Source organism: Glycine max, chromosome 12 (genome assembly GCF_000004515.6).
Source record: "Glycine max cultivar Williams 82 chromosome 12, Glycine_max_v4.0, whole genome shotgun sequence".
In the NCBI taxonomy this organism is placed as follows: domain Eukaryota; kingdom Viridiplantae; phylum Streptophyta; class Magnoliopsida; order Fabales; family Fabaceae; genus Glycine; species Glycine max.
The window spans coordinates 17,060,236-17,183,944 of record NC_038248.2 but is presented as its reverse complement, the minus strand read 5'-3'; the positions used below and the strand labels follow the sequence as shown (position 1 = coordinate 17,183,944).

Sequence of the window (123,709 nt, the reverse complement as noted above, 5' to 3'; positions counted from 1 at the left end):
GATTTCTTGACAAATTATAGTTAATTGAAAATAATTAAAATTAAATATTTATTAGTTGAACTAAATATGATTGACCTATAACATAATGGAAATACTGCTCAACTATTTATTTTTGCATTGATTAGTTATAATAGATTTTGAAATTAATGAATTTTAATCTTACTAGATTATAACAAAACAACACACTATATCAAAACCTTTTTACCGCTTAACCATTCAATTTTTCATTTATTTATATTATTTTTCAAATTGCACTAGCTTTCAGATTAATTTTTTTTTTTGCTGAATTTAAAAATTTTCAACATTAAATTTCATATTAACAGAACAAAAATATTTTTATTAGAAAATCAATTTTTTAAATTTATACATGAAAAATATATTAGAATTTTTCCGTTTGTAAATTTAATTATAACAAAATTATTCTTTAAAAATATACTAAATTTTTATTTATTTATTTATAAACATATTTTTAATGAGAATTAAATATTTTATACAAAAACAAAATTAATTGATAAACATATATTTAAATACAGTTTAAATTATAAAAAGCTGTTTAATGAAATAAATTTTTAATGACCAATAAGTATTTTAATCTTGAAATCAATTTATATTATTTATGAATCAATTATATAATTAATTTGTCCCATTTATATTAATAATTCATTAAGTACTAATTTGAATTTGAATTTGAATTATAATCAAACCAATCTATTCCCAAGCATTAAATTATGACACCTTAAAAACTATCTTATTTCAACATGTGCCATCTAAATCTATTTATAGAGTGTTAAATTTATATATACTAGCATGTAAACCCATGCCTTAACATTTTGTTTTTTATTTTAAAATATGTAATTTTATATTGTTTAAGATAAATACAAAATATCATTTATTAGTATGTAAATTTATTAATTATTAATTATTAGCATTAAATCATGACACTTTAGAAACTATCTTAATTTATGTTTTCTTATGTTGTCAACGTTTCTTTCAATTTGTACGCTGAAAGTCACCTTTGAGCATAAGGTGACACCAGCAAATTATACTTATCTAAAGACAAGACATGCTGCAGAAAGTGTTTGTGATCCCCACTCTCTCTTTGCACAGTAGCGACCTCGTGTCAAGCGCCAAAGCTATTAGACAACGACTAGCTGAGATCTCTTAATGGATCGAAGCTTTGAAGTGCTTGAAGATGTTCATACTAAAGTTGTCGAATCACAAGAGAATAATATGAGACAAAATGAACAAGTGGTGTAACGCTGTCAGTTTCACTGGACAAAGGAAACTTAAGGAAATTGAGTGAATCTTAGCTTTACCAAGTTAACAAGTTTCATTGTATTTAAACTTACTGTGTAAACACTCATTGAGTGATTAGAATAAATTTTTTTCTCAAACATATATTATTTGTGAAAACCAGGAGTAACCAGTATAAAACCTTTGTGTTTTCATTACTGCTTCTATATAACTAGTTCTTTTCTATAAGTCACTCTACACTTATATTCAAGTTTTGCAAACTGGTTTTTTGAAGCACAATGTGATTTTAAACCCCTTGGACAAAACCATTTGTTCATTAATATTTGTTTGAGAAAAGCTTTTAACAGTTTTTGGAAAGACTAAGTTTTATTCATCATACTATTCAACCCTTATTTTAATGTGTTTCAGGTATTTCAGTTGGTATCAGAGCTTGGCCTCTAGGTTGATCTCTTGACAGAGTAGAGGAAAGAAAACTCCTGAAATGATGGAACAAGGATAGCCTGTGAACAAACCTTCCATGTTCAAGGGCCAACTATGACTACTGGAAGGAAAGAATGATTGCCTTCTTTGAATTCACTTACATCGATATATAGGATGTTGTAGAAAAAAGGCAATCAAATTCCTTTAGGCGCTTAAAGAAACAAAATCCCTAGGGACAAATGAACAACATAAGTTTAGATTTCTATCTCAAGAAGAGTATTCCAAAGTTCACAACTTCAGAAGCAGCAAACAGATGTGGGACACCTTAGCCATTGCCTATGAAAGGTCCTTTGGGGTAAAACACAACTGGTTGAGCCTTCTAACACATAAGTATGAACTCTTCAATATGAAAGAGGGAAAAGATATATAAACCATGTTTGGATGCTTGCAAACCATTCTGAACGAACTTCGCTTCCTAGGTAGACATTATGATAATTATGATCACATTGATAAAATCTTATGAAGTTTATCTAGAAAGTGGAGATCGTAGGTTACAACATTAAGAGCCATCAAGAATCTTGATTCAATGACTCTTAAAGAGCTCCTTGGAATCCTTAAAGTCTATGAGCAAGAGCTTGCTCAAGATGAAGGAACAAAGAAAGGGCAGTCGCTAGCCCTTACGATTCAAAGACCAAAACGCAATTCTGCATCCAAAAAGTTATCGTCCAAAGCCCTTGCTATTAATGATGCTTTAGAAAAAGAATTTGATGATGATGACTCTGATTCAGAAGATGATGAGCTAAGTTTGACCACAAGAAAGATAAGAAAGATGTGGAAAAATAAGAACTCCTCCAAGTTCAGTGGATTGTCCAAAAGATCTTTCCACAAGAAAGAGAAAAGTCCAATCATCTGCTATAAGTGCAAGAAGTCAGAGCACTTCAAGTCAGAATGTCTTGACCATGAAAAGCCAAAGGATAAGAAGAATAAATTTTTCAAGTCCAAAAAAAAGAGCCTCATGAGCACTTGGGAAGACCTGGATGATTCATCATCTGATGAGGATAGCGAGAAAGAAACCAACCTATGTCTGATGGCTTATGCATCCACCAGTAAAGTAGAACTAGCACTGGATGCAAGTTTAGATGATGAGGATCCTCTACCTAATGACATTGTCAACTTTGATGGTGAAGAAGTAATATTCGAATCTAGAGAAGAATTAATTAAAGAATACAACTGACTTCTATCTACCTCTACTCACATTTCTAAAGTTTATAGAAAATTAAATTAACGTTTTCAACATGTTGAAAAAAAAGCATGAGGATCTCAAGAAAGCTCATCAAGTTCACTTAGTTGATTTTGTCCTGGAAACCAAAATGCCTGGTAGTGCACAAGATGCCTTTGTTTGTGAGGAATTCAAGGCACCATTGGATGAAAAGGTATCCAGTGGATGCAAAAATCTTCTTAAGGATATTCAAGACTTGGAAGAAACGGTAAAATCCTTAACCACAACCCTTGAAGATTTAGAAGAAAGGCGCAAGGAAATGCTTAAACAAAAACTCTTACATAAAAAAGAATGCACCCTTGCTAATGATGAACTTGATAAGCTAAAAAATAAGAGCTTAAGTCTCTAGACAAAATGTCTGCATTACAAAAAGATGTCTTTTGATTTGAATTATAAGCCTAAAGGTTGAAGGAACTACCTCCTGAGATTGTAAAAATCTATAAGGAGATAAAAACTCTGAGAGATAGACTAGGCAAATTTGTTGGTGGTCATGAAGCCCTTAACAAAATTATTATTGTGCAAAGAAACCCCAAAGACAAATATGGACATGGTTTCAAAGGAAAAAAAGATTGTATATGGTGAAGAAGTCATCATTTGTTATTTCTGTGGAAAAGTGGGTCATGAAACTCACAAGTGCAAGGAATTCCCTGAAAAGGGCAACCCATGAATTTTTTGCTTGTTAAAGGGTTGAAGCATAATCTGTTGGGCATAAGTCAATTATGTGACAATGGATACAATGTCACCTTTAACAAGGATATGTGTATCGTCCAAAATAAGGACAACTCTTTACTCTTCTCTACTAAGAGCCAAGGAAATCTCTATAAGATTAATCTTGGTGATTTGTCTAGTCAAAAGGTGTGATGCTTACTCTCAGTCAAAGAGCATCACTTGATATGGCTTAAGAAGCTTGGTTATGCTAGCTTGAGGTTAATCTCAAAGCTTCAAAAGCATAGCCTCGAAAGAGGACTTCCAAAGCTATCATATCAAGATGATTCTCTTTGTGACGCTTGCCAGAAAGGGAAACAAGTAAAAAGTTCTTATAAAGCCAAAAACATTGTTTCCACTTCTAGGCCATTAGTGCTCCTACACCTTGACCTGTTTGGACCAACCAACACTGCATCCTTATCCTGATGCATATATGGACTAATCATAGTGGATGATTACACTAAATGGACATGGGTCAAGTTCCTAACTCATAAGGATGGGTCTTCTGATACCTTTTATAAAATCTACCAAAAGATTACAAACGAAAAAGGCATTTGTATTTCTTCAATCAGAAGTGATCGCGAGGGAGAGTTTGAAAATGATCTCTTTGAAAATTTTTGTTAAGAAGATGGTATTCACCATAATATTCCACTCAAAGAACACCACAATATAATGGAGTTGTTGAGAGGAAAAATGGATCTCTTCAAGAAATGACAAGAATAATGCTTAACAATCATTGAACTTCCAAACACTTTTGGGCTGAAGCAGTAAACACTACCTATTATTTACAAAACAAAATTTATATAAAGCCTATCTTAAAGAAGACTCCTTATGAACTGTGGAAGGGACGTAAGCCCAACATCTCTTACTTCCACCCATTTGGATGTTAGTGTTTCATCTTAAACACCAAGGATAACCTTGGGAAGTTTGACTCCAAATGTGATTTTGGACTCTTACATGGATACTTTGAATCATCCAAGGCATATAAAGTGTACAACTCCAGGATCTTGACTGTGGAAGGGGCCATTCATGTAAAATTTTATGACAATAAGTCTAACACTACAATGTCAGAGTTGGATGAGTCTTTTGCAGAGATGAAAATAGAAAATATGGCCAAGTCTTCTATTGCATCCTGTCAAGATAAGCCTGCATCCAACACACTAGTGGATGATCATCCTGAAGAAGTCAGGGAACCAACTGGATGCTTACTTAGGAAACATCATTCGGAGTCCTAGATCATTGGTGATCCCAAGGACAAAGTCTAAAAAAGGAACTCTCTCAAGCATATAATGCTACTCTCAAAGATCAGGCCAAAGCACATAGATGATGCTATGTTTGATGAATACTGCGTCAAAGCAATGCCAGAAGAGTTGGACCAATTTCAAAAGAATGATGTACGGAAGCTTGTAGAACTCCCCAATGGAAAATCAACTGTTAGAGCTAAATGGGTGTTAAAAAAAAAGTTAGATGAACCAGGTAAGGTTAAAAGGAACAAGGCTAGACTTGCGGCCAAATATTACTCACAACAAGAAGGTATAGACTATAGTAGACCTTTGCTCTTGTTGCTCGTCTAGAGGCAATACACATTTTAATATCCTTTGTTGTTCATCATGGTATGATGTTGTATCAAATGGATGTAAAAAATGTGTTCCTAAATGGAATTATTAAGGAAGAAGTCTATGTGGAACAATCTCCTAGGTTTGAGAGTTCTATCTACCCTCATCATGTTTTCAAACTTAATAAAGCCTTGTATGGTTTAAAGAAAGCTCCTTAAGCTTGGTATCAAAAGTTAATTTATTTTTGACTGAAAATGCCTATATAAATAGGAAGGTAGATACTACTCTATTTCACAAAGATTATGGAAATCAATTCCTAATCTTCTAGATATATGTGTACGATATCATATTCGGTGCTACTAATGACTCTCTGTGCGAGGACTCTTCCAAGCTTATGTATGCTAAGTTCAAAATGAGTATGATAGGAGAATCGAAGTTCTTCTTTGGACTTCAAATCATGCAAGCAGACGAAGGCATATACATACATCAAACTAAGTATGTGAATGAACTTTTAAAGAAGTTTAAGATGGATGATGCAAAGTATATGAAAACCCCTATGCATCTAACCAGTGTACTTGGACTGGATGAAAAATCAAAGAAGGTGGGCAAAAAGTCAAAGAAGGTGGAAGAAAAGACATATAGAGAAATGATAAGATCTATTTTGTATCTTACTACGTCTAGACTTGACATTATGTTTAGTGTATGCTTTTGTGCCATATTCCAAAAAGAACTAGGGAAGTTTATTTATCTTCTGTCAAACACATATTTAGGTATCTAATTGGAACTCCTAACCTTGATTTGTGCTTTAAGAGAGAAAAAAATACATGTTGCTTGGTTTTTGTGATGCGGATTTCACTAGAGATAGAGTGGAACGAAAAAGCACTAGTGCAGGATGTCACTTTATTGGTGGATGTTTAGTTTCTTGGACGAGCAAGAAACAAGTGACAATAGCTCTATCAATAACAAATGTAAAGTATATATCAATTGCAAGTTGTTGTTCTTAACTTTTGTGGATCAATCATCAGGTTGAGGATTACGACTTTTTTTAGAGTAACATTCTTGTCCGCTATGATAATAATGTTGCCATAGATATTTATAAAAATCTCATCATGCATTCACATGCTAAACACATAGAAATAAAACCATTTCATGAGGGATCACATTCAAAAGGGTATTATGGAATTACAGTTTGTGTCCATAGAAGACAACCTAATCTCGTTAAAGGCTTGGCATGATTCTTGTGGAATGAAGTTTCAAATCAATGTGTAAAGCCTCAATACATCACTAAGCATCCTACAAACTTATCGTTCAATGGGCATAGTTAGTATTTATGCACCACACATGTAAGTCCAACATATGGATTGTGACCCTGAACACATGATTAGTGAAACACAAAGTTTTGAGTGTTTTTGTACCGAGTCGCCTAAAACAAGTCAGATCTTTTTGAAAAAACCCATTTCATTTCAACTTTCCCCCATATTTTCTTTCTTTTCACCCCAAACATTTAATTGTGACCATCATAAATCCTTTCGACCTTTCACTGTTTAACCTTCTGCAAACTCTCTATGTTCTCTTTCTTTTAGAAACCTGTTTGCTCCCAAAACTTCTCATTCTCTCATAAACTTCCGAAAACCCTAGCAATGGCCAAGAAATAGAACCAAACCCAAACCACCTAAGTTGAACTTGACTTTAGGAACAACCCACCATCCGCTTCATCTGAGGATAACTCTCTCGATAAAGTAGTACAAATTTTTAGATTTGCACCAATGTCCTTCATTGTTGCAAAAGTTACCTTGAAGGATAAAGAACCCAAAGTTCACACCGAACACTTCTTTGACATTGAATCGTTGGAGAATGTTGGATATGTTATCAAGGCACACCTCATGTTGTGAGGCATCTACCATTTCTTTGAGGACCCCAAGGTGGGGGTGCCTGAACTCATCTATGAGTTCTGGAGGACACCAAAGTCTACCACAATGGGGTCATCAGAGGATATTTCGTTGACCATGTTCTTGGAATCATTGTGAAATTGTCAGTAGAGACCATCGCTCAAGCTACTGATTATGAGCGTAGAGGCACCAAGTTCATCAAACTTGAAGATCAAATTGGGAACTCCCTATGGGGACCTAACTGGCCAACATGCCAAGGAAATATGGCACCCTGCTGAGCAAGGCGAAGATTTTTTGATAGATTTCCAACAAAGCTATCATCCACAAATAAGGGTCAAAGGAATTCTTGTCCAATGCCTGAGAGTTCATTCTATACCATTTGATGGAGGGCACTCCCTTTGACTTGTCCCATATTCTCGTCAAGTGAAGTGATGAAGGACAAGAGCATCGGGAAAGACATCTACCATAATCTCGTCCTAATTAAAGTCTTTGAAGCCCATGGAGTCATCAGAAAGTTCTAGTATGAGACACTTGAGGATGTACAAGATAGAATATATTTTGATGGGGTATTTTTTCCCAAACAGAAAGCTTTCAGCCTAAAGAATATTTCAATGATGAGGTTAGTCGATGATGGCTCATTCCAGCAGACGCCCTAGATGGATGATTCCATTCTATCTAAATTTCCTTAGAAGTTTGACTCAACATTGTGCGAGATGACCAGCTGGACACAATTTGGGAGAAAGCTACTGAAGAAGAAGACATGGTGGACACAAACATCTCTTAAGTTGAAAAGAGAACCAAAAATAAGATGGATGCACCTTCGTCTCAGGATACTCTTGCACCACCACATCCATTGCCCACTCTAGTTGCTTCTAAGGCAACAGGCGCAATGGCCCAAGTGCCAAAAAAGGTAGCACCAAAGAAGCAACAACCTTCGTCCACTACAAAATGCCTAAGGGCACTTAATGAGACTAAGAGTGACGAAGATGGGTTGGTGTTTAGAAAAAAGAAAGTTGCACCACCTTTGGATGAGACCACTGCGCCTCAAATGAATAAGGTTAAACCAAATCCACAGGTTCCACCTTCCCCCCCTCCCCATCACTCAAAGAATTAAGCGTCCAGTGGGCAAGCAATCCTCTATGGCTACTGTTGCTAATGATCCTCAACCCACTTAGATTCCTCCAGTTTGAGAATAAACCTCCACAGCCTAGAAATTTTAAAGAAGTTTAAGAAGAACTGAGGTTATTCACTTCAAGAAAAAGAAGAAAACTGAGTCCACTACTGGCATGGACAATGAGATTCAACACCAAGCACCTCTATCCCCCATCCACCTTGATCGCTTCCAACATCAAGGACAACCTACCATCGAACCCAACCTCACTGTTGAAGACACCACAAGGTTGCGTTTTCTTATGGGCTTTCTCTCTAAGAATGCTTACAAAATTCAAAGGAGATTGGATGTGAAATTCCAACCTTCAATCAATTGGACGTAATTTCTGTCAAATGTTGAGGATGAAGTTGTCACATGCCATCCGTCCATGGCTAAAGTTGATGACCATCTTCTGTTGAATTGGATCAACCTAAAGGGATTGAAGTCCTTCCTCCACCAACTTGGAAGAGCCTTCACCCTAAGGTATCCAAGCCTTCATCCCTAGCGGCCTTGCACTAAAGTGTTTACAAGATTCTATTTGGGGCTTGTAGAGAAGTGGTCAACTACAACAAAGACATTGTTGGATGGTGCCACAAGATTGATGCACAACATATTGACCCATATTTTGATTATTTTCTGCTACCATTTCTACGTCCAAAGCACATCCAACTCTTCATTCTCATGTCCTAGTTCGTTCCTTTAGTCTATGACCATCAAGCCATTCTTTTGACTAAGGACAACATCTTTAATGTTGGGATGATAATGATGTAGTGTGGCCTACTAACCAGTGGTCAAGCTACCCTTGAGGAATTCACATTCGACCAACCATCGCCATTAAGTTGATGCTTGATAGGATTGTTCCATCGTTTCCTCCTTTGGATCTTAGGAAAAAGAATGGAAAGGTGCCTCCTAACACCAAACCAATGCCTCACCCTAGCCCCAAAGACAACATTGTCTGACATTCATTTCCCTATGATTGGAGCAGGTACTTCACTATGGAGGCTAAGAAGACGGTCACTCTGAAACTAGACACTAAGTTCGACCAGAATGACGCCATGCTTTTTTACTTCAAAGACATGTATGAAAACTCACGTCTCATGTCCATATCAAATTACGAAAAGGAAGACACATTCAATCATATGCGTATGGTGCAAATCTTGCGTCCAACAAATATCTACAGATTCAATGATTGGAAAATGTACTTCCTAAGGCAAGAAGGAGATAACGAGTTCTATTAGTGCCTCATCCATGACACTTCTCATCTTCGCTCTCGATTCTTCTTAAATCTGCATAGGTGTCCTAAATCTGCAATGCAAAGAGTTGTTGTCATTGCTTGGGCAAGGCATCCTATACTCAAAGAACATCCATTCTCTCCATATCATAAACCTTGGGTTCCAAAACAAGGAATGGCTACTGAACTTCAATGAAAACAGGAAAAGCTTAATTGCCAGCTTATGGAGATGCAAAAAGAGGCAGAAGCCAAGAAACAACAGGAAAAGCTCAAATCTAAAGAGCTATTCAACAACCTACATGTTCATCTTGGACCCCATGTCAATGTTGTTGAACCTCCGCTAGTTGAAGTCACTTCCCAATCCATACCTGAAAATGTGCTCACAACTATCAACACTTCTGGTACTCCACGAGAGATAACACCTTTGATTGTCGTTGCTTCAAATGGTGTGTATGAGTAGCACCTTCAAGAGTTGTTGCGCCTTCAACATGCCAACATAGAAGAAACTATAGAGAAAAGGTTTCTTGTTGAACGCATGGAAACCAATTTGCTGATGAAAATACTCTAGAGTCATCTCTCAGGTCTTTCAATGACTCAATCCTCTTCAACGTGAACCTTTTAATGCAACAAAGGCTACCTCCAACTGTCCAACCTCCTCCTCTACCACCTACTACTCCTGCACCTGCACCCATTGAAAATCATGTGCCTGTGCCTCCACCTTCACCACCAAAGTCACCATCTTCCATTCCTCAACCTCTGTCCACTACTGGATGAGCATGATGGTCTAATCTCCTCATTTTTCTATGCAAACCCATGTCTTTTGATAATGACAAAGGGGGAGAAAGTAGAGTAAGAATTTTGATGAATAACACACTTGTATTCATACATTGTTTAATAAAACAAGTGTTCTAGTGGTCACATATGTATGTCTTTCATGTTTTTCTTTTTCCTACACAAATACTATGTATGTTCTAATTTCATGTATGCTCTGATAAATACATATTCTTTGATATTTTCATAAGATAATGAACGCAATGGGAGTTTCATTTATTGTCACATAACTTCTCTAATTATGCAATATTTGCTCTGATTATGTTTTTGAAAGATATTTTTATACTCTAATAATTAACAAGTTTGTTGAATGTCAACAATATTTTCTTTAGAGACACAAATAAAGAGTAAGCAGTATGTGATAGTGCATCCTAAACTGCTCTAATACTTTGATCTTAATTTCTTTATCTTATCATTTTGGTATCAACATTTATACTGCTTGTCATTATAAAAAAGAAGAAGATTATTAAGTCTGGTTGCATCCAAATCACATTGGATTGTACCAATCAATTAATTTCCTAAGGTTTTGATGTTAACAAAGTATAAATTTTATGTATTTAATCTTTTGTGCTTAAGCTACAAGTTCATATATATCTCTGAGATACAAACAAAAAAGCATGAACTGTGAGGCTCTGGACGATAAGCAAAATATCAATCATTAGACGATATTGCTTTAACGTCCAATCCTGAGAAGACAAGTGCTTTAACACTTGGCTCACAATACAAAAGCAATGGAATAATTACTCAATCCTCAAGTACTAAAAATAATCACAAGAAAGTAATGTTCATAGGTTCAGTAAGAAACTCATACCATAGTGCATAAAAGGAAAGATTTAAATTGGCTTGTCTTGACATTCTTGATTCTTTTTGTCTTATGTTGTTAACATTTCTTTCAATTTGTGTGATGAAAGTCAACTTTGAGCACTATGTGACATTGGAAAATTGTACTTCTCTAAAGAAATGATGCAAAAAGTGTTTGTGGTCCCATTCTCTCTCTACACAGTAATGACCTCGTGTCAAGCGTCAAAGCTATTAGACAACGGCTAAATGGAATCTCTTAACGGATCAAAACTTTGAAGTCTATATAAAGCTTGAGGATGCTCATGCTAAATTTGTCGAATCATAAGAGAATAATTTGAGACAAATTGAACAAGTACTGTAACGTTGTCAGTTTCATTGGACAAAGAAAACTTGAGGAAATTGAGTGAATCTTAGCTTTGCTAAGTTAACACGTTTCATTGTATTTGAACTTACTGTGTAAACACTCATTGAGTGATTAGAGTACATTTTCTATCAAACATATATTGTTTGTGAAAGCCAGGAGTGACTTAATGACAAAATACTTGGGTCTTAATCCTAGGGGGAGATTAATTGTAGTGCCAGGAATGGCCCAGAGAGTACTCGTTGTAGCCAAAAGTGACATAGAGAATACTTGGTTGTAATTAAATATTTGATTAGTGGAACACTTCAAGGTTTGAAGGAGAATTAGACGTAGCCCAAGAGTTGAGGTAAACTAGTATAAAACCTTTGTGTTTTCATTACTTCTTCAATATAACTAGTTTTTTTTTTCTATAAGTCACTTCTACACTTATATCCAAGTTTTGTGAATTGGTTTTTTTAAGTACAATGTGATTTTGAACCCCTTGGACGAAACCATTCGTCCATTGATATCTGTTTCAGAAAGCTTTTAAGAGTTTTTGAAAAGACTAAGTTCTATTCATCACACTATTCAACCTTTTCTTTTAGTGTGTTTCAGCTATTTATGAGAAAATTACAATGACATTTTTTGTGTTTTACTTCAATTACACACACACTTCCTTTTTTTCCAATCTACAAAAAATCCCTAACCTATCTGTCTCTCTTATAGTGATATCCCCTTCTTAAAATAGCGTTAACTCTTTGTATATTTTGATCACATAGTAGGCATGTGTTATCGATAATTGTTTTTTTTTTATTGTACATACTCTTTGTTTAGCGTCGGATATTAAAAATTAATACTCCTTCTTGACTTAATTATGAATAATGCAACACACAATTGATCGTCGCTGAAAATAATCTCTAAAAGATGAAATTGAGTTTCATATGAAAAAATAGTCATTGATTTTTATTACTTTGATTAGAGTATATATTGTTTATAATTATCTTAATCAATTAAAATCATAATATATATCAATTGTAATTATCATAATTAATATAATGATGTATTGTTATAAATAAAATATTTTTTTAGGAACATTTAGTAATTACATATAATAAAAAATAAATTATACATGGAAATTACATATTTATCTTATTTTAAAATCATTTTAATTAATCCTCAATTTTTTAATTCAAATATATTTAATAATTACATGTAGTTGATTATCACATTAATTACTTTCATTATATAATATAAAAAGATCTCATTATCTTTGTTTATAATAATTTTGTTTTAGAAAAATATTTTCAATTATTTTAAGAGATAATTTATAAAATAAAAATTAAAACCAAAAAATAAAAAAAATATTTTTCATCATAAATTAGTTTCTTAAAAAAATTAATGTATTTGCATATAAATAAAATAAATATTCACAAAAAATATAAATAATATAAGTTAATCGTCAAAAGTTACTTACTTTATTTTAATAAGATGCATATACATAAATAAAATAGATAAAATCATACCCATCAATTACCATAAATTATCATTAACCCCTTAAATGATAATTTAATGTTAATATTTTTTATATTTTGTTGTACTTAATTTAATTCAAATTTAATTTTATCATAAATAATAAATATTGTCAAATGTTAATTTTTACTTTTGTTTCAAATATTATTTTTTTATTTTTGAATTGTTATTTTAACTTTATTTATATGAGATTTAATTAATGTTTTTATATTTATTTATATAAATTTATAATTTAAGTGATGATATTTTTTGTACAAATTAATATGAGTAAAACTTAATTTATTATGATTTTTCTTCTAATATTATTGCATAATTTCAAGAAGCTCTTGGTTTAAACTTTAACTTCCTCTTATAACTATGTGGTATTTTAAGTTATAACTTCCTCTTGATAGAGAACATATGCATGTTGACCAAAAAAAAGGTCAATAAACAAATTTCAATCAATTTTTATTCTAAGAAAGAAACAAAAACATAATAGTGTAAAGAAAAAGTCATTTTCAAACGAAGAAAGATAGAAATAAGAAAATAGAAAGTACCAATTTTCAAGAAAAAATGACAAAAAAATGATTGATTGTTAAGTAGTACATGTTGATTTTTTACTATCTTTCTCTTTTATTGAGAAAAAAAGTGTAGAATCTCATCATGTTACATGTGATAATGAGAATGTGGGTCATAAAAAAATTTGAATGATAAATGAAATAATGTATTAAATAGTCAAAATTTTGAAATTGTCAATTTACAATAATAAAAATATTAAAATAATAGATAATCATTTGATAATATTTCTCACTCTCATGTAGATTGTAAGTGCAAAACCTAGAAAACCAATTAGTAAGCAAAACTGAAACTTAACAAAAAGTAAAAGAAATGAAAAAACTGTATCACATCATTGTGAGCATGAAAAATGAGATGAAAAAAAAATGTATTAGATCAAATGAAATTGATTCCTTTTAATAATAGTCAACACATACATCTCAAGAAAAAGACATTATTATGTAACATCTTATCACACACAACCTTAACTTGAAGAGATTTATGTGAACCCATAGAACTATCCACTAGCACATATAGACTTATCTCAAAACAGACAAAAATGATGAAAAAATCTGAAGATAGATGTAAACCAATTTCCTGTTTTCATATAACTATTTGATACAAGCTAATGTTGTGTAAATGAAGATGTCATTATATATACATTAATAATCAGGATAATAATTTAATTGCAATAATTAATACATTTTATGAAAATGAGTATTCAAAATGGAAACAATATATTCACAAATTTTAAAATTGATTGGGATATTTTTCTTCTTCTTACCGCCCTAATTTAATTTCGTAATACTATTTTACATAAAATCTTTAATTGATTTGAATATTTATAATCGATTAAGATTAATATTTTTTTTGAATTAATGAATTTTCATAATAATAAATTTATTTTTGTTAAATATATTAAAAATTTCGTTATAAAAAATTAATATCTAAAAATATACTAAAAACATTTTATTTTTTACTGTTTAGAATGAATTAAATTTATAAACATATTTTTAAATTCAATTTAAATTATAAAAAATACACTTTTAAAAGTATGAATTTTAAAAGATCTTATTATTTTAATATTAACCCGATTATCTTAAACAAAATTAGAATTGATTGAGAATAACTAAAATTGAATTCAACTACTGATTTTTGTATTAATTAATTATAATATCTTTTTCAAGTTAATGAATTTTAATTGCATTGGGTTATACCAAAACTGCATACTATAACAAAATTATTTTTACCGCTTAACTATTCAATTTGGTCTTTATTTATATTATTTTTCAAATTGCATTAATATTTTTTTTCTTAATTTAAAAATTTCAATATTGAATTTCATATTAACAGAACTGAAACATGTTTATTAGAAAAGTAATTATTTTTAATTTATACACGAAAATAAATTAAAATTTTCTGTTTACAAATTTAATTGTTACAAAACTATTCTTTATTAGAAAAGTAATTATTCTTTAAACATTATTTATAAACACATGTTTAATGATCAATAAATATTTTATAAAAAAACAAAATAAATTGATACACATATTTTTAAATACAGTTTAAATTATAAAAAAATAGTTTAATGAATTAAATTATTTAATAATCGATAAATATTTTAATCTTGAAATCAATTCATATTATTTATGAATCAATTATATAATTAATTTATTTTATTTATATTAATGATTTATTAAATACTAATTTAAATTTGGTTTGTAACTGAATTAATCTTCCCCCAAGTATCAAATGATGATGACATGTGACATTTTAATGGTGAGAAACTACCTTATTTTTTGATGTGTTATTCAAACCTATTTTTAATTCTTAAATTTATATATATATATATATATATTTTTTTTTCTTCTCTCCTTACTTAGAAGTGCATTGCACACACTAATCCCAAAAATAGAGAAACATTTAGAATAAATTATATTGTAGGTGTCTCTAAAATTATTAATGTTAAAATTTAGTCCATCTAAAATTTTTGTATTATTTTGGTCTCTCTAGTTTTGAAATGTATTTTTTTTTTGTCATTTTAAGCACTATTTAAATAGTTTTTATCCTTATATAAAATACTACCGAAAGTACTTTAAGGATTGAAAGTGAGAATTTTTCACCCAAAAATATAAAAAAACAAATATTTATTCAAATAATACATATGTGGATGATACAAAATACTATGTAAGATTTACATGAGAGATCGGTTTTCCAAGACTGATGGCGCACTTGCATAATTTTATTAAGAAAGAAACACACTTTACAAATCGGTTACCAGACCATCGATTTTGGAAATATTTTTTGTAACTTAGTTCGGAAAACAAACTGAGTCTTATTTTTTGTTTTTTTGTTTTTATTTCTGTTCGTTTTTGTTTTTGTTTTTTTTTCTTTTTAACTATTTATACGCTGATATAGAAAAAAAATACTCATAAGTAATACTACATCATTATTTTGTTACGTGGTATAATTCAAGGCACTTTTTTTATTTTCACTAAATAATACTAATTATTTTATTTTTATTTTACTACATTGTAATTATTTGTGTAACAAAAAAAGTAATTATTCATTATATATGAAAAAATGCGATAAAGTTATCCATCTATTAGTTTCCATTCACAACGGTTAATGAAAGAGTATGATATATTCAAAAATGAAAATTACTATTTATCCAAAATATAATTTAGTCTTCATTTTTTTTTATTTTTTAGTTGTTGAAGCACACACTAAGTATTAAAAAAAATAGAAAAACAAGTTTAAATTAGAACAAAGATAATAATAATAAACATAATATTGATTGATTAATAAACATAATCAATTTATTATGAGATTTTTAATGTAATAATATCTTATCTAAAGTATGAGACTTAACTAAAAATGTACTACTATTAAGATAATCCTTAAAAAAAAATGAAATCCAACTTATTTTTTTATTAGCTACTGTTGTCACAATAAAAGTTTTATTTTAATTCATATTTATTTTCCTACTTTTTAAATATTTATTACAATGTTATACTTACAACGATTCAAAAAAAGAGAAAGATGAAAATTAAATTATAATTTAAACAAATATTTATTTTCTTCTATGAATGTATAATGCTAATAGATTCGTCCCACATAAACTCATGTAACGGTCATGAAAGTTAATATATAAATAAATTTATCATATTTTGTGTACTTTAACAAAAATAATTAATTACACAAATAATAAAAAAGAGATAACACAAAATATTAACAGAACCTCATACCCGTCTGTGTGCCTGTGCCACGTGTCACCATGGTTATCCACGATATTTATTCTTAAATAGTGTAAATTAAGCGATCCACCCCCAGACAGCGTTTTGTTCTTTTCCCTGTGTTTGTGAGTGAGTTGATATCTGACAAAAAATGGGCGGAGGAGGAGCAATGAGGTCGGCGGCGAAGATCGCCGGCATCGGCATTTCCAAGGCGGCGCTCCGTCCTTCGGCGCTCCCGACGGAGCAGGCGGTCCACAACGCGTCGAGACCGACATCGGTTGTCGGAGTGAAGGGGGCGAAATCCACTGAGGTTGCGCCGCTTCACGCGGCAGCGCCGTGGGACGACTGGGACTTGGCCGACGACGGCGATTTGGTCGTGCCGAGGATGGTGTTCGGCTCTGTCCCCACTTTCGCTGAAGCTAAGGAAGCCACCGCAGAATTGAAGGATGCTATTGATCAGTATATTGTTTTTTTTTGAATTGATGATGATAGTTGTGTTTAGAATTTATTTATTTATTTATTATTGTTGTGTATTTGTGGTTTCAATTTCAGTTTTGAAGTTTTTTTTACTGATTTGCTGTGCCGGTTTTTCTAAAGGTTTCATTTTTATGCTCTTCGTGTGAGGTTTATTTTTGGTTGGTAATCATCAATGTGTTTAAAACTGGGTTTTGATCAATAGGGTTAGTCCAGTGAGTATGAAAGTTTTAATTTTTTTTCATGCCGATAGTGTAATGGACTATGCAAGGATTAAAGTTAAACTATACATGTAAATTTCCGTTTTTTATGGATATGGAAACTCACTTTTTATTGAAAATGATAGCTTCTTCAGCTGTTGTTGCTGTTTTTGTTGACCTTTGTATAGTAAGTTTCATGATGATTGTTCTTGGTAATAGTAGGGATAAAAACTGTTGGCTTTGTTATCATTGTCTACTATTTCTCTTTTTAAACCCTGTTAGCGTATTTTATCCTTGGTTCTAGATATGAATATCGTCTCAGTAAATTTGGTACGTTTAAAGGTAGATTTAAATGTAATTTTGGTCTCCCTATTTTTCAAAATCTGTAATTTTGATCCTCCTATTTTAAAATAGAGAAATTTAGTTCTCATATTTTTTAAAATCCATAATTTTAATCCATTTATTTTAAAATAGAGACATTTAATCCTCTAGTTATGTGAAATCTACAATTTTGGTTCTTCCAATAAATTTGAAATGTGTTGGTTGGAAAGAAATTAACCTGATGTTGTCCAAATTTAGTGACGTGACATAGATTTATTTGTCTAATCTACTCATTGTCAACATTAATATCTTAACCATTTAAGCCTTGAAGTTTTGCTTTTGGGAACTTAGTGCATGTTTGAATAACCATTTTGAATATACTTTTAGGAAGTGCTTGTTTGGGTGACGGTTCAAACTTAGTTTTGGGTGCTGAACACACTTTTGGAAAATAACATTCTTTGTATCTCTTATTCTGAACGTATTTTTGAAAGGGTGCAACAGTTATCCAAACATGTACTTATTCATTACTTTTGGTCAAGAAGTTATTGCTTGATGAAGTTATATTTTATGAATTCCCTTTCCAGGGTCAAGACTCAAGAGTGCAATTTGGGGAACAATAATTATGTTTTTGCATTATGAACCTTGCTGCTTTTGTCCGGTTGAGGATATTTTTCATGTGTGCACACACCCACCCACCCATATTGTGGGATATCTTAGCTATGGTGATACTTATCTCTGAGATCATATTTATTGTATTTCAGAGTATATCTTTCTCCTGAGTCCTCTCAATATTCATCTCGTGGTGGTCAAGTCTCTGCTTTGTCTCCTACTGGTGGTCAAGTCTCTGCTTTGTCTCCTACTCTTTATGAGCCAGTGAACAGATCTTGTGTAGTTGATGCTATTTCAGATTCTTCAGCGCCAAAGCATGCCATTCAGGCTTTTCATTTGCTTAGCACAAGTCGTGAGGCCCAGGTAAACTGATGGTGTTTCAAGTCAAAATTACAGTCTCTTTAGCTATATTGATTCGTAATCGTGAAATATTTAAATGTTTATTAAATGAAGTCTTAGGTTCATTTATTGAATTAATAGATAGCATTCACCTGTTTTTGGTTTCAACCAGGCTGTTGTGGCTTCACTTGCTTGTGACCCAAATGTATGGAATGCAGTCATGGAAAATCCTGCTGTCAGTAGTTTCTTCCAATCACAACAGTCAGGTAGTCCTAATTCCTATTTAATGTGTCTTTGTTTTGTTGGATAAAACTTTTTAAAAACTGAATAAAAAATTGAAACTGAAAACTCAAACTGAATTTGGATTTGTTATTTTGAAAGTTTCAATACTTAAAATTGGATGGAGCCTTAGGTGCTTTTGGTACTTTTCTTCAATCAGAATTGGAGTTTCACCCCGTAATCCACATAGTAAAGGTTTACATTAAGGGTTAGCATAAGCTACCGAGGTAGAACTCCAATTCCAATTGGAGAACAACATCAAAAGCACTTAAAGTGTGTTTGGATAAAGTAATTTAACTAGGTAATGTATTTTTTATAGGGAATTAAAATCTTTTTTATTAAATTTGGATATTTTAGTAAAAAGAATTCAAAATTTTAGAATTTTAAAAGGGATTTTAGTTAGTTGAAAGAATAGAATTGCAAATTCTATCTTCAAGAGAGTGAATTTGAAAATTCTGTGATTTGAGAAGGTTGAATTTCAGCAACCACTTAAGTTCTAACTCTGCATACTAATGTTAAAAGTCATACACAGTGTCCACAAATTATCCATTGAAGACAGGGATCGAATTAAAATCAACAATAGTACAATAGAAATAGCCAAAAGTAGTATGAGATATGGATAGAGAAGAAAAAGGGAGGCAGATATTACTGACAAATTCATGGATGAAGACGGAAGAGGCACAACCCTTCCACTTAGGATCAGAATCGGGGAAAATCTGGCCAATATCAGGAAGACCTAGTGCCCCTAGAATCGCATCAACAACGCAGTGAAGCAGAACATCACCATCGGAATGAGCCTCGCAACCTCTATTGTGGGGAATGTTGATTCCACCGATGATTAGGGGATAACCGGGTTCCAAACGGTGGAGGTCAAAGCCGTGACCAATCCGAAAGGGAAGAAGCTTGGAGGGAGTGGCGGAGACCGGGGATTTGTCGACTTGGATGGAGGAGGGGGTTGGGGTTGAAGCGGCTGAGACTGAGATTGAGACGGGTCTGAGACGGAGAGAGAGGAGAATTTGGGTTTGACTTGTTGGTTTTGGTTTAAAATATGGAACTTTCATTTGGTGGTAATTCTGTGATTGTTGAAGAGAGAGGCTATATCCAAACACAAAATTTAAAAAATGAAGGAATTTAAATTGAAGTATTTGAAATTTTTAAAATTTTAAATTGCCTCATCCAAACACACTCTAAGGAATTGGATCTAGTTATTGTCCTTATTTTTAATGTTAGTCCGGTTACTTTGAAAATGAATCTTATCACGTTGAATTTTCACATGACCATATCATGAGAAATTTTTTTGTTATATCTCTTAGTTTGAAATTAAATAGTTGAGGCCATATTAAATTAAAATTTGTGTACATTTAAGAAAAGGATATCACAATTTTCAAATGATACAATTTCATGTGAAAATTCAAAATGAGAGGATCCATTCTTATGTGCTGGATGTTAATGCAAGTTGTGCTGCAGTGGCTGATCTTGGAGCAGCAGGAAATACTGAGGAATTGGATAAGTTCTCAAGTTGTACTTCTGAAACAGTTGAATCCCCTGAAAAATTGGGAGTGTCAGCTGAGTCTCACCCGGGAAATGGGATTTTCGATTTCATGGATCTTCTACAGAATGTAAAGCTAACCGTTATTGAATTGGTAAGTAGGGTGTCTGGTTTCCTTCAGAACATATTCCCACCACCTGATGCTGATGCTATGAAAGAGAAGATGTCTGGTGATGTCGATGGGAACACTAAAGCAAGTTTCATGGATAGTAAAATTAGCATGGGAGGAACCTTCACAGGTTTGGCAATAATAGTGATAATGGTGATAGTGACAAAGAGAGCTTAAGACTCTTGGAAGCAAAACTACAATTTGTTGACTTTTCTGATCTTTTTAAAACCATGTAATCAAGTCTGAACTGTTTTTAAATTGACGATGTGTCGCACTCGGTAATTTATTTCCATTAACATTTGAAAGTCTTATTGGATAGTTATTTATTTATTTTTAACTTTTTGTTTATTTTTATCATCTTTGTTTGTCTTTTGGGTTCTGTGATTGGATAGATAAAGTTAGTAGTGTTGGGAGTGGTTCACACTTCGACTAATAGGGATTCAGATAGTGAATCGGCTTTTATCTAATGGGGAATGGAAAATTATTGTGTTTCTTTAAAGGCTTGCATTTAATGTTGGTCATACATCGGTTTGAAGTTTGAACATATTGCCTATTCCCTGTAGTGTATAGCTCTACCTGGACGGAAAGACAAGTGATGGTGGCTCAATGTATATTATTCAGACTAAAACGAGTTGAAAGTTGTTGAGCACTAGTACTCACTGTAGCTGAAAACTTGTGTGATGTAAAGTTGAAATAGGTTCTCAAAATGTTTATGTTTGGAAGTTTCAACTTTAACCTTCAAAACTCTTTGATGAATACAAGTATTCCCAAATTGAGTAGAATAAGAAGTTTAATGTGGTACTTAAGTTATACTGAACTAGTATTTTAGGTTTTACTCTTTACACGTCTTTAACAATTGGTGGTTTCGTTAAGAGTTAGACCTAGAAAGAGAATACCAACAAGTGAGTGAAGTCATCAAAGGAGAAAAGACTACTAATTTAGTGTTAAAGTGAAAGTTGTTGTGGGCATCAACCCTTAGGAATGGATATACCTTAGGGACTGTGGGGCAATTGCTTCCACGGTGAAAAACATACTCAATTGTGATTTGTAAAAGCTTGTATAAGTAATTTTGAATTTTTTTATCATAAAATTATGTTTTATAAAAATATATAATATTTCTCTTGAGTAAAGATATAATATATTATTTTCTTATCGTTGATAAAAAAATATTATTTTCTTATTCTCACTGAATATATTTTCCGGATCTGTCTCTATAAACTCTTTAAAAAAGTGACACTGTTAAAGTCTCACCTTAAGTTGAATAGAAAATTTAATGTGACACTCAATCACTTGGACATTGATTCTTGATTCTTAAATGGAGATTGAACACCATGTTTGCTATAAATTCTATTTTAGTAATCGAACACATGGATGAGCGCTCCATCAACAATATGCAAGTTGTTCTTCCACTACTTAACTGATGCTTTCGGTGCTGTACTTTAATCGCATAAGACTTAGAATGCATGTAGGATCCATAGATACCACTGATCAGTCAATTAGGATAGTAGATAAACGAAACAAGCATGCTTATTAAAAGAAAGCCTAAAAGTTTTTATAAAACACATGTAGTGGCATCATACAAGAAGTACAGGCTGTTTTATCTACACGTGATAAGATGTATGATTATGTTCGTTATATATGTATCTTTCACTTCGGTCCAACTTTAGGAGTGACATATTAATATATTAACCAATGTCGATTCTACATAAATATTTCTGAAAAGTTAACGGAAAGTTAAGCTTATGGAAGAGAAGACTAGGTCAAAACCTTCTGTGTGATATTTGAAGCTGGGGAAAAGTTTGGTCGATGTCTAACCCTATTTAACACTAATTAGATTCTAGAGATATAGAGGGAGAAGACAAAAAAACATATAATAAGTAACATAATATAATAGAAAAACAATAAATTAATAAATATTAATATTGAAATGTTTGATATATAGAGACTTTATATCACTACTCTTCAACATGTTATCCATCGAGAGATTTTATCCATCTACATCACTTTCATACTCTAGTGACAGTCTAGTCTCAGTTAATTTTCACCGTAGACTGACACAAAAAGTCTGGAACATCTATCAACGTAGTCACGTAGACTAACTCAAAGTCTGGAACATAATAAATGGTCGTGGAAAAGAGAAGCTTGTGACTCTTTGAGCAAATTGATAGAACAAGCAATTTATTGTTTCTTTATTAAAGCTAGACAATGAAAGACACGTGGGTGATCATGACCATTTTAATTAGAGTGGGAAGGAGGGTGTTTAAAACCATTCTAAACAACTAAAACTAAAAATATAAAATAATCATTTTTTAATTGTTCTTTAATTAGATTTTCAGTTTCTATATATTATTAAATCAGAATCCAGCCACACTAAACCAAACCCTTATTATATTTGTAATATTGATTTGTAATACTTATGTAGTAGTAGTGTTTTAAACTTTTTATAATAGTAGCTTATATGTAATTTTATGTGTTGAACGTTTAAGTTATATTAAAGAAAAAATGATTTATTTGGTTTTTATCTTATTTTTTTTTGGTTTATCTTCATTCTTTATCTATTAAAAAGTTTAATTTAATTATTTATCTTATTTTTATATTCAGTTTAGTCCTTTACCTTTAAAAAATTTATTTTGCTCATTTATTTTTTTTTCTTTCAATTTTTTGCTATTTCCCTCTACTTCAATTTTAACAATTTTTTTTAAATGATTAACAATATCAATCTTAAATCAGCAACCAAAATATCAAATTCTACCCAAAATAATCAAAATCAAAAGAACTTCAAGGGGTTGCATTTGTTAGAAATCATGGTATTAGATGATAAATATATTTTGTTTCATGTTTGACAAGAAAAAGAATTTTCACCCAGTTATAAAAAAAAATAATATAATATATATTAATTAAAATTATATAAAATATAAATATAATATATATTAATTAAAACTATCTACCCAAACATAAAATAATATGTCATTCAGTTTAAATAGAATATCTAATCCAAAATAAAACATTGACTTTATTCAGTAAATTTTGTTTCATTGTGAGGTTATTTATATTTTTTAAAATTATTTTCTATGGACTTCAAAATTGTTTTTAATTTTACAACCAACAAAATGAATCATAATTTAATATCCATTTGGGTCATGATTAATCTTTCAAACTTTTAGATAATCAGTTGATCCGTCAATGTTACAATCTCAGAATTTAATATAGGTTATATGACTTATATGTTTATTTATCTTATTGTTTTGGTTTAGTTTGATAATTTATTATTTAAAAAGTTTAATTTGTTTTTTTTTCAGTCCTTTATTTTAATAAAAGTTTATTTGGCCCTTTATTTTTTTTTCAGTTTCATCCTTTGTTTATTTTATTTTATTCAATTTGATTTTTTTAGTATATTTGAGATTGATGTTGTTAATTATTTAAAAATTATTTTTTTGTTAAAAAAAAAGTAGAGGAAAAGAGAAGAAAATTGAAAAAAATTATTTTTAAATGATTAATAATGTCAATTTTAAATAGTTTAAATGATTAAATTAAGCAATAAAAAAATTAAAGGATGAAACTGAAAAAAAAGAGATAAAAGACTAAACTAAAAATAAAATAAAATAAAGAATCAAATTAAACTTTTTAAAAAATAAATTATCCTACTAAATCAAACCAATAAGATAAATAAGTAAGTCATTTATCCTATATTATATTATGAGATTGTAACATTGACGGATCAACTGATTATGTAAAAGTTTCAAAGACTAATCACGACTAAAATGGGTATTAAATTATACTTCATTTTGTTAGTTCTAATTTTTTTTTTGAAATCCATAGAACAAAATTTTTAAAAATTTAAATGACCTCATATTGAAACAAAATTTACTGAATAAAGTCAATGTTTTATTTCGGATTAGATATTCTATTTAAACTGAATGACATATTATTTTACGTTTGGGTGGATAGTTTTAATTAATATATATTATGTTCATTTTTTTTATAATTTTAGATGATATATATTATATTAATTTTTGTTATAATTGGCTGAAAATCCTTTTTCTTGTCAGACATGAAACAAAATATACTTGTCCGGTCTAGTATCATAATTTCTAACAAATACAATGAACCCTGGAAGTTCTTTTTGTTTTGATTATTTTGGGTAGAATTTGATATTTTGCTTGCTGATTTGTTTAACAGAAAAAATTACTCAAATAATTGTGAAAATTGAGTAGAAAATCGAATATGAAAATTTTAAGCATATTTTAAATATTGGTTTGCCACTGCAATTATAGTTACAACGTAAAGATTTTTTGACTCACAACAATTGTATTGTGATCACAATTGTAATTACAAGTCGTATTTTCTCGCAATGTCAAGGATCACGATGAAATTCCAACTGCTATCACAACTGCATCTTTGAACCATGATTTTAAGTAGTAGAAAATTAGAAACATGACCATGTTTAATTTATTTAAAAGAAAAATATAGACTAAATTAACTAAAAAATAATTAAGAAAATTAAATTACAGTTTGAACCAAAGTGACCAGAAGTATGCATGGTTAAGCCTCTCATTTATGTATAAATGGGCAAGATGATGGGTTGCCCTATCCATGGTCCATTTGGGGTTCATAGTAAGAGGAATGCAAGAAAGTGGTGAGTAGTAGCATATATCATGTGTTGGTTTGTTAGAGGAATATTCATGCGTTCTGTAGCAAAATTTTGGTGCTGTGTGACCAGGTTTCTCACATTATTGATATAGTATATAACTTGAGAGTTGAGAAGGTGTTTGGTGATTTTTTTGTTAGAAAAAAGGAAGCTTGAGAGCATCACAATGGAGCTAAACATTCCAATTATGTTGGCACCCAAAGCACTAAAGATCCGACATTGTTATAGACCAGCAAGCACACCAGCAAATATATAAGCAAATATAGGGAGCAACACAGCCAGCACAACCAAGCACAACAAAGACAAACACTTCCCAAAGGCCACCTCGCAGAATCATCAAACCACAATATTTCAGGGATTTTGTGTAATCTGTGTAAAATGAATTATGTTAGGGAATTATGATGTGGTAGACTAGGATTGGTTAGACCCGGATATGATTGTCTGCTATTTCGTAATAGGAATTGTCGTTTCTAATATGGTCGTTAGTACCTAAATTTTGCTTTATCCTAGTTCTTCTATATATAGAGCCTTCGAATGTAAGGAGAAGTAGAACAAAAATAATAAAATTCCTTTCCTCACCTTGTTTTCTGGAGGCCCTAGCCCTCGAAGCTAGACATTCCTTGTTCTTCTATTTGAGCACCTAACATTTAATGCTTTCATTGAGTTGCTATGGCAGAATCCACCCGTTCAAAGTCTAATATGGACCACATTGAGGAAGTTATTGCCAAGCTTGCCTCTAATCAACTCCATGTCACCTCCAAATTGGACGAGCTACTCCAGCGAATGACCACCCTGGAAACCACTCAACAACAACAGCAATCCCCACCACACTCTTCTCCACCTTCTTCTTCATCTGTGAACCAGTCCCATTCCTCATCACATCTTCCGCGAGTGAAGTTGGAAGTTCCACGATTTGATGGAACGAACCCCTCTGGCTGGATTTTCAAGATTACTCAATTTTTTGAGTACCATGCCACACCAGACCACGAGCGTCTCACTATTGCCTCCTTCTATATGGAGGGCCCTGCCTTGGCGTGGTTCCAATTGATGACCCGGAATGGCCAAATCTCTTCATGGCCAGGATTCCTTTAGGCCCTTGAGGCTTGTTTTGCCCCGTCCCACTATGATGATCCCATCGGAACCCTCTTCAAGCTTTCTCAGCGCGGAACAGTTAGTGAGTATCTTTCTCAGTTCGAGACACTCGCCAATCGCATTATTGGGCTGCCCACACCATTTTTCTTGAGTTGCTTCGTCTCGGGTCTATCCCCTGACATCCGCTATGAAGTGCAAGCGTTGCAACCACTTACACTGGTCCAGGCCGTAACCTTGGCTCGACTTTAGGAAGAAAAGCTTCTTGACCAATGTCGGAATTTCCGGGGCCGAACCCATCAACCTTCCCCTCTTCCACCATCACCATATCCCCAACCCGTAACCCCACCTCCTCCACTTTTACCCGTTCCACCCCAGCCACCCTCTTCCTGTTAAGCGCCTAACCCCCGAAGAAATGTCAATTAGGAAAGAAGGATTGTGCTTCAATTGTGATGAAAAATTTAGTAAAGGGCACAAGTGCTCAAATAAGTTTTTACACCCTTTCGGGCTATCTAGCTCGGAAACCCTTCGCTTGGTGGGCCGAATATCAACTCAGAAGGTGCTCATCCTCATTGACAGAGGAAGCACTCATAATTTTGTGCAACAACATTTGGTGCACACCTTGGGCCTGCATGCTCAGCCCACTCATTCCTTACGAGTGATGGTGGGCAATGGTAATGAGATTGAATGCTACCATCTTTATGCAGTGGTCACCGTTCATGTTTAGGGCCAGAGTTTCACCGTTGACCTTTATGTTCTTCCACTGTGTGGGGCAGATTTGGTTCTTGGAGTCCAGTGGCTCAAATAACTGAGACTTGTCCTAACGGACTACAATGACCTTACAATGAAGTTCATTCATGATAACTGCCTCATAGAGTTAAAAGGAGAAACAAATTCTACCCTCCAGACCATTACTTCGCTGCAACTCCGCCGTATGGTACAAACTGACAGCGCGAGCGGTTTTTTTCATATTTGAATGCTACCCATTTAGCTCCCTTCAAAAAATTGCACTGACAACACCCTCCCAAATTTTGATATACAATCATTGGTTATCTTATTCCACACACTCTTTCAGACACCAACCACCTTGCCCCCTTCGCGGCCAACCAATCACACCATTCATCTCCTTCCTAATTCTGCACCAGTGAATGTTAGGCCCTACAGATACTCGTATTTTCAGAAGAAGGAAATTGAGACACAAGTTAGGACTATGCTTCAGAATGGCATTATTCAGCCAAGCATGAGTCCCTTTTCATCACCTGTACTCTTGGTTAAGAAACACGATGGGTCTTGGAGATTTTGCGTTGATTATCACGCCCGGAACACCATTACAGAACCGTTTTCCCATTCCCACCATAGACGAGTTACTGGATGAACTTGGCGACGCCTCCTGGTTCTCAAAGCTCGATCTCCTCCAAGGGTATCATCAGATTTTAATGAAGGAAGAAGATATCAGCAAAACCGCCTTCAGAACCCACCATGACCACTATGAATTTAGGGTCATACCGTTTGGGCTTTGTAACACCCCGTCCACCTTCCAGGTGACCATGAAAAACATATTTGGTCCTCATTTGCACAAATTCATCATCGTCTTCTTTGATGACATTTTAGTCTACAACAAAACCCTTCCAGAGCACCTCATCCTCTTGGAAACTGCCTTCGAGATACTACTTATAGGGCAATTCTTTATGAAGTTATCAAAATGCTCATTTGCGTAGAGGCAAGTAGAATACTTGGGGCATTTAGTCTCTGTCATTGGGGTTGAACCTGTTCCGGCAAAGGTTAAGGCAATTCAAGAATGGCCCCAACCTCGCATGACGAGAGCCCTTTGTGGATTTTTGGGATTATCTGGATTTTATCGCCGGTTTATAAAAGGGTACGCTTCAATCGCCACTCCTTGAACCAAATTGCTGGCTAGCGAACAGTTTCATTGGTCTTCAGAGGCCTATCACGCGTTTGACACCTTGAAGGTTGCAATTTGCCAAGCTTCGGTGGGCTGCCAAATTCCTCAAAACCTTTTGTTCTCGAAATGAACACTTTAGGGGTCGACATGGGCGCCGTCCTGTCCCAATATGGACATCCAATAGCCTTCTTTAGCAAGACGTTCTGTCTGAAACTCCAAAACTCGTCGACCTACGTTAGGGAGCTCGTTGCCATTACCACGACAGTCAAAAAGTGGTGCCATTACTTATTGGGCCATCACTTCACGATTCTAACGGATCATAGAAGTCTTAAAGAGCTAATGACTCAGGTTGTTCAAACACCTGAACAACAGATGTATTTAGCTCATCTATTGGGGTACAACTATTCAATCCAGTATCGGTCAGGCAAGACCAACACTGCCGCTGACGCCCTATCCAGAATCACGGAACTAGTAGCGGGACAATTTCTAATGCTAACAATACCTAACTTTATTTTTTTTTGCAGGAACTAAAGCGTGAATTGCAGAGTCATCAAGAATTCATTAAACTTCGACAAACCGTATCCGACAACCCTTAGGACCATCCAAACTACGCTATCATACAAGATTTGATAATGAATAAAGGGAGTATTTGGCTTCCAAAGGAATTGGGTTTTATCACAAGTCTGCTTAACAAGTTCCACACCTCACCAATAGGGGGCCACATGGGAGTAACAAAGACCTTAGCACGCATTGGTGAAAATTTTACTTGGTCTGGAATGAAGCACAACGTTAGTCAATTCGTAGCGGCTTGTGTTGACTGCCAGTGCACCAAATATGTCAATCGAAAACAGGGAGGGTTACTCTGTCCCCTTCCAATCCCGTCTCACCCATGGAAGGATATCTCCCTTGATCAATTCTCCAAAGGGATACACCTAGGCATTCTCCAGACGCACTTCACTGCTTACACAGTTGCACTTTTTTTCATGGACATCATGGACAAAATCCATGGAATGCCCTATAGCTTAATCTCAGATCAATACCCGTTGTTCATATGCCACTTATGGCAAGAATTGTTTAAGCTCAGTGGCACGAAGCTTCGCATGAGCTCGGCCTATCATCCACAAACGGATGGACAGACGGAGGTGCTTAATCGAGTGGTTGAACAATATTTACGGACCTTTGTTCGTCATCAGCCTGCGTCCTGGGGAAAACTTTTGATGTAGGCGGAGTGGTCCTACAACACGTCCATTAATTCAAGCACGGGCTTCTCTCCCTATGAAATCATATTTGGAAAGAAACCTCCCAATATCTCTTAGTACTTAGCGGGGACCTCCAAGCTTGAAGTAGTGGATGACTTCTTGATAAATCGCGAGATAATGTTTGCAAGTCTGAAGAAGAAAATGATTAAGGCCAAAGAAACAATGAAAAGATTCGCAGACAATCATCGCCGCGACATCAGCTTCAAGGTAGGAGACTGGGTCCTTGTCAAATTACGACCCCATCGCCAAACTTCTGTGAAAGGTGAATCCTATTCTAAATTGGCTAAGTGCTTCTATGGGCCATACCAGATATTAGAAAGAATTGGAAACGTGGCATATAAAATCAAATTTCCAGACAATTCTCATATCCACCCTGTGTTCCACTGCTCTCTTTTGAAACCGTGTCCCTATTCTTTGGCAACTGCTTTTAAGGGGGTTGAACTACCCCCTACTACTGTTAATGATTATCCTATCATTTCTCTCTTAGTCATTCTTGACTCGAAGTGGGAACATTCTGAACCAGAAGTTCAGTTGATGGTTTTAGTTCATTGGGAAGGTCTCTCACTAGACGACACTTCTTGGGAAAATTGGAATAAATTGAAAGCTGACTATCACCTTGAGGACAAGGTGTTGCTTGATGTGGGGCGGAATGTTATAGACCAACAAGCACACCAGTAAATATATCAGAAAATACAGGGAGCAACGCAGCCAGCACAACCAAGCACAACAGAGATAAACACTGCCCAAAGACCACCTCGCAGAATCATCAAACCACAATATCTCAGGGACTTTGTGTAATCTGTGTAAAATGAATTCTATTAGGGAATTATGATGTGGTAAGCTAGGATTGGTTAGACCCAGATGTGGTTGTCTGCTATTTCGTAATAGGAATTGTTATTTCTAATTGTTGGATCAAGTGGCATCGGAAATTAAATGCACAACGGAAAGTAAAAGAGTAGGGAAGAAGGAAACAAACACACAAGAGTTTTTATATTGGTTCGACAACAACCCGTGCCTACATCCAGTCCCCAAGCAACCTGCGGTCCTTGAGATTTCTTTCAACCTTGTAAAAATCTTTTTACAAGCAAAGATCCACAAGGGATGTACCCTCCCTTATTCTCTTTGAACCTAGTGGATGTACCCTCCACTAGAACTGATCCACAAGAGATGCACCCTCTCTTGTTCTCAGTCAAACCCAAGTAGATGTACCCTCTACTTGTACCACAAAGGATGTACCCTCCAATGTGTTAAGACAAAGATCTCAGGCGGTTAAACCTTTGATACTTTGTGAATGAGGATACAAAAGAATTCTCAGGCGGTTAGTCCTTTGAACACTTTTGTATAAGAGAATGGGAAGAATCAAAAGAATTTTCAGACTATGTCATTTTGAATTCTTTGACAAGGGAGAAGGGAGACACAAAAGAATTCAGGCGGTTAGTCCTTCGTTCTTTTGGAAAAGGGAAAAGAGAGACACAAAAAGAATTCAGGCGGTTAGTCCTTGTCGAATTCTTTTTGGCAAAGGGAGAAGAGATGAAAAGAATTAATAGCACAAGTTTTCAAGGTTTAGAAAACCAGAAAACTTTGGAAAGCTTTTGGCACAAAGAAGAAGAAGAAGTTCAAAGAGATTCAAGGCTTGTAAATGATTGTAATGAATTGATTGTTCAAGATCATTGAAATGCAAAACAAAGCCTTATTTTTATAGACTCTTCATGTCTGGTCAAGACAACCATTTAGAAGAGTTATAACTTTTAGAAAAACTTAAAACCAATTTGAAAAAGTCAAAAACCATTTGAAGAGTTACATCTTTTGATTTATTCAGAAACAAACACTGGTAATTGATTACCAAATCAGTGTAATCGATTACACAAAGCTTTTATGTGAAAGGATGTGACTCTTCACATTTGAATTTGAATTTCAACGTTCAAAGGCACTAGTAATCGATTACCAAAACATTGTAATTGATTACAGCTTTTTGAAATTAATTGGAACGTTGTAAATTCAATTTGAAAATTTTTCAAAACAATTTTGCTACTGGTAATCGATTACAACAATCTGGTAATCGATTACCAGAGAGTAAAAACTCTTTGGTAAACATGTTTTGAGAAAAATCATGTGCTACTCAATTTTTGAGAAAAACTTTTCATACTTATCTTGATTAAACCTTCTCTTGATTCTTGAATCTTGAGTCTTGAATCTTGATCTTGATTCTTGAGATCTTGAACCTTGAATCTTCATTCTTAACTTTCTTCTTGAGTCTTAAATTCTTCTTGATTCTATCTTGAACTCTTGAATTGTTCTTGACTCACTTGAGTTGTTCTTTGATTAAACTTTGATTCACTTGAGTTGTTCTTTGATTGATCTTTGAGCTTTTTGTCATCACCTATGTCATCATCTTTTGTTATCATCATTGTTATCATCAAAATACATTTGAATCACCTTTGATTCACCATGAAGCTTTGCTTCTACACTAATATCTCATTAGTACCTAAATTCTGCATTATCCTAGTTCTTATATACATAGAGCCTTCGAATGTAGGGAAAAACAAAACAAAAATAATAAAATTCCTTTCCTCACCTTGTTTTCTGGAGGCTCTAGCCCTCGAAGCTAGACATTCCTTGTTCTGCTATATGAGCACCTAACAAGCACCCTCTAACACCCAAAATTATTAGAATCGAAAAAACGAAGAACATAATCATGGGGGAACCGAACCAAAATTCATGCCAAATTAAGAGAATCTGTATAGGGGAAGATCCCATCTATTGTGACAAAAATCCTCCCAAACAAATGGGGAAGGGTATCCAAAAAGAGGAAGAAAAATTATAAGCTGCATGATTAGTTCATTTTTTAGCACAAATATTTTTTTCTCTGAAAATATGCGAAACTCTGAAGTCCATGGGGAAGACTATCCTTAAGCAGTTCTGCCATCTGTTGAGGAGCTTCTAAGGGACAACGGAAGGGTGGGCGCCGAAACCACTAGTTTGGAGTCACCTTCTAGCCAGCATTTGGCCCACTAGGTGTTTTGGTGATTGGTTATCGAAGAGCAATGGAATGGTAAAAATGCTGGGTTTGGTTTGCGAGTGCTAGGAATATTGGATTGCACCAGCTGCGGGAATTTAAGGAAGGCCATTTGCTTTAAAAATAGATTCAAAAGTCTAAGTACTTCTTATATCAAATCATTGATGAGAACTTAACTATTTCCATCGTCACTAGTATTATAATACATACAGTTGACTAATTTATGTTTATTAAGAAAATTAGTTAGTTTAATTATTAATATTAAATTTATAATATTTTATAAATTTATCTTTAATTTTATTAAAAATATTTTTTTTTTGGATTTTCATATGAGAGAAATAGATAATTTAAGATATTTTAATAAAATATTTAATGCAACAGAGAGATAAACCGAAATCTTATAACAAGAAAAAATATTAATTATATCTTATAAATAGAGGCTGAGGCTAACATATATAATATGTCTTTTGCTATAATAATATAATAAAATAGCAAAACGCTTAATTAAATGAATTGCATATCCTCGTCACATTTACCATAGGCCAAGCCAATGTTTGGAAAATATTATATTTTTAGAATAGAAAACAAGCTGTTTGCAAAATGCATAAGTGACTAGATAAAGAGTTCATCTATGAGAGAAATCCAATGAGTATAACCAATCGATTTTTCATGATGTATTAAAATAACAAATATTGCATTAAAATCATACACAAGTCATTTCAATACAAACAAGAATCCTCTCATTAATTACTAACATGACAATATCATGAACTCATGACACAAGGCAGAAAACACAATAATGATATTAATACCCACAACTGGAGGTAAAATCCATTAAGTTGTGTTTTTTCTATCGCATGATTACCATGTTAGTTAACATGGGAGAATCCAAATCTTTTTAATACTATATTGAACTAGCTGTGCTCGTAGACATTGGATAAGTTGGATAAGATTTTTTTTTTATTCTAAAGTTGAATAAGATTTAAATGCAATACTTTATAGGCTTGTAACACTGTCCTTCAACTAAAATTAAAATTTCATCTATATAATACATATTAGGCTATATAAATTGTAATTTTGACATTATTTAAAAAATTAATTAAACAAAGTAAATATCTTAATAATTTATTATTTTATCTTTAATTAAAAGATCACGAGTTGGATTCTTATCTCCCAATATCAAAATCAAACTCCATTTTTGATTCAAGATAATGGCAATCGCCTAGGTTGTCTTGTTAAATATCTCACATTAATAGGTAACATAATTAAAATAATATATATAATAAATGACTCACTTCATGAATTAAAATTTTAACTTTAAAAGTTAACATAAAAGATGAAAATCACCCTTTACTTACCTATATTATTTTAATAATATCACTAATTAACGTGAGACCTCTAATATACACCTCATGAAAAATTAGATATCTCAAGCCTTCATAGTGCATAACATCTACAAGTAGTCTAATATTGGGTGGCGGAATTAACCTAACAATAATAATTAGGATAATATTTGACATCATCTAAAATTTTGAAATTTAAATCTCAAACTAATGAGTTATCCTTTCACTTATATATATAGTTTTAGTGATATTACTAATGAATGTAGGATTTTTCTAACATTGTGTTGTTAGACAGTTGTTCCTTCCCTAAAAATAAAAACCCGTGCCAATGCATCATTTTCAATTTTCACTAACATTATCATCTTCTATAACAGGGAAGAATATATTATAGAGAGTTTGTTAAAAATAACTAGCCGTAAATCTAGTCCAGAAGCTAATACAAATTAGGGGTCTTCAATCTAAACCAATCCAAAATAAAAATAAAAAACCATTCAAAACAATAAAAAATCAAACCGAAACACGAACACCCATAATACAAAACGGGAGGCAGAAATTTTGTTTCCAATTTTTTATAGTGGACCTACAAAATTCAACGTGCATATTGCAGCAAAAAAAATTGCTGCAACATAAGGTAGTGAGAACAATGGTACTGCTGGAAATACAAACCGCTTCAAGCCCTACGACATTGCAGAAAATTTAGTCACTGGTTGTTTCTTATTCACGTTTAATCATCAGTGCTAATGTACATGATGTCTTCCTCCGAAATGTGCATCGACCCTCGGTCCCTTCTGCCACTCGGTTGGGTTTTGTCAGGTTGACCTCGCTGTGTGATCACAAGAAAAACCCTTCAGCTATTTTGTGATCATAATTTTTAAGGAACAAGTTGACAATGGTGGCATTATTAAGAAAGTGCAAATTTTTAGTATTCTTACTCTTATAATATCTGTTTTCTTGCAGTTTATCTTTAATTGGCAGTTTTTCTTTTTTATTTTAAAAATAACTATGGCTTTAATATATATTTCGCGTGCAAGTGTAACAGATTTTAATTTTAATCCTTCTAAAATTGAGTTTGTGATCTGCAATATTTGTTGTCACTTGTTATGATCCTTGGCGCAAAACCCACTTACATGGCCACCAAGTCACAGACTAAAAACAAAAACTGCTATATCTTACATGAATCAAAAGTTAAATTTGTAGGGGCAGAACATTTTTTTTCTAATTAGCAGGTCATGGTGGGACAGAACAGGTGACAACATAAATAGGAGAAATTAAAAAACTTAAAAAATTTATGTGGTGACGAACTATAGTGTTATATTTGCAAAGATTGTAAAATATTTAAATATATTGGTCTGAATACGTTAACAACTATAAACAACACATTCAAATCAAACAACTGATGCAGAGAAGAAAAATAATTTTTTGAGGTACTTACCTCCAACCATTGTTATTGACCTTTTTCAGCTTTCACAGTTTTAGCTTTTCAGATCCCCACTCACTTAAATTCGATGATGTATTTTATCTGAAGAGACAAGTAGGCTAGGTGATCTGAGAGCACCCAGTTCTATTCACAGAGCCATGTCTATCACAAAGCTCAACCTTCATAGATCAGAACGTGGATATGATGAAGATATTGGAAAAAGATCATGGGTTGTTGATGAACGTGGATAGAATGTGGACAGAAAATGGACCATGTACAGAAAATCACTCCCCATAGAAATAGCAACCGAAAAATAGAAAAACAAAACATGCAAAAGAATTGAAAATTCCAATAGAGATCTCAAACATATTTAAGTCAAAATTTAAATTATGAAAAATAACGATATACGTGATGTGTCTTGCTTTAAAGGGGAGAAAGTACGCACTAGAGGTGAATTGAAAAGTTTTGTGGTAGCAAATGACTATCTAAATAAATAAATAAGGAAAATAAATGAAGGAACTATGGAAAGCTAAGTAAATTCTGAATTCTTTTCTGTCTCTTTTCCATTCACTGCATTGATATTTATATTGTTTATTTACAATAGTGGATATTTATTATATTATAACAAAATTGGATAAGCACTAAAGCTTTCTCCTAACGGAATTGAGCACAAAGGCTGGCCCCATCAAGCATAATCATTCAAGTATGCTGGTTTGTTGCTGTTTCGGGTTGGTCTGGTAGTGACTTGGCTCTCCTGTATGATGTTGTTGATATCAATACCCCCTTGTTGAAGACCAACCTTGTCCTCAAGGTTATAAGTGCTTTTAATTATGTCCCAAGGTTCCCAAGAAGTGTCTTTAGGGGCAAGACTGTCCCATTGCATCAAGACCTGTTGGGTAGGTGGATTGGTGGGGTTGTCCAACTTCCAATCTAGGAGCTGAAATGGTTGAACAATGGGGTGATTATCGGTGTTGGAAGTAGGAAGTGGGGAGGTGTCATTGGGAATGGGCCTGTGGTGAAGTTTCAGAAGACAAACATGAAAAACGGGGTGTATTTTGGAATGTCAGGGTAATTGCAGATGATAGGCAACAGGGCCTATGTAGGTTTGTACCAAAAATGGCGCATAGTAGTGTTTGGACAATTTAGAGTAAATGGACTGGATGGATGTTTGCTAGTATGAACGAAGTTTAACATAAACCCAGTTGCCGACGGTGAGTTTGAGGTCTCGGTGGTGAGCATTAGCCTGAGTTTTCATTGAAGTTTGGTATTTTTGCAATCGTTGTTGGAGGACTGAATGAATGGCAGCCCGTGAAGTAAGGAGTGAATCGATGGCTTCCATTGTTGAAGAACCTTGGAGGTATAATGGAAGTGAAGGCGAGGGTTTGTTGTATGTAACTTCGAATGGAGTGAAGCCCGTGCTGGCATGTACAAAGGTGTTATACGACCACTCTACCAAGGATAAGAATTTGTACCAATGATTGGGCTGATCGTGCACAAATGAGCACAAGTGTTGTTCGAATACTCTGTTAAGAACCCCTGTTTGGTCATCAGTCTGGGGGTGGTAAGCCATACTCATGCAAAACTTAGTGCCACTCAGGAAGAATAATTCTCTCCAGAAGGAGCTGATGAAAATGAGGCAGCGATCGAACACTAAACTTCCTGGGGAGCCATGGAGCTTGCAAATGATGTCTAGGAATAGCACAACAACATTATGTGCTGTGAAATGAGGGGGAAAAGGGTCGAGGTATGTTCCTTTAGAGTACCTGTCAACGACGACCATGATTGTTGTGAAGCCATTGGAAACTGGTAACACTAATAAATCTTCCTAAATAGCTGAAGGAATTGGCAGAGGTTGCAACAAGCCTGCAAGTTTTCGAGCTTCATATTTCCTTTGTTGGCAAATGGAGCATTGGGCAACATAACAATGAATATCTTGATGCATGTGAGGCTAGAAGAAATTATTTTGAATGCGGCAAAGTGTTTTAGAGACACACATATGACCCCTAATAGGAGTTTTATGAAATTCTTCCATGAACAATTCAGTAAAATTATGTCCAGAATGGAGCCAAATCTTATTGTTGAAGGGGAAAAGATAATTGTTAATGGTGAAATCAGGGTGAGCTTCTAGGTGCGAACTAACCTGGTGGAGGAGCTCCTGATATGTGGAGTTCGCCTGACACGCTTGTCGGGGTTACTCCATTAAAAGGGAATTGGGAATGGATAACAGTAATTGCAGAGTTGGTGTCTCGGGGATCCTGGATAAAGCGTCTGCGACCACATTGGAAGAACCACCCCTATATTGTATGGTATAATCATACCCAAGCAGCTTGGAGAGGTATAATTGTTGTCCCGACATCTAGATGACTTGGGATATTAATTCTATCAAACTCCAGTTGTCAGTTAAAATGATGAAAGAATGGGCTAAAAGGTAATGGCACCATTTGTGGATTGCATATGAGATTGCATGAAGTTCACGGATTTAAGTTGAAGCTTTTTGTAGTTGTGGGAACAACTGTTTGCTGAAGAAAGCTATGGGGTGGGAGTTCTGCAATAGGACTGTACCCAAAGCTGTGCTAGAGGCGTTTGATTTCATGATAAATGGAATGGTGAAATCTGGAGTTGCAAGGCTAGGGGCCTGAGTTATCATGGATTTTAACTGGTGAAAAGCTTCTTGAGCTTCAGAGTTCCATGAGAAATTGCCCTTATGCAAGAGCGCAGTCAACGACTCTGCTATGGCGGCATACTTTTTGATGAATTTTCTATAGAACCCTGTGAGGCCTAGGAAACCTCTCAAATCAGAGGGTGATGCCGAAGTTGGCCAATCAAGCATGGCCTGTATTTTAGCTGGGTTTGGGGCTACTCCAAGTGATGATACAATATGGCCAAGGTAACTCAACTGTTGTTTGGAGAATATGTATTTAAAACGACAAAAGAAGAAGGCCCTCTACGAAAAGGATGAGAAGTCTGTTTCGAGATGTTCCAAGTAGGAAGGAAAAGAATGGTTGTATACCAATATGTCATCAAAGAAGACAACCACCAATTTCTGGATAAATGGCCAGGGAAGGTCATTCGTAGTGGCCTGAAATGTTGAGGGGGCGTTACACAACCCAAAGGGCAAAACCTTGAACTCATAATGTTCGTGATGTATGCGGAACATGATTTTATGAATGTCGGCATCATTGATTCGAAGTTGATGAAAACCTTGACGGAGGTTGAGTTTAGAAAACCATGAAGCGCGTCCGAGTTCATCGACTGACTCATCTATCGTTGGTATGGGGAAATGATCTTTAATGGTGATAACGTTCAAAGCTCTGTATAGGAGAGGAAAATGGACTATGGCTTGGTTGTATCATGCCAGCATCAAGCATCACGACAACTTGTCTCTCTGATTTATTCTTTTGAGAGTAAGGGTAGCAATACAATTGAACATTCACGGGGTTCGAATTGGGTAAAAGATGAATGTGATGAGTGATGTTGCGATGAGGAGGAAGTTGTTGTGGTTCTCAGAAATTATCATCAAATTGATGAAGAAGATGGTCCAGGGAAGGGTGTGTATGGAGGTCAGAGGGAGGTGTAGGTGAAGGCTGGTGATGGGTTGGGTCTTGTGTATGAGTTAACTGGAATAAGGCTGAAATACTACATGTTTGGGCAAGTCTTTTTAGCTGTTGGGCTAAAGTTGGGCTCGGGTAGAATGGAACATCTGCGTGTAATGAAATGTTTTGGCCAAAATAGTTGAAAGCCGGACTCAACCTATTTATGATCATAATTTTTAAGGAACAAGTTGACAATGGTGGCATTATTAAGAATGTGCAAATTTTTAGTATTCTTACTCTTGTAATACCTGTTTCCTTGCAGTTTATCTTTAATCGGCAGTTTTTCCTTATTTTTATTTTAAAAATAACTATGGCTTAAATATATTTTCCCCTCAAATGTAATAGATTTTTAGTCCTTCTAAAATTGAGTTTGTGATCCTGCAATATTCGTTGTGACTTTGTTATGATCCTTGGCGCAAAACCCACTTACTTGGCCACCAAGTCACAGACTAAAAACAAAAACTGCTATATCTTACATGAATCAAAAGCTAAATTTGTAGGGGCAGAACATTTTTTTGTAATAACAGGTCATGGTGGGAACAAAACAAGTGACAACAAAAATAGGAGGGATTCAAAAACTTAAAAAATTTATGTGGAGACTAACTATAGTGTTATATTTGTAGAGATAGTAAAATATTTAAATATATAGGTCTGAATACGTTAATAACCATAAACAACACATTCAGATCAAACAACGAACATAGAGAAGAAAAATAATTTTCTAAGGTACTTACCTCCAGCCATTGCTATTGACCTTCTTTAGCCTTCACAGTTTTAGCTTTCCAGACCCTCACTCACTCAAATTTGATGATGTGTTTTATTTGAAGAAACGAGTAGGCTTGGTGATCTAAGAGCACCCAATTCTATTGATAGAGCCCTGTCCATCACAAAGCTCAACCTTTGTGGATCAGAACATGGATATGATGAAGATATTAAAAAAAGATCATGGGTTGTTGATGAACGTGGATAGAAAATGGACCATGTATAGAAAATCACTCCCCATAGAAATAGCAACCGAAAAATAGAAAAAGAAAACTTGCAAAAGAACTGAAAATTCCAATAGAGATCTCAAACATATTTAAGTCAAAATTTAAATTATGAAAAAATAACGATATACGTAATGTGTCTTGCTTTAAAGGGGGGGGGGGGAGAGTATGCACTAGAGGTGAATTGAAAAGTTTTGTGGTAGCAAATGGCTATCTAAATAAATAAACAAGGAAAATAAATGAAGGAATTATGAAAGGCTAAGTAAATTCTGAATTCTTTTCTGTCTCTTTTCCATTCACTGCATTGATATTTATATTGTTTGTTTACAATAGTGGATATTTATTATATTATCAATTCTGTTATAACAAAATTGGATGAGCACTAAAGTTTCTCCTAACGGAATTGAGCACAAAGGCTGGCCCCATCAAGCATAATCATTCAGGTATGCTGGTTTGTTGCGGTTTCGGATTGGTCTGGTAATGACTTGGCTCTGCTGTATGCTACTGTTGCTATCATTTTCATTGTCAGCATGAAGCAGCCAACTCAAGTGCTTTGGATACTGACCTTTCTCAATACAAATGACACTTATAAATATGCTGCCTCCCATTCATCAGCGGAGACTGTACCTCACATAGCAATATATACATGCATTATGTTACTAGGTTTCCTGTTAATCAGGAGAGGTAAAGGTGGGGTTTCAAACAAAAGACAGGGAAAAACAACGTTCATTGAAATTAAATGGAAATTGAAAAGAAAGAGACTAGGCACAAAGGGTTACTTTGATCTTGGTTGCCATCTCCCAATGCATCAAGTCTTCCCATGAGCTCCACAAATTCCGGTTTTTTCATATACTAATGCACAAATTCATGCGAGTTTTGAAAACAAGCTCATAGTCATACTGTAAACAACAAGTTTAAATGAGTAGTCTAGAAGAACAAGCCTTTGCAATGCAATACTAGCTTTAGAAAATCTAGAATATGGAAGAGTTTTAGACAGTGATGCATACCCTTCAGCTAATGACTTGAATACGTGGAAGAGGACAATCCATTTAGGACAATCAACAGCGTCCTGAAACAAGACGTTGTCTTAAATGACAACATAGGTATTTACAGTATGCAAACTTTAAAGGGCCCTAAATAAGAGTCTTTGAATGGTAACATCATAACACTTGTAACACAAAGGTTCTCCATGTTTATGCATGCACAAAGTCATACATCTTAGTTATTTGACAAGGAAACTCCAAATCAGTCTTGTGTGATGGGAAAACAGCTACTTGATGTTTAGAAAAGGAAGATTAAAAAGAAATGATACCTCCAAATGGAACGTGTACTTTATTCCAAAAGGGTTGGAAGATTTAAATTTCTGAATGACACAAGGAAAAATTCAGGTATGTAGAATTTACAAAATCATTTCCAAAATCACTGAGGTTCCATGCATTAACAAAGAAATGATGAAGCAACAGGATCAGGAAAGCAAAATTACATTATCAGAAAATTCTTCATCAAAACGCACCCAATAGACCCTGTTACCAAAAGTTAATCCTTCAGCTGCAAATTCACAGAGAAAATAGCATCTCCAATCAAGAATGACAATTAAGATCTGCCATATCCAACAAAATTCCCCCTTATATGCAGCATAGGAATCTTTGATCCTCTATTTACAGAGGTGGAAATAAATACAGCATAGCATTTTGTTTTGTATATTACTAGTATTTTCAAATATTTATATAGAAAATCTCACAAGCAATAACAAAAGAGTAAGTGTAAAATGCTACTCGTGAAATAGATAATTTCTTTTCTTGTTGGCAGCACAAACATGAGCATTACACTGCCATATCAAAATACAATAAGAGTAGCAACATGTAAAACAAATGAAATCTTTTATATGCCTTGAGACAATTTACATGACAAAGGATCAAATTCCTAGATATACCGTTATTTTAATTAAAATTATTTTCTAGACAGTAGCAACTAGCAAGCCTTTGTGAATGTACTGTCTTAAAAAAATTATGATTTTTTATCAATTAATTACATGATCAATTCATGTCATTGGACTTCATCAACAACTAAATTGACTTTAAATGAATAATAATTAGAATTGAACATGAGAGAAAAACCTTCTCTAAGCTTCTTGATATTCACATTGGCATCAGGCATAGTTCCAATGAAAATGCCTCCTGGGTGAAGTAAAGCTGACACATTAGCCAATGCTTGCCGGGCACGGGCCTCTATAGACCATGAGTAATGCAATGCAAACTGCAGCATTTAAGAAGTTTATCAGACTAGAAAGTACAAACCAACATACAATTTCAAGATGGAAAGAACATAATTGTATTCAATGCAATAGTCTAACTGCAAACATTATGCTGATTTTGCTTGTACTGACAAAACAGTATGGTTGTTTTGCATATTGAAGGGGGAAACAAGGTAGTTATGAAGAAAAAAATGGTAGACATATCAACAAATAATGTTTTATTTAATTTGTATCAGGACAACTGTAGCGGAACGAGGGCTTTGCAAGAACAAAATTAGACATCAAATAAATCATCTTAAATGCAACTAAAGAAATGTTTAACAAAATTGTATGGGCCAAAAGTTAAAGCAAAAAGCAAGGTAATTACTAGGAGAGACCACTTCTAAATGTATTAGATTTTCTAGCAGCACAATGAATTACTCTTTCTGCATAAATACACCAATTACATATAATTAGTTCAAGAGTGAATCATTTACCTGGCAACTACAAATATCAAAAGGAGCATCATCTACAAGAACTTTGTCCAAGCGAACCTACAATAGCAAATGATATGAAGCTATGAACAATTAGAGCTACTTTGATCATCTATACAAAATTCAGATATTGATATTGAAGCTGAGGAACACAAGATGGCTAGAAAATTAAGGATGTGTTTGATTGTGTTTTGTTTTTTTGTTTTGAAAACTATTATTTGAAACAATTTTCAGATGCTAATCTTTAAACAATAGAAATGGGAGAAGAAGATGAGAGTGTAAGAAATGTTATTTTTGAAGGACAGAAATGTTAATCACCTCATAACAAGCTCCACATATAAGGCGAGCAGGAAATGTAAACTTTTTATGTCACGGATGATAGTCAGCATATCACCATTATAATGTGTCCAGTAGTCTTTGTTCAGGAAAGATTGTTGAATTCAATGAGCAGACAGTGAGGACAGACACGATAACTACAAATAGTTTGACATGAAAATGATACAATATTTAACCATGTAACGACAAGGATTTGAGCTATAAAATATAATTGTAAGTTCATCACTTAAAGTTGGGGAAATATATAGCTGCAATGGCAAATTTACTACCACTAGCAAAAACTTGAGTTCCACATTGGAAGTACGAGATTCGTAATACATAATAAATATATAAATGAAATTTTAGAAATCCAAATTAAGAACAAACTTCTTGGGCATTACAAGAAAGAAAATGAAAATTATAAATCATTGTCATCATAAATCACTGCTTGTTACTTCCCTACAAATTGGAAAAGTATCAATATCATTCTCTTCTTGAGTATCATCCATAAAGAGAACAACTTCCACTTTTGGTTCATCAAGAGACAATGCTTCTATGTCTCATATTTGGCTAAATTAGATTTTCATAACTTTTCTTCTTTGGATACATCATGGATACATATAAGTGAATTAGTGAAGTTTTTGAGAGCATAGTTATCAATATCGGATAGTGACACACAGTGGCCAACTGAAAATGCTATAGCAGGAAACATGATGACCGCTATTAAGAATATTATAATACAAACTAAAAAAATTATACATAATAATACTCAAAAAATCAAAACAAAAACCCAAAAATTAAAGAAATCCATGATAAATAATAGTCACAAGTTTAGACACAGTCACCATCAATCTTGGAGCAATAAAAGAACATGGTAACGAGGTCCAAAAATGAAAGATGATGGTGAAATTAAAAGAAAAAGAACATAACAAAATAGATACAAATTAGCAAAACGTGAATTGGGAAGTCCAAAGAAAGAGAACAAAATGGAACACAAGAAAAAAATGGGTTTTTGATGCCTACATCGTGGTAGCGCCACTATAGCTCACAAAAATATTGTCGCTCCACTCCACTGTAGCGCCAGTCTATCTTGCTATTGACTACTATCTTAGAGTATTCGTGATGGAAGCTTGCTTGTGGGGCTTCTATGGAGGTTGGATCTTTGAGCTTCAATGAGGTCCTTTAATGGTGATTTTCCACCATGGAGATGCAGCGGAAGACAAAGGAGAAGAGGTGAGAGGAGACGCCATCCACTAGGGAATAAGCCATGGAAGAAGGAGCTTCACCACCAAGATGAGCCTTGGATAAGAAGCTTGGAGAGGATGCTTCAATGGAGGAAAAGAAAGAGGGAGAGAAAGAGAGAGGGGGGAGCACGAAATTGAAGGAATAAAAGAGGTAGAGAAGTGGAACTTTGAGTTGTCTCACAAGACTCTCATTCATCAAAGTTACAACAAGTGTTACACATGCTTCTATTTATAGACTAGGTAGCTTCCTTGAGAAGCTTTCTTGAGAAAACTTCCTTGAGAAGCTTCTTTGAGAAAACTTCCTTGAGAAGCTAGAGCTTAGCTACACACACCCCTCTTATAACTAAGCTCACCTCCTTAAGAAGCTTCCTTAAGAAGATTCCTAAAGAAGTTAGAGCTTAACTACACATACCACTCTAATAGCTAAGCTCACCTCCTTGAGATGAGAAGCTAGAGCTTAGCTACACACCCCTATAATAGCTAAGCTCACCCCCATGACAAAAAACATGAAAATACAAAAAAAAGTCCTTACTACAAAGACTACTCAAAATGCCCCGAAATACAAGGCTAAAACCCTATACTACTAGAATGGCCAAAATACAAGGCCCAAACGAAGGAAAAACCTATTCTAATATTTACAAAGATAAGTGGGCTCATACTTAGCCCATGGGCTCGAAATCTACCCTAAGGCTCATGAGAACCCTAGGGCCTTCCCTTGGATCTCTAGCCCAATCTACTTGGAGTCTTCTACCCAATGCCCTTGCGGGATAGGATTGCATCAATTCGTATCCAATATATATCCGATATGGATACATGAAGAAAATGCAAGATTGATGCTTCATTGGCAATAAGTGTAATTGTTGCCTACAAATGACTTTATTGAGTTAGAAAATCCTTAGTCAACTGCATCTTAGTATGATTTGATGGAATTGATTATGGAAACAAACAGATAAGGAACTGGTGCAACCAATTATGGCAAAACATGATACATACCGAGCCTTCAGCAATGTCAATACCAACATAATATCCAATTTTGGCCTAGTCCCATTTGATAAGATCACCACCCTGGTAAACATTATGAAACAAAAAAGGATGGACTCTATGGTTAGCCAAGAAACTGAGAATGTCTTTTGGTATATAAACAACAACTGAAAACCATTAACACATTGCACAAGCGAGGTTAAGTACTGCTTCTCCTCAATGAGCGTAAAGCTGAATTAACAATACAATTAATCAGCTATCACATAGTACTGCCTGGGAAACAAATCATATATTAAAGAGTACAACACATACCCAGTTATTGAGTTTCTTCAAATGAATTATCGGACTAGCCTCCCGTTCTTTCAAAGTCTGGTTGGATCTTGCACTGTAATGATCTGCTACTTTCAGAATCTTGGTGATTTCATCCTCAAGAAAGTTGTACACCACCTATACACAATGCATCAAAGGAAAATTAAGACCGGAACCATAACCCCTTATAAGCTCGCCACAAGAAAAGCAATTGCAATTCTGGTTGTGGTTTCGTTGCAATTCTTGATATTATAGAAAATTGTAGAAAAATGCACTTGATGCAATCGCGATTGCAGTAACATTGCAGCCACAATTGTAGTTGTAGAACCTTTTTTAAAACCTTTGAGAAGTAGATAGGAACCTCTACTCCCACAATTGAATCAAACAAATTCTTACCATGCTGAAACTAAGTAACACAAAATTTGTGTGAACTTCATTTACATTTAATTCAACAATCTCCATCGTAATATTATTTTCATCAAACAAGCTCGCTACTTTGCTTGTTCCTTACACAGTCAAACTCCAAAAGCCTCTACTTTTTACTTCAATTCCCAAACTGCAACCCTCCAACGATTCTTGCAGCATCATCAACCAAGTTGTGTTGTTTTTTTGGCTGAAAACTAGGAGAGGGAGAATCGGGTGTGGTTATGTTGGGTTGTGTGTGTGGGGTATGTATGTTTGATTTGGATAGAGGAGACAGACGAGTGCGGTGGAGAAAGAGAGAGGAAAGTGAAAAGTGAAGGATGTGCGGAAAGGAACAAAAATTCGAGTTCTGTGGAAAAATTTATAGGTGATTTGGAGATGGTGGCGGTGAAGGAGAGTAATGGATCTAACTCGTTGTGAACTATCGAGAGGCATTTGTTTCCTGCATATCCACGGTTGAATCTATCACCTTGAAAAATTTATTCCATAATGTAAATTTATATTTCGGAATATGCATACAAAATGGAAGGTGCAGGCAGGATTCAAACGCAACCTGAGAGATTTGAAAATGAGGGAGTTGCTATTAGCACTTCCCTTTATTAGCATACACCCCCTATTCTAATTCTTTTTTTTTTCCTTCAAAGAATCCTGAGTTGAGAACATGTGCGTGATCAAGACAAGGTGATGAACATTAGGGTGGAGCCTGGGGCGGAGGCGCCCAACACTGGCATGTTGGATGGTGGCTGCGCATGCAGGGTGTTTTTCAAGAACGTGATGGCTGATGCACTCTATTCCCCAAAATATTAGTGAAAAGGAGGGTAAATTTGGAAAATAAATAAAAAAATTCTATTTTTCCATTTATAAAAAATCATTATATATATATATATATATCTGTTAATTAAACTTAAACACATTCAACAAAAATTTTCAAAATAGTAAAAGTTACTGCATTAGAAATTCAAGAAAATGACACTGTACACGCCTTTCATTTTGATATGGAAGTAGCTTCAACCTTTAGTCTACTTCCTTTATCCCATCAATGAGTTATTTTGCAATATCATCAAATTGTGTTAAGCTATCTCGGTTTATTTGACTTTAGACAAACAAAAGTAACTCCTGATGGATAAACAAATTGTGGAACTGAGATAACCTTAGTTTTCTCACCTTCTCAGATTAATTTAGAATTAATTCAAACTTACTAATGAATTACCTTTGAATTATAGTGTTGTCTAAATTGCCCATAATGTCTGACTGGTTAGTAAAATGCATTATTTCGCCACATATCTAGCTGTTTTGGCTTAATTGCTATTTCAATTCAAAATAATGAACAAATAAGGTTAATGGTTAATTAATGAACTCAACCTTCGACAACTATATTTCATTCATCTTTGAATCAATTAGGAACATATTCGAATAAGCCTAAGATAATCATATGTTCACTTTGTATCGGTCATTATCCACTTATTGAACCAATACATGGATTTCAACCATGGAATCACTACTAAAAAAATTGCATTTTACATCGATCAAAAACAACTTTCAATGACGGTGGAGGCCCGTCTTTGAAGATGACGTTGTTGTAGACCTTAAAACTATTGACGACGGTCAACAAAACACCGTCTTAGAAAGAGTTGATTTCTAAGTCGGTACTTACGCTAGCACGAACGTAGAAATACGTGCTTTTTACGTCAGTGCTGGCGTAAGCACTAAATTAGAAATCAACACTTTCTACGACGACGCTTACATCAGCACCGTTCTTGAAAGTTGGATTTGAAAGACGTTGCTAACATAATCACGAACGTAGAAAGGAAGCTTTCTAAGTCGGTGCTTACGCCAGCACCAAAATAGAAATACGCGCTTTCAAAGAAGAAATTGACGTAAGCACTATCTTAGAAACCTTCATTTCTTACACAACATCATCTTTGAAAGTGCGTATTTCTACGTCGGTGCCAGCGTAAGCACTGACATAGAAAGAAAATTAATAATTTTTATATAGATATATTTTTTTTAATAATAATGATTATGAATAAAGATAATTATCATTAACTATTTAAAATGTTGCTTAATTATATTAAAAATTAAGAATAAACATAATTATATAATATTAAATTAACTAAAACCTATGTATATAAGCTGAAAATTGATAAATTATTATTGGCAACTAATTTTTATAAGTACATATAATTTTTGTACTATATATTATGGTTTTAGTTAATTTAATATTATATAATTAAGAAACATATTGATAAATAATGATTATCAATAAAAATAATTATCAATAAGTATTTCAAATGTAAGTTAATTACATTAATAAATAACAATAAACATAATTATATAATATTAAATAAACTATAACCTATGTATAAGCTGAAAATATAAAAATTATTATTGTCAAGTAATTATGATAAGTGCATATAATTTGTGTACTATATATTATGGTTTTAGTTAATTTAATTTTATATACTTAAGCAACATAATGATAAATAATGATTATGAATAAAGATAATTATCAATAAGTATTTCAAATGTAACTTAATTATATTAATAATTAACAATAAACATAATTATATTATATTAAATTAACTAAAACCTATGAATAAAGACAAATAAATTATGATAAGTATTACCAATCTTATTTTAATGAAACTAAACATATTGATAAAAAAAAGTTATTCATTTAAAGTAATTATGTATAACAAATTAATAACATTATATATATAAATTCATATTAGGTGTTGTTATTTTAGCTGCAACAACATGAAATGAAACTTAAGTTACAAGATCAACACTCACAACCCGTAGAAAATCAACACTTAAATAAAGAACAACAATTTTGTGCCCCTTCTACCAACCTAAATCACCAATCACCAATACTAAACAAAGAAAATTAGTCAGATTCGTTGATAGTGAGCGAGTTTACTCAAACATTTTGAAGAACACTGGACTGACCTTAACAACATTCTCAATTTCAGTTATAATTGTTGGGATTTTCTTGATGACTTGCGCATATGATAGATTTTTGGCAAATGAATTAGCAAGGTCATTTTGTCCAATATCAATCAAGTAGAGTGCATCACGGAAGCCTTCGTCATTGATCAAATTTCGCGCAAAAAAGGGATATACATGAAGCAGTATATTAACGGCGTGTATTTGTAAATCTGTCTTTGATACTCAATATTTCTATGACGGTGTTTACAAACACACCGTCTTAGATAAGCTCCGACCTAACCTACAAAGACGGTGTTAGCACAAAATGTCGTTGTAGACGTCACACACCATGCACATGCCCTGCAAAAATGTCATATATTTACGTAAATGCCACCGGTCACCCTACTACGACGGGTTTGTTATGACCGACCTCGAATGTGCATCGTAAAAAGCACTTTTTTTAGTAGTGAATCAAAGCTTATTTTCTACCTACACAAGATTTCAACCTAAAAAATAAGGAACTCAAGCATCTTGATAGTTGGAGTATCTGGTATGCACTCATTGTTGTTCTAGGCATATTGGAAAATATTTCAAGTTAAAAAATAATAAATAATAACCTTTTGAAATATACAAAATTACAACACTCATATCATCTCAAAGTGTTTGAACTTGGAGAAATTATTAAGTGATTGACGATTATAATCCATACTAATCTTCATATAATAGGTAATCAAGTGTTAATTTTTTTTTCTTTTTTTTTGTGGCGAATAAGTGTTAATTTTTTATACGAGAAACTTGAATACTCATCCGATTCTGATAGAAACCAACCAGAATAATAAACACATGATGATCTGAAACTACCTAAAAATTTGTCACTGGCTTGAAATGAAAGATAGGGATGACACATTATCCTCCCTCTTCTCTCCTCCTTTTTAGTTGTTGGCTTCATCATCATTTTTCCCTCCTTTGTAGATGTCATTTCCTTCATTTATTTTCAAAGAACTATACAATTACAAAATGAATTTGATGTATGATAAAGCAATTGAAATTTCATTATGTTCTGTCTTTATTCTGAGCATGTTTTTGAACCATTGCACCGAATCTTTTGGTATCCTAGTAAGTTTGTTCCTGAAATCCACATAGTAGAGTCCAAAGCGTACGGTGTATCCCATGTTCCACTCCCAATTATCAAGAAATGACCATACAAAGTAACCGCGCACATTGCAGTCATCTTCCCTGCATTGAGTTTATAATATGTCATGATTAAGAAGGCTAGCAAGTAATGCTACAAAATACAGAAGCAGGAATATTCAAGGACTTGCAATAATATACCTTATAGCAGCAGTTAGGTTTGAGAGGTAGTTTCTATGGTATCTTATCCTCTTGTCATCATTCAAGGCCTTTTCTAAGGTCCTAAAGGGTCCACTTGGGTCATCCATTCCTGCATCAGAAATTTAATAGATGTTAAAAAAAATTATGATTACTAGAGAATTGAGATTAGATTAGTTTCTGTTGGATTAAATGAAAATGTCTACCCATATTTTAGAATATAATAAATTATTCTCTAGGATTAGCCTTTGTATTCTTCATCTTATCTTTATTTGTTTTCATACTTAGCTAACATTATGATTAGTATAAATTAGGTTAGTACTATATAGGTTCCATGAATATATCAATACATTATAATACATTTCAATTAATATCAATTTAGGGCTTCATTTTCTTTTATCTGTTTTCCTCCGGCTGTCTAGAACTATATAATTTCAATAGTTTCCCAACCATAAAAGTACTCACCATTCTCTATTATAATTATTGGGTATAAATATGTATGTCCAAGATCTAATTCATCATGCTATTAATTTTAGTAAAAATTGTTCTTTATTTTATTATTATATTTATTGTTTTATTAAATTGTTAATTTGACAAGTCCTTGATTAAAATTAGAGGCTTGTTATCATGATAGACATTATGATAATGAGAAACAAGTCCTTTATAATTTTAATCTAAATTGTTCTTGATCGTAGGATTATTGTGAATATGACATCAATAATTCGAATGGATCAATATATATGTAATGATCTTTATTTGATAAAGATTAATGTATCTCATTTATTAAATTGCATATATAGATGATGTATATGTAGATGTGATCATTGAATTGACTTAATTGAAATTTTTTAATGGTTAAATTTACCATAAACTGTTAATAAAAATTTCTCAAGAAGAGGTTTAATAGTTTTCTTTGACTTGAAATTGTCATAGTAATTAAGAGGTTATTTGTTATGTTTTGATTCCGGACACTTGATGCTTTAGAGAATTTGTTGAATGAATATTTGATATGATTAAATACCTTTAGAATTAATGATTAATCAAGAAGGAATCCATAAACTCTTGGTAATGAGTTTGAGCTTTATGAATAAAATTATATCCTGGACAGGAAAATTAAATAAAAGAAGAAATGAGTTTCTTAAGTCATTATAAATTAACTTAAAAAAGGTTTGATAGTAATACCATACTCTTACTCTAGAGTTAACCCAAAGATGTAAAGATGAAAGAAATTATTATACTATTTTTCTAATGGTTATTGAAAGAAAAATGTTACTTCATGTTATCTGGACGCTAAGAAGTGTTGCTAGATGCCTACCTTGATTTATATATTAATTTGATTAATATATTACCGACTTAGTATTTAAAATATAAAATAATGTAAATAACTTGAAATATTTGGTGAAAGAAAAGAAACAAACTGGAGGATTTCATGTTTGGAATTTAGTTTGAAAAGCTATTACATACAAGTCGGACTTGGTCAATTATTATTTCTAATTTAAAATTGCTAAATGGTTAGCAACAAGAAAATAACAAGAAATAATATTTTTAAATGGCTTAAAAGATAAGATAGTTGTTTTGATCTTATCACAAATCTATTATCTTCGGCGTGCGATAAATACAGCCCTAGGCTGCATGTTGAAGAGACAAGTTATCACTTCTCTTCTCATGCTCTCATAACACCAATTATTGTTCCACATGTCAAAGTTATTGACAAATAAAGATTAGTCTCGGTGTGAATACACATGAAATCTTCACACTATTGTAGAAAATTTTTATGCTTCAAGAGTTCATCAATAGGTACACATTTAATATGTCGTCTATTTAAATATAATTTAGATGCAAAATATCTTTATTTCGCTGTGTGTTTTCACTACTAGAAAATAAGTTTTTAACATCAGTTATTTAGGACTTTCAACATCGGTTATTAGTCGATGTTGAAAGTATTATCATTAACATCGATTTTTGAAAACTGATGTTAACGTAAAATTACATCATCGGTTGTTTAAATAACCGATGTTATATAATTATAAAAAAGTGATATATGTTCATATCAACATTGGCAGTTAACATACACTAACAACATCGATGTTAACTGCCATTAACAACATCGGTTTTTTGGAAAATCAATGTTGTTTTTAGGATTTTTTTTAATATGCTGTATGTTTTTTCAGTAACCCCAAAATTAACCTGCATAGTTTAAAAGCAGACCACACAACATATAATTTTGATTTTGTTTTGAATCAATTTTTACCAAAAATTTGATGACAAATTTATTAATGATTATGAATTAAAAGAATATTTAATGTTAAGGAGACACTATTAGAAAATATACTTTTTACATCGGTTATTTACGACTTTCTACATCGATTTTTAACCGATGTTGAAAGTACCAATGTTGAAAGTATTATGGTTAACATTGGTTTTGAAAAACTGATGTTAACATAAAACTATCAACATCAGTTATTATATATTAAGAACTACACCAAAATAAGTGTATAAATGCTGAGCGTTGACATCGGTTTTTATACAAAATCAATGTTAACACATACATTAACATTGATTTTCTAGAAAAACCGATGTTAACGTGTGAGTTAACATCGGTTTTTTATAAGAACCGATGTTAACTTTTTTATACAAAGCTGAACGTTGACATCTATTTTTATACAAAACTGATGTTAATGCATACATTAACATCGGTTTTCTAGAAAAATCGATGTTAACTTATACGTTAACATCGGTTTTATATAGAAACCAATGTTAAGTTAGAAACTTTAACATCAGTTCTGTATAAAAACCGATGTTAATGTGTGAGTTAACATCGGTTTTTTATAAGAACCGATGTTAATGTTTTGAAGATTAACATCGGATTTTGTAAATAACCGATGTTAATATACATAAATAACATCGGTTTTTGGAAGAGCCGATGTTAAGTTGTATGTTAACATCAGTTATATACAAAAATCGATGTTGTTTGTGTATATTAACATCGGTTTTTGTAAATAACCGATGTTGTTTTAAGGTTTTTTTTTATTTTATATACAATTTCTGTATTTATAAAAAAATCCAAAATTTAACCTGTAAAAAGCAATTTCAGACCACAATTGACAGCAAACATCATTTGCATTATGCTTTCAAGCAGTTTTTAGCAGAAAACTACAGTATACTGAATTCATGAATATAAATAAATGATTTATTAAGAATTATCAATAAATAACATTCAATGTTCAAATGACATAGTGAATTACAAAAATGTAAACCATGTAGTGTAAACTACTTAAGTAAGCTAAAATGAATTCCCTAACATCCTAATTTTGCTAACATCCTAAGTTTGATCTCTAAGTCAGAGATAATATTGATCTCTCTGGCTCCAATGGTCTAGCATCGTTAAAATACTGCATGATCAAATAAAAGATAAATTAATAATGTAATACCAATTATAAGAAAATCAACTTTGTTTGAGATAAACAATTATCGCTTCCCAGTTATTCCTGAAACTTCCTAAAATGATGGTGGACATCTAGTGCATGACGTAATAGCCACACTCAGTGCTTCCTTTTTATCTATTACACTAAATACATAATGAAATTTGAATATTAATTAAACGTTAACTACAATTAGTGTAGACACACATAAGCAGTATATATAAGTAGAAGTTTTATTTAAATCACGTACCTTAACGACAATCCACCTAGCAGCAACCTTAGATTTAGGCTGTGGAGTATCATCAAGTCCTTTCAAAGCATTGTTGAATACGAGGAACATTTAAAAATTGATGTTGTTGAGTAATGCCAATGCAAATGTATTGAAAACAACACTAACCTGTTAATTATTCCCTTAAGGTAGTTGTTTGGCCTGTTATGCAAGGAACAAAACCAGACAACAAGGTTTTCCTTGGGTAGAAGGACCACCATTTGCCAGTGTTCGCTGCAGTGGAGACAAATATGGGTTATTGTAGTAGTATACATTAATTAAATTAAGTTGTTTTGTTTGACTTACCCATTTAAGTAGACTCTAAGATAGACATCGCGTTTTGAACTCTGCATCCAACTCTTGATGTAACTTTCGGAGTCAAACTGCGATTGCCTAGATCTTTGAATAGACTGTGGCTCGAGGAATCCATACACATCAGAATTCCCCGCTCGCATACTTGTTTCAGTCAGATGTCTGTTGTTGTTAAGACAAAATTAATTATGTATGAATTTAAAGCAATAACTTAGGTAATTAACAGTAAGCTAAATTGACTTACAGAATCCACAACTGTATGACAAATATGCTGAGACATTGACCACCGTGTGCGATTTCGGAGAAATCTTCGTGCTTTATGTACAACGGGAAGTCTAGATTAAACACCCCGAACACGGTAGCATTCCAGTTAACCTGGAAAGGCTTCAAGAAAAGCTATGGGATGGTCAATGTCATCAGATATAGGGGATCATTGAACTCAAGATCCGGTCTATCTGGAGGCTTTGCTTGAGACACAACTGCCTGTTTATCAAACATAGTGAAATAATATAATTTAATTATAGTGAACAAATCAATTGAAAAAGAAAGAGCATATAATCAGAGTAAAATACCTGTTCTGATACATGCTTCACGAGATGTGTCGGCCAAGAAAGAAAGGTGTTCAGTGCCTGCCCCACTAGTTGAACCTCGTAGTGGGTACAGGAACGGGAGCCTCTGCATCTTTAACCTCCTTAACACCAACCTTCACTTGGCCATGCAACAAAGGGATGTTATGAACAACTGTGGATCCCTCATAAACTCTTCCTAGGGCAACCAGGCGGGAAGAATTTTCTTCGATGTGCCGCCTGCATTTGTCTGAGTCACCTGTCTTTGGATCAGTCGGTGAGGGATCAACATAACTCCCCTTTGTGCTAACACGAGCAGCTAAGGGACCAACCTTAGGCTCCAAAGGCAGTGCAAGTCCCTGTGATTGCATCTGTGACTGAAGCTGGGACTGCATATGGCTGAAGGATGCCATGAGCTGCCGAGTCACTTTTTCTATGATTGACTCCTCCAGTTAGTCCCTGATTTGTTGAGTAAGTTGCTCGAGTTCTTTGGGAGGGATGAAGGAGGAACTGCGGGAGCTTCATGGAGCCAATCCGAAGTATTGCTTGATGGTGACATCGGCTCCAGCAGCACGCACACGGCTAGGGTGTTTTGGTCGCCCAATGGCAGCAGTCAAGAGATCCTGACGTCCATGGGGGACAAACGAACCTTGTGACGTCTGCTCCTCCAAAGAATCCTGTACAGAACATATATTTGTCCAAGGCATTCACAGAATAAACAAACATAATTACAATTCTAAATTTACATTTGACTTACAATCTTCTCAACAATTTTCTTTGCGGCCTCAGACGTCATCTGCCCAGTTTTCTTGGTGCGGGCCATCTTCCACTTCGCGTGTCGTCTGATGGGAGATGGAGGGTTAATGACACCCTCAGTGCTTCCTGACTAAGAAGCTTCCTCTAGTTTTTTCTTTGTCTTCTCAGCCATGAGCTTCTGTTCTAAATAATGATAACCCCCACGAGGCAACACATGGGGGGCGGTGTTTTGCTTCTGGATGGCCTATGCTTTTTTCCACACATCCTGCAAAAATTAAACATTAATTAACAAAAGAATGCTACAATCTATTATAAGAACTGAATTTTTAGTGGAAAACAATTCAAATTACAAAGTACATACCTCCTACAAGGGATCTCTGCGGGTTTGACAAAAATGGGCCCATTTCTCCTTGCTGATACCGTATTTTTCACAGATAGTGTCGTCCACACCGTCCTTGTCGGCTGCAAGTGCCCATTTCCTGGTCAAATCAAATTTAAACTGCCTCCACCGCTCGCCCACATTTTGAAGAACTTTCTTCTTTGTCCTAGTGTTAGAAGCTTCCGGGATTTCAAATTCTGCCTGACAAACAATAAATTAGGTTTTATTGTTAGTAAATTATAAATTTTGGCTACTAAAGAAAATCAAAGAAGAAAACTAAAATACTTGAATATCCTCCCATATCAAATCTTTCTAAGCAGTAAAGAGAAAAACTTGATTTAGTTAACATTATCAAAAACCATAGTATGAGTTATGTAAATCAATTTACTGAAATGAAATACATAATTAGAAAATTACATTAGACGATGTTAATTAATTCTCCTTCATCATGATCATTACGATTAGCATGAATGTCGTCAGCTTCTTCTTCTCAGACGATGTTAGGAGTGATTTGTGTGGACAAAGGACTAACATAAGTGTCCATGTATGAATCATCATCTTCTACATTAACACCAATTATTTTCCCGTGTAGAACCACACACCACCTTTCATCACAAGGGTCTTGCACATAAAATACTTGTTTAGCTTGTTCTGCCATGATGAAAGGGTCATTATGGTAACCTAGTTTCTTTAAGTCTACCAATATAAATCCTACATCATCGATCCACACACCGGTGTTGCTATCAACCCATTTATATTTGAAAACACATACAGTAAATTTGACATAGTTAAACTCCTAAATCATCAATGAACCCAAAGTAAGGGATGGAAGATACACAGGGATTGTCATCATGCACACTTGCGAAGTGTTAAGATTCAGCCCTTAGGGTGACCCCGCTGTTTTGCATTGTACTTTTGTCGTCTTCTGCTTTTGTGTAAAAGGAATACTTGTTTATGTCGTATCCTTGCCAAGTTATAACATTTCTTTTAGGCCCATCTGTTAACTTTCTTAATGTTTCTGAAGCATTTTCATCAGCAAAGATTGTATCTCTAAACCAATCAGATAAAGTCTTATTATGCTTTTTCAACACCCAGCTCTTTGACATTTTTGGATTATTTTGTTTGACTAAAGCTTCATGCTGAAGTATGTATGGAAAAACTTCATTACTGTTGTTCAACACATACAAGTAAGCTTGTAACAAATCTTCTACACTTGGAGTGATAACATGCAGTCCTCTTGAACCCTTACCGCCCACTCTGTCGTCATGGTGAGACTCAGGAAGCCCAACAGGTTTAGCCTTTTGAATGTAGTCTGAACAAAATTCAATGGCTTATTCTGCAATGTACCTTTCAACAATAGATGCTTCCGGACGATGTAGATTCTTTGTATACCCTTTTAAGATCTTCATGTATCGCTCAACCGGGTACATCCACCACAAATAAACAGGACCACAACATTTGATTTCTCTGACCAGATGAACAATTAAGTGAATCATGATGTCAAAGAAAGCAGGAGGAAAATACATCTCCAAATGGCATAGTATAATTGCGGCCTCATTTTCCAGGTCATCAAACTTGACAGGATCAAGGACTTTGCTACATATGGCATGGAAGAAAAAGCATAGGTGAGTTATGGCTAACCTGACTTTGTTAGGAAAAATGTCTCGTATGGCCACGGCTAATAATTGTTGCATCAACACATGACAATCGTGAGACTTTAACCCTACCAGCTTAAGCTCCTTCAACTACACAAGGCTCTTAATATTTGAAGAGTATCCTTGTGGGACTTTGACCCGACGCAGATGCTGACAAAAACTTATCTTCTCCTTTCTAGACAAAGTTAGACAAGCTGGAGGCAAGTATATTTTTTTCCCATCAAACCTTGGATGCAACTGCGATCGTATACCCATGTCAGCTAGATCTTAACGGGTATTGAGACCATCTTTCGTCTTGCCTTGAATGTTAAGGAGCGTCCCAATGACACTGTCACATACATTTTTCTCCACATGCATAACATCAATACAATGTCTAACATCTAGATCAAACCAGTACGGAGGATCAACGAAAATGGATCTCTTCTTCCATATGCAACTCTTACTTTTATCCTTCTTTTGGGTCTTTCCAAATACAGTATTCAGGTGTTGAACCCGCTGTATGACTTGCTCACCAGTCAACGGTATCAGTGTAGTTTCGTGCTCTTGACTTCTATTAAAAGATTTTTTCAATCGTCTGTAAGGGTGATGAGGTTTTAGAAAACTACGATGCCTAGTGTACACTATTTTTCTACCATGTTTCAGTTGTATGTAGCTTGTGTCTTCTTCACAGGTGGGGCATGTATGATGACCCTTAACACTGTAACCACTCAGATTCCCATATGTTGGAAAGTCATTAATGGTACAAAAATGCATTGCACGCATTTCAAAAGTCTCCTTGCGAAACCCATCAAACACTAAAACCTCCTCATCCCACAACTTTCTCAGGTCTTCAATCAAAGGACTTAGATAAACATCAATGTCATTTCCTGGCTGTCTTGGGTCCGATATCATCATAGACAACATCATGTATTTTCGCTTCATGCATAACCAAGGAGGCAAATTGTAAATTACTAGTAGAACTGACCATGAACTATGTTGAGTACTTAAATTGCCATATGGATTCATTCCATCACTGGCTAGTCCAAGCCTAAGATTTCTTGCCTCTTTGCCAAAATCCGGATACAAACCATCAATCTTCTTCCACTGGGAGCAATCAGTCGGATGACGGACCATTCCATCAGAGTTTCTCCCATTTGCATGCCAATAAGGTCTTTTGTGTCGTCCTCATTAGCAAAAAGACGCTTAAACCTTGGAATGATGGGAAGATACCACAACACCTTCGCTAGAGGGCCCTTCTTTGAGTTTTCATCAGAATTGCAGTCCTCATCATCTTTCACCTTGTACCATGACGTCCCACACCTAGGGCATTTGGACATTTCTTCAAATTCATGCCTGTACAGTATGCAATCATTAGGGCAAGCACGAATCTTCTGATACTCCATACCAATCGGACACAATATCTTCTTGGCCTGATAGTAGCTTTTAAGCAACGTGTTTTCCTCTAGAAGCAAATCGTGCACTACTTGAAGCAGTGAAGTAAAGCTTTTGTCACTCCACCCATATCTGGCCTTGACATTAACCAGACTTAACACTGCCGACAACAACGTCAAGGAATTCTTGCACCCTTGATACAAAGGCTTCTTTGAGTTACTCTACAATCCTTCATACACAGGGGCATGTGCTTGCTAAAAAGACTCTTGTCCAAGGTCACGAATCATATCCTCCAAGCGATCTCCCATTTCTACATCAAATGGTTTGGATTGGGGCCCACTCTGCATGTCTGTCATTTCACCATGCCATATCCACGTCGTATAATTCCTCTTAATTCCATCACACAACAGATGCTCCCGTATGTCGTCCAGTATTTGTCGTCTTCCGTTCAAACAATTGATGCATGGACAATAATATTTCCCATCTTCATCCGGTCGACCTCTTTCTGAAGCAAATTGTAAGAACTGCTCGACGCCTTCCTCATATTCTGGGCTGATGCGACTTTTATTCATCCAACTTCGATCCGTCTCAGTAATAACTCTGTGATACTCACGAAGTTATTTGATGCATGAAAATCTCACTTTTTTATTATAGGTGTGGCCCTATCCCATTCGGGAAGACCGTCTTTTATGGTAGCTTCATACGTCAGGGTTAATTCTATTTTGTTAAATTTGAAAAAATTTCGGCAGCATTTCGCATTGGTTTCCAAGTACATGACATGAAATCGGTGAAATTAATTTCCCAATAATCAAGTATGCACTCAGAGAACAACTAGAAATGCATTGTACCAAAATGTCATCTAATTAAACAAAATAGTGTTAACCTTAATGCATGAATCTACCATAAAAATATCAGTCTTCCCAAACTGTCCAAATGGACAATTCAAGATTGAATACAATGATTAATGCAAACTGTTCGCAAGAATCATTGCATTCAATCTCAAACGAGAATCTAAGGTTCGGTCATTATGAACACAATTTGTATATCATATATCAATTGTCATTATTGGCAGTGAACAAGTAATAAAAACATTAATTGGTAACAAACATTTGTAAGTAGCACACAGAGTAGTGAGGACAGTCATACAATGTGAATAAGTGAAACAGTTTCAAAATTTGACTTTTATAAGAGAAGTAACTGCAATTTTATTGCCAAGCTGCCTCATTCCTTAATTTTTAAAAAATGTGATTTAATAATGTTGTTATAATTGTGATTTAGTTCTGTTGGAAACCTTGAGAAGGAGCAGAGAAGTATTATGCTAGGCTCTTAGAAACCTTGAGGGTGTTGGATTGGAAATTAAGAATTTTGATGTGTTGTTGTTGGTATTGTCAGAGGAAAAGGCTATGCCGGGGAAGAAGGTTCTACGTTGATGTTGTTGGAGGGAGAAATTGGGGTTGAAGTAGGAGGATCAGAGCTGGGAGGGGATGGACATGGAGGAGCCGGAACCATAAAGGTCATATTGCTTTACTGATTTTATTTGCTTTACTGATTTTAGAAGTTGTTGGTTCTAGCTGCTATTCAAGTTTGTGTTCCTAGTCTGAACTATAAAGGTTTTTTTGGGGGCTGGGGGTGTTATATTTATCTTCTTTCAACAATAATTGACAGGAACAATATGCAGCCAAGGCACAACTTAAGGAGAGAAAATAGCCAAGGATCATATCTAGTGTTTGATTTTATCATGGCCAACAATCAATCAAGCATATCAGCAAAACTTTCACAAAACTGGATATGAAAATTTGGAAATGACAAATTTATTTAAACCTACTAACAAAATCAGTATGGCCTGCAAAAATTATCAATAAGAAGCAAATTTGGGCAATTAATTTCATTTAGTGTACACAATATTAGAAGAAGATGATACAACAGTAGATATCTTAGGCAATTTAGACCATGGAACTTCTCTTCATGTTTCAATACTTGTTTTTGGTAATCCAGATGATAAAAAAAATTGCAAATTCAAAGACTGTTAGGCTAGCTCTTGGAACCAGCTCTGTACCTAAGCAATGATTTCATGTTTGATCACTTGGCCTTGGTGCATTGTTTGGTTGTTTGACATTTTGCTTATATTTTAATCTTGTGACCTGTTAAAGTGCCTGTACTTTGAGGATCACTATACTTGTACTTTATTTAGTTTGATAGCAACTATTGGATGCTTGGCAATTGTTTAGTTGTGCTCATTCCATGCAACTTGTTTCCATTTGAAGTATATGATGAATTTTTGAGCATGCAAAGAGTAGCATTATACTAAATATTTGTATTTATATAGAAGCAATTTGGTGATGCTGATCCTTATCTTTTTGTAAAACAGATTTTCAATGGTGTATTTCTCAAAGTTAACAAAGCCATAGTGAACATGGTGCATAGAGTTGAGCCCTATGTGACTTATGGGTATGTTAACTTCCCTGCCACACTTATTTAAATATGATTATAGGTTTTTATAACTGCTAATCAGACTTCTGCTTTTGTTCTAGATACCCAAATCTTAAGAGTGTGAGAGAACTTATTTACAAGAAAGGGTATGGAAAGCTAAACAAGCAGAGGACTGCTCTAACTGACAACTCCATCATTGAGCAGGTATTGTTAATTCACAATTCTATATTACTAGCTGGAGTGCTGCAATGGCTTTTCAAAGCAATAGAACCACATGAATAACAGCTAGTTGGAGTGCTGCAGTGGCTTTTCAAAGTTTTATATATTAGGTGAATCGAGAGCAAAGAAAAGTTCTCAGTTGTACAATCTATGTATAAAGTAATAAATCAAATAGTACAATCTCTGTATTGTGTTTAAGTTTGCTAAGACCCTTTTCAATTTTTTACTAGCTATATGCAAATATCATTTATTGTATTGAGATCACACCACTAGTTTCTAGGATTCCTTCGGCTAGGGAAGTAAAACTTAAAAGGCAAGCATTATATGTTGAAGCTCATTATCAAAGTGAGCCAAGGTTAATATCATTACTTTTTTTCTGGTTCTCTTATCTGATTCCTGTGATATATCCTTTCCTAAAGCACTGATGCATGCTGTCTTCTACTCAACAAGTTAATGAATGTTTTGCTATTTCCTTCTTGATGTTCATAATTATTGCTTTACCACACTAAAAACACATAAGAATGGGTGTTTCAGTTTCAACTATGCTTAGATAGATCCAAGGAGAAAAAGTAAAGGAAATAAAAGTATATAATAATAAATATATGATTCAGTGGCAGAAAGATAATACTAACAAATACTAGCAAGCATTTAATTTCCTTTGAGAATAACAATAAGCAATATTTGAAAACTCATAAGTGAAAGAACTCAGAAGTGAAAATGTTACGAACTCAGAGACAGAAACAACAACAACAGGGCTAGGGGTCAAAATAGCAAACTAGGGGGTATAGGAGGAAACAAAGCCCCAAAGAAGAATTGTCAAACCATCTTACCTCAGTGACTATGTCTGAGGAAGAATGGTGAGCTTGATCAGCAAAGGCACCACGCACTATGAGGGAATATCCTTGCTTGATGCTGTTTGCTTTAGGGAGACAAGCACTAACAAATTCCGTTATTGCAAATCATTCTAGAATCCTTTTCTGTTATGATGAAGCCTATATATATATATGTAAATAACAAGCAAGGAAAATCAATGAGAAATATACAAATTACCTTTCTTCTCTATGTATTATTCTCTGTGCCTTCTTCTTTTCTTAGGAGGTTCTGTTGCCTCAAAGCCAGTATCTAGGGGGTGCTAACAAAAAACAAATACTTTCTCAACTTAAATTAATAAAATACAAAAACCAGGCTACTGGATAATCTTCCAACAAATAGAGCTTTAAGATTACCCAAACTTGAATAAAGTGGCTTAAGTTTGAGTCCATAAATTTCTTTATTCAGTTTATATATAAGGGATTTATCAGAGGACTCAAACCCTGGAGGTTGAGTCATGTAAACTTCTTCCTCTAACAACCCATTGAGTTTAACAGATATCTATAGCTTTGGATAAGTAAAACATTAAGATTCACATGCCAATATCAAAATGAAATAAAGGTGCAGAGCATTTAATTAAGTTCACACTTGCAGGATCTTACGTCCAGACCAAATTACCTTGTAACCTTCACTGTTGGCTATGATCAGAAAAATAATATTCATGCAGCTGTGAAAAAGGTCTTAATCAGTTCATTTTCACTCTTATTATTTCCTCCTAATTACAATTTGAAAGAGTTTGTAAGAGAAATGAAATTGAGAGAATCTGAGAACAGAAAGTGGAGTTTTGTTTTAATCATTTCACAACTGAAAAAAGGTTACTAATACCACTGGTTATTTATACATATATCCTAATACAATTAGTAAAGCTATATCTTTGACATTATTTTGCAAAACTCCACTGGTTATTTACATACATTATCTATGAAATTTCTTAACATTTTAGTTAAAAGTAAACCTAGGGATATGGTATGCTAGTGCTCCTTGAAACTCAGGTTCGTTGCTGTTGGATCTTTTTGGTAATTCCACATTAGGGGCCTGCTTTTTTAATTTAAGGTCTGAGACCAATTATTTGTGTTTTGTCTAGTAGTCCCTAGGTATGACTACAATTTTGGGAATGAGATGGTAGCTTAGGCCTAAGAGGGCATAATATGTGTATCAGCTATGATTGTTGTTATCTGTTATTTCTACATTTGTTTTCTGGTATATGTATTTCTACATTTGTTTCATCAACGATTTTTTTTCCTATGTACTTTTTAATTACATTGTCTTTTAAACCTACATAGGCTATTAAAGTTTCCAAACGCCAGGCAAAAGTAAGAGAAACACCAGGCAATGCTGAGAATTCTATGAAGCTGGAAGTAGCTGAAACAAAGCTGCAAGAGCAGAAGACAAACATGGCCATATTGGGAAAAGAAGCAGCTTCCGCAATGGCTGTTGTAAAAGCACAACAACAGAGGTTAACCCTCTAGCATCTTATAGCTATGGTATTACTGTTTAACCATATGATTCTGCAATTCTTTTGTTTTAAAATCTTGGATCTGAGTTATAAGAAATTATTATCCCCACTTAATTCCAATGTGTTATTTCTATTATGCAAGTTGAAGCAGAGCGTGCCTATCATCAAAGAGTACTCCAAATACTTGATCAACTTGAGGGAGAGGTGAGCCATTGTATCCTTTTGTCATTTTTTCATTATATTCTCCATATAGAAAAGTATGCCATTTGTTACATTGTTTTCTTCTGGTATCAACAAATGATTAAATGGCATATGTATATTTTAATAATAGATAATATCAGAATGACAACGAATTGAAGCCCCTCCTACACCTAGTGTGGATAGCAGCATGACACCACCCACATCATATGAAGAAGTAAATGGTGTATGTGCTTCTCAAGCACATAATGGCTCAACAGATAGTACGGGTTACTTCTTAGGAGATGTTACACTATTTCTTGCGCTAAATTAGAGATATTGTACTGAAAAATAAGTGATTGTTTAGTGCTTACATTTACTTTGTATTGTACATTTTACTCATGAAGGTTTTATTTCCCTACCATGGTGAGTCTGAAGTTGAATTGAATCTATCAGTTGAATTGACCCAGACCCACAATGAGTCACAAAGCAACCCACAGATGGGTGACTCAAGATCAATAGCTGCTGAACCCAATCCCCATGTACCACCCCTCTTCCCTTTGTTCTCTCATTAAATCCTTCAGGCAAAGCTGATTCTATTGCTTCGGCTCCAATAGGGGGTTTTAATGCAGCCAGGAAAGGCATTCCTGTGAGTTCAAAACCCAACAAAAGTACCTTAAATTAATTGATCACTCTTCAAAAAGCATTCAATTCCAAAGGAGGTTGAGGAGTGCGTGTGATAGGGCAAAAATAACACTATCCTATGATGTTATTACCAACATTGAGTTGGATGTTTTATTTAAGGACATTGACTTCTGCTCTTCAATCATTCATGCAAAGTTTGAGCAGTGTATGCAAAGATGGACAAGAGCAGCGTAGATGATGTTGTCCTTGTTTGGTGGCTCTTCTAGGATTCCCAAAGTGCAGCAACTATTTAGCACAACAAACTAAAGGCTGTATAATCTTTAACCTTCTAGGTTACAGTAGTCTTGAAGTTTTCACCATCCTTTTACTTCTAAAAGCTAGTGATGTTCTTTTATTACATGCTTGCATCTGTCTTGACTCTTGACTTCTTGTTGTCTTTACATGTATTGTTAATAAGATTATCACTTGGAATTTGTCCTAGCTTTGGAGGCATTTAAGAAGAGTTTTAAGATAAATTTGGTTTATTCCCACATGGTATCAAAGTGTGTAATTTTGATACATGGTCACTGAGAATACTTTAAACTTAGTCAATTAGAAATTATATTTCATATGACTTTTAAAATAATTATTATAATAATTATGAATCTTGCCAGCATAAAAAACATTTACACTGTAAATGTATTCTACTTAGCTTCTAAAATCAAAATGCTTATGATACTTCCAAAATGACCATACATTTGTTGCTGACTCTCCTAGGTATCCTGAAATTGCAAAGTGCTTTTGAATCACACGAAAAGAAGGATCTTTTAGTCTTTTTGCTATAGCCTGTTTGAATGCCGAACATAGAAAATTATATAATCATATATAAATCCACTATTAAGACATCCATGTCAAATTCATTCGAAGTTAATAGAAGGGAAAAGGTCACAAGGAATTAGGTTGCATAATGATGCCAAGCAATTGCAAGGAAGTGATAGGGGAAGCAATAAAGAATGGACTAAACTACTCACAGAGAAACCTAACTGAATAACATTCCTAACAACGTACCTCAACAGAATGTATCTTCGACTAAGTGATGAAGAGGATGCTCAGAAGAGTTTTCAGAAGTCCAAGATGCTCACAGTCTGAAAAGAAGTAGCCACGTACCTCAATGAATGCTCACAAGACATGAGGGAAGCAGCCACGTACCTGAAACTTGCGGACGAGGAGACATCAAACTCCCGGACGACAGTGATGGGCCGTAAAATGCAGTGTCGTGGAGGAGGGAGACGGCAGTGAGGGAGAAAGGGTTTGTGAAACTGAGTGGGCGGGAGGAAAAGAATTTGGTGTTTTAAGTAATGAATAACACAACATCGGTTTTCTTGAAAAACCCGATGTTAACGTTACAAACTTAACATTGGTTTTTGATGAAACCGATGTTAAGAAATTAATGTTAACATCGGGTTTGAAAAGAACCGATGTTAACGTCAAGTAGTTAACATTGGTTTTTTCAAGACTGATGTCAATTAACTGAATTTATTACCACCATGCTCTTGTTAACATCGATTTTTTAAAAAACCGATGTTAATAAAGTCTCGTTATTTACCATTTTGCCACCGCGTTTTTGTTAACATCGATTTTATCAAAAACCGATGTTAACTTAGTGATGTTGAAAGTATTTTTTCCAGTTGTGAGACATGAATTGTAAAAAATCTAAACTAAGTAAACTACAATTACAAAATTTCCTAAGCAGTCTAAGTATTATTTTTAACTTTCAAATAACACTTTGCCCACTGTAAGTGAAGCGCCTTCAATCTCTCTGGTTCCAATGGTCTAGCATAATTGAAATACTGCATGATATAATAAAACACAAGTAAATAATATAATACCAATCATAAGAAAATGAAATTTGTTCGAATTAAACAATTACCGTTTCCCAATTATTCTTGAAACTTCCTAAGATTATAGTTGACATCCAGTGCATGGCATAATACCCACACTCAGTGCTTCCTTTTTGTCTATTACACTAAAAACATTATGAAATTTAGATATTCAACATTAAGTACAAATTAGTCTATACAGTACTGAAATATAAGTAAAAGTATTGTTTAAATCACTTACTCTAACAGCAATTCACCTAGCACCAGCCTTGGTTTTACTTTGTGGAGTATCGTCAAGTCTTTTCAAAGCATTATTGAATACAAAGATGGATGCTTATTGTATAATTAAAATATTGATGTTCCCGACTAATGCTAATGAAAATGTATTGAAAAACAACACTGACCTATTAATTATTCCTTTGAGGTAGTTGTCTAGCCTATTATGCAATGAACAAAACCATATGACAACATTTTCCTTAGGCAAAATGACGACCACTTGCCAATGTGCACTACAGTGGAAACCAATATAGGTTATTATACTATTATATATTATTTAAATTCATTTGTTCAGTTTAATTTACTCATTCAGGCAGGCTCTTAGGTACACATCCCGTTTTGAATTCTGCATTCAATTCTTAATGTAACTTTTTGATTCAAATTGTAATTGCCCAGATCTCTGGATGGACTGTGGCTCGAGGAATCCATGCACATCCGCATTCCCCGCTTGCATACTTGTCTCAGTCATATGTCTATTGTTGTTAACACAAAGTAAATTATGTATGAATTTAAAATAATAAGTTAGGTAATTAAAAATAATGTAAATTGACTTACAGAATCTACAACTGTATGACAGAGATGCTGAGACATTGACCACCATGTACTATTTCAGATAGATCTTCATACTTTATGTACAAGGGGAAGTCTTCATTAAACACCCCAAACACGGTAGCATCCCATGTAACCTGCAATGGCTTCAAAAAAAGCTGTGGGATGGTCAATGTCATGAAATATAGGGGATCATCGACATCATGCTCCGGCCTATCTGCAGGTTTTGCTGGTCCCACAGCTCCCTGTTTATCCAACATAGTTAATTAACATAAGTTAATTACAGTGAACACTTTAATTGAAAAAAGAAGCATTTAATGACACTGAAATATTTGTTCTGATAAACGCTTGACAAGATGTGTCGGCCAAGCAGGGAAGGTGTTAAGTGTATGCTCCACTAACTTAACCTCTTCAGTGGGTACAAGAATCGGAGCATCTGTATCTCTAACCTCCTCAACACCAACCTTGACTTGATCATGCAACAAAGGAATGTTGTGAACAGTTGTGGATCCCTCATAAACTCTTCCTAGGGCAACCAGACAGGGAGGATTTTCTTTGATGTACAACCCACATTTGTTTAAGTCACCTGTGTCTGGATCGTTCCCTGAGGGATCAACACAACTCTCCTTTGTGCTAACACGACCAACTGAAGGACCAACCTCAGGCTCGGGAGGCAATGTGAGTCCCTATGATTGCATCTGCAACTGAAACTGGGACTGCATCTGGTTGAAGGATAACATTAGCTGTCGAGTCACTTTTTCTGTGATCGACTCCTCCAGCTGGTCCCTAATTTATTGCGTCAGCTACTCCAGGTCTTTAGGAGCCATAGAGAAAGACGTGCGGGAGGTCCTTGGAGTCGTTTCAAAGTATTGCTTGATCGTGACACCGACTCTAGCAGCACGCACATGACCAGGGTGTTCTGGTTGCCCAATGACAGCAGTTAGTACATCTTGACGTCCATGGGTGACAAAGGAACCCTGTGAGGTCTGGTCCTCCAACGAATCTTGCATAGAACACATTTATTGGTTTACTCAATCACGTAATAAACATAAATAATTGTAATTAATAATTGAAAGTCACATACAATCTTGTTAGCAATTTCCTTTGCTGTCTGAGACATCATTTGCCCAGTTTTCTTGGTGCGGGTCATCTTCCATTTCATGTGTCGTCTGATGGGAGATGGAGGATCAATCATAGTGTTAGTGCTTCTGGATTGAGCAACTTCCTCCAGTTTTTTCTTTCTTTTCTAATCCATCAACTTGTTTTCTAAATATTCATAACCCCCACGAGACAACACGTGAGGGGTAGTGTTTTGCTTCTGGATTGCCTATGCCTTTTTTCGCACATCCTGCAAAAATTCAACAGAATGAAACTCATGATTACAATGTATTATAATAAATGAATTTAAAGTTGAAAACAATGAATATCACAAATTAATTACCTCCCACAAAGGGCCTTTGCGAGTTTGACAAAATTAGGCCCACTTCTCGTTGCTAATGCCATACTTTTTGCATATAGTGTCGTCGACACTTTCCTTGTCAGCTGCAAGTGTCCATTTTGACGTCAAATCAGACTTGAATTGTCTCTACCACTCTCTCACAGTCTGAAGTATTTTCTTTTTTTGTCCTCAGATCAAATGCTTCAGGGATATCATATTCAGCCTGACAAACAAAAAATTACATTCTATTGTTATTAAATTACAATTTGGTTATCAATGAATAAAATGAAAGATTCAACTAAAATACTTGAATATCCTCCTATATCAAATCCTTTTGAGTAGCAGAGACTTATTTCCAATTCTCGTATGTGACATCGACCTTATCATGAGCAACGATCCCCAAATATGTTCTCAACTTCTTTCTGTGGGGACCGTCAGCCTTCCCGGTTGCAGGATTGACATGGACCAACGGTCTGTCTGCCCCAACTTGTCTATTCGCCAATGATCTTAGCCGTGTGACTTTTCTTGTCCGCTTCAAGGTAGATGGTGATTGTGATGCTGCACCAGTAGGAGAAGGAGTAGGAGGAGAGCTAAGCGGTGTAGCCATTTGCCTGTAAAGAAAAAAAATATTAGTTAATTAACATTATCACAAAACTGAATAAGTTATGTAAATGAATAGACTGAAATTAAATACATAATAAGAAAATTACATTAGACGATGTTAATTAATTCTCCTTCATCATGATCATTACGATTAGCATGAATGTTGTCAGCTTCTTCTTCTCCGACGATGTTAGGTGACATTTGTGTGGCCAAAAAACTAACATAAGTATCAATGTATGAATCATCATCTTCAACATTAACACCAATTGTTTTCCCGTGTAGAACCACTGACCACCTTTCATCACAAGGGTCTTGAATATAAAATACATGTTTAGCTTGTTCTGCCATGATGAAAGGGTCATTTTGGTAAGCGAGTTTCTTTAGATCTACCAACATAAATCCTACATCATCGGTCGACACACCGGTTGACGTAGCTCGATGTGGAGCTTGTAGGCCTTGGATCTTCTTTATCAATGGATTCCTTTGCTTCTTGAAGATTAATGACAACGGAATGAAGAAGGAAGAAAGATGATTGGAGACGCCACTTCAAGGAAAAGATGATTCAAGAAGAAGCTCACAACCATAGGAAGTCATGGATAAGAGCTTGAAGGTAGAAGAAGATGAGTCAAGGGAGAGAAGGAGCACAAAATTTTGTGCCTCAAATGAGGTCTAAACTTTGAAGTGTAATTCTCAAATGATCAAAGTTGAAAAAATGCACACGCATGACCTTTATTTATAGCCTAAGTGTAACACAAAATTGGAGGGAAATTTGAATTTGAAATGGAATTTGTGGAGCCAAAATTTCACTAATTATGATTAGTGAATTTTAGTTATGGTTCAGCCCACTAATCCAAGATCAAATCCAAGATTCTCCACTAAGTGTGCTTAGGTGTCATGAGGCATGTAAAGCATGAAAGACATGCACAAAGTGTGACTATATGATGTGGCAATGAGGTGTAGTAAGCAAATTCTCATTTGCCCCTCTAAAATTTAATTGGATTGGGCTTCTCCCAATTTAATTAAATTTATTTCCCAACACACACATCAAATATTCATTCAATGCATGTAAAATTATAAAACTACCCTTAATACAAAAACTAGTCTAGGTGCCCTAAAATACAAGGGTTGAAAAATCCTACATTTCTAGGTTACCCTACCTACATTTTGGAACCCTAAATACAAGGCCCAAAAATAATGAAATCCTAGTCTAATATGTATAAAGATAAGTGGACCCAACCTTGGCTTATGTGCTCAGAAATCTACCATGAGATTCATGAGAACCTTAGGGCCTTCTTTAGCAGCTCTAGCCCAATCCTCTTGGAGCCTTTTGCTCATGGATTTGGTGACTAGTCCCTTCCTAGGGAGGATTGCATCATCCCCTCCCCCTTTAAGAGGATTTGACCTCAAATCTATTGGTTCCTCCTCCTCAATATCAACTCCACCAGTAAAAGGAATTAAATAAAAAATGTTAAAAGTGGTACTGACTCCATACTCTTCTGGGAGGTCCAACCTATAGGCATTGTTATTGATCCTCTCCGAGACCTAAAAACGTCCATCCCCTCTAGGGCTAAGCTTGGATTTCCTTTTAGTAGGTAATCTATCCTTCCTTAGATGGAGCCAAACCAAGCAAACCCAGTCCCCCTTCTTTAGTTGAATACACCTTTGTTTAGTTCTCTATTTGGTTCTTAACCTTCTCATGCAACTTCTTTATAAACTTTGACTAGATTCCCCTTCTTTATGTATAAAAGAAGTGTCAAGTGGGAGGGGAATAAGGTCTAAGGGTGTTAGGGGATTGAACCCATAGACAACCTCAAAAGGGGATTGCTTGGTGGTTCCCCCTATTGTAGGAAAATTCTATATGAGGAAGATACTCATCCCAAGAGTTATGGTTGCCTTTCAGAAGAGCCCTTAAAAAGGTTGATAAAGACCTATTCACTACCTCTATTTGCTCATCAGTTTGTGGATGACAAGTGGTAGAGAAAATAAGCTTAGTTCCTAGCTAGCTTAGCCCATAAGGTTTTCCAAAAGTGGCTAAGGAACTTAGCATCTCTATCTGACACATTTTTCCTAGGCAAATCATGGAGTCTCACAACTTCCCTGAAAAAGAGTTTTTAGATGTGGGAAGCATCATCCACCTTGTGGCATAGTATAAAGTGTGCCATCGTGCTAAACCTATCCACCACCACAAAGGTATAGTCTACACCTCTTTGGGTTCTAGGAAGCTCAAGGAAAAAGTCCATACTAATGTCTACCCAAGGTGTAGATGGGATTGGTAAGGGTGTGTATTGCCCATGAGGCATCATCCTAGACTTGGCTTGTAAACAAGCCACACACCTAGTGTAATGCTTATGGAAATCTTTCTTCATATGGGGCCAATAAAACTTTTCTTTGAGTAAGACAAGGGTCTTGTCTATCCCAAAGTGGCGCATGAGCCCACCCTCATGGCTCTCTTTCACAAGTAATTTCCTGATGGATCCTTGGGGTATGCAAAGCTTTCCCTTTTTGAACAAATACCCTTCAGCCAAATAAAATCCATCTTGGGCCTGTTGCCCACAACTCTCATAAATGGGAGAGAAATGTTCATCTAAAGCATACAAGTCCCTAATGTTATCAAATCCTAAAATTTGAGCTCCTAGGGAGCAAAACAATGTGTGTCTCCTAGAGAGGGCATCAACTACCACATTTGTTTTTCCCTTTTTGTTTTTATAACATATGGAAATTGCTCTAGGTACTCTACCCATTTTGAATGCCTTTTGTTTAACTTCCTTTGCTCTCTAATGTACTTAAGTGATTCATGATCACTATGAATGAAAAATTCCTTGGAAATAAGGTAATGTTCCCAAGTTTGGACGGCTCTTATTAAGGCATAAAGCTCTTTATCATAGGTGGGGTAGTTGAGGGTGACACCATGAAGTTTTTCACTAAAACAAGCAATAGGGTGCCCACCTTGTAACAATACAACTCCAACTCCCACTCTAGAGGCATCACATTCTAGCTCAAAAGTTTTAGAAAAGTCAGGAAGAGCTAGAAGATGTGCCTTAGTAAGCTTTTCTTTGAGCAAAGCAAAGGCTTTCACTTGTCTTTCACCCAAATTAAATGCCACATTCTTCTTCACCAGCTCATTGAGAGGTGAGACAATTATAGAGAAATTAGGAACGGACCTTCTATAGAAGCTTGTTAACCCATGGAAGCTCCTAATATCTCCCATACTTTTTTGGGGGAGGGGGGGGGGGGTCATTCTTGGATGGCCTCGATTTTCTCAGGGTCCACTTGGACCCCATTTCTACCAACTACAAGCCCTAAGAAAACTATATTATCTACACAAAAGGTACACTTATCTATATTTGCATAGAGGGTATTTTTCCTAAGGATTGAAAGAACTTGCTTGAGATGTCCTAAGTGATCATCTAGGCTCCTATTGTACACTAAAATATCATCAAACCTATGAAATCCCTTAAGAAATGATGCATAAGCCTCATAAAGGTGCTTGGTGCATTAGTGAGTCCAAAAGGCATCACTAGCCATTCATACAAACCAAACTTGGTCTTGAAAGCGGTTTTCCACTCATCACCCTCTTTCATCCTGATTTGGTGGTAACCACTTTTAAGATCAATTTTTGAAAAGATGTTGGCACCATGCAACTCATCAAGTATAGAAATGGGGTGCCTATACTTTATAGTAATGTTGTTGATAGCCCTACAATCTGTACACATTCTTCACTTACCATCCTTTTTGGGCACCAACAACACTGGCACAACATAAGGGCTCAGGCTCTCTTGGACCCAGCCCTTCTTCTACAATTCTTTAACCCGAGACTCTATCTCCTTAGTCTCCTGAGGGTTAGTCCTATAAGCTGGCCTATTAGGAAGGCTTGCTCTTGGGACTAAGTCTATTTGGTGTTCTATTCCCTTAAGAGGAGTTAGCCAACAGGGTATCTCTTTGGGAAATATATCACCAAATTCATGTAAGAGTTATTGGACCTTTGGGGGCAAGGTCTCAAATGTAGGAATTGTGGCAGTGCTAAGGGAGGTTTCCCTTGATAGGAGAAGGTAGAAGGATTGTTTAAGGAGTGCTCTTTTGATATCACCTTTTGTTGCAAAATGAATTTCCTTCTTAACAATCTTCTTGGATGAATCTTTTTCCTCTTTTTCCTTCCCCTTGGCCTTTGAAGACAAGGCCTTACTATCCTTCTTTTTCTTTTGTTTTTCTAGTTTTTCTTCCTCATCCCTCTTATTTTTCATAGTTAGTTGATCTTTGGCCATGTGTGAAGGTGTTTGAGGATGCAACATAAACTTTGTTCCAAGGTGGGTGAGGGTTATCTCATTAGTTAGGCCATTATAGATGATTTTATTATCATATTGCCATGGCCTACCTAAGAGAAGATGTCCTACCTCCATAGGAACTACATCACAAATCACTTCATCCTTATATGTTCCAATGGAGAAGGGCACTTTCACTTGTTGATTTACTATCATCTCCCATTGCTCATTGAGCCATTGAAGTTTGTAAGGCTTTGGATGGGAAGTGATAGCAAGGCTCAACTTAGAGACTAATTTTGTGCTACAACAATTGCAACATGAACCACTATCTACAATGAGAGAGTATGTGTTATAAAAAATTTTACACCTTGTGTGAAAAAAATTCTCTCTTTGAGATTGGGTCAAGTCACAAGATTGACCTCCTAGAAACCTTCTGACCATTAGAAGGTCCCCTTCTTCTTGGGGGTAGATTTCTTCACTAGATTCTTCCCCTTTTGCTTCTTCACTTTCACTAGAGGAAGGTGAAGCAGTAAACTCTTCTTGGCTACTATAAATGTCTTGGCCTTTCATAATCATGGTTTTCTTGGTGGGGCATTGAGAAATAATGTGTCCTCTTCCAAGACATTTAAAGCACTTTATAGAGCTAGTCTTCTCTTGCATACTAGCCTCAGGGAGTTGCTTTTCTAATATCTTCCCTTTATCATCTTTGGACTTAGAAGATGCAGCCCCTAAGATGCCTTGACCTTGATCTTTCTTTGGATAAGAGTGAGAGCTATAAGATTTTGAAGTAGGCTTCCTTTTAAGTTGTTGCTCTACCCTTATGCAAAGTTGGACTAGGTCATCGAGGTCCCTATATGGAAGGAGCTCAACCTTGTCCCTCACTTCCATATTAAGCCCACTAAGGAACCTAGCAATACTTGTTCTTTTGTCCTCCCTAAGCCCAACTCTCAAAAGGAGTAGTTCCATTTGTTGCCTATACTCTTCAACACTCATACTCCCTTGTCTAAGCCTTTGGAGCTTGTCCATAAGCTCCATTTTATAGTAGGAGGGGATGTGCCTCTTCCTAAGGGCACTTTTCAAGTCATTCCAATACTCTACTGGAGGATCCCCATGAATCCTTCTTTGCCTAACAAGGGAAGTCCACCAATAGAGTGCATACTTTTGGAAGCTAAGGGTGGCCAAAGGAACCTTCCTTTCCTCACTTGTATGATGGCAAGCAAAGAGTTGCTCAACCTTCATTTCTCAATCTAAATAAGCATCTACATTGTCCTTCCCATGGAAGTATGAGAGGTTAATGTTAGCCTCATAAGGTTTTCTTTCCTTTTCTCTCCTATGGGAGTGAGGTCTAGGATCTGACCTATGCCTTCCTCTATAATAGTCACTAAGTTCTTCACTTAGGCTCTTGCAAAAGTCATGACTACTATAGAAGGCATGTTTTTCTTTTTTCCATTTCTTTCATTATTTTTCTTCTTTCTTTGTCTCTTATTTTTCTCTTTCATCTTGACTTATTTCTTCCCCCCTTTTTTCCCTTTTTCTTTTCTCTCTTGTTTTTCTTTCCACAACTTAAGGGATCTCAACTCATCTAATATCTTATACAACGGGTCCTTAGAAGTAGAACCCTACCATTAACACTAGATGAAGAATGAAGACTCATGTTGGTTCCTAAGTTGTGGTTCTTTCTTGTTGGGGTTTGAAAACAAAAGGTAAAAGAAACTATGGTTGAAACTAGCAAAAATAAACACTAAAAGAGGTGTGAAAGATAAGGTAAAAACTAATTGGTAAAAGGCAAGCTATCTAGGCGGTTTGATAATGGAAGGTAAAGGAAATAAGCTATGAAAGTAAGCAAGAAATTAAAGTGCAAGAAATGTAAACTAAGCGAATCCTAAGAGTGTTTGGATGACCACATTTAAGGTTCTCAACAAAACACTTACTATCCTAAGGAAAAATTGCATAAAATTATTACACACAAATGGAAGTTTGGTAACCTATTGGAGGCTCCCAACACACTTCCAATGAAAGACCTTTTTTTTTACAAAAACTTGAAAGCAATGAAGGTAAGTAAATTGCCAATTACAAAATTACAAAACGGTCCTCAATTTTGGTGGTTGTTCTCCCTTTGGTGATTCACTAAATTTGGAGTGCTTCTTAGTCCAATATCTCTTAAGGTGGTTAGCCCCTTGCTTCTTGACTTAAATTCTTCAAGGGATGACACCAATCCTCCTTTCCAATTTTCTATATAGCAACTCACAAACAAGAAAACAAAGAGACAAGCAATAACCAAAGACCAAAACAATGAAATGAAAGTTAAACCAATAGATTTTTAACAAGACAAATTTTCAAGGATTATTCAATAATTAAAGCAATGAAAAGCACATAAAAGCAAGCTAGGACTCAAAGAGAAACCTAGAATGGGTCTAGAGTAGAGTAAAAAAAACTAAAAAAAATAAGACTCAAGAAACCTCCAGTGATACTTGTTTTTACACTAATTTTCAATTGAAATTTCAGAACTAAGATTGGTATAAAATAGGCACCAATTATAGAACAAATTTCAAGCCAAAACAACAAGCACACTTCCTTTTCACTTTTTCTTTTTCTGGACACTGATTTTCCTGCCAACTTGTGTGATTTTTCGTATTTTTTCCTTTTATCCAAATCACTTGGTTCTTTTTTTATAATTTTTTTCCAGATGTCTAGCAAATTCAGTTAAAATTTCAACTCAATTCATAGTGACCAATTCCCAGTAATTTTATTCTATTTTACCATTGCATCATCCATTGTTTGGATTTTTTATGATAAAGAAAAGAAAAAAAAAATAAGTATATGTTTTCATGAAAAGGTCTTAAAATTTTGTAATTTCTAAGATATAGAATAACAGTAGAAAGTTTGTTAGCATTTATATTCTGTGACATTTTAGACTACCATACTCTAGAAGTTAGTATTATTCCATCCTATTTTAATCCACTTCATCTTTTTTCCATCAATCCAAACACAACCAAATATGATATATAATGTTTTTCTGAGCATACATTTTCTCCAATTGCAGATCCTCTTTCGTATGCTATGATGAAGGACAAGATCAAATATCAGAAACTTCCAGTGGACTTCAGTTATGCTTGTTTAAGGCAAAGAAGAAAAAGAAAGAGAAAAGAGTCACAATTAGCATTGATAGCTTACCTGTTGTAATGACAGCAACATCAGTAGCAGCATCTTGCATAACCAGTTTACAAATCCAAAGATCCCACAAGAAATTTTGAGGTTGCATCAGAAATCTCTGGCAATCTCAGCTAGTTTCTTCATTGAGAGAGGATATTTTCCAAAGAAAAGCGGGTCAAGGAACCTAATTCATTTTGGTGTTACACACCTTTTATGTGGAAGATGAGTTCTTAGTTGTTGTCACTAAGCAATGACATTTTATGATAATCATCATTATGCTAGAAGAAAGGTTACCATCCAAGTGAAAAGTCCATACCTCTTGCTGCTGCGTCTTTGTCTTCATAAGTTCTGTTATGGGTTCATACCAAATGACATCTAGTGCTATTCCTATTTGACCTCCTTGTTGTCCCTGAATTCTCCATCCAAATAAAAAAGAAATTATTATTGACATTTTGGCTTCTCTGTAGACCGTTAAGTGATAGTTTTATCAAATAAATCCCCCACTTTAGTCTCTAATATGCAAGTGTCAATCATAATCCTTGAGATTTCATAACTTTCACTTTAATATTTAATTTTCCATATGTTGCAAAATATCATTTATTTTAATGGTTAGTGTCATTGAAAAAATGTTGCATAAGGGACTAACTGTGTTTGAACCACATTAATATGAAGAAAAACACGCATTCAATCAGAAGCTAGGCATTGTAACTTTCAGGTCATGTCACCTTAATGTGATTGTGCAATGCAGTTCCAAACACAAGCTAAAGCAATGACTTATGCAACATTTTTGTAAAGCAAGCAATTAAAGTAAAAATTTTGTAAAAATTAAGGATTAACATGAAACAAACTTATTTTCCTAAATTTTATTTTTATATGAGTAGTGATGATGGTTTAATAATTGGAACCTGGAAATGTATTTGGTAGCTTCTATAGGCACCAGCATGTGACAAGAGAATGTTATGAACAACAATGTATGAGTCAGTGGATGATTTTCCCTTCTTACATAAAAGATGCACCAGAAGGGAACATCTTCCTGGTGCTTGAATGCCTAAATCATAACCATGAAGTGCAAAGTTATGAGGCTCATTGAAGGTAATCCAGTGCTTAACTCTATCTCCAAAAGCTTTGAAGCATGTATAGGCATAATGCTCATAATCTTTTCTGTCAAGTAGAGGTTGAATATGAAATTCAATCGTTTTTCTAAAAAAAAAACTATATAAAATTGGAATAACTTACATGATTTGTGAGCTTAACCATCCTTCATATTTATCTTCTAGCATCCGAGGAAGATCCCAATGATATAGTGTTACAAAAGGTTGGATTCCTGACTGGAAAGAAGAGCTAAAATTTTAATGCTATTGTTTTTTTGCTGTATTTTAACATCAAATTCCCGAATAGATTCATGAGTAACCTTTTTAAAGTAAAGAATCAATGAGGCTGCTGTAATATTTTATTCCCTCTTTATGGGGTTCCCCAGTTCCATCTGGTCACAAATTCAGTTAGCATCTACAGGAAAAAGCATTATTACCGACAAAATTTTTCCCACGAAATTCATTTCGTCGGAAATATTAGAATTTCCGATGAAATTTTTCAAAGGATTATATTGCATCGGAAAGTATAGATTACCGATGGAAGTTTACCCATAGATATAGGTCTGTAGGAAATTTGATACATTTCTGACAAATTTTTTGATAGAATATGCACCCGTTGGTATTTAAAATGTTACCCAAACATAACAACCCCAACCCTAATCGTGGCTCACTAACATTTCAATCTTATATTAGTTTTTCCTCCCATGCCGGTGTCGCTCGCTGCCGTTTTGTTATTGATGTTGCCACATTGCTGCTGTGAGCCCACACCACCGTGCCCACACCTCTCACAATTGAGGATTTGTGCATTTCCAATGTATTTTTCATTCTTCTTTCGACTATGCTCACTCGCGTATTTTTGTTTTCTTTTTTTCTAATTTGGGTTTTTTGAACAACACATCCTAGGGTTCGTGGTCCATTCTCTTTGTCCTTTGCCTTTGTATTCCCCGACAACAATGATCATTTGAAAGTTGAAGAGGTAAATGAATTTGGTCTGTCTCTTTTGTATCTGAGGTTTTGAACCTATGGCATTTTGAACCTGTGTGTTTCGTCTGAATATATATGTTTCATGTGAATATGTTATGTAGTGTGATTGTAAACCTGTGGAAAAACCATAATAATTGAAATATTTCTGCACATAAAAGAACAAGATAGTGAAAAAGCATAATAATTTATCTCTGCAATTTTGTAATGCTTATTATCAACCTGTCTGAATTATGAGTAAGACAGCAACTAAAAAACCATTTTTGTTTATTAATTGCTTTCTTTCTGCAAATGAAATGAATGATAATTTGAACAACACTGACTAGACTACATGATCCTTAATCAATTATCGGATAAGAAGATAAAAGAGAAAAAATAAATATTTGGTTGGATATCCTAATTTGGACTTTCATATGCTACATAGTTTCCATTTTGGTTGGTGCTTATAAAGCTTGAAAGGTAACCAGATAAAGATGAAATCAGAGTTATTTAGCTTTTTTAAGAAAAAAAGTTAGGCTTATTTTATGTTTTTCTTGGTTTTTTCTTTTTTAATAAAACCAACATAATACAGATGAAAGACACGTTGGTGCAAAACAAGTTAACAAGATTAGTAGCTTGACCATTGATTTTGAAGTTAGTTGTGTCTTGTAAACTCTGTTTTCCTTAATCAGTAAGCTTGACCATTGATTTTGATGGTAGTTGTGTCATGTGCACTCTGTGTTCCTTAAATCAATAGCTTGACCATTGATTTTGCTTGATAAATTTTGTTTAAAGTCTTATATATGTATGATTGGTTGAGGTTTGACAACCTGGATGTATGTGGTTCGTCTGGCACAGGATCATATAGATTATATTTTGAAATCTGAATCTATGAGGTTTGGCATCCAAGAATATTGACACAGAATTGAGATTTGAATTGCTCTGATAAATGATTAATTGTACAAATTTGTTGCAAGATTATTTATCATTAATTACACTATTTTTTTGGCCCTTTAAAAACCAACATGTATCGCATTATTGTATTGCTGTAAGCATATAATTATTATTATATCAATTCTATTTAAATGGCAATTCTTAAAGAATGTTTTTGGTTCAAAGGTCAGATTTCAGAACTTATTAAGAGATGCTTGCCTTGGTGTGATACTAGTTAATTTATTATTTCAATGTCGTGAAGGGTTTGTGTTTATACAAACCGCATATTGTAAAATTTTATTGGATGTCATTAGTGAAATACGAAAATTGTTGATATAGAAGAATATCAGCATGTATTTAAGTGTATCCAGGAAGCAGGTCATACTTAAAATTGACCAAAGGTAAATGAATAATTAAATAAAAGATGCTTCAACACGTATTTAAGTGTAAATATAAACTATACATGACAATGAAATTACTAATTACCTACTAATACATCCGGGTAGGCATGTCTTGATAAAATATCTCTGGAAGTAGGGAAATGATAGACAATCAATTTGATCCAATGCAAACAAAACAAAACATTGCTTTATGTAATATATAATCGAGAGGGCATGCATGTTGTGATTGATATCGATATATGATATATGAAATATGAATGATGCATATCGTGATTTTGTTGACACATTCCATTAGATTCTTTTTTGTGAAAGGAAAATATTATTAAAAGTTGCCACACAAGCTGTGTTCCAATTACCAAACATTCTATTATTTACACATTAGGTATTGTTTTAAACACTTGTTGTGAATAATAATTTGAGGTACTTTTGATCCTCCTCAAAGTATATGAGACAAGTTTGTCAGTGAGGCCCCAATCAATAGAAAGAAAAGAGAAAATGCAGAAGTAATTTTCACCCATAATGACGATAACTTTGAAAGGAAAAAATAAATATATTTACTTGTATATAATATATAAAAATTAAAAATGAATTTATTTAAAATATATACAAAGCCCAAAAGGAAACATATTTACACTTTTCTTGTATAATTTTGAGTTATTCTCCTTCAAGTAAGTTTTATCCATTGGTTCAAAAGTTACCATATATTTTTTTCCCGAAGGAAAACTTTCCAATATTTATTATAATAAGCTTTCATTTGTTTAAAAAAAGTTTTCAATTAAAAGAAATTCTCTTTTTATGTTCAGATATAACTCACATTTTGTACTTATAGTGTTGAAACGTTAAATCTTATTGGTAGAGTAGTTTTTTATGGTTGTTACGTGGGCCATAACTACATCATCATGAGTCATGAGTGATGCATGTATTGGACCTTATCTTCAACCGAGACTAACAAAAATTGTGGGCTTTTATGCTTTGTTGGTTACTCCATTACATTTTTTTTGCTCTTTCTTTTGGCTCAAACTGAATTACTTTTTTTTTTTTTTTTATGTAAGGCTGAAACTCAATTACAATTTATATCAATTAATTTGGAACAAAATGTGAGTATATGGCTGAAACATATCTAATTTAATTTTAGTACTAAATACTTTTACATTTTCTATAAACATAAATTTGAATACTCATTCTTTATTTGATAATTATTAATTAATTAAACTCATTGGCAAGTGAAGGAATCACTCGTAACAATATTTGTTTTTAACAAATGAATATATTAATATTCTGTGTGTCCATGCAATCATGTTGGGAAAAGTTAAGTGACTAGTAATGGTATTTTTTTTCTCCTCTACTATTTATTATTTTAAACTTATGTGAATGTGTGTGATTTGAGATATCAATTTTAACATACTTCATTTCAATCTTCTTTTCACTTATTTTTTTACTGTGGCATTTGAATTCATTTACTAGTTTTGAATGTTAGTTTCATGGCTCTAGTTGTGATTTTTTTTATTCTAGTTCTTTCAAATTTTGTATTCTAAGTGAATTAATTATATTTTTGGTTGTAGTTATGCTATATATTTGATGCTTTGTTCATTTTGAAACGAAAACACTATGTATGTGATTTTTTTGTTCACCTAAAATATCACATGAATTCTTGCTACTAAGAATAGATGCTCACTCGAGAATTATGTATGTCATTCATGAATGTGGGATTTTTTTATTAATAGATGCTGATGCAATCCTACCTCCCAAGGACATTGGATAGAAGACTCCAAGAAGATTGAGCCAGAGATGCAAGAGAAGACTCTAGGATTCTCATGAGCCTTAGGGTAGATTTTGGGTCCATGGGCTAAATATGAACCCACTTATCTTTGTACATATTAGATTAAGGTTTCATTATTTTTTGTCCTTGTATTTAGGGCTTCATAGTGTAGGGAGGGTACCTTAGTAATGTAGGATTTTTGAGCCCTTGTATTTTAGGGCACCTATACTAGTTTTTGTATTAAGAGTAGTTTTGTAATTTCACATACATTAAGTGCACTATTTGATGTGAGCATTTGCTTGCTACACCCCATTGTCACATCATATAGTCACACTTTGTGCATGCCCTTCATGCTTTACATGCCTCACGACACCTAAGCACACTTAGTGGAAAATCTTGGACTTAATCTTGGATTAGTGGGTTGAACCATAGCTAAAATTCACTAATCATAATTAGTGAAATTTTGGCTCCACAAATTCAAATTCAAATTCAAATTCAAGTAAAATTTGAATAGAAATTCAAATTTTCCTCAAATTTTGTGTGACTCTTAGGCTATAAATAGAGGCCTTGTGTGCGCATTTTTTAACTTTGATCATTTGAGAATTACACTTCAAAGTTCGGACCTCATTTGAGGCACAAAATTTTGTGCTCCTTCTCCCTCCGCTCATCTTCTCCTACCTTCAAGCTCTTATCCATGGCTTCTTATGGTGGTGAGCTTGTTCTTGACTCATCTTCTCCTTGAAGTGTTGTCTCCAATCATCTTTCTTCCTTCTCCATTGAACTTCAAGAAGCAAAGGATTCCATTGATGAAGAAGATCCAAGGCCTACAAGCTCCACATGGAGCTACATCATATGGTATCAAGAACATCTTCGTCTAGGTGATGTTCTTTTGCTTCCTCTATCTTTTTGTTTAGTCAATTCACATTAATTCCTTGTTCTTTGCTTATTCTCCATGTATATTCTCCATTGTCTTGTGTTTTGGTACTTTTTAGAGTAGATTCAAAAAAATAAACCGATTAAATCTTAGATCTATACTTGTTCTTTCATTTCTATGGTTCAAATTTTATAGATCTACTCTTGAATCATGTTTTTGTGTTGATTTTAGGTTCTATCATTTTTCAGTCATTATCTTCTTGTGCTAAACCTTTAGATCTAAATTTTCTTCCAAAATATTGATTAGAAAGAAAAAAACTCAAAAATATAAGTGTAAATCACTTAATCCATGTTGTCTTAGAGTCATGTTTAGTCATAATAATTGCCACATTATGTTCTAAGTTTGTGTTGAATTTTGATTTTGTTGATTGAATTCTAGATACATTTGTTCATGTATTCTTGTCATTCTTAGCCTATCTTTTGAATTTTGAGCCTAATTCATGCATGTTATTTAGTTCATAACATGTTCTAAATCAATTCCTAGAAGTAGTCTTGTTGTTAAACTTTTTTTTTTGTTTTCTAAGTTTCCTACATGATGCTTATGAAGAAGTTGAGTTGTGGTTGGATTTGTGAATCAAAATAAGTATTAAGCTCTTTTGAATTGTTTTATTCAAGACAATTGAGCATAAGCAAACACAAATTGTAACTATCCAAGCCTTAAGCAACATAAATACTACTCTTGATTTTTAGGTTGAAATCTCTAGTGCTGGCAGCTTGAACATATGAACTTGTAAAAATTAATGGAAATTGGTCACTACGAATTTTGAGCTGAAATGTTTACTGTATTTTCTAGACATTAGGAAAAAAATTAGAAACAAAGAACCAAGTGATTTGGATAAATGAAAAAAAATAATAAAGATCATACACGTTGGCAGGAAAATCAGTGTCCAGAAAAAAAGTGAAAGGGAAGTGTGTTTGTTGTTTGGCTCAAAATTTATTTTATAATTGGTGTGTATTTTATACCAATCTTAGTTATGAAATTTCGATTGATAAGTAGTGTGAAAACAAGTTCCAAAGCTAGAGGTTTCTTGAGTTTTTTTTATATAGTTTTTCTACTCTACTCTAGAACCATTCTAGGTTTCTCTTTGAGTCCTAGCTTGCTTTTATGTGCTTTTCATTGCTTTAATTGTTGAATAATCCTTAAAAATTTGTCTTGTTAAAACTCTATTGGTTTATCTTTCATTTCATTTTTTTAGTCTTTGGTTATTGCTTGTCTATTTGTTTCCTTGTTTGTGAGTTGCCATATAGGGAATTGGAAAAGAGGATTGGTGCCATCCCTTGAAGAATTTGAGTCAAGAAGCAAGGGGCCAACCACCTTAAGAGCTATTGGACTAAGAAGCACTCTAAATTGAGTGAAACACCAAAGAGAGAACAACCACAAACATTGAGGACTTTTTTGTAATTTTGTAATTGGCAATTTACTTACCTTCATTGCTTTCAAGTTTTGTAACAAAAAGGCCTTTTATTGGAAGTGTGTTGGGAGCCTCCAATAGGTTACCAAACTTCCATTTGTGTGTAATAATTTTAGGCAATTTTCCCTTAGGATAGTGAGTGTTTTGTTGGAAACCTTAAATGTGGTCATCCATACACTCCTAGGATCCTCCTAGTTTACATTTCTTGCACTTTAATTTCTTGCTTACTTTCATAGCTTATTTTCTTTACTAGTCACACCTAGTTTATCTTGTAATTACATAATACTTTCTTCTTGCTTATCACACGTATCTTGAGTTCTTTTGAAGCCTAGCTTTTACCTTTTACAAACTGTTAATTGCTATTCATGAGCTTTTAATGCATTGAAAATAAGTAAGAAAATAACAATATACATCTAATTTACGTTTCTTTTTGTGGAAATTGTAAATATTTTTATTCTCGTGTGAATTTATAAAGTAAAAACTCCATTTTTGTGATCTAATGTTGAATTTGACTCAGTTTGTAGGCTAAAGAAGAAAAGGTGTGAAAAGCTGCTGATGAATTCGCTTTGCGAGGAAGATTGGCTAAGCTAAGCGAGCCTCATTCGCTTAACGAGGCAACCAACTCGTGTAGCAGATGCAAAACCCTAGAAGAGGATAACTTAGAGATCAGTGCACTTAGCGCGCAGCCAGCCCACCCAGTGAGGAAGTTTTCTTTACTCGCGCTTAGCACACCAAGACTCGTTTAGCGGATTTTCACTTACTCTCGCTCAGCGAGACATGCTCACTGAGCGCGCCTTCGTGGGTTGAGAAGTCCAAAAGCCTTTAAAACACTGAGTTGGTGGGAAACTAATAGTCACAAAGCTAGACCAGATATCTTTTATGTGAAAACAAAGAGAAGAAGGTAGAGAGGTTGGAGAGAAGACATTCTTCTTCATCCTTTAGCATTTTCTTTCACAAAAATATTCATTTTCCTCTTTGTATTAAGCTTTCCTTGTTAATGGAGGGCTATGACCTTCATTGTTGGGGAGTATTCTACTGAGCACTTTTAATGTAAACCTCTAACTATCTATTTAATGTTATTTTCTGGTGTTCTTTGCTTCTATCTGCACTTATTTTACATGCTTGTGGCTTGATCATCCATTTGTATGTTTAGTTAGGCTTTTGAGTGTTGGAAAATGCTTTAAATCCTTAGAGCTTGATAGAGCAGCTAGAGGCCTATGTATCTAGGAATAGAATGTAGTAATCTAGTATATTTTTGCACTGTGCACGTATTGCAACTCTTTTAGAACAAGTTTGTTGAGGAATCAAGGACAAAAGCTAAGAGAGTTAGGCTCATTCTTGTGAGGAATCATGGTCTGAGTATATACTCGGTGCAAGAATGCTAGAATAACGTTAAATAGAGAAAAACCTTTTTACATGGCAAGAGAAAGTTTAGTAGAAGGCTCCCCAACGCTTTTATCTTGATATTTATCATATTTTTACAGCGTTGAGTTTATTTCATAAGTTGATAAGTAGAGTAGTTGATTGCAGAAAATTAAACCTTCATTGAATCTTTTATTTCATTTCCAAAGCTAAAGAGTGTTTACATATTGAATATACATAATCTAAGTGAAACAAATTCCCTGTGGATACGATATCGTTCTTACCGTTTAAATACTACTTGTGCAAATTGGTACACTTGCCAATCAACAAACACAAACCCCCAACAAGAAAGAACCACAACTTAGGAACCAACATCAGTCATCATTCATCTAGTGTTAATGGTGAGGGTATTAGTCATAAGGATCCTCTATCTAGAATACTAGATGAGTTGAGTTCCCTCAAGTTATGGAAAGAAAAACTAGAAAGAAAAGAAAAGGAAAAGAGAGGGTAGAAATAAATCAAACTGAGAGAGAACAAATAAGAGAGTAAGAAAGAAGAAAAATAATGAAAGAAATGAAAAGAGAAAAACATGTCTCCTATAGTAGTCATGACTCTTGCAAGAGTTTAAGTGAAGAACTTAGTGACTATTATAGAGGGCACTATATTTCACCAATTAAACATCACTCCCAAAGAAGAGAAAAAGATAGAAAGTCTCAAGTGGTTAACATTAGCCTCCCATATTTCCATGGAAAAAATAATGTTGAGGCCTACTTAGATTGGGAAATGAAGGTTGAACAACTATTTGCTTGCCATCATATTAGCGAGAGAGAACAATTCCATTGGTTACCCTTAGCTTTCAAGGGTATGCCTTCTATTCGTGGACTTCCCTTGTTAAGGAATGAAGGATTCATGGGGATCCTTTAGTAGTGTATTGGAATGATCTTAAGAATGCCCTTAGGAAAATGCATATTCCCTCCTACTATGAAAGGGAGCTTATGGACAAGCTCTAAAGGCTTAGACAAGGGAGTATAAGTGTTGAAGAATATAGACAACAAATGGAACTAATCCGTTTAAGAGATGGACTTAAGGAGGAGGAAAGAACAAGCATAGCTAGGTTCCTTAGTGGGCTTAATATGGAAGTGAGGGACAAGGTTGAACTCCTTCCATAAAGGGACCTAGATGAGCTAGTCCAACTTTGTATAAGAGTGAAGCAACAACTTAAAAGAAAGCCTTCATCAAAATCTTATGGCTTTCACTCTTATCCAAGGAAGGACCAAGCCCAAGGAATTTTGGGGGCTGCACCTTCGAAACCCAAGGAAGATCGGGGTAAGACCATAGAGAAATCCACCCCTAAGACTAGTTCCCAAGAAAGGACTAGAAACATTAAATGCTTCATATGTGTTGGGAGACGTCACATTGCCTCTCAATGCCCTACAAAGAAAACCATTATTATAAGGGGTCAAGAGATTTATAGTAGTCAAGAGGAGACTACCTCTTCCCCTTCCTCTAGTGGAAGTGAAGATGAAGTAAGGGGTGAAGAGGCTAGTGAGGAAGTCTACCCCTATGAAGAAGGTGACCTCCTAATGGTTAGAAGGCTCCTTGGAGGTCAATCTTGTGATCTATCTCAATCCCAAAGAGAGAACATCTTTCATACAAGATGCAAAATTTTAGATAAAACTTGTTCTCTCATTGTGGATAGTGGATCTTGTTGCAATTGTTGTAGCACAAGATTAGTTTCCAAGTAGAACCTCACAATCATTCCCCACCCAAAACCTTATAAACTTCAATGGCTGAATGAGCAAGGGGAAATGATAGTTAACCAACAAGTGAAGGTACTTTTCTCTATTGGGACATATAAGGATGAAGTTAATTGTGATATAGTTCCCATAGAGGCAGGGCATATTATTTTTGGAAAGCCATGGAAATTTAATAGGAAAATCATTTACAATGGCCTAACTAATGAGATTACCCTCACCCATCTTGGCACTAAATTTGTGCTGCATCCTCAAACACCTTCACAAGTGGCCAAAGATCAACTAACTATGAAAGATAAGAGGGATGAGGAAGAAAAACTAGAAAAACAAAAGAAAAAGAATGATAGTAAGACCTTGTCTTCAAAGGCCAAGGGGAAGAAAAAGAGGAAAAGGATTCTTCCCAAAAGATTGTTAAGAAGGAAAATCATTTGGCAACAAAAGGTGATATCAAAAGAGCACTCATTCTTAAACAATCTTTCTACCTTTTCTTATCAAGAAAAACATCCTTAGCACTGCCATAGCTCTTGAGCTTGAGGTTATTCCTCAAGTAAAGGAGTTGTTGGATGAGGGTTTGGTTCGTAAGTGCTTAACTCCTTGTACTTTGTTGGTGCCCAAAATAGGTATTATAGGGAACTGAATCCCTATGATAGGTGGTATGATGAATGTGTTGAGTGGTGCAACCCTCTTTTGTAAAATCACCCATACATCCAACATCTTTATGATTCACAAACATAGGGACTCATTAGGTAGGTTTGTTCTTATTTTTAGTTTCAATACAAACTTAGGTGCTCATATGGGACACCTTAGGTTTGTTGTACTTTTTGGTAGGAATAATCAACATGAAAATACAAAGAAAAATGTATGTTTTATTGCATTACTTTCCTTGATTTTTTAAATAGTGATCAAGGGGTTCCCACGAACCCTAAGAGAATAAAGGTCATTCTGGAGTGCCCCACTCCACCAAGTATAAGGAAAATTTGGGGCTTCCATGACTTAACAAACTTTTACAAAAGGTTTGTCCCATATTTTTCTATACTTGTAGCACCACTCATTGAGTTGGTGAGGAACCATGTTCCCTCATGGGAAGATGCCCAGGAAATGAGTTTTCAGAGCTTACCTTACTCCAACATACGAAACACCACTAATATATATGTTTTTATTCTTTTTACAGATGTTGAGGGAAGAAGCCCAGAGTTTCAAGAACCTCTGGATTTGAGGTCAAATCCTTTTCAAGGGGGAGGGAATGATGCAATCCTACCCCCCCAAGGGCATTGGATAGAAGACTCCAAGAAGATTGGACTAGAGATGCAGGAGAAGACCCTAGGGTTCTCATGAGCGTTAGGGTAAATTTTGGGCCCATTAGCTAAGTATGAGCCTACTTATCTTAGTACATATTAAATTAAGATTTCATTATTTTTGGACCTTGTATTTAGGGCTCTATAATGTAGGTAGGGTACTGTTAGTCATTTTTCACGACTAAGTTTTGTATTGAATATTTGCACAAAATTAGCGCTTTACCTCCAATTTATAGTCCATTCTGTAGGAATTGTACATATTTTCATGTTTAGTTTGGTTTTATGCAATAGATGCTTCCATTTTTGTGAATTAATGTTGAAACCACCTCAATTTCAGGCTAAAAGAAGAAGAAGTTCAAGTAGCTGATGTCTTGCTAAGCGAGGCAAATCCGCTTAGCGAGTAACATCCGCTAAGTGAGGCAAACAATTCACTTACCATGTTGAAAAACCCTAGAAGAGGATCAGTCATAGATGTGCTTGCCCAGCGCGCCGCTAGCTCGTCCAGCGAGTCATTTTTCTCTTCTCGCGCATAGTGCGTCCAGCTCGTTAAACCAAAAATCACTTACTCTCACTTAGCGAGCCAATCTTGCTAAGCGAGCCTTCAGAAGCTAAAATGTCCAAGTAGCCTTTAAAACAATGAAGTTGGCGGAAACTAAAAGAGGAGTCAAAAAATAGAGCCAAGGGAGAAGCTGAAGCGATAGAAATTGAGCCACCAAGAGAGTTCAGGTTAGAGGAGGGAGATTAGGGTTCTAGAGGTTGAAGGAGACATCCTCAACCCTTCTTAGCCATTTTCTTTCACTTAAACTCTGTTCTTCCTTGTATTGAGAGTTCATTTCTTGTAATGGAAGGCTAAGCCTCTTGGTTGGGAAGTTCTACTGAACCCTTGATGTAATATTCTTTCACTATCTATTTAATGTTGTTTTTATGTGTTCATTGCTTCTATATAGGCTTATTTTTACATGCTTGTGGCTTGATCACCCATTTGTATGTATAGTTAGGATTTTTAGCATTGGGAAGTGCTTTAAATCCTTAGAACTTGGTAGAGCAAGCTAGAAAAATGTATGTCTAGGAATGGAGTGCAATGATCTAGTCCATATTATGTTGTAGACTTAATGCAATTCTTTTAGGTTGAGTTTGTTGAGGGATCAAGGACAAGGTTTAAAGAGAGTTAGGCCCATTCACTAGAGGGATCTTGGTTTGGGTAATTTCTCATCATAAAAGCACTAGGGTAACATTAAATATAGAAAAATACATAACAACATCTAGGAAAATTTAGTAGAACGACCCAACGCTTTTTACTTGACTGTTTTTACTTCTCAAACTTTGGATATTTAGTTTGTATTTAACTAGATTTTAGAACAAAAACTCAACTTAATATTTACCTTGCTTTTAGTCATACACAAATGTTTGCACACTGAATTTACAGTTTCTGGGTGAAACAAATTCCCTGTGGATACGATACTCGGTCTTACCGGTTTATACTACTTGTATGAATCGGTACACTTGCCGACCACCCGAACAAGTTTTTGGCACTATGGTCGGGGAATTTCTTTCCACTTAGATCGTATAGTTCAGTTTGTAAACATTTATTCTTTATTCTTTGATTGATTTTATGAATAGTTAGTTAGGATTTATTTATTTTTTCTCTTGACTTGGTTAATTGCTACTCTGTTAATGCTTCTTGTATGCAAGGTAACTCTTTGGCAGGGAATTTAGTTCCATTAGATTTCGAAATAGAAGCTACTTGCAGGAGAAACAACATAGGGAGAAGGAGAAAAGCTTTGCAAGAAAGGACAACACAACCAAGTTTGGAGGAAGCTCAATCATCTGAATCATCTTAAGCATTTCCAGACTTAAGGGAATCCGAAGTAGGTGCGTCTGAAGCACATATCATGGTTGAAGATCAACCACGGAGAGTGACTCTTGAGGACTATTCTAGCTCCATCGTGCCGCAATTTTTCACAAGCATTGCGCGGTCGGAGGTCCAAGCTCACAACATCACATATCCTCATTCCTTGATCCAGTTGATTCAAGGAAATTTGTTTTATGGATTGTCGAATGAATACCCTTACGCACACCTGGCTACATACATAGAAATCTGCAACACAATGAAAATTGCAAGTGTGTCAGAAGATGCAGTAAGACTTAGCTTGTTCTCATTTTCTTTGGTTGGAGAAGCCAAGAGGTGGCTTCATTCTTTCAAGGGAAATAGCTTAAAGACTTGGGAAGAGGTTGTAGAGAAATTTCTGAAGAGGTTGTAGAGAAATTTCTGAAGAAGTACTTCCTAGAATCAAAGACAGCTGAAGGCAAGGTAGCTATCTCTTCATTTCATCAATTTCCAGATGAATCCTTGAGTGAAGCGCTTGAGAGATTCCGTAGCTTGCTCCGAAAGACACCAACTCATGGATTCTTCGAGCCGATTCAACTGAACATTTTCATTGATGGTTTGAGACCGTAGTCCAAGCAGTTATTGGATGCTTCTGCTAGAGTAAAAATTAAGTTGAAGACTCCTGAAGAAGCAATAGAACTCATAGAGAATATGGCTGCTAGTGATCATGCTATTCTGCATGATAGAACTCATGTACCCACAAAGAGAAGCCTGCTAGAGCTTTCTTCACAAGATGCACTGTTGGCATAGAACAAGCTGCTAGCTAAGTAGCTAGAATCATTGACAAAGACACTTAGTAAGCTGCCAACCCAACTACAAGCAGCTCAACCTTCCTATTCAACAGTAATGCAGGTTGGAGGTTGCAGCATATGTGGAGGAGCACATGAATCTGGTTGTTGCATTCCCTTGGATGATGCTACAAAGGAAGTAAATTATATGGGGAATCAAAATAGACAAGGATTCAATATAGGTGGTTTCTTTGGTTACCAGCAAGGAGGAAATTTTAATCAGAATCAAGGGCAAGGATAAAGGTCTCATCCTGGGAATCAATTCAACAAAGACCAAGGAGTACCATCCAATAGGCCTCAGAATCAAGGACCTAGCCTTTATGAGAGGACCACCAAGCTGGAAGAGACTTTGGCTCAGTTCATGCAAGTTTCAATGTCCAATCACAAGAGCATAGAGTCAGCTATAAAGAACCTGGAGATTCAAGTAGGGTAGCTAGCTAAGCAGATAGCTGACAATTCTTCTAGAGGTTTTGGGGCCAATACTGAGAAAAATCCCAAGGAAGAATGCAAGGTTTTCATAACTAGAAGCAAGAGGGAGATTGTGATGGAAAATGAAGGGAGGATAGTGATGAGAAGGAGTTAGTAACTGGAGGAGAAAAAGAAAAAGAAGAAGATCAGATGAAGGAGAAAAAAATAAATGATGAGGAGAAAGAAGAAAAAGAAAAAAATGAAAAAGAGAGAAAATAAGGAAGAAAAGAAGAAAAAGAGTGAGTTAGCCAGAGAAAATAAGAAGGAGGTTGTCCCATATACAGGGAAGGAAGCACCATACCCTTTGGTGTCGTCCAAGAAAGACAAGGAATGACACTTTGCTTATTTCCTTGATATCTTCAAGAAATTGGAGATAACTATCCGCTTTGGAGAAGCCTCGCAAAAAATGCCACTATACTCCAAGTTTCTTAAAGATCTGCTGACCAAAAAGGGAAAATATATCCATAGTGATAATATTGTGGTGGAGGGAAACTACAGTGCTGTTATTCAAAGAATCCTTCCGCTTAAATACAAGGATCTAGGGAGTGTTACAATCCCTTGCTTTATTGGTGCCGTCCAAGAAAGACAAGGAATGACACTTTGCTCATTTCCTTGATATCTTCAAGAAATTGGAGATAACTATCCCCTTTGGAGAAGCCTCGCAAAAAATGCCACTATACTCCAAGTTTCTTAAAGATCTGCTGACCAAGAAGGGAAAATATATCCATAGTGATAATATTGTGGTGGAGGGAAACTACAGTGCTGTTATTCAAAGAATCCTTCCGCTTAAATACAAGGATCTAGGGAGTGTTACAATCCCTTGCTTTATTGGTGCCGTCCAAGAAAGACAAGGAATGACACTTTGCTCATTTCCTTGACATCTTCAAGAAATTGGAGATAACTATCCCCTTTGGAGAAGCCTCGCAAAAAATGCCACTATACTCCAAGTTTCTTAAAGATCTGCTGACCAAGAAAGGAAAATATATCCATAGTGGTAATATTGTGGTGGAGGGAAACTACAGTGCTGTTATTCAAAGAATCCTTCCGCTTAAATACAAGGATCTAGGGAGTGTTACAATCCCTTGATTTATTGGTGCAGTGTCAGTTGGAAAAGCCCTCATTGACTTGGGGGCCAGCATTAATTTGATGCCCCTCTCCATGTGCAGAAGGATTGGAGAGCTAGAAATCACGCCAACAAGGATGACATTACAGCTAGCAGATCGGTCTATTACAAGGCCTTATGGCGTGGTAGAAGATGTTTTAGTCAAAGTGCGGCATTTTAGTTTCCCTGCAGATTTTGTAATCATGGACATTGAAGAGGATGCTTTAATCCCACTGATCTTGGGTCGTCCCTTCATGCTAACTGCAAATTATGTGGTGGATATGGGGAAAGGTAACCTTGAAATGGGTATAGATGACCGAAATGTTTGCTCTAAGATGGATGAAATTAAGAATGAGATGACTCAGATGGCTAGAGCCTAGATTGCACAAGACCCTTAGAGGTAACATGCGTCAAGCTAATGACATTGAAGAAGCGCTTACTGGGAGGCAACCCAACTTTTTCTTTGTTTTCTTAATCATTGTTTTTTGTGCATCATTGCATATAGTTAGGTTTCAACTTGTTTGTGATTGCTAGAGTAAGACATCAACATGTTTTTGTTTGATAAAGGGGTTGGCAAAAGCTTCTCTGAAGCATTGGATGAGAAATAACTTAGAAATATTTTTTAAGTCATCCATTAGCTTAGCCAGCCCTGTGCGCAAAGCGAATCATACTTCACGCGCTAAGCGAGTAGTCACTCGCGCTAAGTGCGCCAACCCCACCCATTGGCTGAAGGGGTCTTGCTAAGTGAGATAGTTGCGTTAAGCCCAAAAACCTCTTTGGAATTGCAATTAATGGAATTGGGCTAAGCGAGTCAGCTTGCTAAGAGCATCTATGCACTAAGCGCAAATCACTCTCTGCTTGGACCCCCATTTCAATTAGGCTAAGCGGGTCATACCCGCTAAGCCCAAATATCTCTTTGGAATGACATTGCGCTAAGCGAGACCATCTCGCTAAGCACGACCCCACTATTGCATCTTGAGGCATTTAATTCGCTAAGCCGGCCAAGTCCCACTTAGCGGAAGTTGCAAACCAATCAGAGTTGCAAAACACGCTATGTGTGAATCTTCGCGCTAAGCCCAAAACCTTCTCGGGCTTTCTAATTTTTGAATTGGGCTAAGCGAGTTTGTCCCGCTAAGCACTTGAATTTAAAACCTAAAAATTCAAATGTCACTAAGTACTCGCTTAGCGAGTCACTTGCGCAAAGCGAGACAATCGAAACTGCAAAAAATAAGACATAACTGCCTTAGGCAGTTACTTTTGCACATTCATATATTTTCATTGCTCTTACTTTGTGCAATCATCGGTGTTTTTTGCTCATTTCCTACACTGTGCATACTGTTCTTCTGCTACTTTGCTTTCATTATGCTTACCAGTCTCTGCAATCCAAGTAAGTACCTCTTACTTTACTTCTTAATTTCAGTTTTGAACCCTAGGATAGAAGACATTTTGCAGTCTCTATGACTTTTGATTTTGTGTTGATGTTGTTGTTAATTAGTAGTTGTTTGATAGCTTGCTGTTAGGGCTTTAGTTTTGTAAGTAATGTAGGTTCAATTGATGGGTTTTGCTTAGGTTTCCTATGCCTGAAAGTGGCTAGGAAGTTAAGGCTTCGAAGCCACAATTTTTCTGGAAATTTCGATGTACTCACTAAGCGAGTTCATCAATTTTGGATGAATCTCTGGGTTTTCTGATGAACTCGCTAAGATGGCCCTGTCCCGCTAAGCATGTTCATCATTTCTATTTAAATTTATGCTTATATTTATGAACTCGCTAAGCCACTGCACTTAGGCTTAGCGAGTGTTTAATTTCTGAGTTCGTATGAACTCACTAAGTCAGCATGCCGTGCTAAGCGAGTTAGTATAGTTAGGTCAGACTCTTTGAGGCTTTCAGTATTCTGGAGCGAGCCTCGCTCGCTAAACCACCATGCCTCTGAAAGACTGAATAAGCCTGGGCTAAGCGAGTCAATCTCACTAAGCCTAAGGCAATTTAGTGTTCTGAAAAATTGTTTATGCGTTAAGCGAGTCACCCTCGCTAAGCGCAATTTCTTCTCTATTTTTGAATAATGCTTAGTGAGCTTGCTTGCTAAGCCAATTGAGTTCCAGTGGTCAAGTTAGGCTAAGTGCCCACTTGCGCTAAGACTGTGTAGTGTGTCGTGCTAAGCGAGCCTGTCTCGCTAAGCACAATTAGCTCTTTGTTAGAGAATAAGGTTTAGCGAGCCATGCTCGCTTAGCCATTGTGTTGTGTTAGCTAAGCGAGCATGGCTGATGGTCACCGGGAACATCCTCTCATAATGTTGTTTTTATGTGTTCATTGCTTTTATCTAGGCTTATTTTTACATGCTTATGGCTTGATCACCCATTTGTATGTATAGTTAGGATTTTTAGCATTGGGAAGTGCTTTAAAGCTTTAGAACTTGGTAGAGCAATCTAGACAACTGTATGTCTAGGAATGGAGTGTAGTGATCTAGTCCATATTATGTTGTAGACTTAATGCAATTCTTTTAGGCTGAGTTTGTTGAGGGATCAAGGATGAGGTTTAAAGAGAGTTAGGCCCATTCACTAGAGGGATCTTGGTTTGGGTAATTTCTTAGCATAAGAGTACTAGGGTAACATTAAATAGAGAAAAATACATAACAACATCAAGGAAAATTCAGTAGAATGACCCGACACTTTTTATTTGACTATTTTTACATCTCAAACTTTGGATATTTAGTCTGTATTTAACTAGATTTTAGAACAAAAAGTCAACTTAATATTTACCTTGCTTTTAGTCGTATACAAATGTTTGCACACTGAATGTACAGTTTCTCGGTGAAACAAATTCCCTGTGGATGCGATACTTGATCTTACCGTTTTATACTACTTGCGCGAATCGGTACACCTGCCGATCACCCGAACAGGTACCCTAGAAATGTAGGATTTTTTAGCCCTTGTATTTTAGGGCACCTAGACTAGTTTTTGTATTAGGGGTAGTTTTATAATTTCACATGCATTAAGTGAATATTTGATGTGTGTTGGGAAATAAGTTTAATTGAATTGAGAGAATCCCAATCCAATTAAATTTTAGAGGGGCAGGTGAGCATTTGCTTGCTACACCCCATTGCCACATCATATAGTCACACTTTGTGCGTGTCCTTCATGCTTTACATGCCTCATGATACCTAATCACACTTAGTGGAGAATCTTGGACTTGGTCTTGGATTAGTGGGCTGAAACATAGCTAAAATTCACTAATCATAATTAGTGAAATTTTGGCTCCAAAATTTGGCTTCACAAATATAATTTCAAATTCCAGTGAAATTTGAGTAGAAATTCAAATTTCCCTCCAATTTTGTGACACTTAGGCTATAAATAGAGACCATGTGTGTGTATTTTTTCAATTTTGATTATTTGAGAATTACACTTCAAAGTTCAGATGTCATTTGAGGCATAAAATTTCGTGCTCCTTCTCTCATTCTCCCTCCACTCATCTTCTACTATCTTCAAGCTCTTATCCGTGACTTCCTATGGTGGTGAGCTTCTTCTTGACTTATCTTCTCCTTGAAGTGGTGTCTCCAATCATCTTTCTTCTTTCTGCATTCCGCTGCCATTGATCTTTAGGAAGCAAAGGACTCCATTGATGAAGAAGATCCAAGGCCTACAAGCTCCACATGGAGCTACATCACTTGTTAGGCCTCCCGATATTGTACCTACATCATGTCCACCTCCGACTGAAGCTAGACCATGTTCATCTCATGTTAATGCACGTAGACCATCCCCAGTACCTACATCCACACCATCTTCATCCTCGATTGATGCATGTGGACCATCCTCGATACCTACATCCACACCTTCCCCATCCCCGGCTATAGCCAACATGCCTATTGATGAAGATGCTACAAATTTGGTGGTCGAAGCCCCCCTTAATGGTCGTCCTATGGTTACACTAATCAATGAAGCATAAGTGTTACAAAATTTATATAATTATCATTACATATGATACATCATATGATCTTCTATTATTTTGATGAATTATTTTTTATATTTCGGTTTCATCCATCTAAGGTTACGGCGAAGGCTGTCACTTTGTCCATTAGGCAACAATTTGATTAGCCTTGGCCTACATGGGGAGCGATTCCGAAAGAGCATTAGAAATTTTTTTCCAGCATTTAAAGGTAAATTATTCTTCTGTTAATGAATCATTTCAATGGTTGAAATGGATAGTAATGCTAATTTTTTTATTTTATCTAAAATTGTAAAATTTGTATTTTTCTAATTGCGTAACATTTCATAACTTTGTTATAATTTATAGAAAATTAGTTTGGAGACCCGAGGAAGAGAATGAAATTAATTTTTTTTTAACTCGAAAGCCGCTCATAGAATTTTTGAGATGTTCAAGGATGCCCGAAATGAAAATTAAATGTCATATTGGATTGGAGATCATGTTTGGAACGATCTATTGTCACATTGGAATGAACCTAAGTATTGCTCCAAGTGTGATGTCATACCCTAATTTCGTCCGGGGATCATCTGTTTGTTGGGGTGCGACCCTTGCTTGACCACTTCGAGGTACTTGATATCCATCGTTAGGCAATCCGTGAAGTTCCGCGACATGTCAGGAGTTGAAAGGACGTGTTAAGGTGCAATCCGTAAAGTTTCGTGACATTATGAAAAGAAAACAAGTATCGTTACATAATTCGTAAAGTTCCATAACGTTACGGAAAAAGAATGGGTGTTGCTAGGTACACCCAGCAATAATGCTTGTGCACCCAGCAATTACTTGAACTTCCAAAATTGTCCTTTATTAAAAATTAATAAAAAAGGGTTCTGAAGTTCAACTAGTTCAAATTTCTTCTCCTCCGTGCGTTTCCTTCCTCTCCTCCGGCATCCATTTCTTCTCCACACTTCCTCCATTGCCATCCTCCACGAAGGCTTTTTGTTGTGTTCTTGTTACCTTCCACCGTGTATGCTAGCCTTAGGTTAGACGACATTTGTGTTTCGTTTGTTGCGCGAGGGAGAAGACGAAGGTTCTTCCACAGTTGATATTAACAACTGTAAAAGAACCTTCTTCCGTGCATTCCTGCGGAAGAAGTTCTTCCGCAGGAATGCACGAAAGAACCTTCTTTCGCAGTTGTAACATTAATTACGGAAGAAGGTTCTTCCGTGAGATCCCACGGAAGAAGGTTCTTTCGCGGCAATGCACGGAAGAAGTTCTTCCGCGAGTCGCCACAACCGTCGACTTTCCGTAGTTGTGACCATTAACTACGGAAGAAGTTTCTTTCGCGGTAATGCATGGAAGAAGGTTTCTTCGACGGCCAATGCATGGAAGAAGGTTCTTTCGCGGAAGAACCTTCTTCCGTAGTTGTAACATTAACTATGGAAGAAGGTTCTTCCACGGAAATACATGGAAGAAGGTTCTTCCATGAGATCCCGCGGAAGAACTTCTTCCGCAGCAATGTATGAAAGAACCTTCTTCCGCAGTTGTAATATTAACTACAGAAGAAGATTTTTTAGCGGCAATGCATGGAAGAAGGTTCTTCCATGAGATCCCGCGGAATAACTTCTTCCGCAACAATGCACGGAAGAAGGTTCTTCTGTAGTTGTTAATATCAACTGCGGAAAAAGGTTCTTCCATACATTGCCGCAGAAAAACTTCTTCCGCGGGATCTCACGAAAGAACCTTCTTCCGCATTAATAAACTAGCTTTTTATAGAAAAGACACGATGAAAGGTATTTTGGGAATTATGAAAAATTGTTGGGTGCACCAACAATGTTGCTGGGTGCCCCTAGCAAGTCCCAAAAAGAATCAACAAAAAAAGGGCAGGGGTGTATTTAGTAAACAAGGGGTACAAATAGCAATCAGGCCCACTTGGGCCTTCCAGGATCTTCCAACAGAAGGCGATGCCTTCTGGTGGAAGCAACCCAGCTCGCTTGGGCGAGCTGGGTGGCAACCACCACCCTCTTTTCCCCTATAAATAGGGGATGAGGGCAGAACAAAAATGTTCAACCCTCTTGGTATTTGAGAATCACTTAAAGTTAGTGAGAAAAATTGTTTCCGTGAAGAAAATTCAAGCCGAGGCGTTTCCGTAACCGAGACGTTTCTGTGGGCGATTTTGGGAAGGTTTTCCACCGTTCTTCGTTCGTTCTTCGTTGTTCTTTGGTCTTCAACCGGTAAGTTCCCGAAATCGAACTTTTCAATTCATTCTATGTACCCTTAGAGGTCCCCATTTGTTTCACATGCTTTTATTTTTATTTCATTTACTTTCTGATGCAATCCTATCCCGTAAGGGCATTGGCTAGAAGACTCCAAGTAGATTGGGCTAGAGATCCAAGGAAAGGCCCTAGGGTTCTCATGAGCCTTAGGGTAGATTTCGAGCCCATGGGCTAAGTATGAGCCCGCTTATCTTTGTAAATATTAGAATAGGTTTTTCCTTCGTCTAGGCCTTGTATTTTGGCCATTCTAGTTGTATAGGGTTTTAGCCTTGTATTTCGGGGCATTTTGACTTGTCTTTGTAATAAGGACTTTTTTTTTATTTTCATGTTTTTTGTCATGGGGGTGAGCTTAGCTATTATAGGGGGTGTGTAGCTAAGCTCTAGCTTCTCATCTCAAGGAGGTGAGCTTAGCTATTAGAGAGGTATGTGTAGCTAAGCTCTAGCTTCTTTAGGAATCTTCTTAAGGAAGCTTCTCAAGGAGGTGAGCTTAGTTATGAGAGGGGTGAGTGTAGCTAAGCTCTAGCTTCTCAAGGAAGTTTTCTCAAAGAAGCTTCTCAAGGAAGTTTTCTCAAGAAAGCTTCTCAAGGAAGCTACCTAGTCTATAAATAGAAGCATGTGTAACACTTGTTGTAACTTTGATGAATAAGAGTCTTGTGAGACATACTTCAAAGTTCCACTTCTATACCTCTTTTATTCCTTCAATTTTGTGCTCCCCCCTCTCTCTTTCTCTCCCTCTTTCTTTTCCTCCATTGAAGCATCCTCTCCAAGCTTCTTATCCAAGGCTCATCTTGGTGGTGAAGCTCCTTCTTCCATGGCTTATTCCTTAATGGATGGCGCCTCCTCTCACCTATTTTCCTTTGTCTTCCGCTGCATCTCCATGGTGGAAAATCACCATTAAAGGACCCCATTGAAGCTCAAAGATCCAGCCTCCATAGAAGCCCCACAAGCAAGCTTCCATCAAGTGGTAATCAGAGCACAAGAGCTTCAAGTAGGTGCTCCTTAAACCTCCATTAATTTTTTTCTTTACCTTCTCTTCCATTGTTGTTTCTTCATTTTTCTGCATGTATCTCCTCACATGTCTTGTTCTAAATGTTGTTAACATGATTCTTTAGAGTTTCCACCGATTAAACTTGCTATAGAAGTTAGATTTGATTTTCTATGGTTCAAATTTCTTGTTCTTGTTCTTGAACCATGAATTGTGTTGAGTTTAGGTTCCTTTGAGTTTTGTCTTGTTATTTTTTGTGGCTGAAACCTAAACCATAAAATTCTTACAAAAATATTAAAGTAGAAGAAAACCTCATAAATCTAGAGTGACTTGTTCACCTATTGTAGTTTTGTCATAGAAGTCATGTCTAGTCATGAAACTTGTCACATAAGATTTCTTAAGTTGTGCTGAATTTTATTTTCTTGTTTCTTTGTCTAACTCATTTGTTCATGAGTGTATGAAATTATTTTAGCCTATTATTTGATTTGAGTCAAATCTTTCATGTTAATTAGTCCTTAACATGTTCATGCAAAATTCTTAGAGAGTCTTTGATTGTGAACCTTTTCTTGAACTTTTAGGTTTCTTTATGATTGTGTCTATTGTGAATTTGAGTTTTGGTGATTGAATTGCTGGCTGAAATGTTGATCCTAAGTGAATATTGAACTCCGAAAACTGTGGTAAACAATCCTAGTGAGTTCAACATACATAGGAAGGTTGAAAGTAAGCCCAAGGCAATCAATATACCATGCTTAAAGAAACAAATCGTTGGTGCTGGCAACTTGGACATACAAACTTGTAAAAATTACTGAGAATTGGTTACTTCGAATTTTGAGCTAAAATTTTTACTGAATTTTATAGACATCTGGAAAAAAGTTATAAAAAAAGAAACAAGTGATTTGGATAAAAGGAAAAAATACGAAAAAACGCACAAGTTGGCAGGAAAATCAGTATCCAGAAAAAAAAAAGGTGAAAGGGAAGGGTGCTTGTTGTTTTGGCTCAAAATTTATTCTATAATTGGAAATTTCAATTCAAAATTAGTGTGAAGACAAGTGCCAAAGCTAGAGTTTTGTTGAGCCTTTTTTTTCAGTTTTTTTTACTCTACTCTAGAGCCATTCTAAGTTTCTCTTTGAGTCCTAGCTTGCTTCTATGTCCTTTTCATTGCTTTAATTGTTGAATAATCCTTGAAAAATTGTCTTGTTAAAACTCCATTGGTTTAGCTTTCATTTCATTTTTTTTGGTCTTTGGTTATTGCTTGTCTCTTTGTTTCCTTGTTTGAGGGTTGCCATATAGGGAATTGGAAGGAGGATTGGTGCCATCCCTTGAAGAATTTGAGTCCAGAAGCAAGGAGCCAACCACCTTAAGAGCTATTGGACGAAGAAGCACTCCAAATTGAGTGAATCACCAAAGAGAGAACAACCACCAAAATTGAGGACCGTTTTGTAATTTTGTAATTTTCAATTTACTTACCTTCATTGCTTTCAAGTTTTTGTAACAAAAAGGCCTTTCATTGGAAGTGTGTTGGGAGCCTCCAATAGGTTACCAAACTTCTATTTGTGTGTAATAATTTTAGGCAATTTTTACTTAGGATAGTGAGTGTTTTGTTGGGAACCTTGAATGTGGTCATCCAAACACTCTTAGGATTCACCTAGTTTACATTTCTTGCTTACTTTCATAGCTTATTTCTTTTACCTTCCATTGTCAAACCGCCTAGATAGCTTGCATTTTACCAATTAGTTTTTTTACCTTATCTTTCACACCTCTTTTAGTGTTTATTTGGCTAGTTTCAACCATAGTTTCTTTTACCTTTTGTTTTCAAACCTCCAACAAGAAAGAACCACAACTTAGGAACCAACATGAGTCATCATTCATCTAGTGTTAATGGCGAGGGTACTAGTCATAAAGACCCTTTATCTAGAATCTTAGATGAGTTGAGTTCCCACAAGTTATGGAAAGAAAAACAAGAGAGAAAAGAAAAAGGAAAAAAAAGAGTGGAAGAAATAAGTCAAGATGAAAGAAAGAAAATAAGAGAGGAAGAAAGAAGAAAAATAATGAAAGAAATGAAAAGAGAAAAACATGCCTCCTATAGTAGTCATAACTCTTGCAAGAGCCTAAGTGAAGAACTTCGTGACTATTACGAAGGAAGGCATAGGTCACATCTTAGACCTCACTCCCATAGAAGAGAAAAGGAAAGAAAGCCTCAAGAGGCTAACATTAACCTCTCATACTTCCATGGGAAGGACAATGTAGAGGCTAACTTAGATTGGGAAATAAGGGTAGAGCAACAACTTAAAAAGAAGTCTACTTCAAAATCTTATGGCTCTCACTCTTATCCAAAGAAAGACCAAGGTCAAGGCATCTTAGGGGTGACACCTTCTAAGCCCAAAGATGATAAGGGGAAGGCAATAGAAAAGCAAGCCCCTAAGGCTAGTATGCAAGAGAAAACTAGCTCTATAAAGTGCTTTAAATGTCTTGGAAGAGGAAACATTACTTCTCAATGCCCCACCACAAAAACCATGATTATGAGGGGCCAAGACATTTATAGTAGCCAAGATGAGGCTACTACTTCACCTTCCTCTAGTGAAAGTGAAGAAGCAAAAGGGGAAGAATCTAGTGAAGAAATCTACCCCCAAGAAGATGGACAACCATTAGTGGTTAAAGAGAAGTGTAAGGAGGTAAGTGTCTCCTCCAAGAGGTTAGCTAAGAAGGAAACTCATTTTATAATAAAGACAAACATTAAAGAAACTTTCCCTCTTAGAAAACCTCCACATTTTCTCTTTTGTAAAAAGACACTTGCTAGCATTGCAACACCTCTTGGGTTTGAGTTTATTCCTCAAGTAAAGAAGTTGTTGGATGAGGGTTTGGTTCGCAAGAGCTTAAATCCTTGTGCTTTTTTGGTGCCCAAAATAGGTATTATTAGGCACCAAGTCCCTAAAATAGGTGGTATGATGAATGTTTTGAGTGGTGCAACCCACTTTTGTAAAATCACTCGTACACCTAACATCTTCATGGTGTGTGTACATAGGGACCCATTAGGTAGGTTTGTTCTTATTTTTAGTTTCAATACAAACTTAGGTACTCATATGGGACACCTTAGGTTTGTCATACTTTTTGGTAGGAATAATCAATATGAAAATACAGAAAAAGGTATGTTTTATTGCGTTACTTTTCTTAATTTTTCAAATAGTGATCAACGGGTTCCCATGAACCCTAAGAGAATAAAGGTCATTCCCGAGTGGCTCACTCCACCAAGTATAAGAAAAATTTGGGGCATCCATGACTTAACAAACTTTTACAAAAGGTTTGTCCCATATTTTTCTATACTTGTAGCACCACTCATTGAGTTGGTGAGAAACCATGTTAAGGTCCAACGCCTTGAAATGGTCTTTTCCGCTTTTATTGGTTAAACGTGGATTTCTAAAGCCTAAAATCAACAAATAGCTTTGTCACCTCTTTCAAAAAAACAAGAGATCATTAATGGTCCAATGCCTTAATGTTTTCTCTCCTTTTAAAAGAATCGAAAGATTGTTTAATGGTCCAACGCCTTAAATGACCTTTCATTCAATCAAAATATATCTTGCAAAAAAGGATAAAAATAATTTAACCAACGTTTAGTTCTCAAAGAACTACGTAGGTGTGATTTCCTTACCACAATTGAGGAATACGTAGGAGCAAGCGAAACACCCTTGTCGACCACAAAAAGATAAAAAATATAAAAGGCATAAAAAGACATAAAAACGTAAAAAAGGGAAGATAACACAAATTGAAGTCATATTCGCACACTTGATTAAAGGCTGCCGTCCCTTGTGATGGACGCGTGGGGTATTAATACCTTCCCCGTGCGTAAATACAACTCCCGAACCTTTCACTTAAAGTTCGTAGACCACGTCTTTTTCAGATTTTTCCGACGTTTTCCTTGAATAAACGTTGGTGGCGACTCCGCACGTTTTCCTTCCTTGGAAGATGTACCTGTGAGCCTCACGTCGCCCTCCCACCAAAGGGTAGGTTGCGACAGTTGGTGACTCCACTGGGGACTATTGTTAGAGAGTTAGGCCAATCAATCAGTGTGCTTTCTTTACTATGACTTCCCTTTTGTTCTTTTTCTTTGTCTTTTTTTCTTATGTTCTTGTGTATATAAACTCTTTTGATGCTTTTAGTGTGTTTTAAAATGTATGCATGAGGTAAATATTTATTCATTTGATGCACACAAACACCAACACTATTTGCACACATGGTAGGTCTCCGACTTGCTTGATTACAGTGAACCCTTATCTAGAGTTTTTCTCTTTGATAACATATTGTTGCTAGTAGTCCCTACTGCTGTAATATGTTCTTCGAAGGGGATGATACCTCTAGAGATCATCAAGAGAGATATGACCACCTTGGGAATTATCACTAAAAGCCCTTTTAGCTCCCTCCCATGTAGGTCCCTAAAGTAGGGGCACGAAGCAAACACGTTGTGTGCCATTTTTCACACTGCCATGCATGTAGTCAAATATTGTGTACCCCTTTGATTATATTTGTTTGTGGATAGTGTCGTACTATGTACATTCCCATGTTGTGCCTTATCATGCACGGGTTTCGTCTTGATCCCCTCTCTTTGGCAAACCAACGGAAGGTCCGTGTCACCTTCTTAAATAGATACGTCGGGCACCGTGCTACCCCAAGACGTTGTATCTAAGAAGGAGATAATTTCCCAGACTCCCGTATTCATAAATTGCATCTGTGTCATATGCATTTCTTCATGCATTCATCCATTCCACCCATGATAGATGTCGGAGTTTTGTTTCACACTGGGTTTTTGTTTCACTTTAGTAAAACATGGGAACAAATCAAACTGGAAAAAGGTTTTATCAAGTCAAGATTAGGGGCCTAGATATCACCAGTATTAAGGAGTTGGGGCGGTTGATGGGACCTCTCCAAAGGTTTTGACCGTAGCAGAGATATCCACGGAAGTCGTTGTATCACTCACCCAATACTATGACCAGCCTTTGAGATGCTTCACGTTTGGAGACTTCCAATTAGTACCGACTGTTGAAGAATTTGAGGAGATTCTAGGATGTCCTCTTGGGGGAAGGAAACCGCATCTTTTCTCTGGATTTCTTCCCTCCTTGAGCAAGATTGCAGTTGTGGTCAGGGATTCGGCAAGAGAGTTGGATCGTGTAATGCAAACTCGAAACGGCGTAGTGGGCCTACCACGAAAGTACTTAGAAGGCAAGGCAAGGGATATGGCGAATCAAGAGGAGTGGGTCCCGTTTATGGACGTATTAGCATTGCTAATCTTTGGGGTTGTCCTCTTTCCAAACATGGATGGTTTGGTGGACCTAGCTGCAATTGATGCTTTCCTTGCATATCACCATAGCAAAGAGAGCCCGGTGGTAGCTATCTTCGCGGACTTATTTGACACATTTGACCGAAGGTGCGAGAAGAGTAGCGCACGGATCATCTGTTGTTTATCCGCTCTTTGTGTATGGTTGGTTTCGCACCTATTCCAACAAGACATAAGGCATCCATGTCCGCTCTGAAGCCATCGCTCGTGTGTCGAAAAGAGAAGAGTAGATTGGTACCAACACTTGGCTGGGATAGGAGGCAGAACAATCAACTGGTTTCCTTGATGGAAGGAAGGAAAGGAGGGAGTTCTCTCCTCATGTGGGGACTACCCAAACATCCCGTTGATAGGAACAAGGGGTTGCATTAACTACAATCCCACACTTGCTATAAGACAGTTAGGGTACCCCATGAGGGGAGCACCGGCAGAAGAGAGCCTTTCTCCTTTCCTTGTGAGAGATTTCGGCATGCAAAGTTTCAAGGTTATACAAAGAGTCCATAAGGCGTGGGAAGGCCCGTTAAGGAAAGATAAAGATCTTAGGGGCATCCGTAATGGCATCATCGGTGGTTATCATGAATGGTTGAAAGTTCGTACACGAGGGTTAGATTGGCTCTCCATGTTGAAAATTATCAATGAGGAGAACTTCGAAGCTCCGGAAGAGGATGAAGAAGTCCGAGCTCTAAAAACCGAACTAGGAAAAGCAAGACTTGCCAAAGAAAAATTCAAGTTGGTCACTACAGACGTCCGGAAAGAGTGTGCCGGGTTATGAGAAGAAAATGCAGCTACCGCAAGAGCCCTTGAACAAGAAACCAAGAGGGCTCGCAAGGAAGAGCATGGTCGAGACAAATTTCATGGAGCTTTGTGGGGCAGCAATAGTGAGCTCAAGCTTCGAAGGGAAGAGAGAGACCAATCACAAGCACATAGCATGGTCTTGAAAGAGGAGTTAACTGCTTGCTCAAGGTCCAAAAGAAACTTGTCTCAGCGTTTATGCGAGATAGAGACCAACATGTTAACCATCGTCAGCAAGTACCAAGAAGAACTAAATCTAGCCACGACCCACAAGCATAAAGTGGCGGACGAGTATGCCCAAGTGTACGCGGAAAAGGAGGCTAGAGGAAGGGTGATCGACTCGTTACATCAAGAGGCAACAATGTGGATGGACCGATTTGCTCTTACCTTGAACGGGAGTCAAGAAATTCCCCGATTGCTAGCCAAGGCCAAAGCAATGATGAACACCTACTCCGCCCCCGAGGAGATCCACGCACTTCTCAGCTATTGTCAGCATATGATAGACTTAATGGCCCATATAATTAGAAACCGCTAGGAAGTTTGTATTGTGCTCAGATCAAATCACTCCTGCATTTTATCTCTAGCATGCATTCATTTTTTTCTTTACCTACTCCTCACGTTTGAAAAACGCCATAACTAAACGCACCCCAAGGCATCCCTATCGCACCAGATCCAAATCTAGGACGATGGGTGACCAAGAGGAGACACAGGAACAGATGAAAGCCGACATGTCGGCTTTGAAAGAGCAAATGGCTTCCATGATGGAGGCCATGTTAGGGATGAGACAACTCATGGAGAATAACATGGCCACCGCTGCCGCTGTTAGTTTGGCTGCCGAAGCAAACCCAACTCTCCTAGCTACCGCACACCATCCTCTCCCAAACGCGGTAGGACGAGAAAGGAGCACACTGGGGCACATCAACAACCCCTATTTGGGATACAACTGGGTGGCTTACCTTTATGGACTACCACCTAATTACACGCCACCAGTCATGCGTGATGACGCGGGTCATGTCCCTTCCCCCATCCTTGAAGGGGAGCCTCCTCGACAGTTAGACGAGGTTCACGAGGATCATAAAGAGTATGCCCAAGTAGACGTCGATTTCTACCCCCCGGTCCCCGTCAAGGGTCTGGCACCCAACATACTGCCTCAACCCAACCTCCCAGCACAGCCAATATTCTTGTCCACAGAGGGACCACCCCCGGTGGCAGAAGAAAGAAGGAAACTTGATCTCATTAAGGAGATATTGAGAGTTGTTGAAGGCTTTGGCGACTATCCGTTCATGGACATGGCAGATCTTTGCTTGGTACCGGACGTCGTCATCCCCCCAAAATTCAAGGTACCTGATTTTGACAAGTACAAAGGGACAACTTGTCCTAAGAACTATCTCAAGATGTATTGTCGCAAGATGGGGGTGCATTCTAGGGATGAAAAGTTGTTAATGCACTTTTTCCAAGATAGCTTGGCTGGAGCCGCGGTCATTTGGTACACTAATCTGGAAGCTTCCCGCATCCGTACTTGGAAGGATCTGATCATTGCCTTCCTTAGGCAATATCAGTACAATTCTGATATGGCTCCCGATCGCACTCAGTTGCAGAACATGGTTAAAAAGGAAGGTGAGACCTTTAAAGAGTACGCCCAGCGGTGGAGGGACCTGGCAGCACAAGTGGCCCCTCCCATGGTCAAAAGGGAGATGATTACCATGATGGTAGACACCTTATCGATGTTTTACTATGAGAAGTTGGTAGGCTATATGCCCTTTAGCTTCGCGGACTTGGTATTTGCCGGGGAGAGAATCGAAGTAGGTTTGAAGAGAGGGAAGTTCGATTAGGTCTCCTTCATAAGTTCCAATGCTAGGAGGATCGGAGCAACTGGGGCAAAAAGGACAGAAGGAGATACCCATGCCGTCACTTCAGCACCCGCATGGGTCAAGCCACCACAGACCTCTCATGGTACCCATCAGTACGCGTAACATCACCCGAGCTTCTCAGCTCGCGCCGGGGACTCTTCCAATTCAGCACCCGTATAGCCTAGAGCGCCCGCACCCATCCAGAGGGAGGCCCTCCAAGCTCCAGCTCCAACCACGACTCGCCCGGGCGGCAACGCCCACTTTGGCGCCGGTTCCAACGCGACGAGGAACTTTCCCCCAAGGCCAACTCCAGAATTCACCCTGATCCCAATGACATACAAAAACCTCTTGTCGTCCCTCATCGCCAATCAAATGGTTGTGATATCTCCCGGGAAGATCTACCAACCTCCTTTCCCAAAGTGGTATAACCCTGACGCAACTTGCATATACCATGGGAAAACCTTGGGCCACTCTACCGAAAAATGTCTGGCCTTTAAATACAAGGTCCAACATTTGATAGACGCCGGATGGCTGACGTTTCAAGAGGATCAGCCCAACGTGAAAACAAACCCGCTCGCCAATCATGGAGGGGGAGCAGTTAATGTCGTCGAGTAGGGTAGGCCGCGCAGGTCTAAGCCTTTAAAGGACGTGACAACCCCCAGGATTCCTGTTTGATGCATCTCGGCGAGCTACATAACATGGAAACATGTTTAGCAGTGGAGGACCTGTTGCAACAGATGATAGATCGAGGTCGACTGGAAGTCGGCGATGAGGGGAGTGAAGAGCAACATATATGTATGCAGTCCGTAGATGAGAGATGTTTTGGAAGGCCTAACCCTTTGGTGGTATATTTCACCAATGACGCAGCTCCCCAAACGCCCTGATACCCCTCGGTAATTAAACCTATTCTGTTTCCATACCGAAACAGCCACGCAGTTCCGTGGAGGTATGCACCTCCAAGCGAAAGGAAGGAAGAGGCCACTGACATCAGCTCATTGTTAGCCAAGGTAACCAATATCACGGGGCTGAGTGGCGTGACCCACAGTGGTCGCGTGTTTTGCACCCCCTTACCTGCCGACACAACCCACAAACGTTAAAGGGAATACAAAGATAGTGGAAGAACAAAATGACAAAATGACCTTCACTCCGAACAAGGATATTCCAGTGAAAGGTCCTCCGGAGAAAAGGGATGGTTGTGACAAGAAAGAAGTATCGCTAGAGGAGGCAGGCGAGTTCCTCCGCATTATTCAGCAAAGCGAGTTCAAGGTCATTAAGCAGCTCAACAAAACCCCATCCAGGGTCGCTCTTTTGGAACTACACATGAGCTCTGAGCCTCATCGGGCTTTGCTAGTGAAGGTCTTGAGTGAAGCTCATTTGGCCCAAGATATCTCTGTAGAAGGCTTTGGAGGACTCGTCAATAAGATCACCACCAACAACTATCTCGCCTTCGCCGAAGAAGAAATCCCTGCCGAGGGGAGAGGGCATAACAGGGCTTTGCATGTGTCGTCAAATGCATGGATCACGTCGTGGCCAAGGTACTCATCGATAATGGTTCCAGTTTAAATGTAATGCCCAAAAGCACGTTGGAGAAATTGTCGTTTAATGCTTCCCATCTAAAGCCAAGTTCCAAGGTGGTCCGTGCCTTTGACGACAGCCGCCGAGAGGTTAGGGGGGAAATCGACCTCCCTGTACAGATAGGCCCCCATACCTGTCAGGTTACCTTCCAAGTAATGGATATTAACCCAGCTTACAACTGTCTTTTGGGACACCCGTGAATTCACTCGATGGAAGTCGTTCCCTCTACACTCCACCAAAAATTGAAATTCGTAGTAGAAGGGCATTTGGTTATTGTGTCGGGCGAGGAAGACATCTTGGTAAGTTGCCCGTCCTCTATGCCATATGTGGAAGCCGCGGAGGAGTCATTAGAAACAGCCTTCCAGTTTTTTGAGGTAGTAAGCATTGCCTCCGTAGATACCTTCTCTGGGCAACCTTGCCTGTCCGATACGACAGTAATGGTGGCCTGGGTGATGTTGGAGAATGGTTACGATCCCGGAATGAGTTTAGGCAAGAACAACAGCGGCAAAACCAGCCTGATAAGCACCAAAGGAAACCGTGGGAAGTTTGGGTTAGGCTATAAACCCACACAGGCGGACATAAGATAAAGTGTTGCAGGAAGGAAGAGCGGAAGCCAAGGCTCGCAATTGGGACGAAAAGTCGAAGGGGGCCCGCCCTGCCACATTAGTAGGAGCTTTATAAGCGTGGGTCTAGGACACGAAGGCCAAGTCGTTGCGATATGCGAGGATGACTCTCCGAGTGGGTCAGATTTGGTACGACCATGCCCTCCTGGTTTCCGACTAGGAAATTGGCGAGTGGAGGTACTAATACCTGGTACGACAAGCATAATATCCGACGACGAGTCCCTTGTAGGTACTAATACCTGGGACCCGACCATCAATTTCAAGCAAGAAACAGATCAGACGGAGGGTGAAGAGGACAAAGATGTGGGACTTCCCCCGGAGTTGGAGAAGATAGTCGCCTATGAGGACCAAGAGATGGGCCCTCATCAAGAAGAGACGGAACTTGTGGACTTAGGAACCGGCAGTGGGAAAAAGGAAGTAAAGATAGGCACAGGTATGACCGCACCCATCCGTGAAGAATTCATAGCCCTGCTAAAAGACTACCAAGACATCTTTGCTTGGTCATACCAGGATATGCCTAGTTTGAGTTCTGACATCGTACAACACAGATTACCTCTAAATCTTGAGTGTTCCCCGGTAAAATAAAAACTGAGGAGGATGAAGCTTGAGACATCCTTGAAAATAAAAGAAGAGGTAAAGAAACAATTTGACACTGGTTTTTTGGCTGTCGCTCGGTACCCATAATGGGTTGCCAACATTGTACCAACCCCTAAGAAGGATGGGAAGGTGCGAATGTGTGTGGATTATCGGGACTTGAATCGAGCCAGTCCCAAGGACAATTTTCCTCTGCCGCACATTGATATCCTTGTGGATAATACGACCAATTTTGCTTTTTTTCCTTCATGGATGGGTTCTCCGGTTACAATCAGATAAAAATGGTGCCGGAAGATATGGAAAAGACTACCTTCGTCACCCTGTGGGGGACATTATATTATAAGGTGATATCCTTTGGACTCAAGAACGTCGGGGCAACTTATCAACGGGCTATGGTAGCTTTGTTCCACGATATGATGCACCGAGAAATCGAGGTCTATGTGGACAACATAATTGCCAAGTCTAAGACCGAGGAGGAACACCTTGTCAACTTGTGGAAGTTGTTCGGAAGGCGTAGGAAATATCAATTGAGGTTAAACCCCGTTAAGTGAACCTTCAGGGTCAAGTCAGGGAAATTGCTAGGTTTCATCGTAAGCCAAAAATGGATAGAGGTGGACCCTGAAAAGGTGAAAGCCATCCTTGAGATGCCAGAACCGCGTACCGAGAGGCAGGTCTGAGGTTTCCTGGGGCGTTTGAACTACATTGTCAGATTCATATCACAGCTCACCGCTATCTGTGAGCCGTTATTCAAACTATTACGCAAAAACCAATCTGTCCGCTGGAATGAGGATTGTCAAGATGCGTTTGGAAGGATCAAACAGTGTCTCATGAACCCTCCCGTGCTTATGCCGCCGGTACCCAGAAGGCCTCTCATCTTGTATATGACAATTTTGGACGAATCGATGGGATGTATGCTAGGGCAACATGACAAGTCCGAGAAGAGAGAGCGCGTTGTCTACTACTTGAGTAAGAAGTTCACGGCCTGTGAAATGAACTACTCCCTGCTCGAAAGAACGTGTTGTGCTTTAGTCTGGGCATCCCACCGTCTAAGACAATACATACTGAGCCATACCACCTGGTTGATATCCAAGATGGACTCGGTTAAGTACATCTTTGAAAAGCCAACTCTCACAGGGCGGATCGCCCAGTGGCAGGTTTTGCTATCCGAGTTCGATATAGTCTACGTCACCCAAAAGGCGATAAAAGGAAGCGCCTTGGTAGATTATTTGGCTCAGCAGCCTCTCAATGACTATCAACCCATGCATCCCGAATTCCCGGATGAGGACATCATGGCCTTGTTTGAGGAAAAGCTAGACGAGGACCGGGACAAGCGGATCGTGTGGTTTGATGGAGCGTCAAACGTTCTAGGCCATGGTGTTGGGGCAGTATTGGTCTCTCCGGACAATCAATGTATACCTTTCACAGCCAGGCTAGGGTTTGACTACACCAACAATATGGCTGAGTATGAAGTGTGTGCCCTGGCCGTCCAGGCGGCAATTGACTCAAATGTCAAACTACTCAAGGTGTACGGGGACTCAGCACTGGTGATCCACCAGCTGAGAGGGGAATGGGAAACTAGAGACCCCAAGTTGATACCCTACCAAGCCTATATCAAGGAGTTGGCTGGTTCCTTTGATGAGATCTCCTTCCATCATGTTCCCCGGGAGGAAAATCAAATGGCGGATGCGCTTGCCACTTTGGCGTCCATGTTCCAGCTAACACCGCACGGGGACCTACCGTACATTGAGTTCTGGTATCGTGGAAGAGGAACGGGACGGTAAGCCTTGGTATTTCGATATCAAGCGATACGTTGAAAGCAAAGAGTACGCACCGGAGGCTTCAGACAATGACAAAAGGACATTGAGGAGATTGGCGGCCGGGTTCTTCATGAGCGGAAGCATACTGTACAAGAGAAACCATGACATGGTTCTGCTACGCTGCGTGAATGCTAAGGAAGCAGCAAGCATGTTGGGGGAGGTCCATGAGGGCTCTTTTGGTACGCACGCTAATGGGCATGCCATGGCTAGAAAAATCTTAAGGGCAGGTTACTATTGGCTCACCATGGAGAGCGATTGTTGTCTCCATGCGAGGAGATGTCACAAATTCCAGACATTCGCAGACAATGTCAATGCTCCGCCCCTGCCTCTGAATGTCTTAACTGCGTCGTGGCCGTTTTCCATGTGGGGAATAGATATGATTGGGGCCATAGAACCCAAAGCTACAAATGGACATCATTTCATCCTAGTGGCAATTGATTACTTCACTAAGTGGGTTGAAGCCGCGTCATACGTTAGCGTCACCAGGAGTGTGGTGGTCAGGTTCATTAAGAGGGAAATCATATGTCGATACGGTTTGCCGAGGAAGATTATCACGGACAACGGCACCAACATGAATAACAAGATGATGGGGGAAATGTGCGAGGAGTTTAAAATTCAACCTCACAATTCCACGCCCTACCGACCAAAGATGAACGAAGTCGTGGAAGCAGCCAATAAGAATATTAAGAAAATTATTCAGAAGATGACAGTGTTGTACAAAGATTGGCATGAGATGTTGCCTTTTGCCCTGCATGGATATCGAACCTCGGTACGAACTTCTACTGGGGCAACACCGTACTCCTTGGTTTATGGGATAGAAGCAGTACTCCCGTTTGAGGTAGAGGTCCCTTCCCAGAGGATACTAGCGGAATCGGGCCTAGAAGAATCAGAGTGGGCTCAAACACGTTACGACCAACTCAACCTTATTGAAGGTAAGCACTTGACGGCCATGAGCCATGGGTTCCTGTATCAACAAAGGATGAAGAATGTGTTCGACAAGAAGGTGTGCTCGCGCAAGTTCCATGAGGGGGACCTTGTGCTGAAAAAGGTGTCCCACGCCGTTAAAGATAATTGAGGGAAGTGGACCCCGAACTACGAAGGGCCTTTTGTTGTAAAAAGGGCTTTTTCCGGAGGGGCACTGGTGCTCACCAACATGGATGGCGAGGAGCTACCTTCACCCGTGAACTCCAATGTTGTCAAGCGATACTACGCTTAGGATCTGGGGCAATTGAGGAAGTCATTTCATGTTCTTTTATTTTTGTGTATGTCCTTCTTGGTTTCCCCCAGGGATTCCTGTCCGCTGTAATTTCTCATCATAGTCTTTTAAAAGAAAAGAATATGCAATTGAGGTTCCGATCCTCACTTTGTGTTTCAAACTATGTCCAGAATTTGATAACCTGAGTCTTTTTGCTCAGTCCATGGGATGCCCCAAGCGTTTAATTAAAACTGAACCTGACCAGCTTTCACTAAAATTATTATTGCATTTGAAAACGCTCATGCATACGCATACGCATGCATATTTTGTTTTCTTATGACAGGAGCAGAATCGTCTTAGGCAGTGGTCAAATGTCGGAATGGGTCTAAAGGCAGAAACTAATCGAGGTAAAATAGTAACACGGCCACGGTTTGCTGCGTGATGTCATTTCCTGCTTTCAGGTACTTAGGGACGGACGCAAGTAGAGGCTAGGATCACGATCGATAGATCGTCATCTCATGCCCAGCACTGGACAAGCGGGAAGCGCAGCTGGGGGACAGCCTAATATCCTTTAAACTCCCAGTAATTATTATTGTTGTGTCTTTAAAGTAAATATCGGATGCCTCATCTACCCTAAAGGGGGTTCGTGTAAGCGAACACCGACCCGTAGAGAGCGCATACTTGTGTCCCAAAAAAAATATAGGTTAGCTCGCCTGGGCGAGCACCCCTGCATCTGGAAACATAAAAACGAGGGAGGGGGAGTTTTTCTCTACCCAAAACTCTCCCCCCTCATTCAAAAAAATGCAAACACCCATGGGATTTGTGGATTTTCACCCCTAGGCCACCATATTTGCGCTTTTGCTTCCATTCTTAGTGTTTTTGGTCACTCCATACAAGTAAGTGGACTACCCTTTGATTTCTAGCTTTCCATTGATGCCTTTTATGCTTTGAATGATATATAATTCGGCCAAATCTGTGAGACAATTTGGGGAAAATTTGTGCTTTGTTTCTTTGAATTGAGGGGTTGTAGGGGATGGCCTTAGGCCTAGGTTGTGTTCTGAAATGATGGGGCAAGCCACATTGCCCCTATTCCCTTGTTATTGGCACCCAAAGTTGCGCCCACCAAGTGCTCGATGAAATGCCTCAATGAAATTTGGGCGTGGTTTTGTGAACTTTGGATTGTGGGGCTGATTTATGTGTATATGGATAGCATGTAGAGGTTAGAATAAGTGCCCAAATTAAGGACTTGAACCTAGGAATCCAAGCTTTTGGTTTTGAGTGCAAGAAAGCATGAAAATGAAAGCATTGTGATAGGGATTTCCCTTTTGGCCAGCGGCTGATTTTTTAGGCTGCACCATGATGTTTGCCTTACACCTAGATGTTTGAGAATGTTGTTCATCATGCACACATAGATGTAGATTAGGTGGCAAAATACCTCACAAGATATATGTATGTTGCATATAGATAGCAAAAGATACCTCACCAAAAACCTTGTTGAATTGAAATGTAATTTGAGTAGCGAGATACTTGAATACGCATGAAATGTAATTTCTTTTGTAGCAAAGATTCTTTGAATATGCATGTGTACAAATTAAGCAAAGACGTGTGTGTATATGATCTTTGGGTAGCAGGAATACTTCAAGTATGTATGTGTATAAGTTTAGCAAAGAAATGCATGTATATAATTTGGGTAGCAAAATGCTTTGAATATGCATGAATAAGTTTTTTAGGTAACCGAGCATCTCACGTGCATGTATGATCATAAAAGTATGTATGTGTGTTTGCCCTAAATTGATGTTTGTGTTGGAAGTAGTTGTATGACATTGTTACTTGGTCAGCCTTTAAATTGACGCTTCCTTGTAAATTAACTTTCCAAACATTTGTCCTCGCAGGAAATGGCTTCGAAAAAAATTTCCACGAAGAGGTCTAGGAGAGACACCGCGGCGGAAGGGTCCAGTGCCGCACTCGAATTTGATAACCACCGTTTCCGGAGCACCGAGCACCAGCAGCGCTTTAAGACCATCAAAGGATGGTCATTCCACAGAGAGAGGCGCGTCCAGCTCAGGGAGGATGAGTATACAGATTTTCAGGAGGAGATAGCTCGCAGGCATTGGACGTCACTGGTGACTCCCATGGCTAAGTTTGACCCTGAGGTAGTCCTAGAGTTTTATGCTAATGCTTGGCCCACAAAGGAGGGAGTGCGAGACATGCGTTCATGGGTAAGGGGTCAGTGAATTCCCTTTGACGCAAATGCCTTCAGCCAGTTCCTGGGTGACCCGCTAGTGTTGGAGGAAGGCCAGCAGTGCGAGTTCAGCCAGAGGAGGAACGGGGCTGACGGGTTTGACGAGGAGGCCATTGCCCAGCTGTTATGCACACCGGGGCAGGATTTCGCCTGAACCGCTGCAGGGAGGCGGGTGCGGATCATGCGCACCAGCATGACCACTTTGACCTAGATGTGGATGACATTGCTGCTCAGCAATGTCTTGCCTAGCGATCATAACTCCGATCTCCCTCTGTATGCCATCCTGACATGGATGAGCGTCCACGTGGCCCAGGTGATTGCTGACGCCATCTATTTGTTTGCAGGTATGCCACCCACCAGGCACCCTCTAGACTTGGATAAGTCTAACAAGGCCCTGGGATTTCTAGCATTGATCACGGGCCTCTACCAATCGTTCGGGGTTCCCGTCACCCCCAATAAGGTGATCCAACCACCGATCACCCGGGCCTTCATTGAGAAGTATTGCACGCCTAGGGAGGCGGATGGTGATGCACCTCAGGCCGCAGACGCACCACCACCACCTCATCAGGATGGATCACTAGGCATGGAGCATTATCTACAGCACTTGGTTCGCCAGCAGGCGGCCAACCACCGAGGGCAGGTGCAGATACATGAGTGTCTCTACCGGTTCAGCCTCAGTCAGCAGGGACAGGGTTTCACTCCTTTTGCATGCCCTACTCTAGAGCAGTTTGGGGATGAGGTCGCATGGCCCGGAGATTGGCCCGAGGCCCAGGCAGGGGAGGAGCCCGCAGGATCCCCCAGTGAGGCAAAGGAGGCCCGTATGGATGAAGAAATGACAGACTTGCTTGGTTTCTTGGGAGGAAGCGGAGTCACGTGACCGAGGTCACCGCACTTTTGTTATTGACATTACTGTTTTTTGTTATTGTCTATATTGCTATTGACATTACTGTTTTCTATTATTGTCTATATGGTTACTAACATTACTATTATTATTTTTCGTTTCTATTAGAAATTTTTGGCGTTATGGATCTCAGTTATTTCGTCACCGTTTTTGTGACTTACCATTTCATGTGTTCTTTTCGTTTACCTTGTGGTTAGACGTAAGTAGGTAGTGTGCGCCCCCCTCCGCACGATCTTTTTAGAGAGAAAAAGAAAAAAAAAGGAGAGAAAATGAATAAATGATAATAACTTAAAAAAAAAGAAAAAAAAAGGAGAGCAAGCAAGAAAAGAAAAAGAAGGAAGAAAAAAAGAAAAAAATAATAATAAAAAGTTGTCTAGCTAAAAAACAACATGCTTGTGAAAGGAGATAACTTCCAACTTTTCTTTGAAAAAATTCACTGATCATAACTAGTTTTTGAAAAAATGTGTATACACCTGAAGGGTGAATGCTGTGAAAGTTTTCGCGAACGCCCAAAAATGGACTCGAATGAATGCACAAATTGATAAAAGAATATATTTTGCAAACACTGGGTTGACTAAAGTAGAGAAAATGAATCATGAGCCCTAGTATCACATGACCAAAAAATTTTTGACACTTGAGTGTCCCCATAGGTGCATGCATGACTAGTTTTGCATAAAATTTCCAAATCATCATTGTTGCATTTGTGTCATGGAAATAATGTGGGACATCCCCTTTATCCCTGAACCAAACCAAACCCTGACATATGTCATGTCCAGCCGTTCTACAAGCCTTGAGCCGAAATCCCAACTTACCATAAACCTTGACCCAGGGTGAGAATGTCAATCCTTGCTCTCGAAAGAAAACAAAGAGAAAATTCCCACTCAAAGATTGAGAGAAAGCAAAAAGAAAGAAAATTCCCGATCAAATATCGGAAGAAAATAGAAGAAATATGCAGAAAGGTCTTTGGACCAGACAATATCTGAACAATACAGAATTGTCACCAAGTAAACAAGAAAAGAAAGGAAACCACGACCTAAAGTGGTCCTCTCCCTTTGATTGCTGACCAAAATCCTGTGCGTCGGTGACTTGTTCACCTCACACTAAACAAAAACAGAAAAGGAAAAGGCCAAGAACACTCAAAGCCAAATTTCCCACAAGAAACAAACCATTCCCAAGAAAAAGTCTTATTGATCCATGATCACGCATGTAATCTTTGATTTGATAGGAAATGATTTTCAAAATCAAGTCATGACATATCTATGGTTCGGAATTAGGATGAAAACACTTACCCGTGTGAGATTGATACACTTTGAGTGATTTTCTTCTATTTTTTGTTGAACCCAGTGTTTCCTCTAAATGGTCATTTGGAAACGAAATGCTAACGTCCAAAATCTCATTTGTGGTTATGAGAAAATTTCATCAGCATACTCTCCTTCCTCGATAGACACGTTTTTTTTCATCCAAGAAGCACATGTTGTTCTGATCAGTTGGAAGTTTTGTCTCTTTACTAAAGCATGTTCGCATTTTTAGTGAAGAAAACACCGAGACTATTTTAGTCTCACAAGTTATCCAGAACTATGTAGGTTTGAGTTCCTCATTGAGGATACATAGGAGCAAGAGCATCGCTTTTGTTGGCTGCCCCACAATCTCTGTCACACTAACCCTGAGGTCATGTGGCATGCGGAGACAAATTATGGTCATTCCGCACACCTTTTCGCCATTCAGACACAATCGTGTCCGATGGCACGCAGAGACAAATTATGGTCATTCTCCGCCCTTTTGTCATCCCGAGGCGGCGAGCCTGATGACATGCGGAGACAAATTATGGTCATTCTGCACACCTTTTCGCCATTCAGACACAATCGTGTCCGATGGCACGCAGAGACAAATTATGGTCATTCTCCGCCTTTTTGTCATCCCGAGGCGGCGAGCCCAATGACATGCGGAGACAAATTATGGTCATTCCGCACACCTTTTCGCCATTCGGAGACAATCGTGTTTGATGGCACACAGAGACAAATTATGGTCATTCTGCGCCCTTTTGTCATCCAGAGGCGGGGAGCCCGATGACATGCGGAGACAAATTATGGTCATTCCGCACACCTTTTCGCCATTCAAACACAATCGTGTCCGATGGCACGCAGAGACAAATGCAGAGACAAATTATGGTCATTCCGCACACCTTTTCGCCATTTGGAGACAATTGTGTCCGAAGGCACGCAGAGACAAATTATGGTTATTCCGCGCCCTTTTGTCATCCAGAGGCGGCGAGCTCGAAGACATGCGGAGACAAATTATGGTCATTCTGCACCTTTTGCCATCCAGATACGATCGTGTCCGATGGCACGCAGAGACAAATTATGGTCATTCTGTGCCTTATGTCAACCGAGAGGAACAAATTCGGCAGTATCAGGATGATGTTGGTCGTTCGGTGCTGATCATTTTCAAGATTTTTGCAGGTACCGCTGGCGGGGAGATTGACCGGCCGAATGGTGTTCCGCTCGAACGAAATTAGTGTCTTATCTTTACTTCCTGTTTATCTCCAATAAAAGACAAGTAAAGAGGGGCAATTGTCATACCATAATTTCGTCCGGGGATCATCTGTTTGTTGGGGTGCGACCCTTGCTTGACCACTTCGAGGTACTTGACACCCATCGTTACGCAATCCGTGAAGTTCCGCGACATGTCAGTAGTTAAAAGGACGTGTTAAGGCACAATCTGTAAAGTTCCGTAACACTCCCGAAGCCAAAGAAGGGATGATTGCGTAATCCGTAAGGTTTTGTGACACTACGGAAAGAAAACAAGTATCGTTACGTAACTTGTAAAGTTCCCTAACATTACAGAAAAAGAATCAGCAAAAAAATGGGGGGCAGGGGTGTATTTAGTAAACAAGGGGGTACAAATAGCAATCAGGCCCACTTGGGCCTTCCAGGATCTTCTAACAGAAGGCAGTGCCTTCTGGTGGAAGCAACCCAGCTCGCCTGGGCGAGCTGGGCGGCAACCACCACCCTCTTTTCCCCTATAAATAGGGGGAGGAGGGCAGAACAAAAATGTTCAACCCTTCTGGTATCAGAGAATCACTTAAAATTAGTGAGAAAAATTATTTCCATGAAGAAAATCCAAGCCGAGGCGCTTCCGTAACGCTTCCGAGACGTTTCCGTGGGCGATTTCGCGAAGGTTTTCCACCGTTCTTCGTTCGTTCTTCGTCGTTCTTCGGTCTTCATCCGGTAAGTTCCCAAAATCGAACTTTTCAATTCATTCTATGTACCCTTAGAGGTCCCCATTTGTTTCGCATGCTTTTATTTTTATTTCATTTACTTTCCGTACCCCCTTTTGACGTGCTTTAGTCATTTATTTAAGTCGTTTTCTCGCCAAATAAAAAATAAAATAAATTTCCACTGTTCATTTGAATTGTAACATCTTTTAATTTATGTTAAAATGAAATCCGACCATTCTGTCATGTCGTAACCACGTTTAAAACCAAAAAGAGGCAAAATAATAATATAATAATCAAAAAAATATCTTTTAATAAAATAATCAAAAAAATCAATCGGACGTTTTTCTTTGGGATTTTTCTTTCTTAATCGAATTGACTAATAACCAAAGTGAAACTGAAGCTAAAATCAATTCATAAATCAAACTTTTGTCATCACCTAAAAAGCCATTTTTAAGGTCCAATGCCTTGAAATAGTCTTTTCCGCTTTTATTGGTTAAACGTGGATTTCTAAAGCCTAAAATCAACACGTAGCTTTGTCACCTCTTTCAAAAAAACAAGAGATCATTAATGGTCCAATGCCTTAATGTTTTCTCTCCTTTTAAAAGAATCGAAAGATTGTTTAATGGTCCAACACCTTAAATGACCTTTCATTCAATCAAAATATATCTTGCAAAAAAGGATAAAAATAATTTAACCAACGTTTAGTTCTCAAAGAACTACGTAGGTCTAATTTCCTTACCACAATTGAGGAATACGTAGGAGCAAGGGAAACACCCTTGTCGACCACAAAAAGATAAAAAATATAAAAGGCATAAAAAGACATAAAAAGCGTAAAAAAGGGAAGATAACACAAATTGAAGTCATATTCGCACACTTGATTAAAGGCTGTCGTCCCTTGTGACGGACGCGTGGGGTGCTAATACCTTCCCCGTGCATAAATACAACTCCCGAACCTTTCACTTAAGTTTGTAGACCACGTCTTTTTCCGGTTTTTCCAACGTTTTCCTCGAATAAACGTTGGTGGTGACTCCGCGCGTTTTCCTTCCTTGGAAGATGCACCTGCGAGCCTCGCATCGCCCTCCCACCGAATGGTAGGTTGCGACAGTGTGCACAGGCAAAAAAAAAAGGGCATCTGAAAAGGGTGGGTGTATGCACACAGGTTGTTCTATCAGCTTGCAGGATCACGTCATTCACTTGGTATGTACATTAAAATTATAATACATAGTTGTTTATACTTGTTTAATTTACTACTTAATATTTATTTTGTAATGTTTGTTAATTGTCAGAGGAGCTTGGTTGATCTGTATATGTAGAAGAGGTCTTTTAGCAAACTCATTTACAAAATGATACTAGTCAATTTGTCAATGATAGATCTAGGCATACACATGTCAGACCATTATCTTGCATCTTTTTTTTATTCTTTAAAATGTTTATTATATTTATGAAATAATAATTGTTTATGAATGACAAGAAGAATTTGAAGCTAGACTATCTCAAGCTAGGTCTGATGTTGCATCAAATGTTGGTGAATCACAACTTACTCCTTTAGACCCTATTGAAGAACAAAGACTTAGGAGTCGGTGTTGGGTTGCACCTGCGAAACCAAAGTGTAAGGGACGAGTTGATGTTCATCCATGGTTTCTAAACTCCATTATGTTAGTCATTTCCTTCCAATTTTGTTGATGTTCATCCATGGTTTCTAAACTCCGTTTATAATATAAACATGACATTAATATGCGTGATACATTTGAGATAACTATATGATACCAATAAATCTGCACAACCAAGAATTCTCTCACCAGCACAATATGATACCAATATGATATTCCTATTTTGGGGGCCTAAGGTTGTGGCAGAATTCTCACACCAGCACAAAGTCCCATTAACAAGCACATACACATAGAACCATGCAAACCAGAAACAGAATTGTGCAACCAAAGCCTATTTTCTAGTAGTGTGTACATGAAGCTACTACTATATACATAACCTAGAAGGCCACAACTATATACAATAGGATGCACTATCATAGCTTAAAAACACATGTATAATTTAACTTCCATGGTAATAACCGCAAACTAAGGAAAAATAGAAAACAAACAGGAACACTACCATAGCTTACGAACACAAGCTTCATTAGAGAATTGCAATAACAACAACACTAGCATATACCACCATTATGAATTTCAGAGAGCACATTTTCAAACATAAAGAAAAGGCATTGCGATGCTGTCACCACCTCACCTACGTTTTGTCTTCTCGAAACCAAATAGGGCTTACTTGACAGCAGAACATTGGAACATGAGGAAGAGAAGGCGCAAGGAGTTACCTACTCACAGACTTACCTATTGATAAAGCAAACACGACAGAGAGGCGAAGAGGAGGCAATTTGGCGAGGAAGTGAGGAGAGGCAGTTTGGCAATTCATATATTTTTAAGTGTAGGTTTTAACCTGAGGAAGAATGCGTGTGAGAGAAAATAGGGCTCATAGAGGCAATTCATATATTTTTAAATGTAGGTTTTAACATCAATTTTTAGTCAAAATTGATGTTAACTAACAGATGTTAACATATTATTTATTAGCATCGGTTTTTCCAAAAAACCAGTGTTACCATTACTTTATTAACATCGGTTTGTTGAAAAACCGATGTTAACTCAATCATGTTAACATCGGCTTTTTCAAAAACTGATGTTAACGGAATCACGTTATTTACAATTGTGCCACCGTGCTTTTGTGAACATTGGTTTTATCGAAAACCGATATTAAGGAAACGATGTTAAATCTATATTTTCTAGTAGTGTTTTTTCAAACTTCTACAAGTAATAAGTTATTATGAGTTCGCCCACCACATCAAAATATTTCCTAATTGGTAGCACTCCCAACTCTAAACGAAAATTAGTGATAATTATTTTTTTTAGAATAAAATTTATGCTAATAATAATGACAAGTTTGCGAAATATTTTTTTGGGGGGGATTATACTTGTACAATAATTGTTTAGGGTCAGATTTGAAATATAATTACTTTAATTGGGTTCATATTATATACATGTAAATAAGTTCAAATTTTGGGAGGAACCAAGCCCCTCAACGTCAACTAGATCCCCCTGATTTTATTATGTTTTATATGCAGATGGCCAATAAAAATTCATTACAGGAAATGCCTACAATGATTAGTTGAACATGTTATGACTTTTGGCAAGCATATCAATTGTTGTTGTAGGTTTAACATTTATAAAAGAGTTCATCTCCATGGAGACTTGAGTTACTTAATTCATTCAGATGAAGGTTATCAGTTTAATAGTTATGTACAAATTCAATCGAAGGTCATTTGGTTTTGGTTTAACTAACTGAAAGTAAAAGAATAGTAAACATAACATATTTACGAAAATAATGGAATTAACGGAAATTCAGAAATATGGAATTAACAGAATTCATTGCATCGAAAATATGGAAAT

The 123,709-nt window shown here is 36.5% G+C and overlaps 2 protein-coding genes and 1 pseudogene across 2 annotated transcripts; 1 reads left to right on the top strand and 2 right to left on the bottom strand.

The window, feature by feature from the left end:
• Positions 1-16,802: 16,802 nt before the first annotated feature.
• On the top strand, positions 16,803-20,894 carry LOC100789880 (uncharacterized). Its single transcript, XM_014764912.3, has 4 exons — positions 16,803-17,215; positions 18,513-18,723; positions 18,872-18,965; positions 20,446-20,894. The coding sequence occupies exons 1-4, from the start codon at positions 16,908-16,910 to the stop codon at positions 20,811-20,813; spliced, it is 981 nt and encodes a 326-aa protein (XP_014620398.2). The 5' UTR covers positions 16,803-16,907; the 3' UTR covers positions 20,814-20,894.
• Positions 19,521-20,039, bottom strand: LOC112998589 (2-C-methyl-D-erythritol 2,4-cyclodiphosphate synthase, chloroplastic). Its single transcript, XM_026124752.2, has one exon. The coding sequence runs from the start codon at positions 20,037-20,039 to the stop codon at positions 19,521-19,523; it is 519 nt and encodes a 172-aa protein (XP_025980537.2).
• Positions 20,895-34,618: 13,724 nt separating the features above from the next.
• LOC100808267 (mRNA cap guanine-N7 methyltransferase 1-like) lies at positions 34,619-55,127 on the bottom strand (annotated as a pseudogene).
• Between the last annotated feature and the right edge of the window lie 68,582 nt (positions 55,128-123,709).

Excerpts from the sequence above, each read along its gene's own strand:
- LOC100789880 (XM_014764912.3), top strand. The coding sequence starts at position 16,908 with ATGGGCGGAGGAGGAGCAATGAGGTCGGCGGCGAAGATCGCCGGCATC. Across the intron at positions 17,216-18,512 it reads TTGAAGGATGCTATTGATCA|AGTATATCTTTCTCCTGAGT; the intron begins GTATATTGTTTT and ends ATTGTATTTCAG. Across the intron at positions 18,966-20,445 it reads CTTCCAATCACAACAGTCAG|TGGCTGATCTTGGAGCAGCA; the intron begins GTAGTCCTAATT and ends GTTGTGCTGCAG.
- LOC112998589 (XM_026124752.2), bottom strand. The coding sequence starts at position 20,039 with ATGAAAGTTCCATATTTTAAACCAAAACCAACAAGTCAAACCCAAATT.